The sequence below is a fragment of the Dryobates pubescens genome, chromosome 19 (genome assembly GCF_014839835.1).
Source record: "Dryobates pubescens isolate bDryPub1 chromosome 19, bDryPub1.pri, whole genome shotgun sequence".
Lineage (NCBI taxonomy): Eukaryota > Metazoa > Chordata > Aves > Piciformes > Picidae > Dryobates > Dryobates pubescens.
This window is the reverse complement of record NC_071630.1, coordinates 22,796,869-22,931,017: the sequence shown is the minus strand read 5'-3', so window position 1 is coordinate 22,931,017 and position 134,149 is coordinate 22,796,869. Positions and strand designations below refer to the sequence as shown.

Genomic DNA, 134,149 nt, shown 5'->3' with positions numbered 1-134,149 from the left:
ATATGTACTTGACATGCTGAAAACAAAAGAGCTGGTTTGTTCTGTTTCAGTTGTTTGCTGCCATGGCTGCTTGGCTGATTTCATTTCTCAGAAGCAGTGCCACAAAATCATTCTGGAGGAGGCTCTTTCTAGGAGTGAATTCTGCTTCAGTCACAAAGGTTTGGCAGAGTTCTTGGTACCAGAGAAAATGTCAGCAAAAACAATAGCTTTGCCTCTGTTCCCAATCCCCTCATTTCCTTACGTCTCAGAGGTTGTCTCTTGGAAGCCTCTGCTTGCTTAGAGAAGGAGAGGCTGCATGGCGTGGCACCTCGTGCTGCTGGGGCAGGAGAGGCTACATGGCATGGCACCTCGTGCTGCTGGGGCAGGAGAGGCTACATGGCATGGCACCTCGTGCTGCTGGGGCAGGAGAGGCTGCATGGCATGGCACCTCGTGCTGCTGGGGCAGGAGAGGCTTTGGCACCTCGTGCTGCTGGGGCAGGAGAGGCTGCATGGCATGGCACCTCGTGCTGCTGGGGCAGGAGAGGCTTTGGCACCTCGTGCTGCTGGGGCAGGAGAGGCTGCATGGCATGGCACCTCGTGCTGCTGGGGCAGGAGAGGCTTTGGCACCTCGTGCTGCTGGGGCAGGAGAGGCTGCATGGCATGGCACCTCGTGCTCCTGGGGCAGGAGAGGCTGCATGGCTTGGCACCTCGTGCTCCTGGGGCAGGAGAGGCTGCATAGCATGGCACCTCGTGCTCCAGGGGCAGGAGAGGCTGCATGGCATGGCACCTCGTGCTCCAGGGGCAGGAGAGGCTGCATGGCATGGCACCTCATGCTCCTGGGGCAGGAGAGGCTTTGGCACCTCGTGCTGCTGGGGCAGGAGAGGCTGCATGGCTTGGCACCCCGTGCTCCAGGGGCAGGAGAGGCTGCATGGCTTGGCACCTCGTGCTCCAGGGGCAGGAGAGGCTGCATGGCATGGCACCTCGTGCTGCTGGGGCAGGAGAGGCTGCATGGCATGGCACCTCGTGCTGCTGGGGCAGGAGAGGCTGCATGGCATGGCACCTCATGCTCCTGGGGCAGGAGAGGCTTTGGCACCTCGTGCTGCTGGGGCAGGAGAGGCTGCATGGCATGGCACCTCGTGCTCCTGGGGCAGGAGGGGCTGCATGGCATGGCACCTCGTGCTCCTGGGGCAGGAGAGGCTGCATGGCATGGCACCTCGTGCTCCTGGGGCAGGAGGGGCTGCATGGCATGGCACCTCGTGCTCCAGGGGCAGGAGAGGCTGCATGGCTTGGCACCTCGTGCTCCAGGGGCAGGAGAGGCTGCGTGGCATGGTGTCTCACCAAGACATTGCCCCCCTCAGCCAGAAGCCCTTGTGTTGTTCATTCCTCTGCAGTTTCTGATGTGTGGGTTTTCATTGATGCCAAAGGTTTAGCCAAAGACCTTCCTGCAGTGCCCCCATTTCTGCACCCAGATGCTCCCTGCACCCCTCACCCCCGCAGCAGGGGCAGGCTGCCTGCCAGGCGGGAGATGCTGCTCGCGAGGCGTTTATCCCCGGAGGATACTCCTAGGTTTCTAGTTCTCCTACTGGTCTAACTCGGGGGGGCCGTGGAGGTGGGCTGTCTTTGGGCTATTGAACCCTTTTTAAAGCAAACAAACAAAGGACAAGAGCAATGTACACTTTTCTCCCGTTTTTAACCTTTTGGTGTAGCAACTTGTGATACCTAGACGAGGATTTTGTGAGTTTTGCTATGTGTGTACAGATTTTGTAAATAGGACATTTTTGTAACTCTGACTCCCTGTACAGTGTAACCCTGGAGAGCTCAGCAGTGAGGGGGAGAGGGGGAAGGGGCTGGTGACTCCAGCTGTGGGTCCTGGGCCAGCAGCAGGGGTGCGTGCGTGCGTGCCTGAGGCGTTCTCTGCCCTTTAGTCTTCCTGTGTACTGTGATACTCTCAACTGTTTTGCTACCACAAACCAACAAAAGCCCCGTGGAGAATCTAATGGATAAGGAAAAACCCCTTCCCTTCATCCCTAGGTGTCACTCCTGTTGAACCCCTGTTCAATCTGTGCTGTCTCCTGTGAGCATTGCTTGCTAAGAAAATTCTGGGCCTCGACCTTCCTCTCTTGGGTTTTTTTCCCCCCTCCTTTGTTTGTTTCCTCTCTTAATTTGACTTGGATTTTACATAGCCCTTCTGTAAATTAAATGGAGTAATAATGAGCATGTACACTGAAAGAAAAATAAAATGAGACTCTCAGTTCCTGGGTTTGTGTTAAATGCAGTTGCTGGCTGGTTTTGTAATAAAATCCTGGATGGTCTGGGGGTTTCCTTACATTTTCCCCCTCCTTACCAACGAGTCCTTTTCATTTGACTGTGTTCCAGATGTTACATTTGCAATACCTGACTGATGTTCCTCTCTTTCAGCCACTAGAGTGTGTTCTCTGAAGGACCAGGATAAAAACTGACACAACTTGGCAGCCTAGTAGATGTATGAAAGCACAGGAAACTTTGCCCCAAAGAGGAGAAGGAAAGTCTTTAAAGTGTGGTAACTCACCAGTGGCTGCTCTCTTGTGCTACAAAATGTGATGGTTATGCTGCTGTCAGCCTCTGGGTGTCATTAGCATCAATCGTGCTTCAGAGAGGTTATTCACCCAGCAGGAAGGAAGAAAAGCCTGCAGTGAAAGAGCAGACTTCACGCTGCTTTCTGGTGCCCTGAGGATCTTCTGCAGAGGAGCTTTAGAAGCAGCTGAAAGGTGAATGCAGGACCGAAGGACCTCTCCCCACCTGCATTTCTTCTGTGGCTCTAATGCAGGGAGGAGCTCTCAGCTCTCCCTTCTCTACCAGCTCCAGTTTGGGAATGCAAAAGGACCTTGCCCTGTGCCCGGCTCGGTGTGCTCTTGGAGAACATTCTCACCTCTGAGAGGAGGTGATGCTTGTGCTTGTTGCTAAACAGTGATCCTGCTAATTCCAGTTCATTCTCATCTTTCATAATACAGGCTCCAGGGTAGCTGCAGGAGGAGATAAGTTCATGCCAGGATTATGTGAGTCATGGCTATGCAGATGCCACCACTACTCTGCTCTCAGGCGTGTTCAGTTGGAGTTCCTGGCAAGTGTGAGGTCAGGACTGCTGTGGTCAGACTTAGGACAGGATGCCAGCAGCTAACCACAGGTATTTGCCAACTGCAGTGACTCCCCTCCTCACTTGGAGTGCTCTGGTGAGTCAAGGGGACTAAAAAAGTGCAGGTGATGAAATGGGCAGCCCAGATACTTCTCCAGGTCAGTCCTGTCATCTTGAGAAGTTCCTCTGACAGAATCAAGGCAGCTTTGCGTCTTGGCTGCTGCTGCTGGGCTGAGTGCAAAGCCTTTGACTTTTGGGAGGCAGAGCTGAAGCAGGGTGTGAGGAGCTGGTATGGAGCAGCTCTTCTGGGGTTCCTCACCTGGCCTTTGACTGCAGCTGTTTCAAGCTTGCTTCTCTGAGATGGTTTGGCAGTCTTGAACCTCCACAATGGAGAGAGGAAAGAACAGGGAATAGAGGGGCTGTGGGGGAGAAGGTGAGGCTGGCAGTGTGGGAGGAGCAAGGCCGTTCAGCTGAACCACAAGTTGTACCTTGCAGAGGGGTGGTAGGGGTGCAGTGGTGTGCCAGCTTGAGCCCTGCCAGGCCAGCTGGGCAGGGCCCATCACCTTCCTCTCCCACAGGAAGGGGGAGACTGGGGCTGTGCCAGGTCAGCAGTTGGCCTTGGTAAGAGCTCTGTGTGGTCTGATGCAGAGCCTGCATGCTGGCAGCGTGGTGGCCCATCACTTTGGGTTCTGTGATAAGCCTCTTTGATGGCAGGTGAAGCACCTTTGCACTTTTAATAAGCACATTGTGCATGTGATCCCATTTTGATGTCTCCTTCCTTTGCAGAGAAACCCAGAGTGTGTGTCTGCTGTAGCTGCAGCTCAGTTCCTGAAGGAGACCTCCAGGAAGGCTGGGGAGGGCCTGTGGTGATAGGAGCAGGGGCAGTGGTTTGAAACTGGAGCAGGGCAGGTTTAGGTAGGACATCAGGAGGAAGTTCCTCACAATGAGGATAGTGAAATACTGGAACAGGTTGTACAGGGATGTGGTTGAGGCCCCATCCCTGGAGACATCAAAGATGAGACTTGATGTGGCCCTGGGCAGCCTGCTGTAGTTGAAGTCCCTGCTGGCTGCAGGGGGCTTGGACAGGATGAGCTGGGAGGATTTCTTCCAGCCCGGTGCATTCTGTAGCTCTGTCCTTACCTTGAATATTGCAGTGTGTTTCTGCAGGATTTCATTGGCCTGCTCCTAACCTGATTGCTTTGCCCTTTCTGAGGGGGAGCTGCTATTTCTTCTTGTGCTCTTCAGGCCTGCAAGCAGTCCCTGGGCTCCCGTGAGTGTTCCAGGCAGTGCTACGTCGACGAGCCTTGCTGTGTAATACTGGAACCCTCTCTTCCCCCAAATGCAGTTCCTGTCAAGAGAACTCCATTTGTTGCTGCCAGGAAGAGTTGTGCTTCTAATTCTACCCAGATGCTCTTTTCTCCCTTCTGCTGACAGAGTGATCAGGTGGTGTGTGAGCCCTGATTCATGCACTCATGATCATTCGCATTCCAGCGCTCTCATCAAACCTGTCTGAACCCAAAGTCTTTCCCACAGCTCAGCATTACAGCAGGATGGTGAATCATCCTTGGCAGGGGCTGGCTGGAGGTTTGGCTGCAGCTGGCATGGAAGCTGAGGGTGGTGGTGCCCACTGCATGTGGACTTTGTATTTGTTGTTAGAGCCTGGTGGCTGCTGAGCTTCTGTTGGGTGGTGTTTGATGGTTCCAAATGTGTATGAGAGTCAGCCTGCACGTGGGTCTTCCCTGAAAGCAATGTTGAGGCCAAGCTGTAGCTATTTCACAGGATGGCAGGGGTTGGAAGGGACTTCTGGAGGTCACCAAGTCCAACCCCCTGCCAGAGCAGCCACTTAGAGCAGGTTGCACAGGACAGTGTCGAGGTGGGCCTTAAATGACTCCACAGGTGGAGACTCTACCACCTCTCTGGTCAGCCTGCTCCAGGGCTGTGGCAGCCACAACGTAAAGTTCCTCCTCATGTTTAGATGGAGCTTCCTGTGTTACAGTTTGTGCCCATTACCTGTTGTCCTGTCACTAGGCACCACTTCAAAAGCCTGGCTCTGTCCTCCTGAGAGCCACCCTAGATCAGCACTGCTGTGATCCCCCCCTCAGTCTTCTCCAGGCTAAAAAGCTGCAAGTCCCTCAGCCTTTCTTCATGGGAGAAAGATTCTAGTCCCCTTTGCTTGCTTCAGTGTCCAGCCAAGGTGTCTCCTATGGCAAATTTCACAAGGGCAGGTTGTGTCTTGGAACCCTTTGAGTTCAGAATAACTCCTGGTGGTATGATGCAAGCCCAGTTTTTCAGTGCTAGCTCTGCAGATAACAACTGTCCCATGTCAACCTCTGGCCCACAAACACCTTTCTTTTATCTTGGTTACACCAAGCCCACTCTCTCCTCTCTGGCTGCCCCTGCCCCTGCATGTGTAGCCACTGCTTGTGCTTGGGGAGTCACAGCCATTGTGGCTGGCTCATTTCATGTAAGGTTGGCTCCAGCTCTTCCAGAGAGAAGCCACAGGAGGAGGAAATGAAAATGGAGCTTCTTGAAGAGCATTAAAGCAGGATCAGGACCTAAGGAAATCTGGGGCTTCGATCAGTGCCAGGCTGGAACGAGTTCAATGAGTGCAGATTCCACCTCCAAAGGGATTAGGGCTTGGCTGGCACCCAAAGATCATCTCTACCTGTGTGCATTTTAGCTGTAACCAGTCACTCTTCAGGTGGGTTCTTCTCTGCCAAACCCTTGGTTGGTTTGTGGGCTGGCTGTTTTTCCAGCAGGGAAAACCATTCCTTCTCACAGTCTGGGAATAACACTGTTTGGAACAGTGGGAGAGGCAGGCTGGACTTTGCAGAGTGGCTCACTCCTGGGCTGTAAGATAGCCTGGTAACTCTGAAGTGCTGGTCTGGACTGGGCTCTAATGATTTATCCAACCCTTTTTCTCTTCCATATCCCATTCTCCCCTTTTCCCCTCATGAAACTGGTCTCTTTGGAGCCCTGCAGATTGCACTTTGGGAAGCTGTCTGTAAGTGCTTGAATGTTTCACACCTCCACTGTGGTGCAGGAGTTGCACACCAGGATTAACATCCTTCAGAGAGACTTCTGTTTTGAATGCCAGTCACAGCCAACCCCCTGCAGGATTACACAACCTGCAGGCAAAGCAGCTTGGGAGCCACACCAGCCTGGTTCACTCTGCTCCCTTTCCATCTCTGCTTTCTCTTGGAAAACTGAACCTCTGAGATCCCAAAGTTGGCTGTTCCTCCCTGGAGACCTCCCCTGGAACAGGATGCCCTGAAGGCTGATGGAGGCCCCATTGCTGGAGACATTCAAGTTCAGGCTTGATGGGGCTCTGAGCAACCTGCTCTGGTTGGGGATGCCCCTGCTGACTGCAGGGGAGTTGGAGTAGGTGACCTTTAGGGGTCCCTTCCAAACCACTGCATTCTATGATCCTTTGAGTGCATCAACAAGTGTGGAGGCTGCAAACTGTTCCTCCCTTTTCTTGTGTGTCTGAGGGAACTGGGGGAGTTTAGTGCAGGCAAAAGGAGGCAGAGGGGAGACCTCATTGCTCTCTACAGCTCCCTGAAAGGAGGTTGCAGTGAGCTGGGGGTCAGTCTGTTCTCTCTTGTATCAGGTGATAAAATGAGAGGAAATGGCCTGAAATTGTGCTAGGGGAGGGTTAGGTTGGAGATGAGGACATGCATTCTATGCTGCCAGAGTGGTCAGGGATTGGCAGAGGCTGCCCAGGGAGGTGGTGGAGTGCCCATGCCTGGAGGGGTTCAAGGAACCTGTGGCCATGGCACCTGGGGCCATGGTTTGGTAGCCATGGTGGGGGTGGGTTGGTGCTTGGACTGGATGATCTCAGAGGGTTTTCCTAACTGAAACAATTCTAAGATGCTCTGATTTTTAGGGCTGCAGTGAGTGTCCCAATACCACACCTTTCTTCCCCACCCATGCTGGGGACAAGGCAGTCCCCGTGGATCCAGGTTGTGGATGGTGTTTTCCCCCTGGTTTTAGCAGTGGGCTTCTCATTGAGCAGGCTCAGAATGAGAGATCTGTGAGAATGGTTTGGATCAACTGGGCAGAGCATTGGGCTGCTCAGGAGTGGTGGGGGAGCTGTGGCCTCCTCTTGAGGGACTTGGATGCACTCATTCTCTGGGCTGGTTTCCTCCCTTTTCCCTCAGGGTGGTTTTTATACTGCCCAGAACATGGTTGGAAGCTGGGTTTAGTGTTTTGCTGGGTTTGATGAATGTCAGCAGAGTCTGTGGCATCAGCTGGGAAGTGTTGCTCAGTTGCTTCAGAGCCATCCTTAGCTTTCTCATTTATGGTGTCTAGGTGAGCAGGGGCCTGGCCAGACGATGGATCTGGGCATTTGCTACCAGCTGATGTGTTCAGAGACGGATTGGGAGGTGTTGAATGTGAGGTTCAAGCCAGCTCTGCTCTTTCTAGTGACCAAATCTGGCTACTTCAGTACAGCAGGGCCAAAATCTGACTGGGGGTTGGATCTCTGGGGTTCAATAAAACCTACTGCACTCTGCTAGCTTCAGCTGTTTATGTCTGTCTCCAGGAAGCCTGATTGCTTCCCTTGCTGCTGGTGGAATCCACTGAGGAAGGTTCTGTTTTCTTTCCTGATCATGGGTTTAGTCCTGGGGGTGTACCTGCTGAGCAAGGCTTGGTAGCAAGGCCTCAAGTGGTGCACTGGATCAGGCAGCTAATGAAAGCTGCTCAGAACATCAGTCAGAAATGGCTGGGTTGGCCTTTCTGAGATGGTTCAGAAAGGGCATTTCAGGGGTCCTTCTGCCAGCTCATACCCACCAAGGGGGTTTAAGGTCTTCTGCCAAGACCCCCCTTTAAGAAACCCACCTCTTGGTGAAACCAAAGACTTCTTGCTGCTTCAGCAGGCAGCAGAACTTAATGAACTGCAGGGCTGCAGCACTGCCCTCCAGCCTTTCCCTGTGAGGAGGTTGTGCTCCCCTGGGGGGTCTGTGAGATTCCAGCTGGGCTGCAGCTCCTGAAAGCATGCAGCAGAGGCTGGAGAACAAAGCCAAGAGCAGCAGTGTCTTGCACTAACAGGGAGCAGGTTTAGTATTCATTGAATCACAGAAATCTGACATTCCATAGATTAAGGCAACAAGGTGTAAACATTGCTCTCTGGTTCTGTTTCTGCCAGCAGTCTGGGTGTGTGCTGGCAAGGACACAGGACAGGGGGCACAGACTGGAGCCCAGAAGGTTCCATCTGAACACAAGGGAAAATGTCTTTGGTGTGAGGGTGCTGGAGGCCTGGAGCAGGCTGCCCAGAGGGGCTGTGGAGTCTCATTCTCTGGAGAGCTTCCAACCCCCGCTGGCCACTGTGCTCCTGGGCCAGCTGCTGTGGGTGCCCTGCTTCAGCAGGGGTTGGACTGGGTGATCCCCAGAGGCCCCTTCCAGTCCTTGCTCTGCTGAGGCTCTGTGAGAGGTGGCTGTTGAGCAGTGGCTCTGATCTTGGACAAAATGCACTTGTTAGTGCTGTTTTGTGGGTGGAACTGAAGGCATTCTAGAGGAATCAATCTGTATTTCCAAGCTTAAGGAGCAGATCTCAGCAAGGACTGTGCTGGACCTGAGTGGCTGCCTTGGGAGAAATCCTAAGGTAAGCCCAGGGTTTATTTTGCTGTCTTTACCATTAGTTCCAGTCCAGCTTAAGGGAAGATTTACCAAGTTGTCTAAAACAATGACCAATGTGTTTTTCTTCTTGCTGTGGTGTTAGGCTTAGTACTTGAGAGGCTCACTCTGACAGCTGGCAGCATGTCTTTTAATGCTGGCATAAATGCCTTCCCCAGGTGGGAAGCTGATCACAGGTGGTGTGTTTTGTACACACTGACAACCACAGAACCATCACAAGTGACAGCAGGCAGGGCTGTGCCTGGCTTTCTCCCACCAGCAAGGCTCTGGCAGAACCCTGCAGAGCTCACATGAGCCTCTGGATTTCAGGATTGTATCCTGAAGACCTTACCCAATGATGGAGTTGTTCAGGTTGGAGAAAGCTTTGAGGATCATGAAGGGCAACTGGTGATGGAGCAAGAAGGAATGGCCTGAAGTTGTGCCAGGGGAGGGTTAGGATGGAGATGAGGAAAAAATGTCTTTGCTGCAAGGGTGGTCAGAGATTGGCAGAGGCTGCCCAGGCAGGTGGTGGAGTCCCCATCCCTGCAGGTTTGAGAAACCTGTGGCCATGGCAGTTTGGTGCAGATGGGGTTAGGTTGATGGTTGGACCTGGTGATCTTGGAAGTCTTTTCCAACCAAAGCAAGTCTGTGATTGAGCCCAACACAAGCACTGGCTTAGGCCACAGTCAGTATCCAGCCCCTGAACAGCCCAGAGACTCATTCCAGTAAAGCAGGCAATCTGTGTGGAAGACTGTTGCTCTTGTGCAAGACATGGGAATTCTGCTTCAGTCAGGCAGGGCACAGAGCAGTTGCTGACAAAAATCAGACCCCAGTCTCCATCTGGGATCTGGGAACGTGCCTGTGGCTGCAGCAAACAGGCTGGGGATGCAGAGAAGCCCCAAACCCTCCTCTGGGCCCAAAGCTGTGGGAAAGCTCACTTCTGTGAGCACAATCCAAGCTAAAAATGGAGTGAGTGACCTCTGTTGGGCAAGTAGCATCAGATGGAATTTACTTCCTCTTTGAAATGAGGCTTCATGACAAATGTTAACGAAGGGGGAAGGTTTCCTCGGGGGATTGATTGTGATAGACATCACTTCTGGAGGCTAGGAGCAGTTCTGGGCAATGAAGGTCAACAAGGTGCTTTGATCTCTGTCTCGCTGACCTTTCCTTGGGTGTGCATTGCTGCAAGGCTTAAACTCTCACAATGAGGATGATGTTGGTACAGGCAGGTGCTGTCAGCTTGCCTCCACTCCTTATTGTGCTTGGTTAATGAGTAGTGAGCCTAGACTGCTGCTGGGTGGGGGGAAGGTTGTACCCAAACACAAAATGTAGCCAGGCTGCAGGCTCTGTCTCTAGTCCTGTGTCCAGTTCTGGGCCCCTCAATTTAAGGACATTGAGACATTTGAATGTGTCCAGAGAAGGGCAACAAAGCTGGGGAGGGGTCTGGAGCACAGCCCTGGGAGGAGAGGCTGAGGGAGCTTGGGTTGCTTAGCCTGCAGAAGAGGAGGCTCAGGGGAGACCTCCTTGCTCTCTCCAACTCCCTGAAGGGAGGTTGTAGCCAGCTGGGGGTTGGTCTCTTCTCCCAGGCAAGCAGCAGCAGAACAAGAGGACACAGTCTCAAGCTGTGCCAGGGGAGGTTCAGGCTGGAGGTGAGGAAGAAGTTCTTCCCAGCAAGAGAGATTGGCCCTTGGGATGTGCTGCCCAGGGAGGTGGTGGAGTCCCCATCCCTGGAGGTGTTCAGGAGGGGATTGGATGTGGCACTTGGAGCCATGGTTTAGTAGCCATGAGGTGTTGGGTGCCAGGTTGGACTTGCTGATCTCTGAGGTCTCTTCCAACCTTATTGATTCTATGATTCTCTGTTCAAGGGAAAGCAGCTTCCTGGACACTTACAGCTGATTTTAGTTTCCTTTGAAGCTCTGTGTGTGTGTGCCCTCCTGAAGAGGGATGGCATCAGGGGTTCTCTGATGGATAGGAGTTTTGTTGAGAGGGGAAACACTGTGAAAGAATTAACAGCCATGGCATCAGAGGTGAATCCAGGCTCCTTGCCCCATGGATTCCATAGCTTTTTAACCCTGATTTGCTTCCTTTCTGATGTCCAAGATGATGTTGTTCTGTTAAGGCAAGCTGTTGCTTCAAATCATTGGCTGTTCTTTGCAGAGCTCAGCAATCCAGCAGCCTTGTGCTTAAAATACTTCTGAAGCTGCAGGCTGACCACAACTTGGGGAGTCCAACAGAGAGATCGCTTTGTGGTTTTGCTTTCTTGCAATAGATTTAGAAGGGCTTTTATCTGAAGCATTTTTGTCTGAGGAATACTTTTTCCCTTCACATGTCACCCACAGCAATGTGAAGAGTCTTGGCTGCTCTTCACACTTTGCTCCATGCCAGGCAAGAGCACCGCAGGACTGCAGAAAGCTGCCCAGCCCGCGGACAAGTTTTCCCTCGGTTTGAAGCAGCTCCCAGATGTGATGCAAGCAGCAGCTCTCTGTGGTTTTACCCTCACAAGCAAAGGCCCAGAGGATTTCTCCAACCTTCTGAAGATCTGGATTAGATGGTAAGAGAGGTCAGATGCTGTTGGATGATATTGCTGACTGGCACTCAGTGCAGATTGACAGCGCTGAGGGTCTGAGCTCTGGGTGCAAGTGCCAAAGCCTGAGCGTGTCGGTGGAGCAGATGTTTGAACTGAGGTGTGGCTACACATCATGAAGCAGCCAGGCTCAGAGGCATCAACTCAAAGTTGTTCTTGTCCTTTCTTTAAAGGCCCTTTCTGCCTGCCCTTTGCTCAAGCAGCCATGCCAGCCTCAGCTTCTGCCTGGTTTTCTGGGTTTCCATCCTACCTTCAAGGTCTGGGGCCCCATGTCAACAGCTGTCAGTTGTTCTGTTCTCCTCTTGCGCAAGGCCTGCAGAAAGCCAACCAAGCAGTGGTGATCTGACTTGATTTCCTTTCCTCCAGCTTCTTTGCAGCTTGGTCATTGCTCAGTGAGTCCCAGTCAAGGTGACAGGTTGGCAACCATTCCTGTGCTCCTTGGTGTCATGGGAGTTGGGTGATGGTTGAACTTGATGATCCTAAAGGTCCTTCCAACCGCTGTGATTCTGTGCTCTCATTTCCCAGTGACGTGCTCTAGCTGATGTGGTGGTACTAGGTCGTAGGCTGGACTTGATGATCTCGGAGCTCAGTTCCAGCTTCAGTAATTCAGTGATCTTCTTTTATGCCTCTCAGTGCTTCGAGATCTCCAAGGCTTACCTTTTGCAGTGTCCTTTTGGGTTTTTACACGTTGGCCCACTCAGCACTGCTGCATTTCTAATAAATAAGAATAAGTTAAAGATACTCTTGAGGGTTATTTGGACTCCTCACTGGGGAAGGACCTCCGTGGCACCTGTGCAAGTGTGGGATTTGGGCAAGACCCTGCAACAGTTGGCCATCTTTTCCCAAGAATGTAAATGAGATGTGCTGAAGCACCTCTGAAGGGGGTTCCTCTCGGTTGCGGTGGCACCGGGCTCCCTTTCCCAGCTGGTTTCTGCTGCGGTCTGCCTGCGTTACCCAAGGGCGGGCGCCTGCGGCGTCTGAGCCTTCACCTTCCACTGGAAGGGTTTCCTCACTTGCTTCTTCTGAGTGCAGGAGAGCCGTGGGCTGTGGAGCAGGTTCCACATTAGCCAGATCTCGGCCACTTTCAGGCTGTGAACCACCATCAGGTCCTTGTAGAAGCAAGGGTCAAAGGTCTGGAGGTGCGGGGCGGCAGAAGGCTTCGCGATGCCGAAGGTCTTGAAGCCTTCGTGCGACACGGGCTGGAGGTTGAGCCTCTGCAGGCACATGCCCAGGAAGACGTCGTCGATGGGGAAGAGCTCCACCTCCGCGCAGGCCCCGGAGAGCTTCCCCAGCGTGTGGCCGGAGAGCAGAAAGCCTCCCCCTCCCGCGTAGGCGGGGTACACGCTGAGCCCGTACACGCTCTCGGGGATGTAGTACTTGCTGGCGCGCAGGCGGATGGGCCGGGCCCGGTGGATGATGTCCCCCACGAAGAGGTGCTGGGCGGGGTCCTGCCGCTGCAGGAAGGCGACGATGTTCTCCACGTTCACGAAGACGTCGGCGTCGCCCTTGAAGATGAACTTGGCGCTGCGGCAGAACTCGGCCGCCCAGCTGAGGAAGTGGATCTCCTTCAGGGTCAGGTTGAAGAAGGTGTCCGTGAAGTCCCAGAGTAAGATGTCCCTGTAGGCCTGGCTCTCCTGCTGCAGCAGGGCCTCCCAGGTTTCCAGCGCTGTCCTGTTCCTCGGCGTGCCCAGGAGGAACACCCGCTGGATCTGCTCCCCGTTCACCGGCCCCTCCCTGCCCCAGGTCTTCCGGACGATCTCGCGCCTGTCGAAGTCCTCGACTACCGACTTGATAGCGATGAGCAGGAAGGGACCTCCTGGGGTTCTCCTGCATTTCTTGGGCTGGTTAATGAGAAGATTGAAGTTCCTCTTGTCCTTGTTTAGGAGATAGAGCTTGAAGTTGAAGGCAGGATCGGTCGCTGGGGCTGGCGTTGCGGTTTGGACCCCATCGCTGGCCGCTTCCTTCCGTCTCACAGCGAGAGTTACTTGAGGTCTGGGCACCGCTGCCTGTGCTGGCGTTGGTCTCTGAGGCCCTCTGGGGTCAGAGACTACTTTTGGTGTTACTGAAGGCTGCTTCTGCGTCAGCTCCTTGTTTCCTGCTGGGACCAAATGTTCCAGCTGGGAGTAGAGTAAAGAGCAAAGTGCCACCGCCAGGAGGAGGGTACAGATCGCATCGCCTTTGAGACGAACTCTCATGGTCTCCACGGTGTTCCTGGACCTGTTAAGAGCTGTGTCTGATCTGCCCAGCACCAATGTCCATCTGTAAACAAACATACCCTGTCAGCAAGGAGAAGTTGGCAGCTTTGGTGAGGCATGCAAGCAAGGATGGCTGAAACACCATCGAGATAACCAGCAGAAGAGTTTGTGGGGCCCCTACAGGCACTGAGGCATGTTGAGGAACTCAACGTGCCCAGGGGCTGCTGATCCTGCTGCTGATCCTGCTGCTGATCCTGCTGCTCTGCCTGTGTGACTTGGACAGTCAAGCCAGCATCCCATCATCCTGAAGCACAAGGGGAAAGCAGCCCTTCCTCCCACATCCCTCTGTTCACCAGGTTTTATTCCTCATGGGTTGTGCTGCTTTGGCAAGGAAGGAGGTGGGAATGCTGACAGTGCCATCCCTCCATAAACCAGAGAATCCCAGAGTGGTTTGTGGTGGAAGGGACATCTGAAAACACCTCATCTAGTTACCTGTTCCAAGCCCCTGCCATGGGCAGGGACACCTCCCACCAGCCCAGCTTGCTCAAGGCCTCATCCAGCCTGGCCTTGAACACCTGCAGGGAGGGAGCAACCGCAGCCTCCCTGGGCAGCCTGGTCCAGTGTCTGCCCAGCCTCACTGTGAGGAATTACTCTCTAATCTCCAGTCTAAATCTCTTCAGCCTGTTTCTCCTCATCCTGTCACTACAAACCCTTAAAAATCATTAGATTATTTCCTTTTTTATTGTTTTCCCCTAGCTTGGCAACTGTTTCTTGCTGCTTTTACCCTTTCTGAGTCAAAGCAGGGAGGCAGGGAGCTGACTGCTGAAGGGCAGACTTCTCCCTGGGCACACCAAGAGCCAGCTCTTGCACACCAGCCGGGAGTGGTGCTTGAAGATGCACACATTAAGCACTCTCTCAGAGGCACTCAAGGCCTTTTTGCTGGCAGTGATCTTTTTGTAAAATACTAAACCATTCTAAATCACTTCCATTGCCAAGGTTAGCAGGGCCAGGGGTGTGTTGCCTCTGCCAGATCATGGAACTGTTGAGGTTGGAAGAGACCTTTGAGATCACTTCCAACCATTCACCTGCAGCTCGCAATCTCACCGCTGCTGCTAAGCCACCCCACTCAGCCACATCCCTCAGAACAGAATGGAATTAACCAGGTTGGAAAAGACCTCTGGGATCATCCAGTCCAACCTACCACCCAGCACCATCTGATCAACTCAACCATGGCACCAAGCACCCATCCAGGCTCTTCCTAAACACCTCCAGGGATGGGGACTCCACCACCTCCCTGGGCAGCACATCCCAAGGGCCAACAACTCTCTCTGGGAAGAACTTTCTCCTCACCTTCAGCCTAAACCTCCCCTGGCCCAGCTTGAGACTGTGTCCTCTTGTTCTGCTGCTGGCTGCCTGGGAGAAGAGACCAACCCCCAGCTGGCTACAGCCTCCCTGCAGGGAGTTGGAGAGAGCAAGAAGGTCTCCCCTGAGCCTCCTCTTCTGCAGGCTAAGCAACCCCAGCTCCCTCAGCCTCTCCTCCCAGGGCTGTGCTCCAGACCCCTCCCCAGCTTTGTTGCCCTTCTCTGGACCCCTTCCAGCAGCTCAACCTCTTTCCTATGCTGAGGGGCTCAGAACTGGACACAGGACTCCAGGTGTGGCCTCAGCAGTGCTGAGTACAGCACCCATCCATGTGTCTTTTAGGTACCTCCAGGGATGGTGACCACACCACTGCCCTGGGCAGCCTGTTTCAGGGCCTGAGAGCCCTTTCTGGGAAGCAGTTTTCCCTACTACTCAACCTGAGCTTCCCCTGGTGCAACCTGAGGCCATTTTCCTCTTCTCCTATCACTTCTCACGTGTGAGAAGAGACTAAAAGCATCTAGACTGGTAAGCAAGAGGTGGGCAAACAAATACCAGGAGGTAGAAGCAGGGTAGAGGCTGATGTTAGGAATGTTTTGGTCAAGTGTGAGAGGTGAAGCTGCCTTTGGAAATAGAGAGTTTGGGTTCTGGCTTACACTTTTCCTGGAGGTCTTCTGTGTCCTTCACCCAGTTCTTCAGCTGCAAACAAACAAACAAAGCCAGTCATGGAGGGGGAGTAAGAAGCAGGAAGCAGCTTGTAGCCATAGCTGAAGGAAGGCACTGGTCCAGCACCTGCAGCAAACATAGCTTCTGCCAGCACCACTGTCCCCACAGCAGCTCAATAGTCATAGGATCAATGAGGTTGGAAAAGACCTCAGAGATCATCAAGTCCAGCTCCCTGACAGGAGGCTGCTGTGAGGTGCAGGTACCCTTGTGCCAGGTAATGGGAGAGGAAATGAAATTGTGCCAGGGTTGGAGATCAGGAAAAATGTCTTTGCTGCAAGGGTGGTCAGGCACTGGAGCAGGCTGCCTAGGGGGGTGGTGGAGTCACCAGCCCTGGAGACTTTGGAGAAAGGTGTGGACATGGCACCTGGGGACAGGGTTTAGTGGCCATGGTGGTGTTGGGTTGATGGTTGCACTTCATCTATGGCTCTGTGCTCTTTAAGCTTCCTTTGACACTGTTGCACTGAATTAGCCAAGGTAATCTTCCCCATCTTGCTCTTCTGCTCATCATGAGCAGCAATTTTTGCTGGATGCTATTGAGGTACCAAAACACAGGGACCCTGTCTCAAAAAGCCCTTAACAACTGAAACTGAGGCATTTTTGCTCCTTGTCTTGTGATGGGATGGGCTTCCTATGGGGAGCTTTAGGCTGGCTGTTAGGAAGAAGCTCTTCATGAAAGGGAGATTGGCCCTTGGGATGTGCTGCCCAGAGAGGTGGTGGAGTCCCCATCCCTGGAGGTGTTTAGGAAGAGCCTGGATGGGTGCTTGGTGCCATGGTTGAGTTGATCAGATGGTGCTGGGTGAGAGGTTGGACTGGATGAGCTCAAAGGTCTCTTCCAACCTGGTCTGGTCTGGTCTATTCTATTCTATTCACTGAGGTGCTGCTTGGCTCTGTGCAGGCTCCAAAGTGAGTGGGAGATGTGGAGCCTGTGGGCTGGGTCCTGCCAGGGTTGGGCTGGTTTTGTGTCTCCAGCCAAGCCCTTCCCAGAGCCTTCTCTCTTTCCCCACTCTGACAGCAGATTTTTGGTTTCTTTTTCCCCCCATTTCCTCTGCCAAAGTTTGATCCTATTTCAGCTGCCAGGCTGCAGATGGTAATTAAGGAGCTGGATGGAAGTCTTGGCTCTTCCCTGTGTTTAATTTTATCAGTGAGGCTTTGGAATCCGCCGTGTGTGTGTCCCCAAACTCATCATTTCCATGACTTACAGATCTACCCTGCCAGCAGCTCAGGCTCTGGCGACAGGCACCCTTGAAAAAGCCAAGCCAAGCCCTGAGTTATTACAAGCCTGGGCTGATAGCCAGGATTTCCTTCTGTCTTGTCATTACTTGAAAGACAGGGACCTGAAATAGCCATTTTTATGCTGAAATCAGAGAGTTCAGTGCTGAATACAGACACCTGGCTTCCAAAGGAAGCTGCTGGTCCCCTCTGATCAAATTATTGGAGTCTGGGGTTTTTCAGTCTTTGCTGGAGATTTCCTTCTTCTGGAATTCCCTTCTCTTGGAGGGGACAGGAAGGCATTGTGCCCTGTGCTCAGCACTGCTCAGGCCACACCTGGAGTCCTGTGTCCAGTTCTGGGCTCCTCAGGGCAGGAAAGAGGTTGAGCTGCTGGAAGGTGTCCAGAGAAGGGCAACAAAGCTGGGGAGGGGTCTGGAGCACAGCCCTGGGAGGAGAGGCTGAGGGAGCTGGGGTTGCTTAGCCTGCAGAAGAGGAGGCTCAGGGGAGACCTTCTTGCTCTCTCCAACTCCCTGAAGGGAGGTTGGAGCCAGCTGGGGGTTGGTCTCTTCTCCCAGGCACCCAGCAGCAGAACAAGAGGACACAGTCTCAAGCTGTGCCAGGGGAGGTTTAGGCTGGAGGTGAGGAGAAAGTTCTTGCCAGCAAGAGAGACTGGCCCTTGGGATGTGCTGCCCAGGGAGGTGGTGGAGTCCCCATCCCTGGAGGTGTTCAGGGGGGGATTGGATGTGGCACTTGGAGCCATGGTTCAGCAGTCAGGAGGTGCTGGGTGCCAGGTTGGACTTGCTGATCCCTGAGGTCTCTTCCAACCTTGTTGATTCTATGAGTCTATGATATGCCCTCGACTGCTTTAGCAGGGGGACTGGACTTAGATGGTCTCCAGAGCTCCCTTCCAACCCCTACCAATCTATGCTTGTTATGCAGGAGTGAGGTCTGTCCCTGGATGTCAGTGTGGGCAAGGGTGCCTTGTTCCTGACTTCAGAGGGATTGGTGGTGCTGGCAGACACTGCAGCACGTCCTGCAGCCAGAACAGCTTATCCAACCCACCCCAGCACGAGGGGGAACTAACAATCACAGGGCTGCCAAAGTGAGCAGAGAACACTTGATGCCAAACAAAAGAGGGGTGAGCACAGCAGAGTGTTTCTCAGTGCAGGTTCTGCTGCATGTCAGTATCAGGGTGGCCATGCTGGGGCTTTGTACGCCGCTGAGGGGGATCTCCGTCCAACCTGTGACACCAGGCTGGGCTTACAGAGCTGCTGCCTCACTCAGTGCCTCAGGGACCCCAGCCTTGGCTGCCAGGGCTGCCTCCTGCATCCTCCAAGTGTGGAGAAACAGGAAGTTGTCCCTCTTGGGCTGTCTGAGGATGGCTGCAGGAGCATGGGATGGTGCAGTTTGCCCCAGGAGTGGGGTAAAGGAGGATTTGGGGAGGGCTGGGAGTGTGGTGTGCTGGGCTCCGAGCACCAGCAGTGTTAGAGGGTTGAGCTGGGCTGGAGCTGGCTAGGCTGGAGCTGTAGAAAGGGAACATGCTGGAAGGACCAAGGGGGGCAGAGCCTGCATGACCTGAGAAGCAAGAAGAGGCTGGAAGGAGTCGGAGCTGGGCACAGCACCCTGGTGAGCATCCAGGCAGGGAATCTGAGCGGCGCTGCTGCACGCTCGGGCAGAGGGCCCAGTCCTCAGCCTGCCTTTCACTGAGTCTGGAAGTGGATTCTGAAATGTGGCCAAGGAGAGCTGCAACTAGAGCAGCTAAATGGTGATTTCCATATTGCCATTCCTTTCTTCTCAGCTGGATGACTTGAAGCCTTGAGCTCATCCTGGAAGCTTCCTGCTTTTGCTGCAGCTGTCATGTTCTCCATGGCTTGTGCTCACATGGGCCCAGGTGGGGAAAAGGCTCTGGATCCTGTCCCTGAATTCAGTCAAGAAGCCTTGGAGGTTCTGGCCTGTTGCTTTGTGCCTTGAAGAGTGGTTATTCAACCCACCCAGCCTGAGGAAAAGCAGCTGCAGGAGCAAGGCAAGCTGGGAATGTGGAACTCTGAGCAAGCTGGTCCAAAACTCAGCCAGGAGCCCTGCTGCACACTCAGCCCAGCCTGGCTCACAGGAGCATCCCTCCCCACCAAGCATGGCAGGTCCACTTGCTGCCCCACTGCATGTGAAGCACTTCCAGCTCCCTCCCAGCTCTCCTCCTCGTTCCTGAAGCTGGAGCTGTCACTGGTAGGTTTGAGCTGGGTGATGGAGGGGCTGAGGTCATGCAATGTGTGGTGCTGTGGCTGCTGGTGGGGATGGTTTTAGCTGTTTCTCTGTGAAATGAGCTAAAGAAGGTGTTTGGGATCCAGCTCCAGTGGGCTCAATGAGTCAGTTTGGAATCCTCAGGGGAGCTTGGAAAGTTTTGGGTGGTGGGGATGCTTTGAGTCTTGGGTATTTGCTTTCCTTTCATGTTGATTGAACACATTCCATGAGAACAAAGTTGGGTTGTAACACCTGGTGCTGGAAACCAAGATCTAGACTCTGGCCCACAGAGTGCATGTGCTCCTCTTCCACCTCCTTTCCAGCACTTTTTCTACTCTGCTTCACTCCACAAGAGCAAACCAAGCTCCCAGGCCCTTCACCACCTGGTGCTGCTGTTCCTCTGCCTCCTTTTGCTGACACTGTTCAGGAACCAGCTGGCAGCAGGACCACCTCCCCCCGTGCCCACCCTGCAGCTGGGAGTGGAAGAACAGCCATGCACATAGGAGCTTTATCTCCCTTGGAGCAGGGTGCTGCCAGCAGGGAGCCTGCACTGCCTGGAGCTCTGCTGACTACATCTCTCAGCCAAGCATCCCTCAGTCAGGCCAGGAGAGTGTTTGACTTCTGTGTCCACAGCAGCTTAGCTTGAATGCATCGCTGAGCAGGCAGCCATCAGCAGCACTCTTTGTGTGGGGCTCACTTCTTTTGCTCTGCTCCTGTCCTTCTCCTACCCTTGTACAGGAGCCTGAAGTGCTAAAGCAAAGGTTCCAAACCCTCAGCTGAGTTTGAGCAGGTTTGGGAGTGTTTAAAGGGGGAAAAGCAGCTCTGTGTGTTGGGGCAGGGGAAGATGACTTCTCACTTCTGTTTGGGTGCCAGGTCTTGAGTTTTATTCCTGCATGGTTTCTTTTTTTTTTGGTGTTGGTTAGTCAGGTTTTGATTTATTGTTTGTTTTATTCCCAGGCAAAGTCAATAACCTCCTGGAAGCTGATGCTCCAGGTGGCTTTGGCATGAGATTTGACACATCTAAGTGCCAGGTGCTGCACACTGGCCACAGCAACCCCAGGCAGTGCTACAGGCTGGGCTCAGAGGGGCTGAGAGCAGCCAGGCAGAGAGGGACCTGGGGGTACTGGGTGACAGCAGCTGAACAGGAGCCAGCAGTGTGCCGGGGGGCATGAAGGCCAAGGGCATCCTGGCCTGCAGCAGGAAGAGTGTGGCCAGCAGGAGCAGGGAGCTCATTGTGCCCTGTGCTCAGCACTGCTCAGGCCACACCTGGAGTCCTGTGTCCAGGTCTGGGCTCCTCAGGTTAGGAAAGAGGTTGAGCTGCTGGAAGGTGTCCAGAGAAGGGCAACAAAGCTGGGGAGGGGTCTGGAGCACAGCCCTGGGAGGAGAGGCTGAGGGAGCTGGGGTTGCTTAGCCTGCAGAAGAGGAGGCTCAGGGGAGACCTCCTTGCTCTCTCCAACTCCCTGAAGGGAGGCTGTAGCCAGGTGGGGGTTGGTCTCTTCTCCCAGGCAGCCAGCAGCAGAACAAGAGGACACAGTCTCAAGCTGTGCCAGGGGAGGTTCAGGCTGGATGTTAGGAAGAAGTTCTTCCCAGCAAGAGAGATTGGCCCTGGGGATGTGCTGCCCAGGGAGGTGGTGGAGTCCCCATCCCTGGAGGTGTTTAGGAAGAGCCTGGATGGGTGCCTGGTGCCATGGTTGAGTTGATCAGATGGTGCTGGGGGAGAGGTTGGACTGGATGAGCTCAGAGGTCTCTTCCAACCTGGTTAATTCTCTTCTCTTCTCTCTGCATGGCAGGGTGTTGTTGAAGAGGTCTCTTGTGGAGCTGTGGGACTCCACAGCCATGCTGGATGACCTGATCTTGACTAGCAGCAGAGGGCTGGCTGGGATCCGAGCGCCACCCCTCGGCACGCTGCTCGGTGCACCGCTCTGGAAGCATGGAGCAGTCAAAGCAGTCTCTCAGCTGCCTTATCAGAAGAGCCCATCTCAGCCAGCCCCTTGGAACTCTCCACATCTGTAAACAAACTGGGAACAGGCTGGAGGATTGCATTAGCTCAATGTCCTGAGAGCTTTCCCAGCAGCTGGACGTGGGAGCCGGAGCCAGACACAGGCAGGGCAGAGGGACAGAGGCTCGGAGCTGGTGCTCAGCTGCACAGCGGTGCCTGGATGCTGCTGGATGCTGTCACTGTCACAGCAGCGCTCCAGCCCACGGTGTGGCATCCCCAGCACGGTGTCACTGCTGCCGTTGAGTTGCAGCTCCTGGAGGCAGAAGTGCTGGCTGGGACTGTGCAAACAGGTAGCAAACATGCAGGCCCTGCTCCAAGAACTGTTTCCAGCTTTCCTGTCCCAGCTGCCTCTCAGCCCAGTGCAAAGGCATGGATGAGATCCACACTGTCAGAGGACAAGAGGGCCTTGTTTTTCTCTCTGCTTGCCCCAGTCCTCAAATATGTGTGTTCCTGAGCTTCCCAGCTGGCCCTCTCTCATTGCAGTCTCCCCTGCTGGCAGTGCCAGCCCCGCTTTTGCCATGCCAGTCACGCATCGGCCGCTTGCAGACGGTGGCTGCAGTCGCCACAGCTGCTGAGGCTTTCGTGAGACAATGCAAACTGAGCCACAGAAGCTGCAGAGCTGCTGGCCAAAGGCTGGAGGTGGGTGCTCAGATGTCTGCTCTCATCTACAGGGGTCTCAAAGGAACTTGCACCATCCATAGAACCACAGAGCTGCTGAGCTTGGAAGAGACCTTTGAGATCATCTTCTCGAACCACCCACCCAGAGCTCAATCCCCCCACTGCTGAGCTGCTACCACAAACCACATCCCTCAGCACCACATCAGCCTTTTAAATACCTCCAAGGATGGTGGATGGTGTCTCCACCACCTCCCTTGATAACCCCTTCTGTGAAGAAATTTTTCCTACTGTCCAGCCTGAACCTCCCTTGCCACAACCTGAGGCCATTTCCTCTCATCCTGTCACTTGTTGCATGTGAGAAGAGACTGACCCCCACCTGGCTCCAGCCTCTCTTGAGGGAGTTACAGAGGACAATGAGCTCCCCCTCAAGGAGCCCCCCAGCACCATGGCAGAAGGCAAGTGGGAGCTGTGTGTGGGAGCCCTGATGACTCTCTGCAGCCCTGTCTGCCTGCATGACCATCTCCATGACCTCTGGGGAATGCTGGCTGCCTGCACTGCTCCTCCCATCACCCTGCTGCCTCGCTGGTAAGTCACTTGTGCAGATGTGGCAGGGTTTGGGGCCTGTAGTTCTGCTGCCTTTCAGCAGTGCAGGACACGTCCCTGGCCCCTGAGGGGCAAGATGTGCCATAGGGGCAGTGTCTGTGTGGCACTGTGCTGGTGCCAGGCATGCCATGGCAAGATCCAGACAACAGGGCCAGCTCCAGTTCCTTTCAAATGCAGCAGCAGCAGGTCTCTAATGAGAGCATTCAGCTGCCAGCAGGGTACCATGCAATTGCTGGCCCCAGGCTCTGCAGCCTCCAGAGGTACTTTCCTAAATCCAGGTGCAGTCTTGTGTGTAGGTGGGGTGATTTTTCAGACCTCTGGAGAGCTCAGCAGCTCAGCTCACACCCTGAGTACTTCAGGGAGGCAGGCCCCTCCTGGAGCAGCCAAGGAAGGGTGAGGAACCTGCCCCCCTCCCTCTCGCCAACCCACTTCCCCTGGCCCAGCAGGAGCACGAAGCTCTGCAGGCTCATGCCCCACCAATACACCACTCTGCTCTCCCAGCCCTCCCCAGCACTCCCTGCTGCTTCAGCTGCCAGACCCTTTGCTGATCTGATCAGTACTTCGGTGGTGTGCCCCACAGCCCAGGAGCTGCAGTGCGGGAGCAGGGATGTGCTGTTGCACGGCCGGGACTGGCCCCACGCCTGTCCAGGTGCCACCCCTTGCTCAAGGTCCCCAAAGCACGCTCAAAAGCTGCTACACAATGTGTCAGAAGCTGCCCATCTGGCTGGTTATTTGTTCCTTTCTCTCTCTGTGGCTCTGGGGAGCGTGAAAGTCCCCAGGCTTTGCTGCAAGCCTTCAGCAGTGTGACACGCAGCGGGAGATTCGTGTCCCGCTGCTGCCGAGGAATGGCTGGGAGCTGGAGCACGTTTGTGAAGGCAGGAAACCCTCCCTGTGGAGGCACAGGCTAAAGAAGCCCCAAAGGTTCTGCTGTAAAATCACCCTCCAACACCCCAGGGAAGTTCTCTGGGAAGTAAAGCATGAAGCAGACATAGCAGGGCTCTGTGTTCAGAGCCTGTAGCCAGCCCGGCTGCGCGTTAACCGTTGCAGCTCAGGGTGCTGCACCTAAGGGCGCTGCAAGAACGAGGCAGACAGAAAAGCTGCGGGCTGGAGGAGAAGGGAGGCGGCAGGGACAGCCTCCACTTCAGGCTTCCTGCTGCCTGAGCCTCCCCAGCCCACCCTGACCAAGCAGAACAGTTACTTACCTCCCGCTCGAGAGCGCCGGTCCCGCGCCGCCCCGCTTGTGTCTCGGCAGCGGGCTGCCAAGGAGGCACATCTGGATGTGGTTATGGACAGACATTCCTCAGCCCTGGAGTGAAACCAAGGAAAGCCTGGCTGAGCACAGCACCCCTGCGCTGCTGCCTCCCGGCGCCCCCCGCCCCGCGGGGCTGCCAGCGGGCTCCAGGCCGGGCGGCAGCGCCCTGCCCGCGCCCCCCGCTCCGGCCTGCCGCAAGCAGCCACGGCACCGAGGGAGGCAGCTGGGGCTGCTTCCAGGAGCCTGCCACGTGATCCAGCGTGGGGCTGGGGAGCACAGAGGGCCTCCAGCATCCCACGGCTCCTGGCTCGGGGAGCTCACAGCGGTAGGGGCTGGAAAGGGCCTCTGGAGGTCCAGTCCCATGCCCCTGCCAGAGCAGGATGCCCTAGGGCAGGTCACGGCATCCAGGGGGGCCTTGAAAGCCTGTAGAGAAGGAGAGGGGCTTGAATGCAGCTTGGAGAGGAGCTGAATGCAGGTTGGAAGTCCCCAGCTCCAAACAGCTCTGCTGTTTTACCAGCTAAACACAGCCACCACCCCAAATCACACCTGTGAGCCTCACTCACATGCTTAACTGAACTTCAGCATCCACTTTGTTCCCCTTTATTTTTGATACAGAGCATCCAGCTTTTTCCCTTTTAAAGAAAATAATCTCTTTGTGATTGCTCACTTCTGGAAAGGCTCAAAACTAGGCTGGGTTCAGCTCAGAAGGACAAAAACCACTCAGGAGCTGCTTGCTTTGTTGTTCTGGGGGCTCTTTTCTATCAGGGAAATGATGGGAGGAGGCAGGAGGTGAGCAGTGTTGGAGGCTGAAAAGAGAGGTGAGGGTCCCTCCCAAACCACTGAACAAAACCCACCAACCCACTCTTCCTCCTTCTCTGCTTCCCCCCTCCCTTTCTCTGTCTCTTTCTCTGCTTCCCCCCTCCCTTTCTCCTACTTCTTCTTTGGTGCCCCCCTTAATTTGAATCCCTTCAAACCAAGCCATCTCTCTTTGCAGCCATCTCTGCATTGCCATCACCAGCTGCCAGCAGCTGTGGCCTTTCCTATCTCTGTGGCTTTGTCTCTGCCACAAATAAGGAGGACTCTTTTTTCCTTCCATCAGAGGCCAGGGGTCTGGAGGGTGCCCAGAGCATGGCCCCTTTTATATGCCAAGTTCTTCCTTTACAGTGAACTGGCCATAAAGGCAGGGTTTGATCTGCTGCTGTTTGTTAGACATGAGGGCAAAGCTAAAAGGCCTTTTCCTGACAGCCTGTGGGGCTCTTGGTGTGGTTTTGCTTCCAGCTCCCACGTTTTGCTTTGTTGAACACCATGTCACCATGAAAAGCTGTCATATGGATGGGTTCCTGGCTGAGCAACCCTCAGGCCCTGTACTTGGCTGTTCCAGGCTGGGAAGGCCCTTTCCTGGTGATCTTCAGCTGTCTGAAACAGAAGTTCCTGGCTGAGTGGTGCAGCTGACTGGAAACCTTGTCTGGAGATGTGACTTCAGCTTCGTGCCTTCCCTGTGCCAGCCCAAGGTACTTGCACCTCCTGCTCTGCAGCAGCCTCCCCAGGTGGTGTTTTCCTCCTTGCTCCATAAGGAGGCAGATGATGGTCACAAAGGCAAAGAGCAGAGTGGGGTGTCCACCTTTGCTTCGAGGGGCTGGCTGTGGGATGAGGGGGACCACTCTCCAAAACCCACTGGGGACTCCCAGCAGGCCATGAGGTGCTGGGTGGCAGGTTGGACTTGATGATCCTCGAGGTCTTTTCCAACCTTGCTGATTCTGTGGTTCTATTTCCACCATGTGCCCCCAGCCAGGTTTTGGGGCCTACTGCCCCTTTTGCTACAGAGCCTACAGAGGCTTTGGTTGCTGTGGTGCCTCTGTTACTACCCTGCCTTGGAGAGTCATGTGGGGAGCTTGGGAGGTGCAGGAGCTTTCTCCACAGGTGCTTCTCCTTGGTGTTGGTGTCACCTGTACCAATGCACAGCTGACTCATGATTCTCACTGCCAGCAGAGCAGCCCTTGGTCTGTCCCATGGCATGCCCCTCTGTGTTGCAAGCTTGGCTCGGTGATTTCACTGACCTTCAGCAGCAGGTCAGCCCTGTTGAGCCTGGCTTGGTGTGTTGGCACATGGCTTTAAGTGAGCTGTGTGCCAGAAGTGCTTCTGCCTGCTGCAGAGCAGAGCCCTGCTCCCCATCCCTGCAGCCACCAAGCCATGTGTTGGGAGTACAGCTTTGTGGGAAGGAAGGAAGGGCTGATCCTGTGATATTTTCTTCCAAGCACAGAGATCTAAGTGTGACTCAGGGTGAAATACTGCTCTGCTTGAGCTTAGAAAGAGTTTACTCAGGTTGTCAGGGCAGCCAGTGGCTTCCTCTGCAAAGCCTCTGAAGATTCCATGTCTAAGCTCTTTGGCTCACCCCCTGTGGAGCAGGCAGCCTTGGGAGAAAGCTCACTAAGAGAGAGGCACTGCCCCATGGATGTGATCCAGGGCAGGTGGGATGAGGCTCTGAGCAAAGAGATCTGGTCCATGGGGGCATGGACTGCAGGGGGGGTTAGACTTAGATGATCTTTAAGGTCCTTTCTGACCCAAACCATTCTGTGATGACTCTGCTGTGACCTCAGAGAATTCCCATGTACAATGGGAAAGAAACTGGAGCAGCTCCACCAGGTGCCAGGTTCTGGACAAACCTCCCCTTAGCCCAGGTTAGGAAAGATGCTGAGCTGCTGGAAGGTGTCCAGAGAAGGGCAGCAAAGCTGGGGAGGGGTCTGGGGTTGGTCTCTTCTCCCAGGCACCCAGCAGCAGAACAAGAGGACACAGTCTCAAGCTGTGCCAGGGGAGGTTCAGGCTGGATGTCAGGAATAAGTCTCTTCCAACCTGGTTAATTCTATTCTATTAAGCATGTTTGCTCAAAAAGGCTTCTCAGAGCAGTAACTGGAACCCAGCAGATGTGGTGGCTGAGCTTGGTTTTGACTTAAACCATCAGAGCCCCTAACTTGCAGGTGGGGCAAGAAACTTGCCTTGGTGTTTGGAGGAATGTGTGACATTGGGCAGGACCCTGTTGTGCATCCAAACACCTAGCTGGAATAGAATAGAATTAACCAGGTTGGAAAAGACCTCAAAGATCATCCAGTCCAACCTGTCACCCAGCACCATCTGATCAACTCAACCATGGCACCAAGCACCCATCCAGGCTCTTCCTGAACACCTCCAGGGATGGGGACTCCACCACCTCCCTGGGCAGCACATCCCAATGGCCAACAACTCTCTCTGGGAAGAACTTCTTCCTCCCCTGGCACAGCTTGAGACTGTGTCCTCTTGTTCTGCTGCTGGCTGCCTGGGAGAAGAGACCAACCCCCAGCTGGCTCCAGCCTCCCTTCAGGGAGTTGGAGAGAGCAAGAAGGTCTCCCCTGAGCCTCCTCTTCTGCAGGCTAAGCAACCCCAGCTCCCTCAGCCTCTCCTCACAGGGCTGTGCTCCAGACCCCTCCCCAGCTTTGTTGCCCTTCTCTGGACCCCTTCCAGCAGCTCAACCTCTTTCCTGCCCTGAGGAGCCCAGAGCTGGACACAGGACTCCAGGTGTGGCCTGAGCAGTGCTGAGCACAGGGCACAATGAGCTCCCTGCTCCTGCTGGCCACACTCTTCCTGCTGCAGGCCAGGATGCCCTTGGCCTTCTTGGCCCCCTGGGCACACTGCTGGCTCCTGTTCAGCTGCTGTCAACCACTCCCCCCAGGTCCCTTTCTGCCTGGCCACTCGCTCCTGAGAGCTGGTGACAGCCAGAACCTCTGTGCCTCCCCTTCCTGCTCCTGCATGAGATGTTTAATGCAAGTCTCAGGCACTGCTCATCCAAAGTAGGTTTTTCTTTATTAAAAAGACTGGAGGAAAAAACTAGACCAAAGTGCTCTTTGTTGTGAAAGACAATGGCTTGGAGGGTGAATGTCCTAGACCTGAGTAGAGATGGCTTTGTAGTCCACAGCTGTAGATGGACAGTCCAGATCTGATGCTGAGTACCAAGGCCACTGGGCATTAGAAGGGATTTTTGTCAGGGATGATTTAGCCACACTTCTCCTGCAGGCTTCAGTGAGCTGGATGGCTAAATCCCTGCAGTGGCTTGACAAGTCATTGTGGAGAAGCAAAGGATGTCATGCCTCATGTCAAGCCTCAGCTTGCCTGGTAAGCCTCACCAATTTCATGCACACCACTCAGTGCAGGGCTTAGGCTGAAGAAACCCTCTTGGCTTCCACTTTGCTCTCTCCTTGGTTTCAGGTGCCCAGCACCAGAGGTTCACAACTGTGCCAGAACATTCAGTTAAACTAAATCAGCAGTTTCAGGGAGCTGGAGGCTCCTCACTGCTGTACATTCTCAATCCTGCTGTCAGCCTGTGGACAGCTGCAGGGATGTGACTCTGAGGTGCCTTTGGAAAGCACAGAGTAGGAGCAGTTGCCCTCAGTTCCAAGCCAGCACATTTTTCTGGCCTGATGTTTTCCATACCTTGACAGTGCTTTAAGCACAGCATGGTTTTGAAACAGTCCTGAGACTCCCCAGCTATGTAACTCCAGTTTGGCTTGGAGGCTCTCATGCTTTTCCATGCAGCTCCATAAACTGCAGTGCTGTGACATCAGCATCCTATTTTGCATGAAACAGAGCAGGGACCCTTCTCAAGAGTGGGGCTGGAGATGCAAATGGGAACCTGGGAAGTGCTGTTGTGGGCTGCCACCATTTGGCTTTTCATCTGACTTGTTATGGAAGTGGGGAAGAAAGCTTCAGGAGTCCTGCAAGGTCCAGCTCGTGGCTTGCAGGCACTTCTGATCAGTCCTGCTGAACCCCTGCCTTATTTGGGGGGTCAAATCCTGTTTGACCCACTGGAGGCAGCTGTGGCAGGTGAGAACTGAGGGTGCTGGAGGAAGGGACCTGCTCTGTCTGCTGTGACAGTGCATCATCATCTCCAGCAGGTGATTCCTGGATGGGGTATTGGTAATGGAGCATCTAAGAGGGCTGAGGTCAGCCCCTCACTGACTGCCCTCCAGAACAGTTTGATGGCTTCCTTTGTAACAGTTTTGTGTCAGTTTTGTGCCACTCTCCTCTTTGTTATCCCCTTGACTGCTGTAGCTCAGCTATGCCAGAACAAACAATGCCAATTCCCCTTTGGATGGGCTGTGTCGGTTTGCTTTGTTCCTTACTCCTCCTGGCAGACTGCAAGGAGCCTCCTTCAAATCTGGAATGTTGCTAAAGCTACAAAACCAATCTGCACCACCCAAACCCCAACAAAAGCCCTCTTGGATCCCTTCCTGTCAGCAGAGTTTGGCCTGGTTTCTGCTCTTTGCTTTGCATTTGGTCTGTTTCAGTTTTTACATGCACCTGCTGCATGTTTGACTCTGACACCCCCTTACCCCCTCCCATACATGTTTGGGGGGTTTCCAGCTGCATCCCAATAGAGAAGAGCTGTTAGAGGATAAGGCCAAACTCAGCAGTGGAACTGCCCATGGTTTATCTCACACACCAGACATGAGCTCATTGGTATGAAAAGCAGTAAGGAAGTGTCCCCTGCATGTCTGGCATCCCAAGGAGGTGCAGCATGTCTGCAACTAGCTTTGCACAGCCAGAGGAAGAAGCACAAGTGTGCCCTCTGTCCAGCAGAGGGACAGCCAGGAATCACCAGGGCTGCTTCTTATACCCCTTGGTCTGGCACTTAGCACCCCAACACCCAGCTCTGTCTGAGGTAAGCAACTCTGACTCCTTCAGCAAATCTCTGTGTTTCTTCTTCCTTCCCTGCAGGCTTTGATGATTCTGTGGTTTGAGTTCCTTTGCCTTTGCACACTGGGGTAAACCCTCTGCAAGATCTTGTGGGTAAATCAGAAGTAAATTCAGAGTGAAACCCCAGCCAAGTGCAAATGAATGCAAATGATGCCAACCATAGCATGGCCTGGGTTGGAAGGGACCTCCAAAAATCATCCAGTCCAACCCCCTCTGCAGTCAGCAGGGGCTTCAACTAGATCAGGCTGCCCAGAGCCCTTTTGAGCATCACACTGAGTATCCCCAGGGAAGGGGGGGCCCCAACCATCTCCCTGGGCAGCCCCTTCCAGTGCTCTACCACCCTCATGGTGCAGACCTTGTTCCTAACATCCAATCTAAATCTGCTCTTCTCTAATTTGAAGCCAGTGCCCCTGGTCCTATCACCACAAGCCTCTGTAAACTGGCTCTCAGGATCCAACTGCTCTACCTCACCCTAAGGTGTCTGGGAAAAATGTCTCTATGTTAGTGTCAGATCACACTAAAAGATCCTCCTCTTCCAGCAGGCAGGAGCCCACCTGAGGCCAGAATACAGTTTTCACTGCATCTGCTGCTGACCAGTTAGGACAATGAAGTATGAAACAGCCACTGCTGCAGTCCCATGCCGTGTGCTCAAGAGAATTCCACCATGGAATATCACTGGAAAGCTCTTTTGGGTCTCTGCAATGAAGCACCTGTGAATGCTCTCAAAGATGATGATATTCCAGAAAGGCTGCCAGGAGCTCCAGCACTTAATGGCCCTTCCAAGAGAGAGTCTGTGAGTAAGAGGAACCACCTATGCCAATTGCTGGCAGAGAACTAAAATGCACAAGGTTTGCATTAAGAGAAAAGAAAACAACCACCAACCATTCGGTCACAGCAGCAAAGGAGTCTTTGGGCACTTGAAGCAGATGCAGAACAAGAAACCTTTCTCCTTTTGAGCATCAACTGATGCTCTGGAAGCCAGCAGCTCTCACCACTGAGTGGCTGCCTTCTAAGTGCACACAAAGGCTGTGCAGATGAGCAGCCCCTCTGAGAGCTCAGAAATGCTCACTGCAAGGAGCCAGCAGGCTGTGCATGTGACTTGGCTTCCTGAGAAACCCAAACACCAGTCATTTTTGTGCAAAACCAAGAGCAAGCTGTCCTGCTGTTAAGGTAGTGCTCAAGTTTGATTACTGGGTTTTGCTTGGTTGGGGTTGCCAGCTGGGGGCTGGCAGGGAAGCTAAATGGTTTGAGGTATGGTTTCACAGCAGCCTAAACTAGTATCAGCATCACTGTGCTGGTCTCAAAGGCACAACTGTCAGGTCACTTGATTCCTTTTGGGAAGAGCACTGGTACCTCTCTAGAGGAGAGGAAAGGATGTGGAGCAGGGCTGGGCAAGATGAGACTGCCTGGCACTGCTGTGGAATGGCTTAATGAAATGCCACCAGGCCACAGTCTCTGTAGAGCTGCTGCCTGCAGGAAGCCCTGCTTCCTTTGGAGCATGACAGAAACATTCATGCCTGAGAGCATTCTCCCCATCTTTAACCCCCTCCATTTCCTTTCCCCTCTGTGTGCACAACTGTGGGGATTCAAACTCTGCAGGGAAAACAAGCCAGGCTCTCCAGGCTCACCCCGAGGCAGGTGATGCTCAGCTCACCTGAGGCAGCGTGTGGAGCTCTCCTGGCTCAAAACTGGCCATGGAGCTCCTGCCCAGCCAGGTCTTCAGTTAGCTGCTGCTCACAGCATGCAGCTGAGCAGAAACTGAGGGAGCAGCAGCAACCCCAGGAGCTCAGATCTGAGCTCACACTCGAATCCCACGTTGTGTTCCTCCTTACAACTTTGACACCAGGGCTTGCCTGTCTGAGAGCTGCTGCTGCCACGGCCAGCAGCCCAGTAGCTGTGTGCACACTCAGGTTTTGTGTGCTGGCAGAGCCACCACCTCCAACTGAAGCAATTCCCAAAGCCCACTAGCTATCCCCATGGATGGGAAGGTCAAAGAGGGACAGAATGGATGGAAAAGGAAAGCATTGGGAGTATGTCAGAGTCACCGAGTTGTGCTTCCTGTGCAAGACACTCCTTGCTCTGTGCTTTGTTCTGGGGTGAACTCTGCTCTGTGGCCACACCAGCAGACAGTACCCTTCTGAAAGCACAGCTCAGCCCTGGGGCTTGAGGCCTTTGTCTGGAAAGACCTTGAGGGCAGAGACATCCAGGCATGGCAGCTGATGGCCAGTTGTCACACGGTGGCAGCACCACCAGGGAGAGGCTCCATGCAGACCCCAACTCTTGTAGGACACAGTGGTGTGAGTGATCCTCTCCAGGGGAGCTCAGCAGGCCAAGAGCAGGCGGTGGAGATGTGAGTGGAGGCACTGGAGGCTAGCTGGCCAGAGGTGACTGCTCAGCCCTGTGGGCTGGGGTGAGGATGGGATCTGATGCTGCCACACACCTCAGAGCAGCAGCTCCAATCTGTGCTCCACAGCTGCCTTGCTGACTAGGAGACCTTTTCCTGCCAGCACTGTTGTTTCCCTGTTACAGATGAAGGCTTCTTCAGGCTGGTGGGTGATGTGGCCACTGCCTCACTGTCCACCACGATCCAGAAACAGTTGGGAATGGTCCTCTGAATTTGTATCTGTCTGTATTGCTTGTTCAGTGCCTGAAATGTGTTCCCCAGCAGCTATGCTGTGCCTTGTGGAAGATCAGGACTGTCCCAGGGAAAAGGGAAACCTTCAGGTGGTGAGAGGTGGGCAGGAGCTGTACTGGAGCAGGGCAGGACAGGTGCACTTGCCACAGATGTTCCTCACTTGGAGAAGAAAGAAAAAGAATCTAAAATTGACTTTGCCTGGATTTTCCTCCCTGGCATTGCATGGTGCCATGCCCCAGGGCATGAATGCCTTCAGTACAACAAATACATTGCAGTAGATGGCCCTGGGCCACAGCCTGAGCAAGAAAGGTTTTGTCTGCTTCTCAGACATCCTCTGAGATGCCATCTTTGCTCCTTCCCCTCCCCTCCCCTGGGGCTCTCCAATTGTCTGCTTGCTTCCCTCTGACATTTTAGTCCCACAGGAAGCCAGGCTGAAAGCCTCTCTCAAGAGGAGAAGGCAGACTCTGGAAACAGGATGAAATAAGGAATGTGGGAGGCCCATGCTGGCTTCTGTGAGCACAGAACCTCTGCCCTGGGCATTCCCACCTACATAGGAGCCTGTGGTGATTCCCAGGCCCTGGCAGCAGTCCCACACACAGCTAAAGCAAGGAAGCCCTTAGCAATGCCACTGCCCTCGGGGCTCTAGGAGCAGTCCTCATTGGAATGCAGGCCCAGGAGCTCCTCAGCCAAGCTGATGAGCCCGTTTTCTTCCAGGGCAGAGACCAGCCGTGCTATTGTGGCCCTCTTGCCCTCTGACTGGATAAACCTGAGGAGCATCTGGTAGGCCTGCTCGTAGAGTCCCTCTCGCTCGTACTCCAGGGCCAGGCTGTCGATGGCGGGGTCCCGCAGGGCCCGGCAGCCCCTCTGCAGAGAGCGGCCCACTTGCTTCCACTTCTTGGACACCAGCTTGGCAAACTTCTGGTGGTCATCTGGCAGGAGGGTTCTGTTGACTGAAAGGGAGAGAGGGCAGGTGAAACACAGAGCTTTCATCCCAGAACGTCAGGGGTTGGAAGGGACCTCCGAAGCTCAGCCAGTCCAACCCCCTGCCAGAGCAGGGGCGCCTAGAGCAGGGCACACAGCAACACATCCAGGCAGGTCTTGAGTATCTCCAGAGAGGGAGACCCCACAGCCCCCCTGGGCAGCCTGCTCCAGTGTTCTGTCACCCTCACAGTGGAAAAACGTTTCCTCATGTCTCCATGGCACTTCCCCCACTGCCCCTTGTGCTGTCATTGGGCATCCCCCAGCAGAGCCTGGCTCCAGCCTCTGGGCACTCACTGCTCACCTGTTTATAGACATGAATGAGGTCCTCAGGCTCCTCTGCTCCAAGCTGCAGAGCCCTCAGCTCCCTCAGGCTCTGCTCAGCAGGGAGATGTTCCACTCCCCTAACTGTTTCTGTGGCTCTGTGCTGGACTCTTTCAAGCAGTTCCCTGAGGTCCTTCCTGGCCTGAGGGGCCCAGAACTAAACACAACACTGCATGCCTGACTGCTGCAGCTTGGGCCAGACCAGCATTCTGTAGAGCAGGGAGCCTGTTCAGTCTCCACAGCAGGTCACTGCAGTGCTGTGAAGCTGCTCTGCTTGTCCTCTGGTGCTCTGACAGCAGGGCAGCCCTGTGGCTTTGGAGCAGACATGCAGAGCAGCAGGGCTAAAGGGCCTTGCTCCACCATGGGCCTGGGTCATGGACGCATCGCTGCGTGCCCCAACAGCTCCCCAGCACAGGCAAAGGGACAAGCCTCTGGAGTAAGCCTCATCCAAAGGATGTGGAGGGAGAGAAAACTGCTCTGTGTTCTTCCTTTCAGGCAGACCCCAGTACTTAGTTCAATTAAGCCACTCTTCTGGGACTGTGAGGGGAGGGAGAGCCAGGGCTCTCTCTTGGTCAGTTCTTAGCTACTCACCGAACTCTTGTCCCTGAAAGGTGAAGGTGACTTGTGGGGAAAGGGAGCTGCCTGGAGAAGGAGGAAGAGCTGTGGGGCTCAGAGGGATGCAGTCTTTCACAGCCACGTTGTTGTTGATGCTCTGGTGAACAGTCAGGCTCTTGAGGGACTCCTCCAGCTCGCTGATCTCCTCGTCCCGCAGGCGGTCAGGCTGCAAAGCACAGGGCGGCGGTGAGGCGTGCCAGGGGCGCCAGGGGGGCTGAAGAGGATGGGGTCAAGGGAGGAGCATTCAGGCAGCTACAGCAGGAGTTGTACACTGCCCAGATGAGGTGGTCTGATGGAGTTCTGGTTGTAAGTGTGTGAGCCATGTGGCATGAAACGGGCAGTCTCCCCTGCCTGGGTTTCTCCTGTGCAGCACTGAGTGCTTACAGGGTGCACAGAACTGGTCCATGGCTATCTTCAGCAGCCCTCTGCAAGGCTGTACCACAGTGTGGCTTCTCTGCCTTACCCTGCATGAGGGTCAGAGCCAGAGAATAGGATGACCTGATCAAACAGCTCCTGACCACCAAAGCAGGCAGCTGCTGCTCCCTCCTTCCTTGCCCTCTGCCCCTGCATTACTTCTGTCATTTCTGCATCCTCTCCAAGCCAGTGTCTCTCTAAGCAGGAGAAAGCTAGGCTGACCTCCAAAAAGCTGCTCATGAGAAAAGGAGTGAGGAGTGCAAAGGCCAGGGGCAGAGTCAAACCTGGCTAGTGCTCTCAGTGCAGTGTTTAGCTCACAGACAGCTGGCACCCAGCACTGCCCTCAGCCACTGATGGCTGTGCCTCGGGGTCATCTCTCTGACCGTTGCACCATTAGGCAGAGTCAGTTGTGGTGATGTGAGAATAAGCCAATCTCTCCTGTACTCTCAGCAAGCTCAGCAGAGGCAGGGAGCAGCAAGCAGAAGCTGACAGGGTGTGGAGGAGCACAGCTCTGGTCCAGGGCTGAAAGGTTTGCATTTCATTCCCTGGGCTTGAAGAAAAGCAACCTGGCAAAACATACTCTGGTGTGTGAACTTCTGTAGCAGGTGGTGACTGCCTGCTTCTCAGGACCATCTAGAGGGCACCAGAGCTACTAGGTATCCCTAATTCCAACTGGGGAACAAAAGAGGAGGAAGGCACCACGTTTAATCATGTCAAGTGCCTGGGATCTGTAGTGAGATGGCAAGATCTCACTGGCCAACAGGATCACAGAATGGTCTGGGTTGGAAGGGACCTCCAAAGGACATCCAGTCCAACCCCTTCTGCAGTCAGCAAGGACATCCTCAACTAGATCAGGCTGCCCAGAGCCCTGTTGAGCCTCACTTGGAGTATCTCCAGGGATGGGGCCTCAGCCACCTCCCTGGGCAGCCTGTGCCAGAGTTCCACCACCCTCAGAGTAAAGAATCTGTTCCTAACATCCAATCTCAATCTGCTCTTCTCCAGTTTGAGGCCATTGCCCCTGGTCCTGGCACTGCAGGCCTTTGCAAACTGTCTGTCTGCAGCCTTCTTGTAACCCCCTTCAGGTACTGGCAGGCTGCCATTAGGCCTCCCCAGAGCCTCCTCTTCTCCAGGCTGAACACCCCCAGCTCCCTCAGCCTGTCCTCACAGCAGAGCTGCTCCAGCCCCCTGAGGCCCTCCTCTGGACTTGCTCCATCAGGTCCATGTCCTTCCTATACTGAGGGCTCCAGCCCTGGCTGCAGTGCCCAGGTGAGGTCTCAGCAGAGTGCCAGTGCCAGAGTGTGCAATGAGCTTCCCAAGCCCTCTGCTACTGCCCCTCCCTGCTGCCCGGCCTCGCTCCCTCTCCGCTCACCTTCTCCCTGTGGATGCACTCCAGGCAGTGATCCTCATCCTTCAGCATGCTGTCAAGGTGCTCACTGCCAGCCTTCAGCTCTGTCTCCAGAGGCACTGTGCTCGTGGCCAGGGAGAGCTGGAGGTGGCTCTGGAGGGACTTCTGGAGGCTTCCTTCCCGGTAGCTCCGCAGGAAGCGGCGGCAGCTCTCCCGCTTGCAGAACTTGAGCTGCACTATCAGGTGGGGGTGGCTGCAGTGCACTTTGAGCATGTCCACACCACTCATGCTGCCTGTGGAGTCTGGCAGGGAGAAGTGAGCAGAGTCACTAGCCAGGCATGAGACAGACAACCCAGACCCACTCCCATTCACCAAGCCCATGAAGTGTGGTGTCCAACAGAAGCCAGGAGGCAACTATCCCAGCCCTCTTTCTTAGGGGAGGTCAGAAGGCTGAGCTTCCATTTCCTGGGCAGAAATGGTTTTGCTCAACTGGTGGCCCAGGGAAGTTTTACCATAGCTCAGCTCAGTGCTCAGTCAGACCTCTAGCCCTTGTGACTGCTGTCTCATGCAGTGATGAAGGTTCTGGCAAGAGGCTCAGTGTTGCCTCTTCACTTCGTACCTAAAGGCAACTTTTGGCTGGCTCTGAGCCTTCAGCTTATCTCATAAATGGCAAAGGACAGATCCAGCCACAGGAAGTTTAGGCTGCTTGAGACAGGGCCTTGGCTTGCTAAGGTCTTTTGCATGGATAATTCATTCACTGTAAAAATCTAAGCAAGGATAAGCCAGGGATGTACCTCCTGCACTGGTGTGGGAGGAGCATGAGTGGCATGAACAACCTCCTGGCCAAGCTGTCAGCCTTGGACAGCAGCACTTGGAGCCATGGTTTAGTAGCCATGAGGTGTTGGGTGCCAGGTTGGACTTGGTGATCTCTGAGGTCTTTTCCAGCCTTGTTGACTCTATGATTCTATTCTATGAACAACAAGGGTGGTCCAGGCCACCATTCTTCCCTCTCCCAGCAAAATGTGACTTTGCTTAGCTGTGTACATTGCTCTTGTTTTCCACAGGGATTTCAGGTGCTGATGTTGCCATTTCAAAGGCTGTTTCTCTCTCTTTTTTTTTGCAGCAGAGGCCTTGGCTGCACTGCTCCCAGCCCAGAACTGACCTCTTGGCTCCTGACTGCAGGAGGCTGCATACAGGTGCCAGCTCAGACTGGTACTACATCAGGTATTTCTAAACCATGGCTCATGGCATCACTTAGATGTGCCTGGAGGAGACTTCCAAGGCAAAGCAGGCTTGTGTGCTCCACATTAGAGTAGGAGAAGTGACCTGGCATGCAAAATCTAACAGTGGCTTGGTGGGGTTGCATTAGAAAATCTGCCTTGGACTAGATCTGGGACGTGAGGCTAGGCACCTTGGAGCTAATGTAGTCATGCCTGCTTGTATCAGACAAGAACTTGCACTGGTTATCCCTGACAATGAAGAGTGGCTTCTCAAAGCAGAAATCATGTTGCTGTGGTGCTCTGAAGACAGAAGTTACATCTTTGATGGCAGCTGCAATCTTTTCCCCTCTTACACAAGTGGGTTTAAACAAACATTCATAAAGTAGGATAACTCACAGGACAGCTGGAGTTGGATAGAAGCCCAGGAAGCCTTTAACCCAGCCTCCCATGCAAAGCATGGGTCACCTCTGAGGTCAGGCCATGTTGCTCAGGGTTTTATCCTGTCTGGTTTTGAAAGCCCCATCCCTGGAGGCTTCTAAGGCCAGGCTGGATGTGGCTGTGAGCAACCTGATCTAGTGTGAGGTGTCCCTGCCCTTGGCAGGGGGGTTGAAACTGGATGATCCTTGAGGTCCGTTCCAACCCTGACAAGTCTATGATTCTATGGAGAATAGAATAAGAATAGAATCAACCAGGTTGGAAAAGACCTTTGAGATCATCCAGTCCAACCTCTCCCCCAGCACCATCTGATCAACTCAACCATGGCACCAAGCACCCATCCAGGCTCTTCCTAAACACCTCCAGTGACTCCACCACCTCCCTGGGCAGCCCATTCCAGTGGGCACTCACTCACAGTTGCTCTGGGCAGCTGCTTGACTCTCCTGGTAGGGAAGATGTTTGTCCTTGCATCTGATGTCTGCCTCTCTTGTTTCAATTTGTGCCTGCTGCCTCTCGTTCCCCATGTGCCACTGTGAAGAGTGTGGCTCCAGCTCCACCTCCCTGTAGGCTGTTGGCAGTTCCCCTTCTCTTCTCCAGGCTGAACAGGTCCAGCCTCTCAGGCTCTCCTCACAGGACTTCAGCCCCCACCCAGCTTGGTGGAGCTTTGCCCAACTTACTTCACTTCATTGTCTTAAACAGAGCGAGCACCAGCTCTCCTTACCCCTGGAGTGTGAGATTAAAGAAGGGCAGGGTGCTGTGTGGACAGAGGAGGCAGTGTGCCAAGCTGCCAGAGAGGATGGGTACCTGCTAGTGCCAGCTTCAGGGCCTTGAAGATGCTGGGCCTCTTCTGGGAGCTTTCGTAGAGAGCCGGCAGAGCGACGCCGGTGCAGGTGGACTGGAGGAAGAGGTAAGCGCTGCCGATCCAGGAGGAGGAGCTGCCTGCCATCTTCAGCACCCTGCAGAACCACACAGGTGAGCTGTCTGATGCCAGCTGAGTGCTTACAGCTGCACTATGCCCGAGCATGGCAGGCCCTGGGGGATTTAGCCCTCTTTGCTAGGGGAGGTGGCGATGTCCTTGCAGCAAGCGTAACCCCCGGGCAGTCGAGAGCTCTGTGGAGCACGGCACAGAGGGACGTGGTGTCCCAAGGACTTGGCAGCTCACAGAGCTCTGCTTTCATTTGCCCTTGGAGTCTGTTCATTTCATAGTTCAAAGGGACACTGAAGCAGAGTTTCAGTCCTGTGTCTCTGCCCAGCCAAGCTGGCAAAGGCTAAAGACACACAGCTGGGGTTCTCCATGGAGCATCCCAGCAGTCCAGGTTCTGGCATGTTCATGTGGACTGAAGCCCAGCTATAGGCAGAGTTTTACCCTGAGTCCCCTGGTTGGCCTCACCAGAGGATATGCTACAGACCCCAGGGCTCACCACAGCAGGACACTGTGTTACCCCTCTGCTATAGCAGCTCATTTACTGCTCTTCCCCTGCCGTTCACCTCCCGCAGCAATGCACCTGGAAGGCAGCACATCCGTTCTCTCTTCTCACACCCACTGCTCACTGCCCAGCTACAGCAACACTTCCATCTACCACAGCTGCACCCAACTTGGATCCCAAGGCAATGACCAACCAGAACATCTTCCAGACCACAGGTACTCAGAATGGAAAAGCTCTGCTAGACTGGGCAATGCCAGACTGAGCTGTGACGGCTGGAGAGCGTGTATCTGGCAGCCCAGGAGACAGCCATGGCCACCTCTCCTTTCTGGTGCATACACAAACTGTCAGGGCATGTCTGTGGGCTGGACAGCACAAGCCTCTTGAAGCTGTTCCCACAGAGAGTGGTGCTTGGAGCCAGCCCTTCCATCACATCCTCCTCCTCATTTGTAATGTAGGGCTTTTGGCTCAGCCCCAGTATCAAGTCCTGCCCCCTCTCTAACTATTTGCTTGCTCCTCTCACACCATCAGCTGCCTCCCCACAGGCATCCTTTCCTTCCTGCTTTCTGCACTCTTGCTCAACCTCACCATCAATCCCACAGCTGCCAAGCACTGGCTTGACAGGATGAGTGCTGGCCACAACAGTGTCCTTCTCTTCAGATGTCCCTTATGTTGTGCATGTGAAGGTCTTCTGTCACCAGGGGCTGCCAGATCAAGAGTGATGACCTCCCCTTCACAGGCTGTCCTGCAGGTGGTAGCTGGGGCTGGGAACCATTTCCATCCCTTGCAGCACATCAAACAGGGGCACTGTATAACCTTGAACTGTGCCCAGCACAGAAGCCTTTCACTTGCTCAGAAATACAGGAAATCACCAGGAAATCATAAAATTGAGACTGAATTCAGAGTTCAAGGAGTGCCTGTGGGATGCAGGAGTGCTGCCAGTCCATGGGCTCCTGCATCACACAGGCCTCACAGACAAGCATCTCGGAAAGGAGAATGCATTGCTGCTGCAGTCTGAGCCTCCAAGCAGCAGGCAGTGTGGGAGCTGGGCACACATCTAGCATCTTGCAGGAGGAGAGTGATGGAATCTGAGTAACAGCTTGGGAAATGTCAGACACGAGTTAATTAAAAGATTTAACCCCTGGGACAATTTGTCTTTTGCAGAGCTGCCCACCAGCACAGAGGCACGTGAAGCACCAGAACCCTCTTTCACCTGCAGGGACCGTGCTGTGCCTGCACCCCTTCCCCACACAGGCCAGGCTCCTGCTCCTCACCACCTGCCTGCTTCCACTCAGCAGCGCTGGGGAAGCTGGAAACCACACCAGGCTTCCAGGTAAGGAGGAGCCCTTTGCTCTTGTGCCCCTCTGGTCTTACCCCAGCTTTCCAGCCCGAGCAGTGGGGACCAGCAGCTGTGGGTCTAGTTAGCAGCCCAGCCGTTGTGGGATGCTCTAGGAAACCAACCCCAGGCACTGTATAACCAGGGAATGAGTAAATAGAGTGTAACTGAGTGCGGGATGAGCCATCGCTGCCTTTCTCCCGACCTTTGGCACGGCTCGGGCTGCTCCTGATGCTCGGTTCCTGTAACCGAACTGGGGCAGGGCCGGGGGAAGGGGCTGCCTTTATTTCAGGGGAGAGGAGCTGGGAGGGAGATGGCTCCGGGCACCGCCGTGCCCGCCGCGGTGACAGCGCCCTTGACCCGCTGCCGGGATGCCCCTCCGGGCTGCGGCGCCGGGGGCTGCTGACCCGCCCCGTGAGCGCCCCGGCCCCGTCGTCCCGCCGGCGGGGCAGCACCCGGGGGCCGGCGGGGCAGCACCCGGGGGTCGGCGGGGCTCGCTGCCAGCCCTGCCCTGCCCGGCCCAGCCCCCGCGGGACGCGCCCGGCACGGCGCACGGCGCCCGCCGCCCCCAGCCCCACGTCCCCCCCCGACCCCCGCCGCCCCGTGCGCCAGCCCGCGGCTGCCTGAGCCCCGTCCGGCGGCTCCGGGCGGCTTTACCTCCTGCCGCCGCCGCCGCCCGGCCTCGCCGCCGCCGCTGCCACTTCCGCCTCTGCGCGGCAGCGCCAGCGGCTCCGCTCCGCGCCGCGGCAGGCGGGCCCCGGGGAGCCGCCGGGAGTGCCGGCCGAGGGGGCTGGACGGAACGGAACGCGCCCGGGGCGCCCTCGCCGCAGCACGGCTGGTGGCTCCGGCGGCAGCTGGGCCCCGCTCGTCCGCCTGGCCACTCGTGTCGGTGAGGGTGCGGGGGGTGCTGTGCCTTGAGATACGCGTGGTGAGGCTGTCCCGGGTGCCCCGGGCGGGGGGCTATGCAGGGTGCCCTGCTGGTGGTGGATAGGGGGTGCTGGTGGAGCCGAGTGTGTGTAGATACAGCGTGGTCAGCCCTGCCCCGTTCGGAGGGCTCAAGAGCTGCCGCTTGCTGGCACCAGCAGTACGTCCCTGGTCCTTCAGGGATGGAGGAGAGCAGGGTTGGTTCAACGCCCTGCGTGGCTTGTGGCTGGTAGCACCACAAGGCTGGTGCATCCCCGGGTGGCACTCATCAGCTTCCCCCCATGGCTCTGCTAATGAGAGTGAAGGAGGACTGGTTGGGTTAGTGATAGCTCAGCAGTAGAGGAGGCGAATTTCTTACCCCCTCCCTTCCCTGGAGCTCGTGGGAGAGGTGTCCCGCGGTGACTTGAGGCACACAGTAACTGTTGGCTTGTGCAAGCTCTCCAGGGAGGTGAACCTCGCAAACAGAAATGGGAACCATTGGGAAATGGTTTCTCAGCAGAACTGAAACAAGTCCCTGAAGGGGTGCATCCGAGCTGGCTCTCCTCTGTATCTGGTCTGCAGAGTGGGGTCCTGGCAGGCAGGCAGCACCCACAGTCCCCACCAGAGTCAGCAGGCCTGGTGGTGCCAGCACTTCTGCAAACTGGGTAGTGTGAACCCAGAGCCCCCAATCTTCCCTGCTCCCAGAGCCGGCTGGGAGCCCCAGGGGGAGTAGCTGGGAGCACCACCCTTCCATGGCCTCCAACCTTTCCTCCTTGAAGCTTATCTGTCAACTGTGTATTGAGAGGATAGAAAAGGGCAGCTGGGACCTGAGCTTCTCTTCCTCTAGGCCTTGCTGAGCGTGTGCTTTCAGGGAGCATCCCGTGGGGGGAAATCAGAGTGCTTGATAAGCACGTGGGGTTTCACCCTGGGGTTTCCTGCTTGGGAAGTCAAGCTGCCAGCGAGGGGAGGGGCTGCTGCCCACAGTTTGGGTGTCAGGATGCAATGGTGAGTCTGCTGGGATGGGACAGGCTGCCCTGAGCCTGGCAGCACGGCAGAGGCAGTGCAGGGAAGCAGGGTGCCAGTAACTGGGAGGATAAAGGGTGCTGGAGGAGGAGGAGGGCTGTCCATCTGTGTGCTCCCTAGCAGCATGGTGCAACATCTCACTCCCACCCTGTGGGCAGGGAGGGCCTCTCTCCCTGGCCTCTCTCCCTGGCCTCTCTCCCAGCTGTTGTTATTTTTGTCACCTCCTCCTCCTCTGCTCCTCCCTCCGGGGTGCTGGGGGCCACAGGCAGGCCCAGGGGAAGGCTCTGCTCCCAGAGGTAAGTGGAACTGGAGGGGGTGTTGTGGCAGGGGGCTTCCCCTGCTCCTCGGCTCGCAGGCCGTGCTGGGCATCTTGCCAAGCACAGCACAGTTCCTGTTTGGACTGGGGCTGCTCACTCTCAGCTACCTTCTGCCTGGCTTCCTTGGGGCCTGCCCTGCAGAGAGCTGAGGAGGCTGGGCACAGCCAGCAGTGCTTACGTGGTGACTGAAGTGCAGAGATCCTAGATGGCTCAGGAGGGCTGCTCCAAACCAGGCTGTCCTTGCCAGGGCAGGCAGGCAGGGTGGACCTGGGCCAGCTCCCAGCGTTCACAGAGCAGGAACTGTGCTCCTTCCTGACTCACAGCAGTGCTGTTACTTAAAGTAACAGTCAGAATGTTGCCTTTCTACACATTGTCCTGCTCTCAGGCCATGGTTTTCAGCTCTTCCTCAGCTGGAAGTGCCTTCTTTCTTTCTAAGAGAGTCAGATGGCCACAGGAAGCTGAGCACTGGAGGGTTCATAGAATCCTGGAATCACCTGGTTGGAAGAGATCATCAAGTCCAGCCGTGACCACTGTAACCAAGCCAAGTGCTGGGTCACAGCAACCCCATGCTCCAGGCTTGGGCCAAAATGGATGGAGAGCTGGCCAGCAGAAAAGGACCTTGGGGAGCTGGCTGACAGCTGGCTGAAGATGGACCAGCAGGGTGCCTAGGTGGCCCAGAAGGCCACCAGCATCCTGGCTTGGATCAGAAATAGTGTGGCCAGCAGAACCAGGGCAGGGATGTGCTCAGCACTGGCGAGGCTGCACCTCAAATACTGGGTTCAGTTTTGGGCCCTTCACTCCAAGAAGGACATTCAGGGGCTGGAGCATGTCCAGGGAGGGGCAATGAAGCTGGTGAAGGGTCTGGAGAGCAGGGCTTGGTGAGGAGCAGCTGAGGGAGCTGGAGGTGTTTAGTCTGGAGAAGAGGAGGCTGAGGGGAGACCTCCTTGCTCCCTACAACTCCCTTGAAAGAAGGCTGGAGCGAGGTGGGGGTTGGTCTCTTCTAGTGTCAGGTGACAGAATGAGAGGAAATAGCCTGAAATTGTGCTGGTTGGAGATGAGGAAAAACCTTTCCTGCAGGAGTGGTCAGTGAGTGGAGCAGGCTGCCCAGGGAGGTGGTGCAGTCACTGTCCTGGAGGTGTGCAGATGTGTGGACATGGTGCTTTGGGACGTGGTGTAGTGAACACGGTGGTGGTGGGTTGGTGGTTGGACAGCATGATCTCAGAGGGTTTTTCCCACCCAGGCAGTGCTGTGATTTCTCTGAACACAGCTGTTAGACCATGTCCCTGAGCTCCTCATCCAAACGTCTTTGAAACACCTCCAGAGGTGGTGAGTGCGCCACTTCCCTGGGCAGCCTGCTCATGCAGGGCAAAGAGCAGCTGGGCGTTCTGGCAGCGTGAGAAGTAGGTGAAAGCAGAAGAGCAAGGCTGGAGCTGTCAAGGTGATTGTCAGGAAACAGCAGCAGGCAGTGAGTTCCCAGGGAGGAAGCAGGACTGTATCACTTGGCTGCTGTGGCTGGGTGGAAGGGGGTTGCTGCCGATGCGATGGCAGATAAGATAGGACAGCCCTGTGCCGCTGCCACCTCGCCCTGAAAGCATCAGCCATGCTTCACAGCAGTGTCTTCTAGAAAGCTCTGCAGCTGCATTCCTGGCTGCATGCTGCTCTCTGCATCTCTGCTCCAGGCCTGCTTTGTGTTTCTCAACCCTTTCCCCGCTTCAGGGCTGTCTAGAAGCACAGGTTTGCACTGAGATGAAACCTGCAGTGCAGAGCTGGTGCTGTGATTCCAGGGTCTGGGGCTTCACAAGCAAGAGAATAGAATAGAATAGAATTAACCAGGTTGGAAAAGACCTTTCAGGTCATCAAGCCCAACCTCTCACCCAGCACCATCTGATCAACTGAACCATGGCACCAAGCACCCATCCAGGCTCTTCCTAAACACCTCCAGGGATGGGGACTCCACCACATCCCTGGGCAGCACATCCCCATGGCCAATCTCTCTTGCTGGGAAGAACTTCTTCCTAACATCCAGGCTGAACCTCCTGTTGGTTCCCATGAGAGGCTGAGCACATTGTGCTTCCCCATTTCAAAGTCAGACCTGTATACAAATGCTTCTGAGAGCTGGAGGCACAGGAATGCATCCATTTTCCCCTCACCTCATCACAGGCAAGGCCCACTGTCATTAAGCTAAAGGTTTCTACTGCAGGCTTTCTGTTCCTCTCTCAGTGAAAGGTGGGGCTGGGGGCTGTTCTCTGTGCAGAGCTGCTGCTTGCAGAGAGGCTTTTCCTCCCTCCAGGCTGAGAAATCTGGCTCAGCTCTTTGAACAGCAGTGCAGCAGGACTAGAAAACTCCCTTGGATTTCTATTACTCAGAGCAGGAAAACCTCACTGCAGGGGGGGAAAAATGCACTTTCCCCTCCCCCAAATCTGTGGTCTGTAAGTGTTGAAAAATTGGATACAAACTTGAGCATAAGAAGGTTTCACCTCAGCATGAGAAGAAACTTCTTTACAGTGAGGGAGCTGGAGCCCTGGAGCAGGCTGCCCAGGGGGGTTGTGGAGTCTCCTGCTCTGGACACATTCACAACCCTACCTGGATGCATTCCTGTGTGGACTGCCCTGGGTGACCCTGCTTTGGCAGGGGGTTGGACTGGATGATCTCTGGAGGTCCCTTCCAACCTCTAATGTACTGTGAAAAGTATCATCCCCTGGCACAGCTTGAGACTGTGTCCTCTTGTTCTGGTGCTGGGTGCCTGGGAGAAGAGACCAACCCCCAGCTGGCTGCAAGCTCCCTTCAGGGAGCTGTAGACTGCAAGAAGGTCTCCTTAGGACTGATGGAAAACACCAAACTGTGGCAAAGAGTTGGCCAACAGATTTTGCTCAGCTGTGTGTTGCAGTTGAAGATTTGGTGGTGTTTCAAGTCTGAAACATGGTTGAGCTCCTCTGAGTTGTTGCTGACCCCTGATGCGATTGTCTCTCTGTTCTGTGTGTGGGTGCTGTTCTGAACAGGCACCTCTGAGAATGAACAGCTGCTTTGGAAGCTTTTCCCCTTATTTCAACCTGATTGAATGGGCAAAATGCCTGCTCCAGAGCTGTGGAACTCCATCCCAGAAGAAATCCTCATCCAGATCTTCCACTACCTTCCTCTTCGAGACAGATACGCAGCCTTCTGTGTGTGCCGGCAGTGGGCTGCGGCCATCTCTTCCTGCGCCGTCTGGCGTTTCACAGAGGTCAGGTAAGAGGAGAGGCTTCTGATGTCTGAGCACCTCTGCAGGCATCATGAGAGCCTGGTCTGCAGCAGCTCTTAACACCTGAACACACCTCTGCAGAGGGACCTGGACAGGCTGGGCAGAAGGGCAGAGGCCAAGGGCAGGAGACTGAACACATCCAAGTGCCAGGGGCTGCACTTTGGCCACAGCAACCCCAGGCAGTGCTGCAGGCTGGGGGCAGAGTGGCTGAGAGCAGCCAGGCAGAGAGGGACCTGGGGGGACTGGGTGATAGCAGCTGAACAGGAGCCAGCAGTGTGCCCAGGGGGCCAAGAAGGCCAAGGGCATCCTGGCCTGCATCAGGAAGAGTGTGGCCAGCAGGAGCAGGGAGCTCATTGTGCCCTGTGCTCAGCACTGCTCAGGCCACACCTGGAGTCCTGTGTCCAGTTCTGGGCTCCTCAGGTCAGGAAAGAGGTTGAGCTGCTGGAAGGTGTCCAGAGAAGGGCAACAAAGCTGGGGAGGGGTCTGGAGCACAGCCCTGTGAGGAGAGGCTGTGCTTGAGGCCTCTCCCCAGCCTCATTGCCCTTCCCTGGACTCATTCAAGTATCTCAATGTCCTTCTTAAACTGAGGGGCCCAGAACTGGACACAGGACTCAAGCCTGAGGTGTCTCAGCCTTAGCCTGAGGTCTCTCAGCCCTCAGTGACTGGCCCTCCAGTGGCTCTGCAGGCACCAGGTGAGAGGAGGCAGCTGGGGAGGCTGTTGATGTTGGCAGGAGCACGAGGCATGGAGACTATCTGCTCTGTGCTCAGCGTTCACACTGCCTAGGAGTTTGTTTTCCCCTTGCAGCTGTGATTCAGAGGATGAGGAGGGCATGCTGCAGAGGCTCCCCCAGTTCCTCGGCCAAATCCGACACCTGAAGATTGCCTTTGACCAGTCCAAGGAGGTCAACCGGAGGGGCGTGGTGCGCCTCTTGGACGCCTTGGCCAAACAGAAGCACCAGCTGCAGGAGCTGTGCCTGGTGTGCCACGGGGAGAACCCCTACTTCTGCGCTGGCCAGGACATCCTGCAGGGCATAAGGGCTTTGTGTGCCGCTCGGAACCAGGGGGCCCTGCGGCACCTGGACTTCCGGAAGCTGCCCTTCACTCTGGACGGGCAGCTGGTGGAGCTGCTGGCTGCCGCCAACCCCCGGCTGCAGAGCTTCTTCATCAACAACCGCACCCTGGTGTGCAACGTGCCCCCAGACGCCGTCAGGAAGGTCCTGAGAGCCTGCCCCAGGCTCTCAGCCTTGGGGGTTTACTATGCCAGCTTGTCTGCTGCTGTGTTCCAGGAGCTGCTGGAGCCCAGCCGAGCAGCCTTCGCCCACCTGGACCTCTTCTGCGGGCGCCTGGACAAGTACGCCTCCGTCATCTCGGCGGAGCTCTGGGCTGCTGTGAGCCAAAGGCATCCTCAGCTCTGCGTGGACCTGGAGTTTGACCATACAGTCCCTGCCTGCAAGATCCCCCAGATCCTGAAGCCCACCATCCCTGTGAGCACGCTGCAGCTCAACACCCATAATTACATGGTAAGCCAGGTCAGCTTTGTCACCTGCAGCTACAGCAGCACGTTAAAGAAGCTGACTCTGCAAACCACCTCCTCGGAGAGCCTGAATTCTTCGCTGGTAGCTCTGGCCAAGCGGTGCAGGAATCTGCTGGAGATCCACTGCTACTGTGTGGTCAGCCAGGAGGTGGTGGAAGCCTTCCTCACACACTGCCCCAGGCTCAAGCAATACACTCTGAAGGTCACCAAGGAGCGGCACCCCTGGAAACCAGCAAGAGTTGTTCGGCGCCCAGCTCCTGCTGACCTCCTGAGGAAGCCGTTGGGCTCTGCCAGGTGAGAGTCAGGGCTGCCAGGAGGATGCTGCCAAAGGCCCTCTGCACTCCCTGCAAACTTGCTGTCCCACCAGCCCTGGCTCTTGTGATGCCCACCTGTTCTGCAGACCAAGCATTTACACTCCAGCATGAGAAAGGCTTCTGCAGAGGAGTGAATTGCTCTCTTTGGGGATTTTTTGCCCACTCCCTCCTCTGTAGGAGTGTGTGGGGCAGGCCTTTTTCCTTCTCTCTTGCTTTATCTAACAGTGACACTGAGTTTGCCCTTTGCAGGTTTTTACTGAGGGCCTCAGAGAACTTCAGTTGTGATTTTTACACTTAAAAGAAAGATCTCCAAGTCAAGCTCCCTGGGGCAGGTGCCCAGCAGCCCCTTAAACAGGCAGTGGCAGCTTCAGTGCAGCTGCTTTCTGCCCAGGGGGGTAGTGTGGCTGTGCAGATTCAGGGAGCTGCAGCCATCAGCTGTGGGAAATCCATCAGCTGGATCCATCCAGGGTTAGATCCATCCAAGGTTAGATCCATCTGACCTTGGTGGTTCCTCTCCTGGCATTGCAGTGATGGAGAGCTCAGCTGTTCCCCAGTTGTCAGGTAACTTACAGCTTGGATAGGAAAGGAGCTGTTAGAAAGGACAAGCAGGAGGAAGAGTCACACAGTAGCAATAAAAGGCCCCTGGCCTGCACACTGCCTTCTCCATCCTCTCTGTGCTTTGCTCAGGAAGGCAAATCCCCAGGTCCCAGTTGGAATCCCTTTAGCAAAGTCCTTTGCTTTTGTTACATTGTTAGGATGTCCTGGGAGAATGGAGAGTGTGGGCAGCCCGTGCAGCACAGGCAGGTCACCCTGCAGCTGAAGTAGGCTGTTGGTGTGGGGGCACCCAAGGGGTTTGGTGAGCATTGTTTGAAGAGCAGTTTCCAAGCTGAAATGAGCCTGGCATAAATCTGCACTGTGAGCACCTCTTCAGGGCCATCTGAAGCACTACTTGTAACAATAATAAAGCAGCTCGTGGTCTGGAGTCTGTGCAGCTGTTTTTGTCACCCTCTCCCCTCACTCAAGACCCAAATGGTTGCCCCTGACAAGTAACACCACAGATGTGGCAGGAATTGGCCAGCAGGAGCAGGGAGCTCATCCTGCCCTGTGCTCAGCACTGCTCAGGCCACACCTGGAGTTCTGTGTCCAGCTCTGGGCTCCTCAGGTCAGGAAAGAGGTTGAGCTGCTGGAAGGTGTCCAGAGAAGGGCAGCAAAGCTGGGGAGGGGTCTGGGGCACAGCCCTGTGAGGAGAGGCTGGGGGAGCTGGGGCTGGGCACGGCTGCCTGCGCTGCCCTCCCCGCGGGAGGTGTGCAGCACGTGTTGCCTTTGCATGACGCTGCGGGATTTATTCACAGCCCGGCGAGAGCGGCTGCAGTGCACTTTCATTCTGGGCATTGTTCTCTGGGGCTGGTGATGCCATCCCATTGTGCTGAGTTTTGAAGAGTGTGAGCAGCACTGCTGATGTGACTCCCTGGGAGCAGACTTGCCGCTGGCCCCGGGATAAAATTGGGCGGTTCGCTCCCCTCCGCAGGCCGGGCGGCGGGCACCAGAGGGCCATGGGGGTAGTGCAGCCGGGGCACTGACGAACCATGCAGGATTCCCCCAGCTCCCTGGTGATGGATGGATACTCCAGCAATGTGCCAGCCTTCCTGACCAAACTCTGGACACTGGTGGAAGATCCTGAGACGAACCATCTCATCTGCTGGAGCTCTGTAGGTACAGCGCTCGGCGGCTGGCACCGAGCGCCTGCCCCGGCAGGGAGGACCTGGGGGTGAGGCCAAGGAGTGCAGCCCACAGCAGCTGCCCTCTGCTTTGCAAGTGCTGGGCAGCTAACTGGGAGAGTGAGGGGACTCCAAAGAAGGGCCATGAGCATGAGCAGGGGGCTGGAGCTCCTCTCCTACAGAGACAGACTGAGAGTTGGGGCTGTTCAGTCTGGAGAGGAGAAGGCTCCCAGGAGACCTTTGTGGCCTTCCAGTGTCTGAAGGGGGCTCCAAGGAAGCTGGGGAGGGACTTTTGAGGGTGCTGGGTAGTGACAGAACTGGGGGGAATGGATCCAAGCTAGAGAAGGGGAGATTCAGATTGGATGTGAGGAAGAAGTTGTTCCCCATGAGGGTGGTGAGAGCCTGGTACAGGCTGCCCAGGGAGGTGGTGGAAGCCTCCTGCCTGGAGGTGTTTGCAGCCAGGCTGGAGGTGGCTGTGAGCAACCTGCTGTGGTGTGAGGTGTCCCTTCCCATGGCAGGGGGCTGGGGCTGGCTGAGCCTTGAGCTCCCTTCCAGCCCTGGGAGCTGGTTGGGGCCTTCTGGATAGGCTTGAGAGTATTTCTCTGCTCTTCAAAGGGACAGCTGCTTGGGAGTGCTTTGATGGCTGTTTGCACAATTCACTTGAGGCCTCTTAAAAGGTGTCTGACACAGAATCTTCTGAAGCTCCTTGCTCTTGAGGAGGGGCTGAGGGGTTCATCTTGCTTCAGACTTCGGTTCCCTGGCACCCTCAGTCACTCACAGCTTGGAAGAGCTTTACTCACTGAGTCCCTGTCTCACTGGGGGGGGTGATGGTGATGCTGGGGTGTGTGCTGTCTGTACAGCTTCACAGGGACAGATCTGTGCTTTGGCTTCTCATTTGTCACTGGGGAGCTGATAAGCTTAGGCTGAGAGAGATGGGGTGGTCCAGCCTGAAGAAAAGGCTGCAGGGAGGCCTTCTTGTGGTCTTTTGGTGCTTGCTTCTTCCCAGAGAGTTGTTGGCCATTGGGATGTGCTGCCCAGGGAGGTGGTGGAGTCCCCATCCCTGGAGGTGTTCAAGAGGGGATTGGATGTGGCACTTGGAGCCATGGTTTAGCAGCCATGGGGTGTTGGGTGACAGCTTGGGCTTGGTGATCTCTGAGGTCTTTCCCAACCTCATTGATTCTATGATTAATGGAGCCAATGAGAAAGCTGGGGACAGACTCTTTATCATAGCCTGTTGTGACAGGACAAGAGGTGGTGGTTTAAAAGGGAGAGATCAGACTGGAGAGAAGGAAGAAATGTTTGACAGTAAGGGTGGGGAGACCTGGCCCAGGCTGCCCAGAGGGGTGGTAGAGGCTCCATCCCTGGAACCATTCCAGGTCAGGTTGTTTGGGGCTCTCAGCAAGCTGCTCTAGTTGAAGATGGCCCTGCTGAGTGCAGGGGGTTTGGAGCTATGTGGCCTTTAAATGTCTCTTCCAACTCTGCTAAGTCCAGTCAGAGACAGAGCACTGTTTGTCCCCCTCACACAGCTCCCTGGGACCACACTGTGCTCTTGGCCGAGGCTTTGCTGCAGATGATGTGGTTTGTCTGTGGCAAAATCAAGAATCCAGATCAGAAACAGGTTTAGAGGGGAGAAGGAAAAGTCTAAAGCAGCCTTTCTGTCCTGTGGTTGTGTCCAGTGGAGTTCTCCTTGGAAACCTGAGAAGGGATTTGAGCTGTCCGAGGCAATGGATGCTTTCTGATGTCAGTCTCACGTGGCCCTACCTGAGGACCACCCAGGTTGTGTGTTCTGAACGAGGATTTCCGAACTAGGCAGGGTGTTGGAGGTGCATGGATGGTTCCCTCTCTCTCTTCCAACTGCCAGATTGTTGTGGTTTGACTGCCCCCCACGGCCACCACCGTGCTCTGCTTTCCTGCACCTCATGGAGGCTGCAGCCACACTCTTGGGAGGTTTGGGGAAGGCTTTTAGGTGTCTGAGTTTCCCATGTAGTGTGCTCTCGTGTTTCCCATGCCATGAGGCTGCCCTGTGAGCACAGCCCTGGGAGGAGAGGCTGAGGGAGCTGGGGTTGCTTAGCCTGCAGAAGAGGAGGCTCAGGGGAGGCCTTCTTGCTCTCTGCAACTCCCTGAAGGGAGGCTGTAGCCAGGTGGGGGTTGGTCTCTTCTCCCAGGCACCCAGCACCAGAACAAGAGGACACAGTCTCAAGCTGTGCCAGGGGAGGTTCAGGCTGGAGGTGAGGAGAAAGTTCTTCCCAGAGAGAGTTGTTGGCCCTTGGGATGTGCTGCCCAGGGAGGTGGTGGAGTCCCCACCCCTGGAGGTGTTCAGGAGGGGATTGGATGTGGCACTTGGTGCCATGGTTTAGTAGCCATGAGGTGCTGGGTGCCAGGTTGGACTTGCTGATCTCTGAGGTCTTTTCCAACCTCACTGATTCTATGTTTCCCATGTTCCTCCTTTGCTAGCCACCAGAGCTGCCCTGTCAGGACCTATGAAGTGTTTCTTAGCATGAGGGAGACGAGAGGGACAGGAAACCTGGCAGTGGTGTCTATGTACACCAAAGGCTGTTGTCAGGGGGAAAGGCCACATCTGCTGCCTGTGCCTGGGGCAGGCTGGAGTTCTGAAATGGAAGGTGCAGTCAGGAGGAACTCCTGGGAAATGGCTTGAGAAGCACACAGGGGGCCTGTGAAACACAGCTGAGAAGCATCTGCCAGGACTGACAAGCTGCAGAGTGACTTTGCTTTGGGCAGAGGAGTGCCTCCCAGCTTGTGCTCCCGTGAAGACAAGCAAGGCAGAGCTGCTGTGCAGGAGCAAGCTGGCACAGGCATGGCTCCCTGGTGTCAGGTCTGTGGGGATGATTTTAGCCTAAGGATTGTCAGTGGATCTCTTAAAGCAGCTCACCAGGCTCTGCTGCTGCTGCTTCATGGGGTAAAGAATGGGAGAAGGGACCTGGGGGTGGGCCAAGCCTTCAGCCTTTGCAGCAGGGAACAAGGAGCAAGTGGTGCAGCTGGCCCAGAGTCACCTGTCATGGGCATGCAGGTTTGACACTGGGAGGTGAGCCTGAAGGCTGGCAGGGGAGCCTGAGCCCAGAGGGAATGCCACGCTGGGAGCTGCCAGAGGGGAAGGCAGCAGGGCTTGCCAGCTGGCTGGTCTCAGGTGGCTATGGGCAGGCTACAGGCACACCCTGGCACCTCTTTAGTCACTGAACTCCCTGGTGGTCCCAGTTACACTCCCCGGTGGTCCCAGTTACACTCCCTGGTTTAGAAGCTTCCAGGCAGCCCTGTGAGCACCCAGGCAGCCCTGTGAGCACCCAGGCAGCTGCAGCCCCTGTGGTGGGACCCACACAGCACTGCTAGGCTCCTGCTGCACACAGAGCCTGCTTGGTCTTTCCCAGCCCTGCCCTCCTCTGACAGCTCAGCCCCCCCAGCTCTCACACCACTTGGCTGCCATAATAACGCTGGACACAGCGGGGGGGTCGCTGCCCTTGCTGCTCTCGGGCCCCTCCCTGCAACACCACGCAGCCTTTCTTGGAGGCCACTTCAGGCTCGGGAGCTTTGCAGCTCCTCCTCTGGCAGCAGAGCCAGCGTGAGCCCCTGGAGGGTCCCACTCCCTGCAGGCTTACAGACATCCCACGTGTGCCCCAAACTCCCTGCCTGAGGTGGTGGCTCTTCAGCCTGCCAAAGTCCCAGAGCAGAGGGGGGGTTCCAGGGGGCCACCCTGTCACTGTAGCCTGGGGACACTGATCTGCTGAGGTCAGAGATTTAGGAGACACTGGTGACAGCTGACGACGAACTGCTGCAGATTGCTGCTTGCAGAAACTCCCAAAGCAGCTGCAGTGCCTTGTGGCTCCCAAGCCCTGACCAGCTCAGCCACCAGCTGAAGGGCAAGCAGGGGGAGCCCACAGCCTGCAGTGTTTCTGTCTGCCAGGGATGCCCCAGGCAGCCTGCCTTAGAATGACAGAATGTTAGGGGTTGGAAGGGGCCTCTGGGGATCATAGAATCATAAATGTTTGGGTTAGAAGGAACCTCCAAAGCTCTAGTCCAACCTGGTTTGCAGCTGGCAGGGGCATCCTCCACTAGATCAGGTTGCCCAGAGCCTTGCCAAGCCTCACCTTGAGTATCTCCAGGGATGGGGCCTCAACCACCTCCCTGGGCAGCCTGTGCCAGCGTTCCATTGAGTGCATCCCCCTTGCCAAGCCAGGCTCAGCCAGGGCAGGTCCCCCAGAGGGTGCATCCAGGCAGGTCCTGAAGGGCTCCAGAGAAGGAGGCTGCACAGCCTCCCCGGGCTGGCTTTGCAGTCACAGGTCCTGGCAGCACACTGCTGCTCGCTGGGGCTCTGAAGCCTGACTGCTGAGGCTTTGCAGGTGCCCTGCTGGCTGTGCTCTTTCCCAGGCAGCCAAGGGAAGGTGTGGAGCTTGGGGCGGCCCCAGGGCCGAGTTGCATTCCTGCCTTGCTGTGTTTCTTGGGCTGTGTCCCTCCAGGACTGCTGAGCTCTGGAGCAGATGGGGCAGGGTCAGACTGACACAAGCACAGCAAGAGGTTGTGGCAGCACTTTCCAGGATCTCTTCCAGACACCAGAGTCTTTCTGTGAGGTCCACACCAGGGTGGACAATCATAAGCTACTGGCTGTTTGTGTGTAAGAGTCTGTAGCTGCTGTCTCACATCCAAGGCTCTGAAGCAAGCAGTGGCAAAGCTTAGAGCAGAGCAGCTGTCCTGGAGGGCTGACTGAGCAGAGCTGAAAGGAGCACAGCCCTCACTGCAGGTTCAGTGACAAGAGGGCACTGCCTTGCACCACCTCATGGGCCCTGCAGCCAAGGCTGCCTCCAACATTCACATCCCCAACCAGACCAGCAGCACACCACTGCTCCTAGGCTCCTCCACCACTGCTCCTAGGCTCCTCCACCACTGCTCCTAGGCTCCTCCACCACCTCCTAGGCTCCTCCACCACCAGTGGGTAACAGTCAGAGGGCCAGGCCAGACCATGGAGCTTTCTCTCGATGTCCCTAGCCCGTGGTGGTAGCAGACCCCTGTGGGATGGTTCTGGTTGGCAACCTGGGCCAATGGCAATCACCTTCCTTTGTTCCTTACTGGCAGCTGTCACAATGCATGAAGCTGAACGACTCACTCTAGGCAACCACCTTCTACATCCTCCTGTGCCTGGCCCTGAAGCTCCAGAGCCCCACATCTGTTGTGTGAGGGCAGCTGAGGTGGAGGCAGCTGGAAGGTGGTTCCTCTGCCACCCCGAGCCCGGACCTGTTTCCCTTCCTGCTTGTCTCTTAGGTCTCCTCCTACTGCCCAGTGGCAGGAGGGCAGAGGATCCTCTGCTGCTTGTAGAGCCTCTGTCTGCTGCCTTTGCCTCAGGAAGGGTCAGGTGTGGCTCCACCAGTCTCCCCCTCATGCTCCCTGGTACTCCTTAGCCTTCCCATCTCCTCTTTCAGCTCTGCTGCCCTCTGCTACTGGCGAGAGGGTCAGGCACTGCCTGCAGCAGGACAGCTGCACAGCTGTTTGCTTTCCTGGAGCTCCAGCTGGCCCCCACCTTCCTCCTGGCAATGTGCTCTCACCATGTGGAAACCACAGCCAGGTCCTCTTCTGGGAGGGTGATGACCACTGCCAGCCCTGCCTGTGCCAACTGCTGTGCCCTGCCCTGTCTGCCAAGCCTGTTGGCTGCACTCCTGGCTGCCCACTCTCCCTGAGGGGCTGCAAGAGAGGCTGTTGGCTGCCATCACCTTTGTCCTTGCCTGTGCAGGGTCAGAGCTGCCTCTTGCAGGAGCTCACACTTCACATCCCTGGAGGTGTTCAGGAAGAGCCTGGATGGGTGCTTGGTGCCATGGTTTGGTTGATCAGATGGTGCTGGGTGAGAGGTTGGGCTTGATGATCTCAAAGGTCTCTTCCAACCTGGTCTGGTCTGGTCTGGTCTATTCTATTCTACTCCCTGCTCTGAGTGGAACAGGAGACTCTCTCTCTGTGCTTTTGCCTTCGGCCTTCTTAGTATCATAGAATCAATAAGGTTGGAAGAGACCTTTGAGCTCATCCAGTCCAACCTCTCACCCAGCACCATCTGATCAACTCAACCATGGCACCAAGCACCCAACCAGGCTCTTCCTAAGCACCTCCAGGGATGGGGACTCCACCACCTCCCTGGGCAGCACATCCCCATGGCCAATCTCTCTTGCTGGCAAGAACTTCTTCCTAACAGCCAGCCTGAACCTCCCCTGGCACAGCTTGAGGCTGTGTCCTCTTGTTCTGGGTGCCTGGGAGAAGAGACCAACCCCCAGCTGGCTCCAACCTCCCTTCAGGGAGCTGGAGAGAGCAAGAAGGTCTCCCCTGAGCCTCCTCTTCTGCAGGCTAAGCAACCCCAGCTCCCTCAGCCTCTCCTCCCAGGGCTGTGCTCCAGACCCCTCCCCAGCTTTGTTGCCCTTCTCTGGACACCTTCCAGCAGCTCAACCTCTTTCCTGCCCTGAGGAGCCCAGAGCTGGACACAGGACTCCAGGTGTGGCCTGAGCAGTGCTGAGCACAGGGCAGGATGAGCTCCCTGCTGCTGCTGGCCACACTCTTCCTGCTGCAGGCCAGGATGCCCTTGGCCTTCTGCCATGGCTTTGCCCCTTCAGGGAGGTTTCTCTGCCCTGACTCCCCTCTGGAGCCCTTTGCTTTGGTGACTTGTAAATACAGCTTGCTTTCGCTGCCAGCTGAGCTGCTGCTCTGGCCAATGTGGCTGGGTTGGGGGGTGTGGGATTCCCCCCCACTGAGTGGCTCTGTCCTTGTCTCCCTGGCAGAATGGCACCAGCTTCCACGTGTTCGACCAGGGCCGCTTCGCCAAGGAGGTGCTGCCCAAGTACTTCAAGCACAACAACATGGCCAGCTTCGTCCGGCAGCTCAACATGTGTAAGCCCCCTCCCCACAGCCTGCCCTGCAGGGGCTGCAGGCCTGGGGGAGGGACAGCAGGAGACGTGGAAGGGAGCTGTGGGCAGAGCAGCTGAGCTCTCCTTGCTGTGGCACTGTCCCTTTTGCCCAACAGGACCTGCCTCTGAGATGCTCAGGGCAGCAGTTCCCTTGCTGTGGACCTGGGGGGGTTTGAGGCAAGCAGCACCAGAACAGGAGGACACAGCCTCAAGCTGTGCCAGGGGAGGTTCAGGCTGGATGTCAGGAAGAAGTTCTTCCCAGCAAGAGAGATTGGCCATGGGGATGTGCTGCCCAGGGAGGTGGTGGAGTCCCCATCCCTGGAGGTGTTTAGGAAAAGCCTGGATGGGTGCTTGGAGCCATGGTTTAGTTGATCAGATGGTGCTGGGTGAGAGGTTAGACTGGATGAGCTCAAAGGTCTCTTCCAACCTGGTTAATTCTATTCTATTCTATTCTGGATTGCTGATGAGGCTTTGGCAGCGTGGGCCAGTGGCAGAGGTGGCCAGTGGGATGCACAGGGCTCTCCCTTGTGCTGGATTTCTTGTAGATACAGCCCAAGAGCAGGCAGGGAGGGGACATGGCCATGCCTTGTGCACTGGAGCAGCTCTAAGAGCAGGGTGAGTGACCAGAGATGGAGGCAGGGAGGGGACATGACCATGCCTTGTGCACTGGAGCAGCTCTAAGAGCAGGGTGAGTGACCAGAGATGGAGGCAGGGAGGGGACATGGCCATGCCTTGTGCACTGGAGCAGCTCTAAGAGCAGGGTGAGTGACCAGAGATGGAGGCAGGGAGGGGTCATGGCCATGCCTCGTGCACTGGAGCAGCTCTAAGAGCAGGGTGAGTGACCAGAGATGGAGGCAGGGAGGGGTCATGGCCATGCCTCGTGCACTGGAGCAGCTCTAAGAGCAGGGTGAGTGACCAGAGATGGAGGCAGGGAGGGGTCATGGCCATGCCTCGTGCACTGGAGCAGCTCTAAGAGCAGGGTGAGTGACCAGAGATGGAGGCAGGGAGGGGACATGGCCATGCCTCGTGCACTGGAGCAGCTCTAAGAGCAGGGTGAGTGACCAGAGATGGAGGCAGGGAGGGGACATGGCCATGCCTCGTGCACTGGAGCAGCTCTAAGAGCAGGGTGAGTGACCAGAGATGGAGGCAGGGAGCAGAGCCTGGGTCTGTCAGCCCTTCAGCCACATCTTCTCCACACAGATGGGTTCAGGAAGGTGGTGAACATCGAGCAAGGGGGGCTGGTCAAGCCTGAGCGGGATGACACTGAGTTCCAGCACCTCTGCTTCCTGCAGGGCCACGAGCACCTCCTGGAGCACATCAAGAGGAAGGTGAGAGGGAGCTCTTTGCTCTGCTCTATCCCTTTGGCTCTCGCACTCACACCCCAAGGGTAGTGCTGAGCCTGGGGCACGTCTCTCTGTCCTGGCATTCCAGCACATCAGAGCCTGGCTGGTGGAAGTCCTGCAGCTGAGCCATGGCAATGACTGTTCAAGACCCTTCTTGCATTGGTAAAATCTGCTTCTGATTTTTCTTCCTCAGGTGTCAGTAGTGAAGAGTGAGGAGACCAAGATGCGCCAGGAGGACCTCAGCAGGCTGCTATATGAGGTCCAGATACTGAGAAGCCAACAGGAGAACATGGAGTGCCAAGTGCAGGACATGAAGCAGTGAGTTGAATCCTGTTTCTGCCTCTTACAAGCCTTTGCTTCTCCTGGGGAATGCTGGAAAGAAGGAGCCTTACACACCTCCCTCTCAGGGCTCTCTATCTACTGCCAAAATTTGTGACTGGCCTAAAATAGATCCCAACCCAAGAGCTGCTGTGCTGCTGGAGCCCAGGGCCACATCTCTCTGAGGACTCTGTCCTCTGACGTGGCCAAAACAGCTGCAGAAGAGCAAACCAGCAATTGTGATGCTCCCTGCATGTGGCTGCCTGACCAGCAGCTGAGGCTGGGATTTGCTGAGTCATGGTCACTAGGTAATCAGTGAAAGGCTACAGTTTGGCTAATCAGTGGAGAGGGAAAAGTGGAGAGGTTTGTATTTGCCTCCAGATTTTTAATCCTTGTAGAGAACTGTGTTTGGGAAGTACTTGAGTAACCACAAAGGCCCCAGAGCCTTCTGCCATAAGGAGAGCTGATATTCATGCATCACCAGATGAAGCTGGCATCAGCCTAGGCCTTGAGAGCACCATGTCCTGGGCAACTTCAGCCCAGCCCAGCCCCTCAGCTGCAATGGATGCACATTTGCATCCTACCTCCGTTTTTAATCACTCCCACACTTAGCACATGCATGAAGTCACACCATAAAATCCAGCTGCAGCCGCAGTGGCAGAGTTCCTGGGCTTGTATGCCATCTAATTTTGAAGGAGTGGAGTGGAATAGAATAGAACTAACCAGGTTGGAAGAGACCTTTGAGATCATCCAGTCCAACCTCTCCCCCAGCACCATCTGATCAACTCAACCATGGCACCCAGCACCCATCCAGGCTCTTCCTAAGCACCTCCAGGGATGTGAAGTGTGAGCTCCTGCAAGAGGCAGCTCTGACCCTGCACAGGCAGGGACAAAGGTGATGGCAGCCAACACCACCTCCCTGGGCAGCACATTCCAATGGCCAACCTCTCTTTCTGTGAAGAACTTCTTCCTAAACCTCCCCAGTCTGGAAGATTTGGCCTTGCTTTTAGGTTATTCTCCCTCTTGACTTGCTTGCTCCCTGCCTCCACCTGGCAAAAGGCAAAATGGCATTCCACTGATGAAAAGAACTCCATTCTTATAAGCTAAGACAGGCTGAAACCACCTTCAGAAGCTGGCTGGTGAAGAGCCATCAGGACACCTTCCCCTACACCAGGATGGAAGGCCCTTCACAAGGCTCTTCACAAGGCCAGGCTGGATGTGGCTCTGGACAACGTGGTCCAGTGGAAGGTGTCCCTGCCTGTGGCAGAGGGGTTGGAACTAGATGATCCTTGAGATCCCTTCCAACCCTGACAACTGATTCTGTGACATAGCTCCAGGACAAGCTGTCAGCCCAAGCTGCTTTGCTAAAGACCCTGTCAGTACCAGGACAGAAAGCTTACTGCAGAGATTCTTGCTGCACAGGCTGCTGTGCTAGGGCTGTGCTGTGTGCCCTTTCGAGCCCTGGAACCTATCTCCCCATCAATCCATGCCAGAAAGGCTACAAAGCCAAAGGCTTCACAGTCCTGTGTGACAGGTTCTGCTGGCCTGTCAGTTTTGGTAGCTCTCTAAACTCTTGAGCCACACTGACTGGCAAAACTCTTTGCAGCATGGACTTGGCTGGCCCCCAGCCTTGGAGGCAGCACAGTAAATACACTCCATCTCCACATCTCCCTTCCCGGGGCTGGCAGCTCAGAGAAGCCTCTGACCTCCCTCCTGTGCTGCCTTTGCAGGCAGACAATGCAGATGCTCTCTGCACCTGCAAGCTGGACATGGGTCTGTGCTGGATGAAGTCAGTGACTCTCACTGACAAAAAGCATTGCAGCCTTTCTGGTTCCAGGCTCTCAGGGGCAGCAGCCCTCCAGCCATGCCCAAACGTGCCTAGCACCACGTGTGTGAGGTTTCAGCAGGCAGGATCTGTGGCAGCTCTCTCCAGAGGATGGATCTCCTGCTCTGTGTGGGTGCTGGGGGACAGTGTGGAGAGGCTGGGCCTTCTTGGCTCCTGCAGGAGGAGCGGTCTTGGTGAGCCAAACCATCCCAAGTCACAAAGTGCTGGACTTCTGAGTTTGGCCCCAATGTTTCATGAAAAGCAAAACCTCATGTCCAGGGCAACCTGATCTGGAGGAAGGTGTCCCTGTCCATGGCAGGGGGGGTTGGGACTAGATGACCCTTGAGGTCCCTTCCAGCCCTGGCAATTCTGGGCTTCTTGCTACCCTCCCCTATAAATGCTGGCTTCTCACAACCTGTTTTTCCTCCATGCTTTGGTTTGCACTTGTCTGGGGGTCAAGGGAAAAAAGCCAAGGAAAACAACTGTGACCCCATTTGGGACACCTGAGAAGAGCCAAGCACTGCAAGAGCCCCAGGGTGGGAAAGACTTTGCCTGCTGTGCCTGTGGCAGCACCGTGGGCTGCTGGGGGCTCTCTGTGCTCATGGGATGTTTGCTTCCCTTGCAGGCAAAATGAAGTGCTCTGGAGGGAAGTTGTTTCCCTCCGGCAGAACCACTCACAGCAACAGAAAGTGATCAACAAGGTAGTGTGCTGATGCCAGCTCCAGACTCACCTGTGCTTCCTGCTGTGTGTCCTCCTCTGCCTGCTTTTCTTCTGCCAGAATCCTCTGCATGCTCTGTCACAGCGTACCAAGATCCCTCCCTCTCAAACTGTGATGCTCTTGCACGTCCCATGGAAAGTGGTTGGATGTTAGGAAAGTGTTGTCAAGCCCTGGAACAGGCTGCCCAGGGAAGTGGTAGAGCCACAATGCCTGGAGGGGTTTAAGAGCCTTGTAGATGTGTGGAGGGACATGGCTTAGTGGTCGGCTTGGCGGTGCAGAAGGGAATGTTCCTTTTCCTGCCAGTCCTTGCTGTGATGGCAGGAACCCTTTTTCTGTCCAAGTCCTGAGCAAGAGAGCAAGACTCTCCCCAGCTGCCCTGTGGTGGGTCCTGGTTGTACCAATGCCTTTGGGCTTCCCAAATCATTTCTCTTCCCTTGGTGTTGGAGAGGAGCCTCCTTCTCCTCCTGCCAGCACTGAAGCTGCAAGGCAGCAGAATTGGCTTAGCCATTGCCCCAGCTGGGACCTTCAGCAACTGTTACCTGATCTCCAGAGCTGCTGGAGAGTGTGGCTGAGGACTCCTAGATTGAAGCAGCACTGCAGAGCCATCCTCCTTACAATGCAGCGCAGCAGCACTAGGAAAAGCCTCTCCAGGGGTTCCCAGATGGTGCTGATGTGTCTGAGCACATCACACCTCCCAGCCCCGCTGAGGGCCACGCTCTGACCCTCACAGGGCGTCATGGAGTCACAGGACTGGCTAGAAGCACACAAGGCTGGCATACCTTCCTCCAGCCCTGGGGCTGCAGCAGCCACACTGCTCATTGTAGAGGCATCTCTGCAGCTCTGGTTTATGTTGAGCAATGAGACAGCTGTGACAGACAATAATAATAATGCTCTCTTTGTTTGGAGGTCAAAGCAGAGCATTAGGCTCAAGCTGACCTGGGAATATGTTGCTAAGTTATTCCTCTCCAAAGCCATTCTGCCTCCTCTTAGTGTCCTGTTACATCACCACTGAATTTCACAGGGCTGAAACACTCAACTGAAAGAGCTAAGACTCCCATCCAGTGGTGAGTCTCTTGCCTGTTTCACTTCCAAAGCCTTAGTCAGACTTCACAGAGCCTCTTCTGAAGGCCTCTGGAGAGTTTTACAGAGGCCCAGCCTAGCTGCAGTCCTAGGAGTGTTTGCATGTGACCTCCACAGGCAGGTTCCCAAGCCCAGTGGGGCTAGCTGGAGTTTGTCGTGCACAGGAGAGGAGAGAGACAGCGCTGGGCAGGTGCAGCTGGCAGCCTCCACACAAAGCAGGCACCTGGCTGTAGGTCATTTAAGCTCTTGGGAAGCTTAGTGCTGTTTCAGGCCCTGATGCCTCATGGAATTTGGCTCCCACCGTTCGTGGCTGCTCCCAGCTTTGGGGTGGTGTTGAGAGGGAGGACCGTGTGAGCCGAGGAGGGCTGGGAGAGCAGGGAGTGCTGAATCACCCTGCTGATGAGCACCGGATTTTGATCTCTCCTGACAGCTGATTCAGTTTCTGTTTGGCCAGCTCCAACCCGGCCCCAGCAGCGCTGGGATAAAGAGGAAGCTGTAAGTACCCTTGTGCGGTGTGCACACGCTGAGGGGCACACAATGCCACCCCCTCACCAAAAGCACAAGCTCAGCTCGCCTGGGCGGGCGGTCAGCGGACCAGGGCACCATGGGGATGGGCGATGAATGGGCTGAACTGCAGAGTCAGACCTGCTGACATGCCCCATTCACAGCTCTTTAGAGAAGCACCGTGTCAGCTCAGGACCTTTATTTGGGCAGCACACAGCCTGACGGGAGGTGGGAGGGATGACCAGGGAGAGGGTAAAGGGCAGGACCTGCTGCTGGTCTTGCAGGTTCCACTTTAGCCAGCTGTCATCAGTGGGAGCAGGGATGGACCCAGCCAGCCCACAGACACCTGTAGTTTGCTCCACCAGCCCCAAGTGGGGGGTGTATCTGGCACAGGTTTGGTGGCAGGTAACCTGCAGGCTCTCACAGAGAAGAAGGTGGAGAGAGATTTTAGCTAAGGGTTATCTTTAGAGTCATAAATCAGACCATCAAGGCAAGTGAAGAGACAAGCTTAGAGCCTTGTAGGAGAGTAGCTGTGCATCTCTTGCTCTCTGGTGCCTGTGAGCTAAAGAGGACAGAGGAGCTGGTAAGAGGAGTTTGCCTTTGTGGCTCAGGTGGAGGGCAGGGATCTGCCTCCAGGTCCTACCTTTGTAACCTTGTGGCCTTTAGCAACTCAGAAGCTTCTCCATGCTTCAGAGGAAGGAGCCAGCCTTCCTGAGAGAGACAGCTCAAGGGAGTTGGTTTTCTTTAAGCCAGCAGCCTTGCTCTTGGCTCCTCTTGTGAGGACTGTGAAGCAAACACAGGAGTGAATGAAGGAGCCACACTCTGTACAAGTGAGCTGGGTAGCCTTGCCTCTGCCCAGCCCCTCTGCTGAGCCTCTTGCAAGGGATGACCCTGCAAGGATAGTAGCAAAGAGGAGGGCTCAAGGGGAGCACTGCAGCTGCTCCAAGTCGCTGGTGTTCATGGGTGGGGAACTTCACACAGGATAAGGGATGATGGCTTTAAACTGAAAGAGGGCAGATTTAGGTTAGGTACTAGGAGGGAAGTTGTTGCTGTGGAGATGGCAAAGCACTGGAACAGGCTTCCCAGAGACTCTGCGGGGTCACGATGGTGACATGAAAGTGCCCTACAGCTAAGGGAAAGCAGAGTGCCCAGGGGAGCCTGAAAGACTGCTCCACTGTGAGCAAGCAGGAGCCAGCCAGTGACCCTGTTTCTCTTCACAGCCCTCTGATGCTTGACAGTGGGGTCTCAGCTCCACAAGTGTCCAAGTTCAGCCGGCATGTGCCTGCAGACCCCCTCCACGACCCCTACTTCATACAGTCGGTAGGTTGACAGCAGCCTCTGTCTCTCTGGGGTTCCTTTGGCCAGGGGGAAGAGGGACTGGAGCAGTGTTACAGCTTTCAGAGTCAGCAGCTTGGCAGTGAAGAAGAGGCAAGGTTTGCAAAGCTGAGTGGCATGCTTGCATGCAGTGGGAAGCAAAGGCAGATCCCTTGTGCCAAACTCTGTGGTGTGAGCCCAGCCTGGCTCACCTCAAGGCCAGAGAGGCAGAAGTATGTTCTAGGTGTGGGTGCTGTGATCTTTCTGACCAGAGCCAGATGTGTGCAGTCTCTGAGGGATGCCCACCACCCTAATCCACCAAAGCAGACACCAGGCATGTGTCATGCAGTTCAAATACTTGAGCTAGCATGAAAGAGCCTTTCTCCCAGGTTGGGGTGGGTTGGATCTTTCCCTCCAAAGGAATCTAAGCAGTCTAGGCCAAAATGTCAGCCATGGTAAGACTTCTCCATAGCTGATGCTTCACAGTGCTTATTTCACACCTTTGCCTCTGTGTGGTTGGAGGACAGACCAGAGGAAGTGAGAATGTTGCAGAGTAGGTAAAAGCTTTCCTGGTTTCCGTGCAAGGAGGACTCAAGGGCACAGTGAGCAAACCCTAATGTCTCAGACAGGGCCTTGGGCTTGTCCTGGGTCTTTAGAAGGATAAACCTATGTCACTTTTGCTTTCCTCTTAGCCATCAACAGAGCCTGCCTCTTGCTTAACCAGCCCTGCAGTTGCTGGAGGACCCATCATATCTGATGTTACTGAAGCATCCCCAGCCAGCCTCATAAATATGCAGCCCCCTCCTGAACATGACAGGTAAACATGGCTGATTAGAACCAGGGGGAGCTGGGTATGGACACACAGCACTTCAAGCTGTCCTGGCTGTAACTGGCAGTGGCACAGGTTGCCCAGGGAGGTGGTGGAAGCCTCATCCCTGGGGGTGTTTAAGGACAGACTGGATGTGGCTGTGAGCAACGTGCTGTGGTGTGAGGTGTCCCTGCCCATGGCAGGGGGTTGGAACTGGCTGAGCCTTGAGGTCCCTTCTAACCCTGGCAGTTGTATGGCAGTTCTAATTCTACCCAGGTTCCTGCCTGGTTCCCAGATCTCTGCAAAGGTGGTGGGCTGGAGTAGTTTCTGCCAGTTTGCAGCATGGGTCAGGGAGGAGTAACAGCAACAGAACCGGGAACTTCCTCTCTGCTCTGAGAAGCATTCCCTGTTCCTTTCTATTTTGTTCTCAAGGGCTGCCTCAGGCTTTGTCAAATGATGAGACACTAAGGGCTGTTGGGTTGCTTGAGAGAAAGGAAAGCCTCCTTTTGGCTTTGACAAAGAGGAAGCAGAATCAGAGCGTTCATCTTGCCGCTAACGAGAACAGAAAGGTTGCACCACGACAGCTTCCGACCCTGGACAGCTTTTCTCTGAAAAGCTCCCAGTAACTCAAGAACGGAATGCAGAGGCATTGGCATGCTTATCTCTTCCTGCCACAGACATGCAGTGCAGCTGGGGCTGGTAGCAAAAGAGCTGCACAGCTGTGTCAGTGGAAAGTGAGTAGACAGATGAATCACGGAAAGAGTTTCTCAGGCAAGGCAGTGAGACTCCAGAAGCTGTCTGTGGCTCTGCCTCATGCTTGAAACCAGAGCCAGGAAATTGGCTGGCAGCATGGAGAGAGCTCCAGACTAGCAAACAAACAAACAAGCAAGCAACACCCAAACAACAACAAAAACCCAAACAACAAACCCAACCCAACCAACCAAAAAAACCCCAAACCCAACAAACAAACCCCAGCCAACCAACCAACCAAAAAACCCCAACCCAACCAACCAAAAGACCCAACCAAAACCCAGCCAACCAACCCAAAGCCTGGAAGCCATTCCTAAAGCAGGGGGAAAATGAAGTCCTAGGATCTTCACGTTCAGTTGCTGATTCCTGGGGGCCATCTGATGGCCTCTGACCGATGCTGTGTCTGCATGATTGGAGGGAACTCCATGGGTACTTCCTAAATCAACAGGAGCTTGTGGTGGGAGTGTAGGACTCACAAGGTGAGAGGATCATCTGAAAGGACTGCTGAGGAAGGCTTTGTAACACTGGAGCGGGTTGCCCAGGGCAGATTTTGCAGGTCAAGCTTGGTGCAGCTCTGTCCAACCTGCTCTAGTTGGGGATGCTGCTGCTTACTGCAGCGAGGGGTGGGCTAGAGGACCTCTAGAGGTTCTTTCCAACCCAGTGCACTCTGTGATTCCACACATCTCCTGTGTGTCACACTCATGAGCTGTCTTGCAGCAAAGCCAGTCTGGAAGTGTTGGAGGAGGAGATCTTCTCAGCACAGCTTTCCATGCCCCGTGCCTGCTGCTCTCGGTGCCTTTGTCACTGGCTCCAGCTGTGTGTGTGTGTGTTCTCAGGGAGCTCTCAAACCTCCTGTAAGTGCCACAGGCATTTCTGCATACAGAACTTCAGTGTCCTCTGTCCATCTAGGAATAATGGGGAGGACCTCCCTCATTGCAGATCTCTGCTCCCAAACAAGTAAAGCACCTGCCTGGGACTGTGAGATCTTGACAGCTTCTGTTCCAAACCCTCACCTGCATCCCTGGGATCTCTCCAGAGCTTGCTAGTCCAAGCCTGTCCCCTGCATGGGAAGCTCTTACTGATCCCATTTCTACCTCCACAGTGAGATTTTTCTTTCAGGGGAACCCCTGCAGCTTAGTGAACCTTCAGTGTGCCTCAGGCTTAACCCTCACCCCAGCAATGAGCCACGTGTGGAAGAGTATTTTCCACGTTTATGAAACAATCCAGTGTGGCAAATGAATTCCAGCTGTGGCTGACAGGGTGAGTGAAGGCATTCCAGCTGAGCTTGCTTCTCCATGAAGAGAAAGCAAAGTTGCTGGGTAGGGCAATGGGAAGACCCTGTGGTCACTTTGAGGGGAAGCTGTTTTGCTGCCTTTGGTTGTCTGTTCTCATTCAGTATTGAGAGGTACTTTTGTCACCTTCAGATGCTTTTTATTTCACCTGGCTTTAGAGAGCTGTAAGACAGTCCTCTAGCCAAAGGCAGGCAACTAGGCTCCCTCTCACTGCAGCTGGCAGAGAAAGTAAAGCACCTGCAAAAGGCAAGGTATGGCCCTTTTTCTTTAGGTGATGGTTTAGGGGAGTTAAGTGTCTGTCCATCACAAAGATAGGGCCTGATTAGGGGAGGCTGGGTCCTTAACTTTGGGGAATTAGTGAGAAGAACAACTAAAGGCAACCAGAAGGAGTGAATGTATCTGTCCTGGCACTGTCTAGTTGATGTTCTTAAAGCTGAAATGTGATTGCCCTTCCCAGGAGCACAAGGCCTTTGTGGCGCAGATGTGTGTGTGGAGCTAAGTCTTGCCTCTGACACAGGGAGAAGTGCCTCATGCTGATCAAGGAGGAGCCAGTCAGCCCTGGACTGAAAGCCAGCTCTGAGCCGGATGTGCCCCTGCCGGGCTGCCGGGCTTGCCCCGAGCCCCCGGTGCTCCCTGTCGCCATGGTTCAGTCTGTTCTGGAAGGCAAAGGGAGCTGTGGAGCAGCCCCAGCAGGGACATCACAACCACCTGAGAGAAGAAGTAGAAGGGCACTGCTGGACAGGTGAGGCAGAGCTGTGGCTCTGTATTTAATGTCTCTCTTCTCCATCAGCTGAGGGGCAAGGCGGGCTGGCTTTAAGTCACCTGAAGCAGCTTGGTGAGCTCTGTCTTGCACATGTGGCACCTGCTTAGGCTTCTGTTGGAAGGTGTCCCTGCCCAGGACAGGAGGGCTGGAGCTGGGTGATGTTTAACTAGCCTATTCTGTTCTGTTCCAACCCAAACCATTGATGATTCTGTTTTCCTTTGTGTCTCCTCCTGATCACAATGACTACCTAAAAACACCTGATTAGAAGAAAACTAGTTTGGTGGGGGGGCTTGCTTTGTTTGTTTGTTTGGGGTTTAGTAAGTCTGTGGATTTAAAGAGACATTTTGGTAGCTTTAGGGGGAGATCAAACCCAGCAGGTGCTCACAGTTGCTCCTCTAGCTGAATGCCTTGGTGAAAGCAGCCTGCAGCTAGAAGTCACTCCTTCGTAAAGCACAGGTTAATGGCAGCCCGGCCACCCTGGGCCCAGAAGGATGAGGGTGCAGCCTGTCCTGCACCCTAAGTGCCTCCCTGGAAGGAAAGCTTTATTCTTCCCAGTCCTGAGGAGCTGTGTAGAGACTTTCCATCCCCAAACCACGTGTCACCCAGGAGAGGAGGAGCCTCTCTTGTCGTACCATCAGTCCAGTCCCCTACATGCCCTGATGGCCTTTACTTCTGGAATTAAACTAAGTTATGTGGCCCCAAGCCAGGCTGGCCATGGATTCCTGTTGTTCAGACTGAGCTTTAACACAGACCTCACGCTGGGAGGCTGCTTGGTCCTGCTTTCCCTGTGTGTCTATGCAACCCTCACTGAGGACACTCTTTCCCCTTGTCTTTTCTCAGAACAGATATTCCAGACCCATTGGAAGGCATGGACTGGAGCCTGGAAGGGCTGCAGCTGCTGCTGAGGAGCCAGCAGTACAGCCTGGAGCCCAGCAGCCTCTTGGATGTGAGTGTTGGGCCCTGTGGTAGGGTGGCTGTGAGCTTCACTGTGGTGTCCTCTGGCTGTCAGTGAGGCAGACCACGCTGTGTGTTCTTCTGTGGCCCTTTATCTGTCACATGCTACTGGTAGAACCATGCCTGTGTTTTCATCTGCTCAGAGAAACTGGTTGGATCTTAGGCTTTGAATGATGCTTTTCTACAGTTCTTCTGAAAATAGCTTTATTTGAACTTCCAGGAGTACAAACCAGTGCCTTTGTTGGAGACCTTGTCATTAACAGTGGTCTCAACGACCTTAAAGGCTCTTTCCAACCTGAATCAGAGAGTAACAGAAAGCATCAGGTTGGAAGGGACCCTCAAAGGTCATCTTGTCCGACCTCCCTGCAGTCAGCAAGGGACATTTCCAGCTGGATCAGGTTGCTCAAGACCCCATCACATCTGACCTTGAATGTCTCCAGGGATGTGGCCTCCACCTGTTCCAGTATCTCATTATAAAGAACTTCCTCCTGACATCTAACCTAAATCTGCCCTGCTCCAGCTTCAAATCATTGCCCCTCACCCTATTGCTGCAAGGCCTTCTAAACAGTCTGTAGGTCCCCTTCAGATATTGAAATGCAGCTCTAAGGTCTCCCTGGAGCCTTCTCTGATCCAGGCTGAACAGCCCCAATTCTTTCAGCCTGTCTTCACAGGAGAGGTGCTCCAGCCCTCTGATCATCTTCATGGCTCTCCTCTAGGTTCACTCCAGCAGGTCCTTGTCCTTCTTGTACTGGGGGCCCCAGAACGAACACAGCACTGCAGGTGAGGTCTCCCCAGAGCAGAGCAGAAGGGCAGAATCACCTCTCTTGACCTGCTGGGCACCTGTTTCTGATCTAGCTCAGGATGCCATTAGCTTTCTGGGCTGCAAGTGCCCATTGCTGGCTATGTCCAGCTTCTCATCCACCAGTACCCCCAGGTCCTATTTTTGCACAGCTGCTCTCACTCTCATCGTGCTCCAGCCTGGACTGATACCTGGATTGCCCCAGCTCACGAGCAGGATCTTGCCCTTCACCTTATTGAGCCCCATGAGACTCTAGAACCTCTCCATGATACTATGAGACCTAATACAGTCACATGAAATAGGTTTCATACCCCTCTCTAGCTAGTTTGGTGATTGGCTTGGGTTAATGTATTTGCTACATATTCTACATCTCTGATACTCCTGGCCTGTGTTTAGCTCTACTACCTTTCCCTTTTCCTCACATTCTGGGAGGTGTGGCTGCTGAGATATTAATCTGTCTGCAGGTCTCAGGTCACTCTAAGACACATGCAGAAATATGGAGGTTTGCTTGGTTCTCCTTTTCATTCTCTCTCTCTCTCCTTGTACACAGGGTTACTATACAAAAGGGGTTTGTCACTCATCATCTATGCCTCAACCAATTCAAGTACCATGGTCTTGTTTCCACAAGAAGGTAGTACTTGGGTTGGTTGAGGTATAGAGAGTTCCATGGAAACTGGAGGAAGAATTATTTCACTGTGAGGTTGACAGAGCCCTGGAGCAGGCTGCCCAGGGGGGCTGTGGAGTCTCCCTCTCTGGAGATATTCAAGACCTGCCTGGATGTGTTCCTGTGTGAGCTGGTATAGGTGATCCTGCTTTGGCAGGGGGGGCTGAACTAGATGATGTCTCAAGGTCCCTTCCAGCCCCTGATATTCTGTGATTCTGCATGATCAAGTATCAGTCATCATCTTTCCATGAGGAAAGAATATATATGTCAAAGATATGCCCCCTTCAGGAGGTGTTTCAGGCACGGGGGGAGCTTGCCTGGAGGAACAGGAACAAACCAATCAGTTGACACATCAATCTTTTGCTCTTCAAGTCGGTTCCCCACTGCCTGTGATGGATTCTGACTTCACAGAGAGCTGTCCTAAGGCCCAGCTTGTCACTGTCTCCATTGGTTTCTGCTGCTTATTTCTCACTAGGAGGTGTTTTTCCTGCTACTGAGATACTTTTCTCTCTCTGTGCCACTGAACGTCAGAGGAGTGAGAATGAGTCATAAAACTGTCCCCTAGCTCTGCAGCTCCTTTCCCCAGCCTGCTCAGGCTTCTCAGGAAGTTGCCACCAAGGCACTGACTCAGCAGTTACCTGCCCTTTGCTACTGCTTTGTGATGCTCTTGAAAACCCAAATGAAGCTGGAAGCATCCTAGGACCCAAGAGCAGCAAAAGAGGGCTTTGACTTGCCCGGGAAGCGTCCCATGGTTTATACCACGACTGCGGCAGGCAGCAAGGCCCCTGGGTCAGCCCCAGTGCCCACTTCTCAGCCCTTGCTGTTCTGGTTGTGCTACAAGTCAACACAGGAGCCTTTGCCTTCAGTTCCCATGGCAGAGATTCAGCTCTCATGGTAGAGCTTCAGTTCCCATGGCAGAGCAGCTGGAGCTCAGGCAGAAGTTGCTCCTGGGCGTCTCTGCCAGCAGCCAGCCCAAGCAGGCAGCTGAGGGTATGAGCACCTCAAACCACTGCACCCTTCAGAGCCCTAACTGTGCTTTCCTTCCAACAGGTCTTTAATCCAAATTTATCTTTGAGTGAGTGGAACTTGACTGAAATGGAAGCCAGCCTGTCCCCGGTAAGGGTTGTGTGTTTCTGAGGCATGATGATGATGTAATTGTGCAGCAGAGTTTGTGCAGAACTGAAGGCTCCTTAGTTACTTTCTAGCCAGAGAGGAGATTGCAGTAAAGCACAGCAAGTACCTCTCTCCTGAGGGGGGGCTGAGAGAAGGGCTGGGGCTGCTGGTTGATGAAAATCTCAGCGTGAGCTGGCAATGGCCACCGGCAGCCCAGAAGCCACCCGCGCCTGGGCTGCGTGCAAAGCAGTGTGACCGGCAGGACGGGGAGGGGATTCTGCTCCTCTGCCCTGCTGAGAACCCCACCTGGAGCACTGCATCCCACAACTCTTTCCAAACACACCCAAACAGCAGCCCCCCCCGAGCAGCAGAGCCACCTGCAATGAGAGCAGAGGTTCATGCATGCCCATGCAGAAGAAAGAGAAACTGTTTGGCAGTGTTGGTTTGGAGACCTTCTGGCTCTCCACAGCTGCCTGCGAGGAAGTTGGAGCCAGGTGGGGGTTGGTCTCTTCTCCCAAGTAACAAGTGAGCTGATGAGAGGAAATGGCCTCAGGTTGCATCAGGGGAGGTTTAGGTTTCTTCCCCAAAAGGGCTGCCAAGCCCTGGCCCAGGCTGCCCAGGGCAGTGGTGGAGTCCCCATCCCTGGAGGGATTGAAAAGCCATGGAGATGTGGCACTGAGGGGCATGGTTTAGTGGTGACCTGGCAGTGCAGAGTTAATGGCTGGACTCAATCTTACAGGCTTCTCCCAACCAAAACAATTCTGATTCCATGGTGCAGCCTACCCTTAGGCTTACTTGTCCTGCAGGAAGTCCTGAGCATAGAGAAGCCTGGAAGTGCCTACCTGCAGCAGCTCTATGCCCTTAATCCTTGCCTTCAGGCACCAGTGGAAGATTAGGCTGGATATTAGGAGAGGCATCTTCACTGAAAGGATTATCAAACACTGGAACAGGCTCCCCAGGGAGGTGGTTGAGTCCTCATCCCTGGAGGTGTTTAAAAGACACAGAGATGTGGTGCTGAGGGACTTGGAGTTAGAGAAGGGTTGGACTCGATGACCTTAAGGGTATGTTTTCCCCCCAGACACCAGCTGTGTGACTCTGCCCTGGAGCACACTCTTTTGGCTGGTTCGACCCAATGCAGGCAGGGCAGGGAGGAGGGGCAGGGCAGGGCGGAGCTGCTGCCTTGCCGGTGGCTGTTTGGCAGCGTGGATGAGGCAGTGGTTGTCAGAATCGGCCTAGTTCTAACGAGCTCCCCTGTCTTTGTACAATTGTACATCGTAGTTTGTGTTTTTGCACCAAGATGCAGCGCCTCACAGCGGACCTGGAGAAGACTGCAGCTGAGCTGCCCCCCAAAGCCTTCAACACACCCTTCGGCGGCGCCTGCCCAGGTAGGAGCACCAGCAGCTCTTGCAGCCTCGCCGGGGGGGAGCTCAGTAAGGTGTCAAAGGCATCAGGAGCTGGATGCAGCCTCCAGCACTGCCCATTTGCCACTTGGAGGGAACAAACCATGGGTTTTGTTTTGCTTGCATGGTTGTCAGTCAGCAGTGTTTCCACAGCCAGATGGCACTGAGCACGGGGACGAGCGTGGAATGAAGTTTGGAATGGGATCCAACTGCCTTGTTTCTGCTTGGGTCTGCATCACAGAATCATAGCCTGGTCTGGGTTGGAAGGGACCTCCAAAGCTCATCCAGGCCAACCCCCTCTGCTGTCAGCAGGGACATCCTCAAACCAGATCAGGTTGCTCAGAGCCCTGTCCAGTTTCACCTTGAATATCTCTGGGGATGGGGCCACAAATACCTCCCTGGGCAACCTGTGCCAGTGCTCCAACTACCCTCATGGGAACTTGTTCCTAACATCCAATCTACTCTTCTCTAGTTTGAAGCCATTGCCCTTTGCTCTATCAGAGCCTCCACTGTTTTCTCTGCGTGTTCATCACCACCTAAGAGCAATGTGGTGATCTAGGAGTGTAAGGGTGGTAGGAGAAATGCAGGTCCTGTGTTTGCTCTGGCTTCTGCTGCAGAGGAGGTGACCTGGTAGCAGCTAGCTACTCTTGGTGCCATGGTTTAGTAGTCAGGAGGTGTTGGGTGCCAGGTTGGACTTGAGGATCTCTGAGGTCTTTTCCAACCCTATTGGTTCTGTGATTCCATGACTCTATGAAATGTCCAGCTGATCTCCCACCCAGTGGCTCTGATAAAGCATGCCATTGACCCTAGATGTGAATCTAGAAGTCTTCTCCTGGTCTTGGAACAGTGGTATGATTTTCACGTGTATTCAGCTGGGACAGAGCTGGAAGGGAAGCTTTTGTGAGCCTTAGTTTGGCACTGCAGCCACCGGGCCCCAGCTGATGTGCTGTGGGCTGCATGGGCATCAGAGGCGCTGAAAGCTCAGCCGCGCTGGAGGGAGCGCTCCGGCAGGCTGGGGCTGAGCAGCACACGAGGAGCGCCCTCTGCTGGTGTGGCTTGGATTTGCACCCCGACAAGGTGGAAATTCCCCCCCGCCCCGGGACAATTTTACCGCAAAACCTCCCAGTTTGGGGAGCAAAACGAAATGATATTTACAAAAATGGACTAAATATCAGACTATAAAAAGCAATAAACAAATACAAGGTAGAGTTACATGTGTTTTTACACTTCAACGACCACAGAATCCCCCCTCCCTTGTACAGACTCTCCCCTCCCTGGGCAGCCCAGAGGGTTGCATTAAGAGCCAGGCCACCGGCTCTCCCTCTCCCACCTCCCCCCGTACCTCACACAGTCAAAACAGAAGACAGCTCAGCCTGCATGCAAGGTCAGAGATAAGGCAGCCAGCAGCAAAAGCAGAAGAGGCAGCCCGGACAGGAGAAGAAAAAGAGAAACAACAGGTTTCTGCTATAAGATATTCAGCAGGCCAAGGGACTTAGATAATCTTATGTTGCATTGTTCTGTGTCCAGTCCCTAACACTGTTTAACCCTAAGCTTCAAAATCAGGCATAGCCTTTAAACTGTTGACATCTGCTAAGCAAGGCTTTGTGATGCTGCAAGAAGAGGGCAGCTGACAGGTGTGATCACAGCCAGCCCAGGCAGTGCTGCAGGCTGGGGGCAGAGTGGCTGAGAGCAGCCAGGCAGAAAGGGACCTGGGGAGACTGGGTGACAGCAGCTGAACAGGAGCCAGCAGTGTGCCCAGCTGGCCAAGAAGGCCAAGGGCATCCTGGCCTGCATCAGGAACAGTGTGGCCAGCAGGAGCAGGGAGCTCATTGTGCCCTGTGCTCAGCACTGCTGAGGCCACACCTGGAGTCCTGTGTCCAGTTCTGGGCTCCTCAGGTCAGGAAAGAGGTTGAGCTGCTGGAAGGTGTCCAGAGAAGGACAACAAAGCTGGGGAGGGGTCTGGAGCACAGCCCTGGGAGGAGAGGCTGAGGGAGCTGGGGTTGCTTAGCCTGGAGAAGAGGAGGCTCAGGGGAGACCTTCTTGCTCTCTGCAACTGCCTGCAGGGAGGTTGTAGCCAGGTGGGGGTTGGTCTCTTCTCCCAGGCACTTATTACCAGAACAAGAGGACACAGTCTCAAGCTGTGCCAGGGGAGGTTTAGGTTGGAGGTGAGGAGAAAGTTCTTCCCAGAGAGAGTTGTTGGCCCTTGGGATGTGCTGCCCAGGGAGGTGGTGGAGTCCCCATCCCTTGAGGTGTTCAAGAGGGGACTGGATGTGGCACTTGGAGCCATGAGTAGTCATGGGCTGCTGGGTGACAGGTTGGACTTGATGATCTCTGAGGTCTTTCCCAACCTCATTGATTCTCTGATTCTGTGTCTCTCTCCTTCTGCAAAGATGGAGAAAACCAGACAGCTCTTGAGTGTAGGAGATGAGAAATTGCTCTCCCCTGCTTCTCCATCCCTCTTTCCCTTCTTATGAGGCATCTCAGCATTCAGGCAGAACCCAGCTTGACAACCTGCAGAGCTTGCCATTGCCCCTCAGGTGCTGCCAAGCATTTCTGCTGCCCAGCATGAGGCCTGTCACCTGCTGCAGTGAGGCTGCGCCACCTTTGCAGTTCTGCGCCCACGAAGCTGCTAAGCTACCTTCCAGAAGCTGAGTTTTCTGTTGTCTGCTTGCATTCCCAGGGAAGGATGTCATTCTGGAAAGCACCCAGCAGCTCCTCCTTGACCGCCAGGCAGTGTTTGGAAACGACCTCATCAGCTTGCCTGAAGCTTCCTCGCTTTATGTTCCCCCTGACAATGTGGCTTCTTATCTGTCCTCTGCGGGTGGCCAGGGGGACGTCCCACTGAACCTGAGCTCTTCCCCTGACACCAACCAGTGACTCAGCTCCCAGGAAACACCATCTCCCTCCCACCCATCCAAGCATCCACAGGTTTGAATGTAAAGAAACACAAGTGACTCAGAAACCCACAGGGCAGCTGCTTCTCATGCCCTTTCTTTTGGAGCCGATGGAAATGGTCAGTAGCTGCTGCTTGGTGTTGCTTTGTGCCCCATCCCTGAAATCATTTGAGGTCAGGCTGGATCGGGCTCTGAGCAGCCTGATGCAGTTGAAAATGTCCCTGGTGCAAAGGGGGTTGGACTAGCTGGCCTTTAAAGGCCCCTTCCAACCCAAAGCATTCTGTCATTCTTTACCATCTCCAGACCTGGAAGTTTAAAACCAGAACACTGCACCTGGTGCTTACTCCTTTGGGGAGTGAGAACTTGGCAGCATCTTTTTTTCCCTTTATTCCTTGAAAATGCTTTGAGAAGTTTCTCATCTTACAAAATGTAAATGAGGAGCAGCTTGGAAGCACACCAGGGACTTCCCAAAGCCCTGACTGGTGTCTGCAAGAGCTAACTGTTAGGTTTTATTGGGGCAGCACAGGTGAGCTGAAGTGCCTGACCCTTCTGGATGCCAGAAATAGTTTTATGTGCCAGTCCAATGCTCTCAGAAGACTCTTTATTCACTTTGTGGTTCTGAGGGATGTTCTTGCACCTCTCCCCTAGCCTCCTAGGAGGAAACCTGAGAGCTTTTTGGGTGTGCAGGAGGTGATTTCTGAGCAACCATTCTAAGGATTGGCCTCTGGCTCTTAGGGAATCCATCACAAAGTCATAAACATCCCAGGCAGAGTTGAGGGGGTTTGTTGTTTGGGGTTTTGCCCCAGTTCTGTTTTCTCTACCATGAAGGCAGGGAAGCCCACACCTTAAGAAAGGGACAGGCTCTTCTGCACAAGCGATTCTCCACTGCCCAGAGGGCTGCGGGAGCTCACTCTGGTGCTGCATGAGTATTCCACGTCCAGTTCGATGACTTTTGTTGCCTTGGCCCCGACCTGCTCTCTCTCCCTTGAAGCTGTGCTGTGAGTTTATTGATGTACAGCTTCTGACAAAGCAGCTCAAGTGGTTGGATCCCCTTTGTGGGACTCTCAGCTGCTCGGGGTAGGGGAGAGGCAGAAGGGTTAGTCCACCAGGTCCCGCTGCTTTTCTTCTGTCCTTCGTGCATCTGAGAGCAGCCTCCAAAGGTGGAATTGATCTTCCTCTTCTGTGTGGTTTCTGACAGCTGAGTTTCTCAACAAAGCAGAGCTTTGTTTTTTATGCTGTAGTTCCAATGGGAAGGTGTCATTCACCTCGGTAGCCTCGGAGCGAGTTGCTTTGCCTTAGGGAAGCGACCCAAATGCAGTCCGACAGGCCCAGGACATTCAGCTAACTCAGGCCTCCTAAGGGCTTGGGCAGGGAGGTATAAGCAGTGCCAATACCCTCTGGAGAATGCTCTGCCCACTTTCATTGCCATGATGGTTCTCTTTCTGAGCACCTTGAATGGTCAAGCGGCATCCACCCCAAAATGTAGTCAATCAGCTGAATGCAGGCTCAGATTCTCCCTAAGATGGTGAGCATGCTTTAGATGGACCCTCCTGTCACAGCCCTTCCTCCATCCATTTATGTGGTAGTTCAGAGAGGTTCACTCCTGAGCCCATCTCCTCCAGCTCACTGCTGTTTGCTGGGAGCTCTGGCACCACCTTGGTGGTGCAGCCTTTGCAGGACGGAGAGCGTGAGAGCTTCTGAATGAATTCCAGTCACTGTTTTTGTCTTCAGGACTAAGGGAAACTTCTGGCAGCCCCCACTGGCCTGGTATTTAGATGATGTGCTTGAGTGTGTCATGGACAAGGCTTTCCTTCTGGGTGGGTTTGTGCCTAGGAAGTTCACCTGGGGCAGCACTTCTGCCAACGTATTTTGTCACTTCCAGCCTCAAGTTGCCCTCTGTTTGCTGCTTTTCTTTTTCCAGAGGAAATGGGAAGCTGTCTGGTGTCTCACATGGCCTGGCAGTGTCTGTTATCCCTGCTCAAGGCTTCCATCCTTCTCTGAACCTTCACATGCTAGATTGCCTTCTTGTTAACACCAAATGTCTTGACCCAATAAGGTACAGAAGCAAGTGCTTGACTTCGAGCTCCTGAGTAGCTTCCCTGCACCTTCGTGGAGCCTCTTGCATGCTTGAGGTCAGACACTGGCCTCAGTGTCCAGCTGGGGTTGAGAAATGAACCATCTTGAGAGAGCTACTTGCAAGTAGACAAAGGTGCAACTCACCCAGCAAGGGTGCCTGGTACCACCTGAGGTGGCAGACTGTGCTCACTGCCAGCAGCCCCTCGGGGTGGTCCTTGGATTTTTCTTTAGGCTTTTTTGCTCTGCTATGAACAGGAGATTGGAGCTTGGTGGTGAGAGAGGAGCCTCTGTTGGAGAGCCACTCCTGTGAAGAAGCAAGCTTGTACTCCTTGGCTCTCTCCATTGTGAATTCTCCTTGCAGGTGATGTGCTGAGGCTGTTTTTGCACTATGCTGTACATTTGTAAAGTTTTACAGAGCACACTAATTAAACACGTTTCCTTTTTCTCATGTAGTCCTGCTCTGCTGTTTTTGCCTACCTCTCACACCTTTCCTCCTTCCCAAGTCCTCACCACTAAGTGAAAGCAGCTTCCCAGGAGTTCAGGAGAGTCACCTGTGAGATGATGTAGGGCCTGCTGATGGGCTGTGATCACCTCTGTGAAAACAGCCAAAGCCTACAGCAGCTGGAGGGATCTGGAATGTAAAATGTGGCAAAGCACACACAGCTCAGAGCTGCTGCATTCTTCACACTGAAATGCTGGTCAGATCAGTATGGCTCTGGTGAAACCTCACCTGGAGTACTGGGTCCAGGTCTGGAGCCCTCAATATAGGAAGGACATGGAGCTGATGGAGAGGGTCCAGAGGAGGCCCATGGAAATGCTCAGGGGGTTGGAGCAGCTCTGCTGCAAGGACAGGCTGAGGGAGCTGGGGGTGTTCAGCCTGGAGAAGAGGAGGCTCTGGGGAGGCCTAATAGCAGCTTCCAGTACCTAAAGTGGGCTACAAGAGGGATGGAGAGAGATTGTTCCCAAAGGTCTGTAGTGACAGGAGGAGGGCCAATGGCTTCAAACTAGAGGAGATTTAAAGTGGATGTCAGCAACAAGTTCTTTACCATGAGGGTGGTGGAACACTGGCACAGGTTGCCCAGGGAGGTAGTTGAGACACCATCCCTGGAGATACTCAAGGGGAGGCTGGACAGGACTCTGGGCAGCCTGATCTGGTTGAAGATTCCTCTGCTGACTGCAGAGGGAATTGGACTGGATGACCTTTGGAGGTCCCTTCCAGCCCAGACCATTCTGTGATGGGTATAGCAGGTAAAATCAGCACCAGAGGATCTCTGCTGCTGGAAATCACTTGCAAATTTGCATCCTTTTTCTCAAACTTCCCTCTTGGAATTACTTTCTAAAGATCTTTTGTTAATATATGTTCTTTCCTTTTGAAGTGTGATGTGGTAAGATGGTCTCTCCTCTCATTTCCCTTGCTGTGCTTGAGGGATAATGGGACAGGCACTAAAACTCAGCATGAAAAATGCACACCTCAGAGTATCCTAGAATCATGGAACTGTCGGGGTTAGAAGGGGCCTGGAGGATGATCTGTTTCCAAGCCCCTGCCAGGGGCAGGGACCTCTCACCCTAGATCAATAGTCCCTCTCCAGCTTTCCATCAGAAAAGGGAAGTGAGGACCAAGCTCACAAATATTGCTGGCAGCATTTGCAGCTTTCTCAAGAAGGTTCCTACGAAGCTGCTTTCAGACAAAGCCCATCCTCCACAGCCCCTTCCTCATCCTCCTGCCCTGTCCTGGAGGCCAAGGATTTCACAGCATGCTTTTCCTGATGGAAGCTGTGCCAGGGGAGGTTCAGGCTGGATGTTAGGAAGAAGTTCTTCCCAGCAAGAGAGATTGGCCCTTGGGATGCGCTGCCCAGGGAGGTGGTGGAGTCCCCATCCCTGGAGGTGTTCAAGAGGGGATTGGATGTGGCACTTGGAGCCATGGTTTAGCAGCCATGAGGTGTTGGGTGACAGGTTGGACTTGATTCCTGATGTCTTTTCCAACCTTATTGATTCTATGATTCCACCCACTCTCACTGTGCTCATCATCCTGTGCTGTGTGAGGACATCCTTCACCCACAGCCAGGCACTGTGCTTCTCCATCACTTCTTCATGCCCTGCTCAAAGCATGAAGTAAACCTCACTGATGGACTTCAATATGGGGACAAGAAACAGAGAGCCCCATTTTTAAACTGTTTCAATGAAAGTCAGTAAGAAAGCAATGGGTCAATTCCTCATTTATTAGGGTTTGCACACCAACAAAAGGAGAGGGTGCTCCTTAGCTAACAGTGGATTGAAAATTCATTCAACAGGAGATGAAAAAACTCCTTACTCCTGGGGTGTAAGTGCCACCCACCTTCCTTCTCTGTGCTTAATTACATCACTGCAATCTTCCCCTTCTCTTCCCATGGGCTTGTGTCATCTGGCTCATTGCAGACTGGTGCCAAGAGCAGATGATCCTCAGGCTCAGTGATAACCTCTTGTACCAAAGGCTGTTTATCTTTGGTTTCCTCCAGGTATCTTTCTTTAGCAGCAGGCTCTGTAAGCAAGCTTTCAACGAGAGATCTTAAGTGCTCCTTGTCCTGCTCCTTGTGCATCTTCCACACACTTGAGAAAATTGCTGTTGGAGCTGCTGCTTCTGAGCTCTCACACAGGCTTCTATTGTTGTCCCCCAACACAGAATGGCTGTCATTGGTCAGTTCAGAAATGATTTCAATCTTTGGGTGATGTTCCTGCTGCAAAGGTAGAAAATGGAATTGAAGATGGATTACTCTAGCTGTAAAACCTGTCAGATGAGCAAATATCTCTTGGATCCACACAAGAGTTGTCAGCTTTGTGCTGTTCTCCACAAACCCATGGAAGATGTGCTTCACCCCTAGCTCTGCTGCTCTGTGGATGGATCTTGGCTTAACTACTTCTGGGGCATAAGTGATGGACTGGCCGTAAGTGATTCATAGTTAGCAAAAAGAAGAGCTGCTGCAGCAGTTGTGCTCTCTCCAAACAGGACCTGACTAACTTCAGCTGACTTTAGGGAAGAACCTCTTTTGGAGCATCACAGCTGCCAACACAGCACTCCTTTGTTCTCTTGTCTTCTCTTAATTGTAGGCTTTGTTGGCCCAGGCCTTTTGCAACAGTAATCAGCCTGTGACCAAAAGAACAAATCAGTTCCATGCCTGAAACTGACTGGAGAAGTTTGCTTTGTCTTAGAGGGACTTGCATAAACTTCATTGCATAAACTTCCTTGGCAAGCCAGGGATGAGTCAGCATCAGCATGAGAACCAGAGCTGAGGGCTTTATCTTAGTTGCTTGCTCTCTTCCTTTTCTTTCTCTAGGTTTTTGCCTAGCAGATCAGTTTGAGCACAGCTCTAATGTGAGCCTGGACTGCCTTGCATCTGACCAGCCCACAGCAGAGCAAGGGGTTTTCAACCTCTCTGTGTGCAAAGGTCTGATTTCCTTCTGCACCAAGTGATTTGTTCTATCTGTGCAGTCCTCTGCAGCGTGGGGAAGTGTATTTTAAGAGTAATCTTAAATGCAGCTGAGGAATTAATCTTATTTGACTGCTGCACTGCTTGGTCTCAGGTTTTCATTCTCCTGGTTTTGCAGCACGATGTTGTAAATCTTTTTGTTAGTCAGGTTTGCTATGAGTGGTAAGAGAAGATCTGCTGGAACATCTATTCTAGTTTATAAATGCCTAAGTAGCATCTCACACCTCAGATTAGCCTCCCCCTTGTTGCCAAACATCTCTCAATGTGTCTAGGGAAGGTTCCTCAGTGGAAGGAGCAAGAATCTTACCTCTTGAACAAAGATGATTTCTTCTGGGGGAAATTCATCTTCATCTATATCTTCCAAATCAGGCAGTTGCTGAAGAGAATCACAAGATCATTAGTCAGTGGGAAAAGCTCGTTGGGAATCTTCTGCAAAGCAATGTTTTTCAGGGTCAGAGGCCACAGCCAGCAATATTATGCTGCCATCCTTCCCAAGGTGACAGTCTACTCTCTTAGGCACATGTGGGAAAAGAAGAACTCCTCTCTTTCCAGCAATAGCAGCTGGGAAGGCAAAAAACTGGGGTGCATGAAGAAAAGTGTGTCCAGCAGGTCCCAGGAGGTTCTCCCCTCCTCCCTACTCTGCTCTGGTGAGACCACACCTGGAATACTCTGCCAAATTTTGGGCTCTCCAGTTGAAGAGAGACAGGGAACTGCTGGAGTCCAATGGAGAGCTATGAGATGATCTGTGGGCTTGAACACCTCTCCTATGAAGAAAGACTGAGAGAAGTGTGGCTGTTGAGCCTGGAGAAGAGAAGGCTGAGAGAGGATCTTATTAATGTCTATAAATATCTGACAGGTAAGTGTCAAGATGAAGGTACCAGGATCTTTTGGGTGGTGCCCAGTGATAGGACAAGGAACAACAGGTATAAGCTGGAACACAGGGAGTTTCACCTCAGCATTCTTTACTGTGAGGGTGCTGGAGCCCTGGCCCAGGCTGCCCAGAGAGGCTGTGGAGTCTCCTTCTCTGGAGACTCTCAAACCCCATCTGGATGCATTCCTGTGTGACCTGCCCTAGGTGACCCTGCTTTAGCAGGAGGGTTTGATTCAATGATCCCTAAAGGTCCCTTCCAACCCCCACCATTCCATGATTATTGTCTGCTGTGCTTAATTTCGACTGTAGGTACACAGAATGATGTTCAGTCACCACCACAGCATGTGCAGCAACACAAACTTGTTCCTGCTTGACAGAGGGATGTCATAACCACCACATTACAAATCCTCCTCTGCTCCTTTCCCCTCCCTTGTATCACTGCACAGGCCATCTACTGACTCCAGGACATCAACAGGTACTGGTGCTGCTCCAGAGCTCCTCACCACTGGCATCTTCATTCCCCACCATGCCAGCACTGAGCCTCCTGGGGAAAGCTGCAGTAACGTAAGTACCAGAGGCTGTTGGGAGAACCTCTTTCCATTACCAAATGTCAGCTGGAGAATGAAGTAGCATAGACCACTGAGATGTGTATTTGTGTGTGACTTGGGCTTGCTTTTCCTGTAGCAGAATTGGCATAGGCAGTTTGCTGTGAGTCAGAAGAAACCCTCTGCAGGTATGCTGAAGAGCTCCTTTTATACTCTGTGATTTTGTGCAAAGGAGCTTGCCCTGGTGCCACAGAACACCAAGCAAGGCAAGCACTGGATCCCTGAGATCCTCACACTGTGGCTACCTCAGGTATTGCTAGTATTTATTTAAAGCTTTTCTTTCAGCCCCTACAAGACCTGCCCTTTCCCCTTCCCCATGTACTATAATTCACCCAAATTTACAAGAATTAATTTGGGAGCAGACAATGCCCAAAGATGAAGTTCTCAAACCCTGAATCCAATACATACATCAAGATAAAGTTTCCCTGGTGTCTCTGGCTGGATCTGTTCAGAGTCAGCATATTCCTGCAGCTCAGGAAGCCTGGCCTCTGCAGTAGCTGCCTTCTCTCTTGGGAGATCTGGGGAATAAACCATAGTCAGTAGCAGAGAACTAACTGAACACAAAACTTTGTGTATTGCAATGCAAGCACTGCAAGAGCAGCTTGATGGGGACCTGGCAATCACTGCAGAACTCATAGCTGAATCCAGCACTGTGGCTCTCCATCATATTCTTGGTCTCCCTTACACTGGATAAATTGATGTTTGCATGCTGCAAGAAGGTCTTCCACTAACCTACAAGAGCCTTCTCCCATGAGAGAGGCACATGGGCAGCTCTGGAGTGATGTCCAGTTGCTGTGGGCACACACAGCACACAGGTCACATGGGAGGTCCCCCTCCACGAGGAGGGGAATTCCACCTTTATGTGGCAGAAGCTGCAGGTTGAGCCCTCAGAATTTTTGTTGGTTTAAAGAATATTTATATCCAATATTACTTGATTTTCAGCTAGCCACTGTGGGAATGCAATGTTCTTATCTGTGAATCAGCTGCTCTGGAGCCCAGCAGAGGTGGTGCTACTCTGGGACAGTTAGTTTCATCCCCTCTGCTCCCTCAGTTTGGTTGGGTTCTCCACTGTGTATGTTACCATCTGTGAGCATGTTGCAGCTTGAGCATTTGTATGAGTTTGATTCTTGTGCATCCTCTTGAATTCCAGTAGGAATATTTCCAGATGGGAAGTCTATGTTGTCTCCCTGATTTGACAGAGGTGTTACCACTTCATCAAGAGCATCAGAACTTTCATTTCTGAGTGTCTCAGCCTTCTCTTCAGTTTCTTTCTCTTCTGATACATTCAAAGTCTCTGAATTTGCAGGTGCTCCTACAGCAGAAACAAGTTCATTTAAACTGCTGAGTCAACCTAGTATTATTCATACTAAATATTCAAACTTTCCTACATGCTCTTAAGAGCTTGGCCTAAAGTATACATCCAAAGCTCCAACTTTGAGCAGCAAATACAGTTCCCTAGCAAAAAACTCCTCTAGAGAAGATACTCTAGGAAACAATGGTCTGGTATCCATGGCTAACTTTGAGAAGGCTCACAAGTGACTATACATTACCCTATACCTACCTGCAGGACAAGTTTCACTTGACAGTCAGCTGTGTTTGGTTTCAGAGCCTGCAAAGCACCAGATGTGCTCTTTACTGGATCAGAGATTGCATGATGGCCAGGCCCAAAGAGTTGTGGTAAATGGAGTTAAATGCAGTCACAGGCATTGGCCCCCAGGGCTGGGTGCTGGGGCCAGTTCTGCTTAATATCTTTATCAATGCAGATGACACTAAGCTGAGCAGGAGTGTTGATCTGCTTGGTTAAGTCCATTGGTTTAATGAGACCAAGAGCTGGCTCTTGCATTTTGGTCACAACACCACCTAGCAACATGACAGGCTTGGGGCAGAATGGCTGGAAAGCAGCAGAATGGCTGGCAAAGGATCAGGGAGTGCTGACAGCCAGCTGAACATGAGCCAGCAGTGTGCTCATGCAGCCATGAAGGCCAACCACATCCTGACCTGTATCAAAAACATGAGCCCAGCAGTAGGGAAGTGATTGTGCCCCTGCACTCAGCCCTGCTGAGGCCACAGTTTGACTACTGGGCTCAGTTCTGGATGCCACAGCATAGGACAGACATTGAGGCCCTGGGACTGTGTCCAGAGAAGAGCAGTGAGGCTGGTGAGGGGTTTGGAGGGTGTCATACAACGAGCAGCTGAGGGAGCTGGGGTTGTTCAGTCTGGAAAAAGGAGGCTAAGGTAAGATCTAATTGCTCTCTACAAGTCCCTGAAAGGAGGCTGGAGTGACACCAGTGCTGGTCTCTTCTTCCTAGTAGCAGGTGGAAGGAAATGGAGAGGAAATGGGAGGAAATGGCCTGAAATTGTGCCAGGGGAGGTTTAGGTTGGGTCTCAGGAAAAAAATTCTTTCCTAAAGAATGGTGAGGCATTGGAACAGGCTGCCCAGGGAGGTGATGGAGTCGCCATCCCTGGAGGTGGTCAAGAGGCAAGTGGCTGTGATGCTTCAGGATATAGTTTAGTGGTCATGGTAGCTGGGCCACAGTTGGACTCAAAGATCTTAAAGGTCTTTTCCAACCTTAATGATTCTATGATTCTTTGGCAGTTGAAGTCTCTTCTGTGCTGCAGCACTGCCTTCTTGATTGGCTTCAGTCCTGTTTATGCTGAGACATGCACACTTCTCCAGAAAGGTCAGGTGTGGACCTGCTGCTGCTTGTAAACACCTGCCTCCCTGAACAGTGCAACAGGAGAACTTGTGGCACAGAAAGGGCAGTAAGTGAGGCAAATTATTCAAGACCTTCCTTTTACTGACTCTATTACCAGTCTTGTAGGCTCTAGGCTGAAGCTCTTACTGCCAGTGAATGCAGCAGGGGAGAGGTGCCTGGATGTGGACTGGTGAGGCCTGCTTAAAACCATTGTGGTTAATCTAAGGTGAAGGAAATATTTAGTATGGGAAAGAAAAATTCACAAATCTGTCCCAAACATTGCATCACTCTGCTTCTGAACCACTGAGGAACCATGCACCTGTTTTGACCATTCAACTGCAAGCAGACACAAACACTTCCACAACAGTATCCACAAACCTTCCAGGCTGTCTGTTGCAGCTCCATTTCCACCTTTTGTGCTTGCATCTCTTTCTTCCATATACTTTTGGTTTTTCTTTTCCTTTGCTTTCTGCCTGATGGCTTCTAAAGCCCTGAAGCTGTCTTGGATTTTTTTTCTGTCTCTGGTTTCCCATTTTTCCCTTTCTGCTTTCTCAGCTTCAAGCCCTCCAACAGCCCAGGCTTCTGCACAGGCTCTGTGAAAACACACAACCTCAGTGTAACACAGCCAGAAAAGCCCAGCTTTGTAATGAGAGAGAACTTGAAACAGTTTGCAAGGGTAGCAGTGGCAATCCTTTATGCAACAGGGATGCATGTGTATCTCATCTTCTATGTGGAACTGCAACAGAAGAAACAGGTATCTCAAAAGCTGGGGATGACACCACCAGAGACCTGAACCTAGATGTGTTAGCTATAAAAGTCCATGGCTCTTGTGCTCAAAGCCAGCCATCCTCAGTAGTGATACTAGTCCATCCTTTCCTTCCATGACCATAGTGACAAAATATGGATGAGTGGTCATTAGCATTTGAGCTTCCTGGCTCTGTTTCTTACCTGTCCTTTGGGAAAACTGGTCTGTCATCCAGAAATGTTAGCTGCTTCAGCCTGACAGTAAGGGTTTTCCTGTAATTAGCAATTTTCTTTATCACTTGGTTTCCCATTAAATGCAGCACATGCTAAAGAAACAAAGGGGGGAAATTGTGCAGTTGAGAATAGAATAGAACAGAATTAACCAGCTTGGAAAAGACCTTTGAGATCATCCAGTCCAACCTATCACCCAACACTATCTAACTGGGCTGTGCTCCAGACCCCTCCCCAGCTTTGTTGCCCTTTCTGGACACCTTCCAGCATCTCAATGTCCTTCTTAAACTGAGGGGCCCAGAACTGGACACAGGACCTCAGGTGTGGCCTCAGCAGTGCTGAGCACAGGGCACAATGAGCTCCCTGCTCCTGCTGGCCACACTCTTCCTGATGCAGGCCAGGATGCCCTTGGCCTTCTTGGCCACCTGGGCACACTGCTGGCTCACCCAGTACCCCCAGCTTCCTTTCTGCCTGGCTGCTCTCCAGCCACTCTGACCCCAGCCCGTAGCACTGCCTGGGGCTGTTGTGGCCAATGTGTAGAACCTGGCATTTTAAATCTCATGCCCTTGGACTGTGCCCATCTGCCCAGCCTGGCAAGGTCCCTCTGCAAAGGGAAGAGAAGCAGGAAAAGATCTAAAAAGATCCCTATCTGGATATGCACCTTCTCTAACATTCCTACTCCAAGGAATGAACAAAACATCTTAGGTGTTACAGGTAATCTCCAAACCCCAAAGAATGGTTTCTTTGAAACCAGGACTGGATTGACAAAAGCATCTCATGGGATTCACCCATGCAGGTGATACAAACCCTCAGCTACACCCAGCTCACCAAATTAGGCATGGTCTCCAGGATGGTTATGATGCTGGGATCACTGAGATGGTTGTGGGACAGATCAAGAACAGAAATGCTTGGGCATTCCTGCAAGTGCTGGATGTCTTCCACCCTCTGCAATCTGTTGTGAGCGATCTGCAGAGTCTCCAGGGCCTTCAGACAAGCTGTTGGACAGGAGAAGCTCAATGAAAGGAGAGGTTCAGAGTCACTGCTTCACCAAGGCTGTTCTATCAAACCTTTGCTGTCAAAATAATTGTTTATATCGAATCAGGAGGCTAGGCTAAGTTTGTTGTCCTGCTATGTGCACTTCTTGGTTTGGCCTCCAAAGCTGCTTTCTTCACTCAAGTTAAAAACAGCTGTCTGGTTCTAGGACAGGGGTGGTTTTTAACTAGGCAGTCACCCAAAAGCAAGAGCCTGTGCTTCATGTTACTTCCCCTGATGACAATGTAGAGGAATTGGTTTGTTATTTTCTGCTGGAACAAATCCTTTCACAGTCATGAAGGATTTGGTAATCATGCCTGCAACTGCCAAAGCACATTTTAACTGTAAAGCAAATGGTGAAAACTGGATTGTCAGCCTGTCTGCAACACAGCTAAGTACTGAGATGGTATTAAGAAGTGAAGAAAATCACTTCATTGTGCTAGCTACTCACATGACAGTAATTGCTGTGTCCTTTCTGTTTTCCCATCTATTTAAATTGCAAAACACACAGGCTTTGCTCTTCAACAGAAGCCCTGTGGACTTTGTTGTTAAAACTTGGTATGATGTCCTGTAGCAATAAACCCCCTTGAAACCAGGGCCACTAATAATAGCTTAGCTTAGTCATAGCTTGGGAATATGGGCTCATTGTAGGTTTAAACACATTGCACCAGCAGGTCAGTGTCACAGTACATTAGAGGTAGGAAGGGACCTCCAGAGATCAGTGGGTACAACCCCTCTGCCAGGGCAGGATCACCCAGGGTAGTCTGCATAGGAACGCATCCAGCTGGGTTTTGAATGTGCCCACAGAAGGAGAGTCCAGAACCTCTTTGGGCAGCCTGCTCCAGGGCTCTGTCACCCCCACTCATGTTGAGGTGAAATCTTCTATGCTCAAGCTTGTACCCATTGTTCCTTGTCTTATTATTGCACACCACCAGAAAGAGCTTGGCCTCCTCCCCTTGACACCCACCCCTCAGATGTTTATAGACATTGATCAGATCCCCTCTCAGCCTTCCCAGGCTAAACAGCCCCAGGTCTCTCAGTCTCTCTTCATAGGGAAGTTGCTCAAGTCCCCTAAGCATCCTCATGGCTCTCCATTGGACTCTGCAGCAGGTCCCTGTCTCTCTTGAACTGGGGAGCCCAAACCTGGGCACAGTATGCTAGGTGTGGCCTCTCCAGGGCAGAGCAGGGGAGGGAGAAGAACCTCCCTAGACCTGCTGGACACGCTTTTCTTGACGCACCCCAGGATACCATTGGCTCTCTTGGCCACAACTTACAGAGGTTCTCAATGGTCTCAATGCAGTTGTTGCTGATGTTGAGGGCAACCAGTTTCTGTAAGGGCTCCAGGTTTTCAATCTTGGTAATTAAATTGAGTTGCAAGTAGAGGCAACGCAGCTCTGTCAGCGCCTCCAAGTTCTCGATTCTGGTTAGGCCGTTGCACTGGAGCCACAAACACTTCAAGCCAGTGTACTCCTCGAGGTTCTCCAGGCGGCCAAAGCCTGCAGGGAAAGGTGTCCCAAGAGGAAATTGCATTGCCTGGGGAAAAACCCAGCTCTTTGGAAGAGTGAAGGTCATTACACCAGCACCGCCAAAACAGTTGGTGAGAACAGCGGTCTGTACTTCATGCAGCCCTTTAGGTTCTCAAGTGAAAACAGCAAAACCAAGGCCACGAGTGGAGTGGAGTGGAGTGGAGTGGAGTGGAGTGGAGTGGAGTGGAGTGGAATGGACCAAGTTGGAAGAGACCTTTGAGATCATTGAGTCCAACCTATCACCCAGCACCATCTGATCAACTAAACCATGGCAGCAAGCACCCCCTCCAGTCTCTTCCTAAACACCTCCAGTGCAAACTTGAACCAGTTAACTGCATCACACACAGAGATCACAACAGGATAATCCACATTCTTTCTAGCAGTTTCTTTTCCATTCAGTAGTATTTGAGAGAACATGCAGCAAGTGTTTGCTGTTCATTTTCCTCCTGACCATTTTGATTTGGCAGTAAGAGTCCCCAGGGTGGAAAACAGATTCTTTATGCAAGCACACATAAGAAGCACCACAACTCTTTTCCTCTGAGCACAACCCAGACCACTATTTTAAGACATTTCTCAGAGGGTACTCTTTGGGGAGAGGGGAAACCAAAAAAGTGTCCTTTGATTCCTGTTAATACTTTGAATGACTTCACAGAGGGAGTTAGGTCCCTAATCAGTTCACTCTCTTACCTTCACACTGACTCATTTTGTTTCACAGTTTCATTATTGTATAACACTAAATGATGTTTCTGAGCTAATAAAGTATCTAATTCTTGTAAATTAGCTATTGGATACTCCAGGGAGCCACAAGCCAGATGCTGTGAAATGCTGCTCAGAATGGTCAATCTGAAAGAGTCATGCCCACATCTTACCTTTATAATGCAAGTAAAGTGTGTCATTTAACTGTGGGGTCCAGTATAAATTCTGCTGCTTACAGATGTCTCGCAGAACCCTTTTAGTCATTCTGAAACAGTAACATAGAAAAGAAGAAGAGGGGGAAAAAAAAAATCTTTCAGTGCATGTATTTCACAGAAAACATCCTGTTGCAAGAGACCTCAAAGGTCATAGAATCATAGAATCAATGAGGTTGGAAGGGACCTCAGAGATCATCAAGTCCAATCTGTCACCCAACATGTCATGGCTACTAAACCATAGCACCAAGTGCCACATCCAATCCCCACCTTGAACACCTCCAGGGATGGGGACTCCACCACCTCCCTGGGCAGCACATCCCAAGGGCCAGTCTCTCTTTTTATGAAGAACTCCTTCCTAACATTCATCCTAAACCTCCCCTGGCACAGCTTGAGACTGTGTCCTCTTAAAAAGCACTCATTATTTAGAGTGGCTTTCCATGTCTATCTGTTTGAAGACTTTCAAGTCCATCTTCAAACTTGTTCTCCTGAATTAAGGTTAACATGTAGGACAGCAAAACTCCAATGACTTCAGTGATGCCAAGATAAAAACCCACCACAAACAAATATGTTACCTTACACCACTCCTCTTTTCCTCTGTCCTTTGGCTGAGGGAGCTAGTTACTGATTTGTCATCACCATCTGATTTTTGTTCACTCTGTTGCTCTGCTCTGGACATGCAGCTGGTAGTTTTCTCTTGAGTTTTAACATCTTAAGAAAACAAGTTGCAGTTTAACAGCTTGGGTGGGGAAAGAGTATCCTACTGCTAATTACCTCAGAGAAATACTGAAGAGCACTTGAATATGAATTTCAAGAACTATTCTAACCAAGATTTTTGCTGACTTTTTTAATGATGGGAAACTTTGGGGTTTTTTTTCTTGGAAGGCAGAGCAGTAAAATAAATAGCAGCAAAACAAAATTGAGATTTGCATATTTATTTTTTAGAATTCAAAGAGTACCTTCTAAAGATTATTGTACTGTGCAGAATAGAATAGAATTAGCCAGGTTGGAAAAGACCTTTGAGATCATTGAGTCCAACCTATCACCCAGCACCATCTGATCAACTCAACCATGGCACCAAGCACCCCATCCAGGCTCTTCCTAAACACCACCTCCCTGGGCAGCACATCCCAATGGCCAACAACTCTCTCTGGGAAGAACTTTCTCCTCACCTCCAGCCTAAATCTCCCCTGGCACAGCTTGAGACTGTGAAAATAAAGTACTGGCACCAACATTCTTATGGTCTTAGACATCCACTATATAATATATTTAATTAACACTAATTTGAGTTTAACAAGACTGATAATTTTCCATGTAAAGAGCTGGTGGATCTGAGTCATCTCAAGCACTGTTTGTTAGCCTAGCTCTTCTACAAATATACCCTTTTGATCTCTTTGGAAGGTGGTGCTGTACTCATCCACGTTGTCTTTAGACTGCCTTTGAGTAACAGCAGTTTCGATGCTCTTCTCTTCAGATTCTTGCTCTTCGTCTTGTCGTTGGCATGCTTAAAAAGAGACAGTGCAAAGAAGTTGATCAGACCTTATACAGCTGCAATCAAAACATTTAGAGGTCTGGGTAGCTGTAGGATTGCAAAACAGGAAAAGGTAGCCCTCCAGGAAGGAGGATCACAAAGAAACAGCAAGAATGATAAAGAAAAGGCACAGCTGAGTAAGCTTCAACCATGGTTAAGAATTTCAGTGACTTTGCTGGGAGAAAGAATGAATTCATACTGCATCCAGATAAGGAATGACAGGCTTGATGTCTAGGCTTTGTGTTCACTAAAGGTCTCCTAATGAGTCCTAGCTGAAAGAGCTCACCTGTGCTGCCAGAACTGCCTTCACTTTCTGTTGGGGCAGCTTCGATTCTGGTGCCATCCAGAGAGCCACCCGACACCTCTTGCACAGTAACCTCCTCTCTAAGGCCTTTGTTAAAGTCTTCAATTTGTGACTGCATTTTGAGGTGTGACTCAGATAAACATCAGTCAGGTCAGTACTTGATTTACAATCCAGCTTCCCCAGACAACACGTCCAGAGGCTTTAGTAGGACAACCTGTTACAAACAAGAAGACTGCAAGTGAATTCTGAAGCCTGCACGGAACTGTCAGCTTGGGGCTAGTCACTGGGAAGATACCAAAAGGCTGGGAGAGTTTATCTTAAATCCTGACCCATCGTGGATCTCACGCAGAGCAGTGAGGACCAGGGCAAAGAAGCCTCCAGTCCTAGAGCTCACTGCTACGTCTCCCGTTAAACCTTCAGCTTCCTTTACCCTTCCCAACGGCCGGGCTGGACCCGCCGTTCGGACCCGGGCCCCAGCCCACCGCCGTACCTGCCAGGCAGCAGGAACCGAGAATCGCGATGGACGGGAGGGAGAGAAACGGCCCCGGAGCCGGGACCCGGGACGCGGGAGCCGGGACGCGGGACCCGGCCCAACCGGCCCAACCGCCGCCGCCGTCGCCATGGTAACAGCGCGCGCAGCCCCACAAGGCCCTGCGGCCGCTCCCGGCGGCCCCGCGCAGGACGCCGCGGGTGCGTGCGGGAAGCGCGGCGGCGGCGCAGGGCACGGCACGGCCCCGGGCACGGCCCCGGGCAAGGCCCTGCCGCCGTGGGCACGGCAGTGCGGGCGGTAACGGGCCCCGAGGCGGCGGGTGAGCAGCGGCCGGCAGGTAACGACCCTTCGGGGCGGCTCCCCGCGCTGTCTTCCCCGCGGGCTAGCAGCTGCGGGGATGGTTTTCCTCCGTGAGGGCCTGGCCGGGTCCGGGGAGGGCCTGGCTGGGGCCAGCAGGGCCGGGCCTGGGTGAGCTGGCGAGCCGGGCCTGGTGGTCGTTTTGGCCGGTCGGCGAAGGCGAACCCTCCCCGGAGGGATGAGGCCTACGGCCGCGACTGCGTCTGGCCTCGGTGGGCGAGGGGCAAGGAGCTGCCAGTGCCGGCGGCAGGGCCCTGCTTGCGTCTTGTGCTCGTTTGAAGGAAATATTCGCTAGTGAAAACCATGTGAGGCACAGCGCGGTTTGTGCCGGGCCGGCGTGCGGTGCGATGTTCATGTGCGGCGCTGCCCCGTGCTTGGGGGAGCTCTAGACCGTAAGGACACGGTAGGCGAGGTGCATTTGCTGGGAAGGGGCTTTGTGGTGGTGCTAGGGACTCAAGTTGTGCTCAGGCATTGGGATGGGTTGTCTTCTGAGGCGGTGGAATCACCGTCGCTGGAGGCATTCAAGAGACGTGCGGACACAGCACTTTCAGGACGTGGTTTAATGGGCACGGTGGTGCTGGGCTGACGGCTGGGCTCGATGATCTTGGAGAGCTTTTTCCAATCATGGCAATTCTGTCATTTGCCAGGCCACAGCACATCGTGCTGCTCACGGCCCTGTCCCAGGCTCCTCATCTTTCTGCACGGAAGCTGTGGGACATGGTGAAGGGAAGGGGGTAGAAAGTCTAGGCTGGGGCATACATGCTGGTGGTCAGTCTCAATGATCTCAGAGGTCTTTTCCACCTGAAACAATTCTGTGATTCCATGAGTCTGCCTCTGGGCTGGCACTGTCTCTCATGTAGCTTTCAGTGCTTAGAACAGTGTGGTGTTTCTTGCGTGCTTTGGGCTTTCTTATTAGCTTTCACCTGTTAAGAATCTTTGACTCTTTTGTAGGTGAATCCTTGTCTTCAAAAATTAGTTTTTATATGTTGGGCTTCCCTTGGCTGCTTGTGCTTGAGTTGGCTTATTTTTATTTATTGGGGGTTTTTTGTTTGGTTGGTTGAGTTCTGGGCCCCTCCGTTTAAGAAGGACTTTGAGACACTTGAATGGCAGAGGTGAGAGGCCTCGAGCACACGCTCTACGAGGAGAGGCTGAGGGAGCTGGGGTTGCTTAGCCTGCAGAAGAGGAGGCTCAGGGGAGACCTTCTTGCTCTCTCCAACTCCCTGAAGGGAGTTTGGAGCCAGCTGGGGGTTGGTCTCTTCTCCCAGGCACCCAGCACCAGAACAAGAGGACACAGTCTCAAGCTGTGCCGGGGAAGCTTAGGCTGGAGGGGAGGAGAAAGTTCTTCCCAGAGAGAGTTGTTAGCCATTGGGATGTGCTGCCCAGGGAGGTGGTGGAGTCCCCATCCCTGGAGGTGTTCAAGAGGGGATTGGATGTGGCACTTGGTGCCATGGTTCAGTTGATCAGATGGTGTTGGGTGACAGGTTGGACTTGATCCTTGAGGTCTCTTCCAACCTTGTTGATTCTATCCTATGATTTGTAGTATCATCAGTTAGAGTCATTGCAGGCTCACTGATTAGTAGCTCAAGCCTTCAACAAGGGCTATAGAGTAGCTGAACTAGTGAGGTTGATGGTAGGTGATACCCAGACTTCAGCTGGCTGACTTGTGGACCTTCTCGTTCGCATGGTGCTCCGACTGTAACGTGCTGGGTGCCCGTGTCTCTTTTTCTTGCAGGCTTGCGATCACCATGGCTGCGGTGGATCGCTTCCACCTCTTGTACAAAGAGATCAGTCGCTCCTGCAACTTCTACATCGAGGCCCTGGCCATAGTTGGAGCTTGGTACACGGTCAGAAAGTGTGTGTCCCTTGCCTTCAACACCTACGGCGTGCTCAGGCTGCACGTCATTCCCAGGCTGGGCGGTGAGATCGATCTTGTCAAGCGCTATGGGAAATGGGCTGTGGTCACTGGTAAGAGACTGAAGGGGTAGATCTGTTTGTGTTTGTGCAACCTGCTGTGCCAGTGCCATCAAACTTGCTAGCTCCTGTCTCTGGGTCAGCTTTCTGTCCCAAGCCAGGGCCCACGTCATCTCAGCTTGCAAGTTAATCTGCCTCAGCCAAAGGGCTAATGGTATCCTGCAGCAAGAAGAGCGTGGCAAGCAGGTCAAGTGAGGTTCTTCTCCACCTTTACTCTGCCCTCATGAGGCCTTTAGAATACTGAGTCCACTTCTGGGCTCCCCATTTCAAGAAGGATGGGGAACTGCTGGACCTGGAGGTGTTGGTCAGTAGCTGGCTGAACATGAGCCAGTGTGTGCCCAGGTGGTCAAAAAGGCCAACAGCATCCTGGTCTGGATGAGCAATAGTGTGGCCAGCAGGACTAGGGCAGGGATCATCCCTCTGTACCTGGCATGGGTGAGGCCACACCTGAAGTACTGGGTTCAGTTTTGGACCCCTCACTCCAAGAAGGATCTTGGAGTGTGTCCAGAGAAGGGCCACAAAGCTGGTGGAGGGTCTGCAGAACAGGTCTGGTCAGGAGCAGCTGAGGGAACTGGGGTGGTGTGGCCTGGAGAAAAGGAGGCTGAGGGGAGTCCTGCCCCTCTACAACTCCCTTAAAGGAGGTTGGAGCAAGGCAGAGTTTGGTCTCTTCTCCCAGGAAACAAGCAACAGGACAATGGGTAGTGGCCTGTAATTGTGCCAGGGGAGGTTTAGGTTGAGCATTAGGAACAATTTTTCCCTTGAAAGGGTTGCCAAGTGCTGGAACAGGCTGCCCAAGGCAGTGGTGGAGTCCCCATCACTGGAGGGATTGAAGAGCTGTGTAGATGTGGTGCTGAAGGACCTGGTTTAGTGGTGACCTGGCAGTGCTGGGTTTAATGGTTGGACTCAGTGATCTTAAAGGTCTCTTCCTCAGTGGTTCTACGATTCTATGGCAATGTTGTCTTTATTGTTGTGGTTTTTAGTCTCTTCAGAGAAGAGACTAAAGCTACAGTGAAAAGAACTGGCCAAGGAGGAGGCTGGGGCTGCCCTGATGTTCATGTTTACTTCTGTTGCAGGTAGCACAGATGGCATCGGGAAGGCGTACGCTGAGGAACTGGCGAAGCGTGGGGTCAACATCATCCTAATCAGCCGAAACAAAGAGAAGCTGGAGGCTGTCTCCAGAAGCATATCTGAAACCTACAAAGTGGAAACAGATATCATAGTAGTTGACTTCAGCAAGGGGAGTGAGCCTTACTCAGCCATTAAGGAGGCACTGAAAGGCAGAGAAATTGGCATTTTGGTGAACAATGTGGGAATTGCTTATCCCTACCCGGACTATTTTACCAACCTGTCTGAGGATATCCTGTGGGACATGATCAATGTAAATATTGTTTCTGCTAACATGATGACCCATATTGTGCTGCCAGGCATGGTTGAGAAGAAGAGAGGGGCAATTGTGAATGTTTCTTCTGCATCCTGTTGTCAGCCGACACCAATGCTGACCATCTACGGAGCCTCTAAAGTAAGTCAGAGTGTAAGGTGCAATGGCATGCACAGAAAAGCAGGTGCAGTAAAGGCTGGTGGTTTGCAAACATGTTCAGCAAGGATAACAAAACGTGCTTGAAAGTTTTCTAGGGATTGGCTCAAGTATCAGAGGTGAGTGTCACATGTAATGTACCGTAGACTCTTGATCCTGGGCTTGGAACCACAGTCAGTGCTATTTGGATTGTGATGTGGCAGTTCTGTGACCCATTGAAGGGGGTCAAGAATTTCATCTCTTCCTCAGCTGAGCTCCTCTCACACTCGTATTTGGTGGCAGGATGGCTCAAGCCACTGCTGTGACAAGGGCTGGCACCAAATCAAGCCCCTGCCTCACCTAACACCAAGGGGGCAGATGGCTTCTTTACACTATCATCTGTGCAGTATTTGGGGAGAAGTTGGAACTTCCCCCCCATAATTATTTTTCATGAGGAGATCCAGTCAATGATGCATAGGATGGGGCAGCTGGGTGATGGTGAGGGTATGAGTACATGTGGGGATGTGGATTTATGTGGGATGTCTTGCTGCTGAATCCACAAAAGCAGCTGAGACTGCAGAAGGATGTCACCGAGATCCAGTGCCTGAACAGCTGTGGTTAGTTTTTCTCAGCTGTCAGTGGCTGCCCTCTGCTGCAGCCTAACTCCTGCACAACTTTGCTCCTGGCATAGCTCTTGCAAGTACTTCTGCTGCCTGGAGCAAAACCACCTCTTATTATCCCAGGGTGTAAAACTCCATGTAGATTTCCTTTAGTGAAGAAACTGGCTTAAGGTTCCTGTTGCAGACTCTCCCACCTTGGTTACGCTAAATGTGTGTAGACCTGCATTTGGAACTCGATTAAAAGGCCTGAATGAAAAAGAGAAAAGCCAAACCGAGTGTACCAGAGCTTCTTCCTTTAGCTGCCATCAGTGATCCAAATCCTCCATCAGCAATTGAGTTCCATCAGCAACTGAGTTCAGAGCCTGGCCTCTGTGCAGTTACACTGGCACAGAATTGGGAGCTCGCTGCTGTGGCATCCCAAGCCTCGTTGTGCATTAACGGTACTCAAAGTGGTTGGTTGGTTGGTTTGTCTTCCTAAGGCAGGTGGAAGAGCATTTGTAGAAGATGCTTTACCAACAGTCTGCAGGGAATGGAGCTTCTGTGAGGCCATTTGGGAACAGAAACTTGTTCACTCACAAGCTGAGTCTAATATGCTCTTTTTCAGGGGCAACTGGCTGTGTGGCACCACAGTTGCCTCGGCATGGCACCAGTGTGGGTGCCTCACTAAGACTGAGCCTGGCTCATTTTCCTACCTGTTAAATTCCAGAAATCCCAGTTACCAGATTTGTGCTTTTTTTTATGTTGTTACATAAAATTAAGGTTAATTGAAGGAGGTAATACAAATACACCTAAACAGAGGCATGTTTAATTCTGCACAAGGGAGTTGCAGGAAGCAATTAAGGACAGTTGAGTACAAAGTTCACCTGTAAATGTAGGGACTTCCTTTGTCCTTTTGACAGCAGTAAGCATAGTTAGCTTGGACTGTCCCCTGCAGTGCTCCTGAACTAAGCACAGTGTTTGTTTCAGATGAAAGAAATATTTCTGTATAGTTTTTCAGCAGAAGTGGGGAGATTGTTAGATCCACATCAGAGGGTCAAGCAGTCCCTTCATCCTGTAAGTCACAGGTCTTTAGCACAGAAATAACAACTAGAAGTGTTTGTAATGCTTTAGAAGTGTGACATTTTTATGCTATTTATTCGAAGTGTTGGGGTGCTTTTCAAGGTGCTGTGTAAAACATGCTACCACTTTTCTGTAACTTTAATAAGAGTCTGCCATAAAACTCCTTTTATTTAAAAAAAATGAAGAAAAATGTCTCTTTCTGCTCTTGTCTTTCTAGACCTACCTGGACTATTTCAGTAGAGCACTGCATTATGAGTATGCCTCCAAAGGAATTTTTGTCCAGAGCTTAACCCCTTTTTTCATTGCTACAAAAATGGTAGCATGCAGCAGCTTTGCATCAGAGAGCTCTTTCTTAATTCCTTCTGCTGAAGAATATGCAAGTCATGCAGTTTCTACTCTTGGTTTATCCATCAGGACTACTGGGTACTGGAAGCATGCAATAAAGGTAGTAGGATTCATTAAACTCTTTCATGTTTGTCAGTAGAAGTAAATAAGCTGTTTGCTGTCTTAAGAGTTAGAATGAAAACTATGCTTCTAAACTGCCCTGTATCTATCATTATAGGCCTTAAAGGCATTGAGCTGTATGTCCTCATTAATTCTGTGTTAGATAATTATCATAGAATCAGTAAGGTTGGAAAAGACCTCAAAGATCATCAAGTCCAACCTGTCAGCCAAGACATTATGCTTGGGTCTCTCTGTTTGTAGAATGAGAGGGAAACCAACACTCACTTAAAATGTGCCTAGGCTATTGCTGACTGGGTGAGCATTTCACTGCCTGCTGTGAGCAGAAGTAGCTATTTCAGTCTTGGGAGAGAATGGACAGGGAGGTTGGAATAAGAGCAGAGCAAAGTGCCTATTTTTATTCCAAAATGTGTGGAAGCAGGTCCTTTGTATGTTAGTTTTTGTTTTCATGGGCAGACTGTGAGCTCCAAAGTAATTCTATGAATGCTGGCCACATCTCATGTGTCCTCCCTAGTGGCTTTCTATAGCATTAGGTTTAATAGAAGGAATTGAAGGACTTGGGAGTTGATCCAAAAGGAATAAGGGGTAGGAAGGATTCAGGATGTGTCAATTAAAGGAAGTGGGCAGCACTGCTGTTGTGAACTTGGACCAACCACTCCAGGATTTGCTTGCAGAACTTAACCGTTCAGCTGTGGGCACTACTTCCAAACCGGGTAAATCTATTTCCTTCCAGGGGGTTGAATGAAAGGTTTAGTTGCTTATGCTCAAGAAGGTTTTGGCTTGCTTTAGTGATAATTTGAGAAACTTTATTTACTTAAATGGAACATGTCTTAACCTGTCCCTTTTACTTTTGTTTCCTTGTGCCTCTCCACAGTTCACGCTGGCTGAGTGCATACCTGAACGGATCTGGGCATGGTTTACAATGTGGTTTTGGAGATACCTATTCAAGGAAGCTTAAACATGTGAGGAGAAACAGGAGTATCCAGATGTCCTGTGTATTCAGTACTATATTCAGACCAGAGTGCTGCAAAAATGTCTAGTGGACCTTGGTGGACTTACCCATACCTCACTAAACAAGCCATGTGCAACCTAGACATCAGAAGTCTGCATCCTCTCTGTCTTTGTGTTAAATAAATAGTTCCTCCTCTGCTTTCCTCCACAACAAAGACTTGATTATGTGGAGTTTAATCTCTGTTCACATTCTTTTCATGGTAATTGAGCAGAGATCCAGTTCTGACAGTATCTTGGCCGGTGCAGTGTGGTGTCAACCTGCAAAGCTGGCCGAGTTGGAGAACGCTCCAGATCTGTCAGAAATGGGTCCCCCAGGAGTCATGCTGTTCAAAAAGACAATCCCAGTCAACTGTATTAAGTTTCTTGAATGTATTTTTTTGCATAACTTTTCTGTGTCCAAAGGGTAGCTGTTTGTACCTTAAGTGTAAATGTCATTACTCTTGAATTATGTTATTTAAGGAGCTTCTCAGCTTTAAGGTACAGGGCAAGGTACTTGGGAGTCATTTAAATGACTGAAATTGTGTTACAGAGCTGTAAAGGAACTTGGAGATCAGCTTGTATGCTTACTCCCAAGTGTGACTGATCTTGATAATACTTAAGTACTGCTTCAGCAATCTGAAATGTGGCTGGAGAATTGATTAAAGCATGCAAAAACACTAGCCAAAGAAAAATAATGTAAAAAAAGAACAATGAAGAGATGTCTTGATATAAAAATGGTGATAATAAAACCCCCAACTCACTGAAGTTTTGTTGCTCTCTGGTTTTGATAGTTTTTTCAATATAAATAAATGTCTATTCATGTACTTGTAGAAGTCACCTGCTATCATACACTGCTCCCCTGTGTTGCAGGCTCTGTCTCGGGGTCAGGAAGGCTCTCTTTCTGTGAAAGCACAGCTGCTTCCTGAAAGAGGGACTGAGGAAGGAGCTTCTCTGTACTTTTGTGTGTTATTTATTTTCAGGAAACTGGCCCCAGCCTTCATGACTAAATGCTCTGTTGTCTACCAAGGAACTACTGGGGAGAATTCAGTAGAGGTGATGAAGATGCTAAGGTGAGCATCTCTGGTGAGGAAAGGCTGACAGCCCTGGGGCTGTTTAGCCTACAGAAGAGAAGCCTGAGAAGGGATCTCAGTACAGGACAATTTCTGAAGGATGAGGGGCAAGAGGAGGGGGCCAGACTCTTTTCAGTGGCAAGGGGCACAAACTGGAACTTGGGAGGTTCCATCTGAAGATGAGGAGAAACTTCTTTGCTGTGAGGGTGCTGAAGCCCTGGAACAGGCTGCCCAGAGAGGTTGTGGACTCTCCTTCTCTGGAGAGATTTCATATCTCTGGACATTGTGGTCCTGGGTGACCCTGCTTTAGAAGGGGGTTGGACTGGATGATTTCCACTGATCCCTTCCAGCTCCTACCATGCTGGGATTCTGTGGTATTTACTGGGCCATGCAGGAAGGTACTGATGCTTGGCTTTATGGCCAGAAGGAAATTCAGGCCAGGACTTTCACAACAGGAGCTCCCTCCCTTGGCATTTGTTTCCTGTTGCTGTAGCCCTACACTGTCAGGTGCTGAGACCCATCAAGTGGTTTCGTCTGCTGCTGCCCTCCCGCTCACTGGCGCCACCTTCGGCTGGCCCTGGAAGCTGTTTGCTTCAGTTGTGCCGTACTAAAGCACGTAGTAGGTGCCGATAATGATTTCTGTTTGTTCGCAAACGGGATTAAAACAATGCATTCACTTTCAGCAACGGCTCAAGTGAAGCTTGAAGGCCGTGCAACTGCGGAGCAGCTGGGAGCCCATCAGGCGCTGCCCGCCGGTCACCTCCGCATCGCAGGTTTTCCTTGCAGGAGCTAGACTCCATTTAAGACTATTTGAATAACCATCTTCTCGAGATAACCTTCTTCAGGCGGCAGCAGCTCTCCGCACCCAACCTAGCGGCTGCACCACCCACAGCTGGCACAGCACCCCGGCCCCCAAGGGGGCTCCCGTCGCCCCCCATCCGCCCTGTGCGCATGCGCCTACCGCCTTCCCCCCCCCCCCCCCCTTCCCCCCCGCCGCCCGCCATGGGGCTCTCGCGAGAGCGCGGCGGTAAACACCGCACAAAATGGCGGCGGCAGGCCCGGCGGCGGCGCGGTGAGCTCGGCGGGTGCGGGAGCCAGGGAGGAGAGCTGGGTGGGCGCCGGTGACGCGGGTTCTGCCTCCGCCGAGCCGCTGCTGTCAGCGGGCCGGGGTCGGCGCTGTGCTGTCAAACCCTGGGGGGAGCGCGGAGCGGGGTGGGCAGTACCCAGGCCTGCAGCACCGGGTCGCCGTTCCCGGTGTTCGCTCTGCAGCGGGCGGCTGCTGCGCGCAGCTCTTGCTGCTCCCTGGCTGTCTGTCTCTCTCTTTCACTCTCTGCCGGCGGTGGGACGCTAACGGCCTGCGGCAGTGGGCACAGCATGGATGAGTTTACCCGAGTTCTCCCTTCCTTGGCATAGGCAGAGCTGTCTGAGCGGGGTGGCTCCGCGGCTGCCCGGTGCCCGCTGAGCCTCTGTCAGCCGGAGGTCTCTGCGGAGCTCCCACCGCTCGGTCTGGGGTATCCTCCCTTCAGAAAAAACAGCGGGTAGCTCTAGGTGTCGATGGTCTAGAGGGTGGACAAACTGGCAAGTTTGGGTGCTTCACACTCTGGGAATTGGAACAAAGTCGTGAGGCTGCAGTTCCTTTGCTTTTAGTTTCTGTCATGTTGCACCGTCGTGCTTGCATACAATCTGTTATCAGGCGCAGGAATGTTTGTTTTACTCATTCGTGTAGTTGGTTTTTTAGTTTATTACTCTAGGGGTTATGAGCTCTCAAAGTGATAGGCAGGGCTCGGCAGTCCAGGTGCAGGAGCTGCGTCTGCTTTATGGACGAAGAGGAAACTAATCACAAGCAGTTGACAGTCCGCTGTGGTGATGTCAGTCAACTGCAAATAGAGGGGAATGCAGTCCCTGGTACAAAGAAGTACCTGAGAATGTTAAAAAAAGCTAAATAAAAACGAAGTAAGAGCTGTCCCATGCAGAGTCAGTTTGTTCTGTTGCTGTGCTGTGAGCCCACCCCATCCTTCTCCTAAACGATGTGAATCTCCTCACAAAGCTGCTGCATGTCAGCTCTGCTCACTTGCATGCAGCACTGTGTAGCTCTGTTCTGCTTCTCCACCTGGTCTGGTGGACTAGCTAATGTTTTTCTTCCCTTCACTCATCTCTTAATGACCCTTTATCTAGCAATTGCTGGTTAATTAGTGTTTGGAACTCAAAATTGCAGTTTCTCTCCAGTGCTTCTTGTACCTTGGCATTTAAAGGGAACAAGTTTCACCTCTGCATGAAAAACACTTTCAACACTTTAATTTCATGTTACTGCCTCTGTAATCCTAGCCCTCGTTTTCTCAGCTGCCCATGTTGTAGTAACTCACATTCCAGCTCAATAAATTTTAAAAGACACAGTTGGGGTTTTTTTTTAAAACCCTCATTTTCCCTTTCAAGCACAGGAAATGCAAGTTCAGATCCTGCACCTGTGCTCAGCACTGCTCAGGCCACACCTGGAGTCCTGTGTCCAGTTCTGGGCTCCTCAGGGCAGGAAAGAGGTTGAGCTGCTGGAAGGTGTCCAGAGAAGGGCAACAAAGCTGGGGAGGGGTCTGGAGCACAGCCCTGGGAGGAGAGGCTGAGGGAGCTGGGGTTGCTTAGCCTGGAGAAGAGGAGGCTCAGGGGAGACCTTCTTGCTCTCTCCAACTCCCTGAAGGGAGGCTGGAGCCAGGAGGGGGTTGGTCTCTTCTCCCAGGCAAGCAGCAGCAGAACAAGAGGACACAGTCTCAAGCTGTGCCAGGGGAGGTTCAGGCTGGAGGTTAGGAAGAAGTTCTTCCCAGCAAGAGAGATTGGCCCTTGGGATGTGCTGCTCAGGGAGGTGGTGGAGTCCCCACCCCTGGAGGTGTTTAGGAAGGGTCTGGATGGGTGCTTGGTGCCATGCTTTAGTTGATCAGATGGTGCTGGGTGAGAGGTTGGGCTTGACGATCTCGAAGGTCTTTTCCAGCCTGGTTAATTCTGTTCTGTTATCCTTATGAACCCTTAGAATAGAGTTTGGCCTTGATTCTCTTTGTGTGCAGTGATGTGCCATAGTAGAAGTTGTTTACATTTCTGACTGGGAGCAAAAGCCACTAGGCTTTTGTTCAAGTGTCTGGGAACACTTTCTGTCATATTAATATTTGGCAGTCTGCTTTTTTCTTCCCAGGGCACTTGCACGTTGTGTTGTTCTCTTCAGCCTCCTTGTGCAAAGGGTTATAGAGTTTGGTTGCTGTTGTTGCCTGTTCTGAGGTTCATGCCTGGGTGTTTCAAGTCTGCTTTGGCTAAGCAAGAGAGAGCCTTGAGCCTTCATGAGATGTCACTAAATGAAATACAGGAACAACTTCTTCCCTGTGATTTCAGGGGTGTCTAGTTCTTATGTTTTTCAGGCTCTACAGTTGCACAAAATGCAGTAATTATTTTCTCTTTTGCCCTGGCTTACAGGTTGGCTTGCAGTCAGCTTTGTTAATTCTTGTGGGGAGTTAACTTTGCCATCAGAAATGGAGTACAGGACTCAGCTCCCACATCCTGAGTGACCGAATCCTTTAGCACAAAATGGAGAAGAAGCGCAGAAAGAAATGAGCCTGCTCGTAAGGCTTTCCCTCCAAAGACCATGAAATCTCCACTTGTGTGGGGCACAGCTTTAACAATACCCAGTTGATCAGCACAGTGAAAGCAACATTTACTGAAAGAGAAATGAACTAGTCTATGAAGAAGAGAATTGTGATTTGAATATATGGAATTGCTGGAATGAAACCATTTTCTTCTATGACCATGAAGTTTGCAAACATCTGGCTTGTTCTGGTTGTTATCTTACTCTGTGGCAAAAAACACTTCGGTACCAGACTAGGGAACTCCTCTCAGGAGGCTCACCTGTGTCCTGGATGTTCTCACCTTACTTTGAGAGTGGAATTCACTTCGACGGTCGTGGAGCATGGTAATAAAGAGTTAAGCAGTAGCAAACCCCTGTCCCTGTGAAGTTCAGCTCTGTGTTACTGACTGCTGGTGTTTGTGCCATTCAGAGAGCTCCTCTGTAGAGAGATCTGCTGAACTCTCTACATTCCACAAGAGAAACAGATTATTTCAAAGGTTCTGGGTTTACCTGGAGACAAGATTCAAAGATCAGGAGAAGGAAGAGAGAGGCAAATAAAGAGGGTGTTAGAAGTGGGTATGGAATGTGAAGGCTCAGCTCTGGTCACTGTGGTGTGTTTAGTAGCTGTTTTGACCCCGACAGTGATGTGGTTGAGGGGCTTTTCTGAAATGTAACCACAAGTGTGAAGAGAAGAAATGTCTGTGGGTTTGTCAAGAAAAAGTGTGGAAGTACTAATACATGCATGGAAAAATGGCCAAGATGTGAAGGAAGCAGGTGAAGGGCAGAGTGAGGCAGATACCACTGGAGGGATGGCAAAGGACAGCAGTGGGACACCACAGCTTGCATCCACTTACTGCCTTGGGTACCTGCCTGTAATATACCCAGAGTGAAGCTGTGTGTGTGCCTGGGTGCTACCAGGCAGGATGCCTGAAGTGACATTTCTGTCTCATGGTTAGCTGGAGACTTACTGTGGTGAACATGGTGCTGTGTGCTGGGGCTGAGGTCCATTCACAAATCACTAATCCCAGGCAGGAACTGGACTAGTTGGCCCAGCTTCCTTCTCTTTGCATGTCATAACTGGTGCTAGTAATTTGCACTAAAGTTCGACATGCATAGCCTAGATGCCTTTAAATCACACATGTCAAGAAGCATATCCAGTTGGCATATCAAGCCCTTGTTTGTACTGCTGGATGCAGCCTTAAGTCTGTTTCATCTCCCTTGCCCCCCCTCATCTTTTCACCTCTCCGTGGTATTTACAGTTCTCCTTCTCTTCAGGGTTTCTTGCCATCTTAAAACACTGCAGCCTCAAATTGTGATGGTTTGTTCTGGTTAAAGGCAAAAGGAAAGAAATACTTGGAGCCTTGTGGTGTGTTTGAGTAAGCTGCTTAAACATCACTTCTGATGGGTTGTGCTGCTCTTCTTCCAGAGTATATCGTGGCTTTTAATGGCTACTTCACCGCTAAAGCTAGAAGTAAATTTATTTCAAGTGCCCTAAAAAGTAGTGATATTGAGAACTGGAGGATTGTACCTCGTAACAACCCAGCCAGTGACTACCCCAGTGATTTTGAAGTCATTCAGATCGATGAGAAGCAGAGGGCCGGAGTTCTGAGGCTGGAAGATCATCCCAGCATCAAGCGTGTGACGCCGCAGCGGAAGGTCTTCCGATCGCTCAAGTATTCCGAGTGTAAGTCATTCCCTGGGTGCTTGCCTGAGAACTCCTTCGAAAGGCCTCCTCAGTCTCATTTCAGACCATCAGCTTAGCGCTGCAGAAGTGAGGAGTGCCCTGCAGTCTTTATTTAATCTCTCCTTTTGACTAGTAAAATAATCAGGGGCTTGCCATCTCTTTGCTGGAGCGTGGCAGCACTTCCATCTCCACTTGCAGCAGTCACTGACCTGAGGCTATGGACTGCTGTGTCCCTAGGAGATGAAAGCTTTTCCTGATTCTGCTGGCAGAAGATGGGTGCTCATTTAAAGCATTTGTTTCACCAATGTGATGTGTATATTTACATAAACCACTCATCCTTTGTGCTTTTCCTTATGCTCTTTTTCCCCCCTTCATCCTCTTTCTGTGCAGCTGATCCCATGGTGCAGTGCAATGAAACCAGGTGGACTCAGAAGTGGCAGTCATCTCGTCCCTTGAGAAGAGCAAGTCTCTCTTTAGGTTCTGGCTTCTGGCACGCCACAGGCAGACACTCGAGCAGGCGTTTGCTGAGGGCCATCCCACGCCAAGTCGCTCAGACCCTGCAGGCAGATGTCCTCTGGCAGATGGGCTACACAGGTCTGCTTTTGTCTCTTGGCTTCTAGAACAGCTACCTTCTTCTGACAAACAAGTGAATTGTAAGGAGAGGCTCATTTACCTCTGTGTGCTCATCTCTGGTTGGCTGCCAGGTCTGGAATGATGGAGAAGTGCTTTGGTTTGTGATGCATTGTATGTTTATGGAGTGCTCTTCTGTCTGTGTGTTGTCTGAGGAGAAATTCGACATGTTGATGATCTGTGGCTGAGTTTTGGAATTGCAGTATGTTTTCTGTAAGATCTGTAACTTGCTGGGCTTGCAAATTGCATGCCACATTAAGCACAGAAGCCTTCTTGGACTTGGTAGACTGGGTTGGCTCTGAAGCTGAGTCAGAAAAGGTGATAAAGCTTCTCTTTTGTAGGTGCTGGTGTAAGAGTAGCAGTGTTTGACACTGGTCTGAGTGAGAAACACCCACACTTCAAAAATGTGAAGGAGAGAACAAACTGGACTAATGAGAGAACTTTGGATGATGGTGAGTTACTGTGTACAGTTGTCCAGCCATTCCTGACACTGGTGTGTTTTCATTGTAAGCCTGCCTCTGCTCTGTAGTACTGATACCTGTTGAAATTGTAGGTCTTGAGCTTAATTTTGCAGTGTCACAAGCCCTTTGTACTCTGTGTACAGAGTGTTGGGGTTCCAGGAGGGTGTTGCACAAGTCTCCTTTGAATCATAGGTGTCATTTCACCATAGTGTTTGAAGAGAAGAAGGCATCAGGCAGGCATAATACATTATCTGAGTAGGAGTGGGGGAGAGCAAACCCCACAAAGATCTTTCTATCCTGTTCCTGTATTCTGCTCCTTCACATCACAGATGTATTTTCCCACTCACAGGGGAGACCATTTCCCTTTTACACTGTGCAGTCCTAAGCCAGTCAGAGTTTTGGAACCTTCCTGTAAAGTGGTTTGGTGTATTAGGGGCCCCTCACTATGAGAAGGACAGGGAGGTGCTGAAGCAAGGCCAGATAAGGGCAGTGAAGCTGGTGAAGGGTGAGGGGACTGGGGTTGTTTAGCCTGGAGAAAAGGAGACTGAGGGGAGACCTTGCCCTCCACAGCACCCTGAGAGTGGAGCGAGGTGGGGACTGGCCTCTTCTCCCAAGTAACAAACAACAGGGTGAGAGGAATTTGCCTTAAGTTGTGCTGTGGGAGATTTAGATTGGATGTTAGGAGAAACTTCTTCACTGAAAGCAGTGATTAAGCTCTGGAGCAGGCTGCCCAGGGAATGGTTGAATTACCATCCCAGGAGATACTCAAGATGAGGCTTGACAAGGGTCTGGGCAACCTGATCTAGATGAGGATGCTAACTGCAGAGGGGGTTGGACTAGGTGATCTTTGGAGGTCCCTTCCAACCCAGACCACTCTGTGATTCATGGGCATTCCTGAGTGTTCAAGACCCCTGTGGATGCAGTGCTTAGAGACAAGGTTCAGTGGTGGAGTTGGCGTCGTTGACTTAGTGGTTGGACCCAATGATCTTGGCAGTCTTTTCCAACCCTTATGGTCCTGTGATTCTAATCTGTGTAGTTTTCATCAACAAGCTGTGTGCTGGCCCATGGCCACCAACATTCCAGTGACCTTTTTGTGGCCTGCAGTATGTTTGTGGTGTTTTCCATATGTCGACTGCCCCTTGCCCTGGCCGTATGCTTCCACAGACTAGTAACTTCATACACCCTTGGTCAAGGAGTCAGTGGGAGCCCCTTGGTGTTCAAGGTCTGTGCATATCTCCTTCAGTCTTGTGTGCACCTCTGTAGTTTTAGCACCTGCAGTACTACTTTGCCTTGCAGCACCTGCTTTTGGTAGCACTTTGTATTGGTTCTGTGCCCAGAGGCTTACTGGATGGGGAGTACAGAAATACAATGCAAGCAGTTCAGAAGAACTGAGGAGAGGCAAGAAATGGGTTTCCTTGTTTCATTTGTCATCTCTTCACAAAATGCAGAGATAATTCAGAGTCAGGAGAAAGGTCTCTTAAAAGGTTTGCTTTAAAGTACCTTGGCCTTGCAGCTTGCATTTTCCAGAGCAACCTTTTTCTCTCAGGATTGCTTTATGTGGTTCTTGATTTCATTAGTAGTGGTCTGGGCTGGATAGACTGGAGAATTCTATCACCCAGAGTTTCATCAGCTTGTTGTCTGGCTGCACAGTGCTGGAAATGTTGTCCCCACTGAAACCAGTAGCAAACCATGATTCAAGACTCGAGCTGCACCTGGTGTTTGGGGTAAAGTCTGTTGGATTGATGTGATTTTTTGCTCTTGGTGGTGCTTAACAGCAGAGATCCTTGACAATGAAATGATTTGTCTTCAAGCATTTGATTTCCTTCTCCCTGTGACAGGTTTAGGCCATGGGACTTTTGTAGCAGGTGTAATTGCCAGCATGAGAGAATGCCAGGGATTTGCTCCAAATGCAGAACTGCACATTTTTAGAGTGTTCACCAATAACCAGGTAGCTGTTTTATTTGTTTTTCAAATTCTGCCTTGCCAGATTAATGCTCCATTAATCCTTACCTCTGAGAATGTTGCAAATGCTTGTAAAGGTTGACATTACTTCCCTTGATAAGTGAGAAGGATGCAGCTTTCTGTTTATTAGATGTCTTACAGTTACAGGAGTAAGTCTGCTCTGTGTATAATTGGAGCAGTCACTCAAATACACTGGGCACTAGAAATACCACATTGCCACTTTTGTGCCTTGTTTTGGTGGTGTTTCTCCTCCCTGAAGTCTGCAGTGTCACAGAATCACTGAATTTCCAATGATGGCTTTTCCTCCCCCCTCTCTTTCCTAAAAGGTCTCATACACATCTTGGTTTCTGGATGCCTTTAATTATGCCATTCTAAAGAAGATAGATGTCTTGAATCTAAGTATTGGTGGGCCAGACTTCATGGATCATCCATTTGTTGACAAGGTGAGGAGGAGGAAATGACAGTGGTCACAGTGCTTATATGCCTCCCACAAGTGCTGGGCTTGCAGAGCTGCTTGTTTGCCACAGTTGCTGTCAGGCTTTGGTGCCACTGGCAGTTTGTGGAGATGCATTTGCATCAGAGAAATTTGGTACAGGGGAAAGTCTTTCAGCAAGGAAAGGATTTTAAAAGATCAAATGCAACCCAAATACCCACAGAGCTGTTGGGAAAAGGCTCTTTTCCAGAATGCTCTATTTACTGCTAGGAAGTGGGGTCTTAAGAGAAGCAGCTTAACTGGAGTTTACCCTTGTTTCTCTTTATATCTCTACATGCTTAGTGGTAAAAAGATGTGCACCATGAATTCAGCAGCAAATTGTTTAAGAACAACCAGTTTAAAAGTACAGGATTGACTTGGCTGTGGTAAGAGACTTGTGTCAGGATGACCAGGAGCCAGCAATGTGCCCTTGTGGTCAAGGAGGCCACAAGGAGTGCATCAAGAAGAGTGTGGCAAGCAGGTTGAGTGAGGTGTTCCATTTCCTGTATTTTGCCTTGGTGAGGCCACATCTGGAGTGCTGGCTCTAGTTTTGGGCACCCTGGTTCAAGGAGGACAGGGGCTTGTCGGAGAGGCTACAGCAAAGGGCTGCAAAGATGATTAGGGGACTGGAGTGTCTGTCATATGAAGAAAGGCTAAGAGAATTTGGGCTGTTTAGTCTGGCAGAGAGAAGACTGAGGGAATCTCATCAATGCTTGTAAATACTTGGGGGGTCAGTGTCAGGAGGGTGGGGCCAGGCTTCTTTTCAGTGGTGCCAAGTGGCAGGCCAAGGGATAATGGGCACAAACTTGAACAGAGTTCCAGCTAAACATGAGGAGGAACTCCTTTAAGGGTGACAGAGCCCTGAAACAGGCTGCCTAGAAATGTGGTGGAGTCTCCATCTCTGGAGATGTCCTCAACCCACCTAGCCCTGTTCCTGTGTGAGCTTTAGGTGAGCCTGCCTTGGCAGGGGTGGTGGACTGGGTGGTCTCCAGAGGCCCCTTCCAGCCCCTCCCATTCTGTGACACTGCAATGAGACAGAATTAGGCCTTTGTCTTTGTAAATGTCACAGTTCCTGAATTGCTGACCTGTCCTTCAAAAGCACTAAGTGAATTAATTTGGTTTATGAAAGGATAAAGCTTTTCTTTCTAAAGGGTAATTAAGGGGTTTGAGGCATAGAATTGCCAGGGGGGGGGTTAATGATAACTTGCATTGAAATGTAGTTTGGCAGCAGTTTCACTGCTCTCCCCAGAGTGTTAGTGGAGGGAATTCAGTCCAGTTTGACTTTGGCCCCTGGAGTACCTGGTTGTGGACAGGTGTTTTTCCTTGGGTGTAACCTAAACACATACTGTCAGCAATGATACTGTTGAGGATAGCTTACTGGTCACCTACTCTTAAGCAAAGCTTGGAGCTTAGTATTGACTATACCAGTGAGCTGTAATTTATATGTTTAGACTACTTGGTTAATTAGCTGAGACCCCTTGGGATGTGTGTACATCTGCTGGAAAAGTCTCTTTTGGTGGCAGAGCCTTACTGTAAATGTTATTTTTGGTAGGTATGGGAACTGACAGCCAACAATGTCATCATGGTCTCTGCCATTGGCAATGATGGCCCTTTGTATGGGTAAGTTTCAATGACCACTTCAAAGAAAAGCAAATACGTTGCTATTATGTGTTTCTGGAAGTAGTCCTGCTTGGTCAGGGAGGTTTTCCCTCCTCCTCCTTTCTGCTTTAATCTGTTTATAGAAAGTGACTCTGAAGTTAAACTCCCTCTTCCCACTGCCTTCATCACTTGCTGTGCTAGTGCAGCAGTTTGGGAAACACTTGGTTAAATACTTTCCACTGAACCAGTGGAAAGTCAGTGAAAGGGCAGTAATTCCAGCTGACATAGAATCAATAAGGTTGGAAAAGACCTCAGAGATCACCAAGTCCAACCTGTCACCCAGCACCTCATGGCTACTAAACCATGGCACCAAGTGCCACAGCCAGTCCCCTCTTGAACACCTCCAGGGATGGGGACTCCACCACCTCCCTGGGCAGCACATCCCAATGGCCAATCTCTTCTATGAAGAACTTCTTCCTAACATCCAGCCTGAATCTCCTCTGGCACAGCTTGAGTCTGTGTCCTCTAGTTCTGGTGCTGGGTGCCTGGGAGAAGAGACCAACCCCCTCCTGGCTACAACCTCCCTTCAGGGAGTTGGAGAGAGCAAGAAGGTCTCCCCTGAGCCTCCTCTTCTCCAGGCTAAGCAGCCCCAGCTCCCTCAGCCTCCCCTTAGTGTAAGCAGACTTCTGTGGGCCCTGATCTTGGCCTGAAGGGGTATAAAAGGGATCAAACTAAAATGATTTTTGTTCCTGTCCATGGCAGGGGGTTTGAAACTAGATTGTTAGGGTCCCTCTGTACTCCAGCCATTGTGTGGCTCATTCTGGGACTCTGAAGAATTGCTCTCACTGCTGAGCAGAGCTGTCTCTCTGGAGATTGAAAAGAATGTCTGCCAGAATGTGATGGCAGCATGTCCATTATCAAGATAAACTTAACACTGTGTCTTGGTTGGTTGGTTGTTTATTGGTGGTTTTTTTGTCCTCCCAATTTGTTGTAGGACTCTGAATAACCCTGCTGACCAGATGGATGTGATCGGAGTAGGTGGCATTGACTTTGAAGATAACATAGCTCGCTTTTCATCTAGGGGAATGACCACTTGGGTAAGATACTTCTGACTAAGGCCAGCCACAGCAAAGGTTGTCTGCAGCCAAAATAAGGGCCTTGGAAAGGTAGCCTGCTTTGGAGGGGTAATACCCTGCAGATGTTATGTGTGGAGTAACCAGTGATAAAACAATTCATCCAAGATCAAGATAATTAGAGATTGTAAGACTTCACTTCGGGTTTCTTGTCATCAATCTTGACCACTGCTGACATTCTTGATGCATTTGTAAGATGCCCAGTATCTTTTGATTGATGGTGAGGACTTGCCTATGTGGTTAAATCTGCCAAAGGGAAGACCTGCTCTTGCTCCTCCTTTAGCTCAAAACTCTGAGCATTTCCAGATGCTGCAGGTGACGCTGTGCTTACCTGCCCGTTGAGCTGAGGTGGTAGTACTGCACACATGATTTCAGATGAGATTACATTGTGGTCTTGCTTCAGGGCACTGTCTCTGGGCTGTCTCTCATTCATCAGCCAAGTAGCAGTGTGGTTGTATTTTGTTAGAGCTGTCATGCTTAGCGTAGGTACTAGAGGCAGCAGCAGTAATACTGACCTTGAAACACTGAGAACAGGCTCAGAACGTTTGGGTTGTTCAGCCTGGAGAAGAGGCTCCAGGAAGACCTTAGAGCAGCCTTCCAGCATTTGAAGGGGGCCTACAGGAGAGCTGGAGAGGACTTTTTACAAAGATATGGAATAATAGGATGAGGAATACTGGCTTCAAACTGGAAGGAGTTGGATTTAGATCAGACTTTAGGAAGAAATTCTTCCCCATGAGGGTGTTAAGGCACTGGAACAGGTTGCCCAGAGAAGTTGTGGAGGCTCCAGACCTGGAAGTGTTCAAAGCCAGGTTCAATGGGCTCTTGAGCAGCCTGTTCTAGTAGCTGCTGGTCTAGGTCACCATTTCCTGCCCATGACAGGAGGATTGAAACTAAATGGTCCTTATGGTTCCTTCTAACCCAAACCTTTCTGTTATTCTATGAACTTGCCACAAACAGCTTGAGTCTTCCTGTAGGTGTTAGGTACTGTCCTGTGGTGCTCAACCTCAGCTAATTGAGTTGGTAATCAGAATACTGAATGACCTGCAGCTAGTTTAAATGCTCAGATGAAGCAACCAGTGCTCATTATGTATTAGGGCCATAATCCCTCTGTTTTCTTTTGCAGGAGCTGCCTGGAGGTTATGGTAGAGTGAAGCCTGATATCGTTACTTACGGCTCTGGAGTGAGAGGTTCTGGTATGAAAGGTGGATGCCGCTCACTCTCTGGGACAAGCGTGGCATCTCCTGTGGTGGCAGGTGCTGTTACTCTGCTAGTGAGGTAGGTCTGAAATATGAACCTCTAAAATGATACTCATGCAGCAGGGTCATGGAAGGCTTTTAAAGGAACCCACCCAATAAAATACAATTGTGTTGAGGTGCAGGCAAACAAACTCCAAGGAGAAAATCAGAGTTGCTGCCTGAGTAAACAGGAATTCTTCTGTCTTCATAGCTCTGAGATTCCTGGGAAAAACCTGGGAACTGCTGAGGGAGCTGGGTCTCTTTACTTTGGAGAGGAGGAGACTGAGAGGTGACCTCATTAATGTGAAGGGGAGTGTCAGGAGGACAGAGCCTGGCTCTGCTCAGTGGTGTCCAATGATAGGACAAGGGGCAGTGAGTGCTCCTTGGCACATGCAGCACAGAAAGTTCCACATGAACATAAGGAAAAACTTTGCCTGTGAGGGTGACAAAACACTGGAATGAGCTGCCCAGAGAGGCTGTGGAGTCTCCTTCTTTGGAAACACTCAAAACCTGCCTGGACATGTTCCTGCCCTAGGTGATCCTGCTCTGGCAGGGTCATTGGACTGGATGATCCTTCAAGGTCCCTTCCAACCCCTAACATTCTGTGATTCTGTAACTACAAAGACTACAAAGTCATTTTGTCCCATTTATTGAAACCATCCTGGACTGCTGAGCTTCTGTCAGCTGTGCTGTAGGAGAGCAGCTGTTCAAGCAGGGACCTGTAACAGATAAGTATCTAAGTGCTTGTACATTTTACAGGCTTTGGGGGCTTATGGCTCTCAGCTGGTTGTGGAAGTCATCTGTTGCACACCAGAGAAGCTGAAAGGAAAGTGGGAGTCGCAAGTCTGTACTTTGTGTTTGCCTTTGCTACTGTGTAAGGAGGAGGTGAACCTTTGTTTCAGAAACACACCAATAATTGAAAGACACAGCTGTATTTCCTCCATGGAATAGAATAGAATAGAATTAACCAGGTTGGAAGAGACCTTTGAGGTCATCCAGTCCAACCTCTCACCCAGCACCATCTGATCAACCAAACCATGGCACCAAGCACCCCAGCCAGGCTCTTCCTAGACACCTCCAGGGATGGGGACTCCACCACCTCCCTGGGCAGCACATCCCAAGGGCCAATCTCTCTTTCTGTGAAGAACTTCTTCCTAACCTCCAGCCTGAACCAGCCTAAAACATTTTAGAATGTTTTTATGTAGCATCTAAAGACACTGCCCTGATGGAAGTGGCTGCTTGTCATGGAGCACACTGTAAGGAGAAACAACTGAGTCATTCTAGTTTTCAAGAGCAATCTGTTAGAAACTGAGCACTTGGCTTCAGCTGCTCCAGAGAGAAATCAAGTAGTGGCAGACCAATCTGAACAGAGGATGTTACTGACAGGAAACTGATTTTTTTGGGGGTTGCCTTTTCTTTAAGTCCAGCAAGTGTTAAGGTAGAATAATAAACAGAACTGGATCCAGGGCACCTGATGTGATCTGTTGTTTCCTATCTCAGCACAGTTCAGAAGCGTGAGATGGTGAATCCAGCGAGCATGAAGCAGGCACTCATTGCCTCAGCACGGAGGCTCCCTGGAGTCAACATGTTTGAACAAGGGCATGGCAAGCTGGATCTTCTGAGAGCTTATCAGATCCTCAACAGCTATAAACCACAGGCCAGGTTAATTGTAATCCTTACTTAATCAATGCTCTAAGCTAGTCTGCTCTAGTTCTTTTAAGAGAGCAGGTGTTGTGTGTGTAAGTCAGTTGAGTAATTTGTGCTTGGGCAACAGAGAGCTTACAAAGATGGTAAGGAAGCCTTGAAGCATGAATTCTGAGAAGAGAGTGGATGAAGAACCAAAAATGTTTGCTGCCTTAGTCATAGCAGTTCAGGGGATGAACTGTCTGTAAAAGCTCAATTTCCTTTCTCTTCTAGCCCCAGCTGTTATTCATAATGCAATCAAGAATAGAATGGAAAAGCACTTGAATTTTGACTTTAAAGAAGGAGAATATTTTCACTGTGCTGAAAGGTTTCTTCTTGTGTGTGTGTGTAAAAATACTTTCACAAAACTTGAAATAAATTAGGAGGGAGAAGATTTTGGGGCATATTTGGGGAGTGAGGTGAGAGCTTGATGGAGTGACTGATTGACATGTTTCATCTGTAGTATTTTCATAGTTGCATTTAGTGTCATGTTCTTCAGTTTATTGATGTGTTGTTTAATTTTCCCTCCTCCATCCTGCTGTAGTTTGAGTCCAAGCTATATTGACTTGACAGAATGTCCCTACATGTGGCCCTATTGCTCTCAGCCCATCTATTATGGAGGGATGCCAACCATTGTTAATGTCACCATCCTGAATGGTATGGGAGTCACTGGCAGAATTGTAGACAAGGTAAGACTTAAGCATTGTTCCAAGTCCTGACTATTAATGTTGCTGCAGGCTTCCCAGGAAAGGCTGGTTTAGCTTTGGGTTTTATGGCACAAATCAGGTCTTTGGCTGCTGAGAGCAGGAGATGCAGAATGTTTGGTTTCAAAGGACACAGCCAGGTTAGTGAGACTTGTCCAGGTGACTTGTCCACAACTTTTCAAGCAACACACATTCTGGGGGCATGTTGTGTTTTGTCTTTAGAAAACCAGTTTGCTTAAGAGACTTCTTTGTATGCTCTGACAGCACTTGACATCTTCTGGATAGACTTTCCTCATCTCTTGGGGTTTTGGGGTTTGTTTTGGGGTTTCTTTTTGTTGATCTGAAGCAAATGAGCAAACTCAGCAAAGAATCCTGACATTATGAATCATGCCTCTTTTGGGGGTCAGGATGGCCTCACTGTATTGACCTGCCAAGGTGTGTTGCACACCTGGTTCTTGCACACAAGTGATGTTGAAGGATGTTGGTTGAGCAGGGAGAGTTTCATTGGTTGGTGGTTTCTTGGCTGGTTTTTTTATTAAGTTTTAAGTAAGTTTAAGTGAAGAGATTGGGAATTGGTGCAAGTTAAGTAAGGCATCTCTCTGAAAACTCTAGCCAAGGTAAATGGGCTTAATCTCAGCATTTTATGGTGAATCCTCAGGCCTGCTTTGGATTTAAGCCTACTTGAAAAGGCTTTCAGGCTCTTATCCACTTTGGTCACAGCAACCCCAGGCAGTGCTACAGGCTGGGGGCAGAGTGGCTGAGAGTAGCCAGGCAGAGAGGGACCTGGGGGTAGTGGTTGATAGTAGGCTGAACATGGGCCAGCAGTGTGCCCAGGGGGCCAAGAAGGCCAAGGGCATCCTGGCCTGTAGCAGGAAGAGTGTGGCCAGCAGGAGCAGGGAGCTCATTGTGCCCTGTGCTCAGCACTGCTCAGGCCACACCTTGAGTGCTGTGTCCTGCTCTGGGCTCCTCAAGTTAAGGAGGACATTGAGACTCTTGAAGGTGTCCAGAGAAGGGCAACAAAGCTGGGGAGGGGTCTGGAGCACAGCCCTGGGAGGAGAGGCTGAGGGAGCTGGGGTTGCTTAGCCTGCAGAAGAGGAGGCTCAGGGGAGACCTTCTTGCTCTCTCCAACTCCCTGAAGGGAGGTTGGAGCCAGGTGCTTGCTCCCAGGCAAGCAGCAGCAGAACAAGAGGACACAGTCTCAAGCTGTGCCAGGGGAGGTTTAGGCTGGAGGTGAGGAGAAAGTTCTTCCCAGAGAGAGTTGTTGGCCCTTGGGATGTGCTGCCCAGGGAGGTGGTAGAGTCCCCATCCCTGGAGGTGTTCAAGAGGGGATTGGATGTGGCTCTTTGAGCCATGGTTTAGCAGCCATGAGGTGCTGGGTGAGAGGTTGGACTTGACGATCCCTGAGGTCTCTTCCAACCTTATTGATTCTATGATTCTATGATTCTCCAACATCATTAGCTTATGGTAAGATGCAGCTGATGCAAGTTGCCTGTTACATTGTTAGCTGTCTTTTACCAAAAGGAGGTTTTGTGGGTTTACCAATAGAGTTTTGCAGAGGACCCCAAACTGTTAAGAGAGATGCACTTGGGCAGCATGCTGTTCAGATAGCTCCTTGGAGAATGCTGCCTCTGAAAAGCCTGTAGTCATGATTAGGTTGTTTGACTGGCACAACACCACCCTTTGGGGCTTTGTGGGCACTTCCAGATGTGACACAATCTTCAGAAAAGTTAGAATGTGGTGTTTCTTTGTGCAGAGGGAGAAGGCTGTGTGTGCAAAAATTAGTGACTGCAAGTTTGATGTTATCAATCTTCTGTGTGCTTTGTTTCACAGCCAGACTGGCAACCCTATCTCCCCCAGAATGGGGACAACATTGAAGTGGCTTTCTCCTATTCTCCTGTGTTGTGGCCTTGGTCTGGATACTTGGCAATTTCCATCTCTGTAGCCAAGAAAGCAGCATCTTGGGAAGGCATTGCTCAAGGTCATGTTATGATCACAGTGTCATCCCCTGCAGAAAATGAAGTAAGTTCTGTGCATTTTGGTTTAAATTTGTTAAGAAGTATTAAAACCTCTTCCAGATATACAAATGCCTTTGTTTAAGGGGGTGTTCTGGTCCTGTCCTTTGAAGCCTAAGTTAGCTGGGAGTTACAGGATCTCAGGATCTTAGGGGCTGGAAGGGACCTCTGGAGATCCTCGAGTCCAGCCCCCCTGCCAGAGCAGGACCATAGAATCCAGCACAGGAACACATGCAGACAGGGCTGGAAGGTCTCCAGAGAAGGAAACTCCACAACCTCTCTGGGCAGCCTGCTCCAGGGCTCTGTGACCCTTACAGTAAAGAAGTTCTTCCTCATGTTGAGGTGGAACTTCTGTGCTGCAGATTACATCCATTGCCCCTTGTCCTATCACAGGGCAGAAGTGAGCAGAGGCTTTCCCCTCCTTGACTCTCAGCCCTCAGATATTTATATACATTTATTAGATCCCCTCTCAGTCTTCTCTCCAGACTAAAGAGCCCCAGGGCTCTCAGCCTTTCCTCAGAAGGCACATGCTTCAGTCCCCTAATCATCCTTGTAACCCTCCATTGGACTCTTTCAAGTAGATCCCTCTCCCTCTTGAACCGGGGAGCCCAAACTGAGTGCAGTATTCCAGCTGGGGCCTCACTAGGGCAGGAGAGAGTACAGGTAATGATCTTTACAGCTGAGAGCAGAATTCACCTGCCAGTTGGATATGCTTCAGAATCAGCAAACTTCTTTTTGAGACCAACTTGATAATGTCATTTGGTTGTGAATTCTCAGGTGGCTTGAAAATGAGATTACTTAACTGCATTTCTTCTGGAACCATCCCCCTAATTGTTCCTGAGAAGTGTTGAAGATTTTGAGCTATTGAAGCAAATTGTAGCATTCTTTAAAGCGTTTTTACATGCTGAGCATGCACTGTTGAGTGGAGGAACAAATGCTGTGGGGATTTGAGGCATTATTCATCTCTCTTTGTCTTCAGAGCTGGTACTGGTGACTTAAAAGTAGATCTGATAGCTCCATTTCTTTTTTTGGGGGGGTGGGTGGTCTATTTACAAGCCACAGTTAGCTGGGGAAAAAGGATTTCACTGTAATTTGTTCTTTTCTTCAGTCTAAGAGTGGTGCAGAGCAGATTTCAACAGTGAAGCTTCCAATAAAAGTGAAGATTATTCCCACTCCACCTCGCAGTAAACGAGTCCTCTGGGATCAATACCACAACCTCCGCTACCCACCGGGATACTTCCCCAGAGACAACTTGAGGATGAAGAATGATCCATTAGATTGGTATTTCTCTCAGCTTCTATTAAATCAGTATTTCTTGATGATGTGTTAATCACATGAGGTAGCTTGGTGGACCCCAGGGAGCTCTGACCTTTTTCATTGTGGCATGGCATTAGCCTTTCTAAGCAATCCACGAAGAGCACTTGGACTCTGCCTGCTTCCACTGCAGGGTTGTTACTCTGTTGTGCTCTGTGGTTTTATTTGCATGAAAGGAAAAGATTGAAAGTGCACATTTAAGACACTGGGATTTTTGTTTGGCTTGCAAAGTGCAGCATTTTTCTTTGCTGCCCTAACTTCTCCCAGGAAAGGGGTCTGTGTCACCTGGTTAGCTGCTTTATCGTTTCCTTATCAAAACAGGAGAAATGTGAATGAATTGTAAAGGAAAGGAAAGGAAAGGATAGGATAGGATAGGATAGGATAGGATAGGATAGGATAGGATAGGATAGGATAGAATAGAATAGGATAGAATAGGATAGAATAGAATAGAATAGAATAGAATAGAATAGAATAGAATAGAATAGAATAGAATAGAATAGAATAGAATAGAATAGAATTAACCAGGTTGGAAGAGACCTTTGAGATCACCAAGTCCAACCTCTCACCCAACACCATCTGGTCAACTAAACCATGGCACCAAGCACCCATCCAGGCTCTTCCTAAGCACCTCCAGGGATGGGGACTCCACCACTTCCCTGGGCAGCACATTCCAAGGGCCAATCTCTCTTGCTGGGAAGAACTTCTTCCTAACATCCAGCCTGAACCTCCCCTGGCACAGCTTGAGACTGTGTCCTCTTGTTCTGGTGCTGCTTGCCTGGGAGAAGAGACCAACCCCCACTTGGCTACAACCTCCCTTCAGGGAGTTAGAGCAAGAAGGTCTCCCCTGAGCCTCCTCTTCTGCAGGCTAAGCAACCCCAGCTCCCTCAGCCTCTCCTCCCAGGGCTGTGCTCCAGACCCCTCCCCAGCTTTGTTGCCCTTCTCTGGACACCTTCCAGCAACTTAACCTTTTTCCTTAACTGAGGAGCCCAGAACTGGACAGAGGACTCCAGGTGTGGCCTAAGCAGTGCTGAGTACAGGGCACAATGAGCTCCCTGCTCCTGCTGGCCACACTGTCCCTGATACAGGCCAGGATGCCCTTGTCTGTGGAGGGAAGCTCTTTGATGCAGGGCAAGGATCTCTTGTCTTTGATAGAAGAGGAGGAAGGGTGGGTTGAAATTTTCACCCCCCCAACATTAAATTTGCCAGAGCAGCACAGTTGGAAAGCACCTCTAGAGAGAACTGTGCAACCATGTGAGGATTACTTGGGTCAGTGGCCAGGACACAGTTTGGAAGGCTGCTTGGAATGTGCAGATGTACCAAATGGAGTGGAACTCTCTGCTGAATTTCAGCAGTCATTTACAGGTGGTCCTGACTTTTTGTGAGGAGGGATTTTTAATGCAGCAGTGTTTCTCTGGTGGGGATGCAAATGTAGAATTGGGCTTTGTGAGTGCTCAGTCTCCAGCTTGTGTAACTAACTCTTCTCTGTAGCACTCAGATTTGGCTAGGGGAAAGTTGGACAGAGAGGAGAAGGTGCTTGGAAAACAAAAAGAAACACACCTTCTAGAAAGGCAGCCAAGGAGGATTTCTGTGTAGCAGATGTACATGTCTTCAACACTTCTCTCTTTTGCTAAGGAATGGTGACCATATCCACACCAACTTCAGGGACATGTACCAGCACCTGAGGAGCATGGGCTACTTCGTGGAGGTTCTTGGCTCCCCGTTCACCTGTTTCGATGCAAGTCAGTATGGTAAGCACGAGCTAGTGCCTGTCTGCTTCATCATGCTGGCTTCTTCCTAAAGTGGCCTGGGTGTTGGAAGGTTAAAAATGTTGGAGGGGCACTAAGAAAAATTCTCATGGTAGTAGAAAAAACTTGACAGCAGTGGGTGGATTTGTTCTGTATGTGTTGATGTTTAATTGAGGAAGTGTCTAGAAGCTTGCTAGCAGTAGTCTGGTAGAATTAGTGCAGTTTTCTGTCCTTAGGAGAAAATGAGAGGGAAAGTTTGCCTCTGAGTTAAAATCCACAGAGAGAGCTGTATTTGGCAGGAGATGTTGGCACAGTCAGAATGAAGCATGGCATGAATTGAAGACCAAAGTCAAAAGGCTTCATTCTGGTTTTATTTCTTTCTCAGGAGTGGAACTTTAAAATGTTGCTCTTTGTGAATATGTGAGGGAGTGGGGAAAGTGTTCCATCCAGCCATGTGGTAGCAAAGCAGTATGGGATGTCTTTCTTCTGTGTTCATCAGGAAGGTTTGGCAGATTTGCCAGGCAGGGGACAACCCAAGCAGTCCCCTGCCACTCTATTGAACCACAGCACGCTCCAGCAAGTCCCTCTTCTCTTTTGGGTTGTGGTGTTCTTCAGTGGGCTGTAAAGCAAGGCTGCTTTCTCCTGACAGTTTTGTAGTTGTGGAAGTGTTGTCAGTAGAAATACCTCACTATTGCTGTTTGAGTTCAGTGGGTGTGCAACTGGATGCAGAAATTGTAGCCCTTAAAAATCTAACAAAAGAATTTCCCTTCTGAGACCTCTGGTTCGATAGCTGATAGAGGCTTCTCTGTCCTCTGACTCACCATTACATTGGACCTCATTTGGTCAGTAGTTTGTTGGGCTCCTAGAATTTCCTCAGTGGAAGGAAGTGGGGGGCTAAGAGTTCAGTCCTTTGTGGTCCATCTACCACTTCTCCCTGGCTACCACCTCCCTCCCTCCCATCAGATCCCTGCAAAGTTGCTAGGGCTGCACTGTCTCTATCATCCATGTCATAAACATGCCTTCTACAGGCCCTTCATCAGAAGGCTTTCAGACACAGACTGCCTGGCTTGTGGAATCAGCCTGGTGGCAAGGGGCCAGCATCAGTGCTGCCAGACTGGTTTTTGGATCCATTTCTAAATGCAGCTGTCTTAAATTTCCCACCCCTGAATGAGCTGAGCTGCCAGAGCAGGGCACACGGGCCCGACACTGTACAGGAGGTACAGGGGTTGGGTTTTGTACAGGTTGAGTGAATAGTGACAACATCATAGCCAGCAGCCTGGTGAGCTCTTGGATTTGCATTTACACACAGGGACTTTACTGATGGTGGACAGTGAGGAGGAGTATTTCCCTGAAGAGATCACCAAGCTGAGGAGGGATGTCGATAACGGCCTCTCGCTGGTAGTGTTCAGTGACTGGTACAACACATCTGTGATGAGGAAGGTCAAGTTCTATGATGAAAACACAAGGTACTGTTTTGTGTCACTGTGCTGGGGAATCAAATGCAATGGCATGGGTATTTTGTGCACATATTACCCTTAAACCCCCAAATGTGATACGCTGTATTGCAGCTACTTGTAAGAAGCAGGACCCAGGGAAGTGATTGTTCTCCTGTACTCAACACTGGTGAGGCCACACCTCAAATACTGGGTACAGTTTTGGGACCCTCAAGAAGGACATTGAGGTGCTGGAATGTGTCCACAGAAGGGCAGCAAAGCTGGTGAAGGGTCTGGAGAACAGGACTGGTGAGGAGCAGCTGAGGGAACTGGGGTTGCTTATTCTAGAGAAGAGGAGGCTGAGGGGAGACCTCAGTATTCAAAGTGTGTTCTCACCAGTGCCCACTACAGGGGCATGATCACTTCACTACTCCTGGCCACTCTATTGCTGATGCAGGCCAGGATGCTGTTGGCCTTCTTGGCCAGTGAGCACACTGCTGGATCATGTTCAGATGGCTGTCAGCCAGCACCCTCAGGTCTTTTTTTTTGTTGCTGGGTAACTCTCCAGCTGTTCTGCCCCAAGCCCTGGAACATTGCATGGGGTTATTGTGACCCAAGTGCAGGACCCAGACCTTGCTTTTGTTAAACCTTATGTAATTGACCTCACTCCATCAATCCAGCCTGGCTGGGTCCCTCTGGAGAGCCTTCCTACCCTGAGGCAGATCAAGACTTCCACCCAGTTTAGTGTCATCTGCAAACAAAGCAAAAGGAAAAATCCACTGAGAACTTTCTATTAGTATGACTTGACTCCAAAGCATTGGTGTCAGAGAGCTGCTCACATGGCCCTGCAGCTCAATAAGGTTTTGAGAGGTAGTTCCATTATTTAACTGACTGAAAATGTCTCTGCATGTAGGAATAGACTTGATTTGTCACTGTCCAATCTGGAGTCTGCTCTGTGTGCTAATCACCTATGTTACACTGTCATTTTTACAGGCAGTGGTGGATGCCTGACACTGGAGGTGCCAACATACCAGCTCTCAATGACCTGCTTTCTGTCTGGAACATGGCTTTCAGTGATGGGCTGTATGAAGGTGACTTCACCATGGCCAGTCATGAAAGTGAGTACTGGAGCCCATTGCCTATGCAGGCTAGAGTGTGCTCTTTGGAACAGAGTCTTGTGTGAGAGTGGGGCTGAGCAGGAGTTGAGGGAGCCACTCAGATTCAGTGAGAAGGATCTCACAAGCATGCTGAAATGGTTAATTCCTTCCTAGGCTGTGTGAAAAATGCTCAGAGAAGGTAATGAATGCTGTCAGGTGAGACTTGTGTTGCAGGTGCTGATGCTCCAAAGAGTGTTGTTGGGGTCTGTACTTGTCTGGACTTAGTTGCTCAAATGGAGCCTTAGGGTTTCATTTTGCAATTATCATAGAATAATGGAAAAGACCTCAGAGATCACCAAGTCCAACCTCTCACCCAACACTTCATGGCTACTAAACCATGGCACCAAGTGCCACATCCAATCCCCTCTTGAACACCTCCAGGGATGGGGACTCCACCACCTCCCTGGGCAGCACATCCCAAGGGCCAATCTCTCTTCCTGGGAAGAACTTCTTCCTCATATCTCCTCCAAAGGTCCACTGGCACAGCTTGAGACTGTGTCCTCTTGTTATGCTGCTGCTTGCCTGGGAGAAGAGACCAACCCCCACCTGGCTCCAACCTCCCTTCAGGGAGTTGCAGAGAGCAAGAAGGTCTCCCCTGAGCCTCCTCTTCTGCAGGCTAAGCAACCCCAGCTCCCTCAGCCTCTCCTCCCAGGGCTGTGCTCCAGACCCCTCCCCAGCTTTGTTGCCCTTCTCTGGATACCTTCAAGGGTCTCAATGTCCTTCTGAAACCGAGGGGCCCAGAACTGGACAGAGGACTCCAGGTGTGGCCTCAGCAGTGCTGAGCACAGGGCACAATGAAATTTGGAATTTTGGAGGAAGATCTGAGGGGTGCCCTCATGGAGGGCAAGTGCCAGGAGGCCAGAGCCAGGCTCTGCTCAGTGGTGTCCAATGATAGGACAAGGGGCTATGGGTTCAGGGAGGTTCCCCATGAACATAATGAAAACTTCTTTGTTGTGAGGGTGACAAAACACTGGAAGAGGCTGCCCAGGGAGGTTGTGGAATCTCCTCCTCTGGAGACATTCAAAGCCTGTGTGGACATGTTCCTGTGTGACCTACCCTGGGTGGTCCTGCTAGGGCAGAGGAGTTGGACTGTGGCTGATCTTTCGAGAGGCCTTCCAGCCCCTGCTGTTGTGTGAGGCAGTGACTTGCAAAAGCCATGCTTGGGAATGCCTCATCCCTGGGTACACGTTGGCCAAAAGAGGCAAACTGAGGGCAGTGTTCTTGCAAGTGTTTCCTCCTTCAGCAGAGGGAGAGTGAGTGCCGTTTGTAAGTCTGAAGTGCAGCTCTGTGCTCTTGCAGTGAATTATGCCTCGGGCTGCAGCATCGCGAAGTTCCCAGAAGATGGCATCGTCATCGCACAGACCTTCAAGGATCAAGGTGGGTAGGCCGCCTGCTCCTGGCCTGAGTAGGACTCTGGGGGCGGTGCACAGCCAAAGTTACCAAGTCTAAAGCTGTGGAAACAATAAGTTTAAAAGCACGTTGTCAAGGTAGGTATTCTTCTGGTTTGCCTAGAACTCTTTAAGGTCCCTAGAGTCTTTAAGGTGCCTTCCAACCCAAACCATTCTGTGATGGCAGCTGCAGTACCACTCTGTATGCAGGTCTGAAGCAGTGCAGCAATAGCCAGGTGTATGCATGCAGCCTTTGGTTGTGTGTGCTGTATGTGAGCACACCTGCATGGGTATCTTTGCACAGATGTGTCATAAATGCATTACTTGTTCATCCCTCTCACACCTCTGCTGCTGGAGGTGTTCAAGGCCAGGTTGGATGGAGCCTAGAGCAGGCTGGTCTAGCAAGAGGTGTTCCTGCCCATGGCAGTGGGGTTGGAATTAGATGATCTTTTATGATCCCTTCCAACCCAAGCCAGTCTCTGATTCTAAGGATTCTGTGGCATTTCAAGTGTTACTGATCACAGTACCCTAAAGCCAGCTAATCTCCACTTTGGTTTAGTTCCTTCATGAGCTGGGCTGTTTCCCTCCTGCTATTCATTACAGCTTTCAGTTCACAGGAGATAAAGTGATTGGATGGATTTGTGAGATAGGAAGGGCAGGTTTATAGCCAAATGTGCCCTGGGCTTTGCTGCATGTCCCCATTCTGGGAAGGTTCCAGTCCTTTTTTTCATCTTCTGTGTTCATTGCCTGCCTCAGTTACAGATGTAAATACCTCACAAACCTGACTTTGAGGTTGTCTGAAAGCAATCTGTGAGCGATGGCAGGTCTGAGTGTACTGAGAACTGACTCTTGCTGCCAGTTCAAAGAGCAGCTGGGATGAGGAGGCAATAAACCTTGTCAAAGGTTGAAGTTAGGGTGTGTATGTGGGGAAAACTCAGCTGGGGATTGTGGGGTTTTGCTTAAGTATGCTTCCTGAAAATACTTTGTACCTGAACTGAAAGCTGAACAAAGTACAAGGGAAGCAGTAGCTGTGAAGCTGCAGAGAGATGCAAGCACAGCAGTATTTAAAGTGGGCTTCCTCTCAACAGCTGCTTGAAATGAGTTAAATCCAAGCTTTTCATAGAATCATGGAATCAATAAGGTTGGAGAAGACCTCAGAGATCATCAAGTCCAACCTGTCACCCAACACCTCATGGCTACTAAACCATGGCTCCAAGTGCCACATCCAGTCCCCTCTTGAACACCTCCAGGGATGGGGACTCCACCACCTCCCTGGGCAGCACATTCCAATGGCTAACAACTCTTCCTGGGAAGGACTTTCTCCTCACCTCCAGCCTAAGCTTCCCCTGGCACAGCTTGAGACTGTGGCCTCTTGTTCTGGTGCTGCTTGCCTGGGAGAAGAGACCAACCCCCACCTGGCTCCAACCTCCCTTCAGGGAGTTGCAGAGAGCAAGAAGGTCTCCCCTGAGCCTCCTCTTCTGCAGGCTAAGCAACCCCAGCTCCCTCAGCCTCTCCTCCCAGGGCTGTGCTCCAGACCCCTCCCCAGCTTTGTTGCCCTTCTCTGGACACCTTGCAGCAGCTCAACCTCTTTCCTAACCTGAGGAGCCCAGAACTGGACACAGGACTCCAGGTGTGGCCTGAGCAGTGCTGAGCACAGGGCACAATGAGCTCCCTGCTCCTGCTGGCCACACTCTTCCTGATGCAGGCCAGGATGCCCTTGGCCTTCATGGCTCATGTTTGGCTGCTGTCAACCAGCACCCCCAGGTCCCTTTTTGCCTGGCTGCTCTCAGCCCCTCTGACCCCAGCCTGCAGCACTGCCTGGGGTTGGTGTGGCCAGAGTGCAGCACCCAGCACTTGGACTTGTTGAATGCCATCCTGTTGGACTCTTTTCCTCATAGCTGTTGCTGTCTATTCTCTCTCTTGTTATTGCCATCGTCAGTTCCCTTGTAGGAGTAGGCAGGCACGGCACAAATCAGCTGGGGAAGAGCAGCATGCATTGTCACTGCTGGTTGGTTTTTAAGTTACTGGGTCCTGCAGAATTCTGCAGCACTGAAGCAAGGGTTTGTTGTGATAGGATGAGAAGGAAATGGCTTTAAACTCGAGAAGGGGAGATTTGGACTGGAGGTTAGGAAGAAAGTCTTTACAGTGAAGGTTGTGAGACGCTGGAACAGATTGCCCAGGGAGGTTGTGGATGTCCCCTCCCTGGAGGTGTTCAAGGCCAGTTTGGATGGGGCCTTGATGGGCTGGTGGAAGGTGTCCCTGGCAATGGCAGTGGGGCTGGAGCTGGGTGATCTTTAAGGACCCTTCCAGCCCAACCCATTCCATGATACAATATCCTAAAGCTATTTGTGAGGCAAAACATTTTGGTTTCAAACTCCTCACTCAAAACAGGAGGATTTTTCATGGGGGAAGATTGTGAGGGCCCTTTCTGCTTCTCCCACTGAAGAAAGAAAAACACTGGTGTCAGCAGGAAATGGCACAGTCAGGGGCTGGCAGCAGTGCCATTTCTATCATAACCTCCCGGGGCATTGTGCAGAGGTGTGTGACGCGGGCAGCGTCACGGCCGCCGGCGGCAGTTCCCAGCCTGGGCTGCCTGGGCTCACAGCTAAATGGATGCTTTGCGAGCTGTGACGTGGTGTTTGTGTTTGTGGTTTGCTTTAGGTCTTGAAGTTTTGAAGCAGGAGACTGCTGTGATTGAGAATGTCCCTATTTTGGGGCTTTACCAAGTCCCTTCCGAGGGCGGCGGCAGGATTGTCTTGTACGGCGACTCCAACTGCCTGGATGACAGCCATCGACAGAAAGGTGTGGAAGCTTTGGCCTGCAGCAGCAGCCACTGCCTGAAGCTGGCAGCTGTCCTGAGAGGTTCTCACTGCTCCCATCAGAAGGAGCTCTTCTCTAGGGACCCTTAAACACTCCTAACTGGGAGTTAATCTCAATTCCACAGAGCTCCACTGCAACTGCTGTAAGGTGCAGCTCAGCAGAAGAGTGCCCTGCGCTCAGCAGTCCTTTGGCAGATGAGAGCCTTTCTCTTCCCACAGGCCCTTTGCCTGCTTTTCTGCTCCATGAGCTTCAGGGACTGGCTTGGGGTGGGATTTTTGTGGGAGGGGTCTGGTTGGTAGGGTGGTGGATTTTTGGTCTTGCTTCTTTGGGGTGTTTTTGTTTCCAGCAAGCACTACTAGTTAGGCAGGCTGGATCAGAAGTTGTGGAGAAGCCACTGGTGCTTCCCTTTGCTTTTCCTCAGCTGCATCTTCAGAGTGTTGATCTAGGTGCAGTGGCTTTTGTCTTCGGAGCGTTCTCAGCAGTGTGCCTTGCTCCCTTGGCAATGTTTGCCACGCTCCCTGTGAGGGTTTACAGTAACAATCAACATTGTTGTGCTTTGCTACTCTCCGGTTGCTCTGTGTGGACACAAAGCAGCTGCTGTAAATGCAGCAGGGAGCAGGACCTTCTCTTTGGGGTTCCAGTGCGTTTGTGTTCGACCCCGAGTGCAGAGCTGTGCGAGTTGATGTGCGGGGGGTTTCTGTGACTCCTGCAAAGCCTTTCCCCTGCCTGCACGCTGTGGTTGGTCCTCAGAAAACTTTTGCTAGCCCTTTGATCTGACTTTTAAAATCCATGAAGAGATGGATTTGGTTTCTCAGGACTTGGAAAGCACAAGCTGGCAGAGCTGCGGCTCGAGAAGCTGAAGATAATCCAATAGGCAAGGTCTTTTCTTCCTGCCTTTCCAGTGAGTGTGGTGTTCAGCCTTCAATGTTCCTTTTGTAAGGAGAAGTCCATTTATAATTTTTTACACTTTGCTCATTGACATTTTAAAATGTTGAGCCAAGTAATCCATCCCATGCCTAATTTCTTTAAAGGAATTGCCTGCCTTTAGGGAGCTTTCCATCTGCAGCTCACTTCTTCCTTTCCCAGCCTTTTTCTTCTTCTTTGAAAGTTCCCCACTTTCTCCTTATCAGTCTTTGGGTGGCTCCCAGTGGGGTGCTGTAAACCCAGCACATCCTTGTCTTACCTGCTTGCTTTAGGCTACTGGAAGCACATAAGATGTGTAGCTTTAAAGTTAGTGCTAGAAAATGACACTTTGTGACCACCCTAATGCTGTTAAATTCAGTGTGACCTGGGAAGCAAGAGAAAGTGGGAGGCTCCAAAGAAAATCCTTTGAAACTAGCTTTTAAGTTGTGAACCAAGGGCTGTGTCTCTTGCAGAGACATTGGTGGCTTTAACTGAAGTAAATTCCTAACATTTGTGAATACAAATCCTTAAAATCTGATTGACCTCTTTAAAAATCAAAGGTAAGGGTTTAAGGGACACCAGGATTATGAAGATTAATTCCCATTCCCAGCCAACTGTTCCTGGGGGGAGAGGTTCTGAGAAAAACAGTGTTCTGTGGGGTGGAAAGAGCTGATGAGGCAGTGTCCTGCTCCTGCAGATGGATGTTTGAGGAAAGGGGGAGGTTCACTAGCTAGACTGCTCTTTAGTTAGGGGCAGCTCTGGTAGTAGTAGCTTAGGAGAGAAGCAAAGCAAAGGTTCCTGTGGTGTTAAGTACAAAGGAAGACCACAATCAAGTGTGTCGTGGCATTGATTCCCGGCCTGGTCTGCACCAGAGCTGCTGTGGGTTCTGCTTGTGCTTTAGCTGAGATGCAGCCAAAACCTCTCTTCTCTAATTGATTGGTTTGGATTTTGTGCTTGGGAAAGCAAATGAATCACAAATTCCCACTGGGAACACTACCTTGCTCGTTCTTTTCTTTGTAAGGTGTTTATTTTGTCCTTTACAAACCACCTAGCTGGTTCTCCATTTGCTTCTGCAAAAGAATCCCAGAGGCAGCTCTGAGCTTTTCCTCTGTTTCCTCACAATTGTTTGCAGAGGCTTTGAACAACCTGGAATTCCCATGTTTGAAACCTGTTACTTTATGTCCTGCTCCCACAAAAGCCTGAGCAGATCTGTTAAGACTGAACAGATGCTTTTTGTTTGTGTATCGTGTTTGGTCCTGGAACTTCAGCAGGAGGGAAAACAGAGCCAGAAAGCCTGAGTTGCTTGAAAATGTCTTTGCAGCCTTCTTAGCAGAAAGATAAGTCTGTTTATGTGGGGCATAATGCATGTCTTGTTTTGGGGCCTGGGGCTGTGAAATCCACAGATTGCTTTTGGCTGCTGGACTCCCTCCTTCAGTACACTTCCTACGGGGTGACACCACCAAGCCTCAGCCATTCTGAGAGCAGGCAGCGACCGCCGTCGGGAGCAGGCTCCTCTCTGCCCGAGCGGATGGAAGGTGAGAGCCTGAGCTGCCAAGCAGAGCCTGCAGCTGGGGGTGGGCAGGATGGAATTCGGGAAGACTCAGCAGACTCCTTACATTAAATGCCAGTAAAGTTACTCTGGGGGGAGTCCTCAGTGCTCTCTTTTACTAGAAGAGAGCACTTACTGTAGGGATTTGTCTTGATGTGATTGAAGAAAAGATTCTGTTTGTAGAGTAGGACTTCAGCTGCCCAGTTCTGCTTGGGAGAATTCTAGCTAGGGTGTGTATAAAGCCTTGAGCCTTGTTCCATGTGCTGCCATCAAAACTGGGGTTACCTCCTGCTGAGGTGCACAGCCTTACTGTGTTGTAAGGTACCCTTTGGTTAATTCCAGCTGAGACCTAGCTACAGGTCATCACTACTGTGAAGAGCTCCTGGGTTTACAGGAGCTCTGTTCAGCCAGATTTGAATGTTGGTGACTCTACCCTGCCAGTCTTGGTGACCCAGTCTGTCCCTGCTTGAATTGCAGGTAACCATTTGCATCGATACTCAAAGGTGCTCGAGGCTCACTTGGGAGACCCTAAACCGCGGTCCCTTCCTGCTTGTCCTCACCTGTCCTGGGCCAAACCACAGCCTTTGAATGAAACTGCCCCCAGGTTAGTGTACACACCAAGCCTTGCTTTTGAGTTCAACTGAAAAATGATGTGTTCCATCTGCTTTTGAAAGGGACAGCTGGAATGCTAGAGAAACAGCAGATTGCAAAGAGGAAATACTGATGAATGCCTCTTCAGTGAGTAATTCTGACTCACCTTGGAGCTGCACTGTGAAACTGGGGGGCTGTAAAAATAGCTTCACAAGCCAGTTGACTGTTCTGATTGAAAGATCCAGCACAGAGTGAACAGTCTTGCTTCAATCCACCAGCACTACATGCCTTTGGAATAGTGTTCTGAAGCAGCTCCTTGGACAGCTCACCTCACACTCTGCCTTCTGTCCTATCCTTATTCAGTCACTTGAAGGAAAATGTGTCAGCCTGTAGCCCACAATTGTCTGCTGGGATATCATCTGTCTGGTGGTGGCTTTTGGTAGTCTGTCTGCTAGGAAGAGAGCTGTTAGTAAATAGCTGCCAATCTCTGCGTGTCTCTGATGTCTGAATGTAACTTTAGAGGCCTGCAGAACCCAAAGAAGGCATCAAACTCTCTTTTGGGTCCAGACTAGTGTGTTATTAGCAGGCTCCAGCAGTCACTTTTCTCTGTGTTTCTACAAAATTCCTTCTGTTACTGAGGTGAGCAGCCAGCTCTGCCTTTGTGTTCCTTCTAGCAACCTTTGGAAACATCAGAAGTTGCTGTCAATTGACCTTGACAAAGTGGCTCTGCCCAGCTTTCGACAGAACCGACCCCAAGTGAGACCCTTGTCCCCTGGAGAAAGCGGAGCGTGGGACATTCCTGGAGGTAAAGACTGAGAAGTTTGACAGCTGCTGTTTAGCTTTGAAAACACACACACTCCCACACCCCCACACCCCACTACTGGAAGAGAGGCCCCGTGTTCATGTCCAGCTGTGAAAAGCATGCCAGTAGTAGTAAGGCTCTTCTGTAAAGGGTGGGCTGAGGAAGCCCAAGGAAGGCACTTTTTGCACCTCAGTAGTTCCTTCAGAAGAAAGCATGTGGGACATACTAGGAGGAGGATTGTGCTGGGGGCTTTTTGCATAGGTGAGGTTTGTTTTGGTGCTGTTCAGACCGAGGGGTGTCAGCAGCAGGCCCTGTCCTTGGCCCTGTGGCTGGATACCTCCTGCTAATTAAAATTCCTTGCTTGAGTGCACAAAAGCTGAAGGGTTTGTGTGAGCAGTGCCTTAGGCAGGGTGCTAACACCAACCAATGGTGCAGAACGCTGTGAACAGCTTTCAGTCTCATGGTGAGCTGTTCTCTTCTACAAGCTTGGCACTGCTTGCCCAGGGGAAGCAATTTGTGAGCCTCATGCTTGCACTTTTCCCAGCCTGAGCTGCTAGACCACAAGATGTCTGTAAAAACAGAGTCTGGTTCTCTGTCTCCTCCTCACCCTGCGCCTGCAGTCTCTGGAGCAAGCACAAAGTCACTTCCCTGCTGGCATCAGGATTTGGTGTGTAGAACTTAGTGATAAATTATGACTGAGTGTTTCATCTTTGCTCTGGTTGTCATTGCAGGGAGAATCACAGAATGGCTTGAGTTGAAAGGGACCTTAAACATCAGCTAGTTGCAACCCCCCTGCTATGGGCAGGGATACCTCCTACTAGACCAGGCTGATCTAGGCCTCATCTTGCCTGATCTTAAACACTTCCAGGGATGAGGCATCCACAACTTCTCTGGGCAACCATTCCAGAGTCTCACCAGCCTCATAGTAAACAGCCTCTTCCTAATGCCTAATCTAAATCTACCCTGCTCTTGTGTAAAGCCATTGTCCCTCATCATATCACTACAAGCCCTTGTAAAAAGTCCCTCCCCAGCTCTCCTGTAGCCTCCTTCAGGTACTGGAAGGGATCTATAAGGTCTCCCTGGAACCTTCTGTTCTCCAGGCTAAACAGCTCCAACTCCTTCAGCCTGTCCTCACAGAAGTGCTGCAGCCCCCTGATCATCTTTGTGGCCTCCTCTGGACCCTCTCCAACAGGTCCATGAAATGTGGCTTCTGCTTTCATGTACCCAAATGGGACAAGGAGGGAATGTTGGTGCTGTTGTGTGACATGGGCAGCCTGTTTTATTTTTGCTAACCAGTTTGCAGTGGGTAATCTTCCTGTCTGAAATGTAAGCTGTTTGGTCTGTGGAGAAGAGCTGGCTCATTCTGTGCCCAGCTGGCCAAGAAGGCCAAGGGCATCCTGGCCTGTATCAGGGACACTGTGGCCAGCAGGAGCAGGGAGGTTATTCTGCCTCTGTACTCAGCACTGCTTAGGCCACACCTTGAGTCCTGTGTCCAGTTCTGGGCTCCTCAGGGCAGGAAAGAGGTTGAGCTGCTGGGAGGTGTCCAGAGAAGGGCAACAAAGCTGGGGAGGGGTCTGGAGCACAGCCCTGGGAGGAGAGGCTGAGGGAGCTGGGGTTGCTTAGCCTGCAGAAGACGAGGCTCAGGGGAGACCTTCTTGCTCTCTCCAACTCCCTGAAGGGAGGTTGGAGCCAGGTGGGGGTTGGTCTCTTCTCCCAGGCACCCAGCAGCAGAACAAGAGGACACAGTCTCAAGCTGTGCCAGGGGAGGTTCAGGCTGGATGTTAGGAAGAAGTTCTTCCCAGCAAGAGAGATTGGCCCTTGGGATGTGCTGCCCAGGGAGGTGGTGGAGTCCCCATCCCTGGAGGTGTTTAGGAAGAGCCTGGATGAGGCACTTGGAGCCATGGTTGAGTTGATCAGATGGTGTTGGGTGACAGCTTGGACTTGGTGATCTGAAAGGTCTTTTCCAACCTGGTTAATTCTGTTCTACTTTACATGGGTCAAGGTGGGAATGTTGGTGCTTTTGTGTGACATTGGCATCCTGTTCTACTTCTGCTAACCAGTTTGCAGTTGGTGCTGTTCCTGTCTGAAATGTAAGCTGTTTGGTCTGTACAAGCTGTACAAATACACAGTGTTCCACAGGCGTGTACAGGCAGCAAACAGCACAGAAACCCCCCTGAACCACCTGGGACCCCAAAAGGAGCGGGGGTAACTGCTCTGCTTCCCCCCCAGTCTCCCCCCCTTTGGTCTAATTAGAAGAAGAGAGAAAAAGATGTTAGAGAGTTGTGTTAGCCCAAAAAGCATGGTTAGTGCTCTTGTCTCAGGGTTAGGCTGCTAAGGTCCTTCTGCAGCGAAGCAGAGCGGAAAGCAGCCAGCGAGAGAAGGGAATGAATGAGAAAGAGTGTGAGACTGTTAGAATGCATCCCACACCTCTGGCCAGTGAAATCCCTTTAGAGCAATCTCTTGTTTTCCTTTCTGCACCCAGCTGTGGATTTGTTTATATTTCTCCACTCTTCTGCTGGGAAACCTGCAGCTCACTTCTAAAGGGCACGGGCTGACGCTGCCACGCAGAGGCTCCTGTGCTCGCCGGTCACTCCCAACCCCCTTTGCCTTTCCAGGGATAATGCCCGGCCGGTACAACCAGGACGTGGGACAGACCATTCCTGTCTTTGCTTTCCTCGGTGCCATGGTGGTTCTGGCCTTCTTCGTGGTGCAGATCAACAAAGCCAAGAGCAGGCCCAAGAGGCGGAAGCCCCGGGTGAAGCGGCCGCAGCTGATGCAGCAGGCTCACCCGCCAAAGACGCCTTCCGTCTGACCGCGCGCTCGCCAAAGATGCCCTCCTGCTGCTTGCCTCCCCGGGTGACCCACCGCTCCCGGTGAGGGTGGGAGTAGTTCACACCTGACATCATCTCATAGTCCTTAGTTTCTGGAGAGGAAAAAGCAAGGACCTCAGCTGATGGTCTGTGTGTAAAACCGCAGCTTCAAGCAGCTGGAGCCACCAAAGACCTGAATCCCGTTCCAGTGGCTGCTTCAGTCACTGCGCATCCCGAGAGCGGGGAACGGACCTGTTCAGGGTTTGGTTTGTTGGTTTGTTCTGTTTTTAAGCTGACCAAACTAAAATCTATTTGTTTAGAGGCTATTTTCTATATTTATTGTTGGGGAGGGCGGGGGGAAAGTCACTTTAAGGACCTGTGCTGAGGCACCACGGGTGCGTTTCTTTGGACGGGATGCGATTGTCCAGAGCCGGGGTTACGCCGGCGGGCGTCACGCGCCCTGGAAGGAGGGAGGGGGTGAGAGGCACCAGCACCAGTGGGTGAGACATACTCCTGCAGTTTATTTTTATAAAGCCAACTACCATGAGGGTTTTGTAAGTTTTTGGTCATGATTTCACCGTTGTTGGTGAAGCAGATTTTCAATAAATACGTTATCTCTGTGAAGCTGAGACGAGCTGCTGGCAGCTGGCTGTGCTCTCCCAGCTGCTGGCCACCGGCGGCGAGCTGCTGAGGAAGTGTCCCTGCCTTCCCTCTTCCCTTCATGGCTCTGTTCTTCAGAGGTGTATCTCACAGGGAAGGCTTTCTCTGGAGAGCACCGATGAGGCGATCCTGCAAGTGCTTGCCTGAGTGAGTAGAGAGTTCTGAACACCTTGAGCAGCTAACAGCCATGGTGAGCTGTGTGAGAAGCTCTGGGGGTGGGCTGGTGTCGTGTGTCAGTGTCCCGGGTGGAGGCAGATCCTCCCCTGCCTCCCACCAGGGCAGAAAATAAAATGAGACTCAGAGAAATGGATGGCAGAAGTGGTGGAAAGTTTAAGTGGAAAAGCAGTGAGTGTTCAGAGAGCTACAAGCACAGTGACAAAAGAAACCCAAAGCATACCCAGAAAGCCTCCCAAGATTTCCTTTCTTCCTACCTGAGGGTACACCCAAAACCCCCAGGGTTCTTTCTTCCCCCCCTCCACTGTTAGGCTAATCTCAGCTGGCCAGATCTGAGATTGCCCTCCCCCCTTCTCCTCCTGGCATTAGGCCTAGCCAGGCCTAAGAGGCCTTGAGGCAGCTCCCCTTCCATTACCAGCCAGGGAGCATCTCCCATGGGAGCAGCAAGGGAAGAAAGAGGAAGTGTGAGACCTTGCTGATAGATTTATAGGGAGCAGGACATGATGGGAATGAAATGTGCAGCTTCCTGTGCCCACCCACTGGGCTGCACACCTGGGCACCAGAGGTGCACCCTGTGTGGCAGCAGCTGGAGGCACCCAGCCCAAACTGCCACAGTCACAAAGTCAAAAGTCCTGTCTCCTTTGGTTTCTCCTGCTAGAAAGCCCATGGCTTATTATGAGCTTGGATGAGGACAGGCGTAAG

The 134,149-nt window shown here is 52.2% G+C and overlaps 7 protein-coding genes across 8 annotated transcripts; 4 read left to right on the top strand and 3 right to left on the bottom strand.

Moving 5' to 3' along the window:
* Positions 1-12,238: 12,238 nt before the first annotated feature.
* B3GNT9 (UDP-GlcNAc:betaGal beta-1,3-N-acetylglucosaminyltransferase 9) lies at positions 12,239-23,548 on the bottom strand. The gene is made up of 2 exons (XM_054169986.1): positions 23,435-23,548; positions 12,239-13,547 (listed from the first exon to the last, which is right to left on the bottom strand). Exons 1-2 carry the CDS (start codon positions 23,527-23,529, stop codon positions 12,239-12,241), a joined length of 1,404 nt encoding a protein of 467 aa, XP_054025961.1. The 5' UTR covers positions 23,530-23,548.
* Positions 23,549-32,341: 8,793 nt separating this feature from the next.
* On the bottom strand, positions 32,342-40,688 carry TRADD (TNFRSF1A associated via death domain). The gene is made up of 5 exons (XM_054170096.1): positions 40,592-40,688; positions 37,979-38,130; positions 35,544-35,821; positions 33,737-33,926; positions 32,342-32,793 (listed from the first exon to the last, which is right to left on the bottom strand). The coding sequence occupies exons 2-5, from the start codon at positions 38,118-38,120 to the stop codon at positions 32,486-32,488; spliced, it is 918 nt and encodes a 305-aa protein (XP_054026071.1). The 5' UTR covers positions 38,121-38,130; positions 40,592-40,688; the 3' UTR covers positions 32,342-32,485.
* Positions 40,689-45,188: 4,500 nt separating this feature from the next.
* Positions 45,189-47,386, top strand: FBXL8 (F-box and leucine rich repeat protein 8). The gene is made up of 2 exons (XM_009899169.2): positions 45,189-45,402; positions 46,221-47,386. The coding sequence occupies exons 1-2, from the start codon at positions 45,236-45,238 to the stop codon at positions 47,245-47,247; spliced, it is 1,194 nt and encodes a 397-aa protein (XP_009897471.2). The 5' UTR covers positions 45,189-45,235; the 3' UTR covers positions 47,248-47,386.
* Positions 47,387-48,849: 1,463 nt separating this feature from the next.
* HSF4 (heat shock transcription factor 4) lies at positions 48,850-74,391 on the top strand. The gene is made up of 13 exons (XM_054170224.1): positions 48,850-48,972; positions 55,743-55,851; positions 57,069-57,196; positions 57,405-57,529; positions 59,980-60,055; positions 61,584-61,648; positions 62,878-62,977; positions 63,664-63,788; positions 66,339-66,563; positions 67,425-67,530; positions 70,052-70,117; positions 71,412-71,499; positions 74,195-74,391. The coding sequence occupies exons 1-13, from the start codon at positions 48,850-48,852 to the stop codon at positions 74,389-74,391; spliced, it is 1,533 nt and encodes a 510-aa protein (XP_054026199.1).
* A 4,441-nt stretch (positions 74,392-78,832) lies between these two features.
* Positions 78,833-90,553, bottom strand: DNAAF1 (dynein axonemal assembly factor 1). Its single transcript, XM_054170117.1, has 12 exons — positions 90,379-90,553; positions 89,943-90,065; positions 89,137-89,272; positions 88,523-88,614; positions 87,402-87,623; positions 85,924-86,090; positions 85,069-85,190; positions 84,499-84,713; positions 82,506-82,736; positions 81,833-81,942; positions 80,256-80,324; positions 78,833-79,198 (listed from the first exon to the last, which is right to left on the bottom strand). The coding sequence occupies exons 1-12, from the start codon at positions 90,512-90,514 to the stop codon at positions 78,839-78,841; spliced, it is 1,983 nt and encodes a 660-aa protein (XP_054026092.1). The 5' UTR covers positions 90,515-90,553; the 3' UTR covers positions 78,833-78,838.
* Positions 90,554-92,977: 2,424 nt separating this feature from the next.
* HSDL1 (hydroxysteroid dehydrogenase like 1) lies at positions 92,978-102,470 on the top strand. 2 transcript variants are annotated; one of them, XM_054169915.1, is made up of 5 exons: positions 92,978-93,208; positions 94,288-94,733; positions 96,624-96,851; positions 101,856-101,865; positions 102,379-102,470. In XM_054169915.1, the coding sequence occupies exons 1-5, from the start codon at positions 92,989-92,991 to the stop codon at positions 102,468-102,470; spliced, it is 996 nt and encodes a 331-aa protein (XP_054025890.1). In that variant the 5' UTR covers positions 92,978-92,988. The 2 variants fall into 2 exon arrangements, with proteins under 2 accessions (XP_054025890.1, XP_009897446.1); XM_009899144.2 differs by lacking the exons at positions 101,856-101,865; positions 102,379-102,470 and adding an exon at positions 97,743-97,990.
* Positions 102,471-102,681: 211 nt separating this feature from the next.
* MBTPS1 (membrane bound transcription factor peptidase, site 1) lies at positions 102,682-132,864 on the top strand. The gene is made up of 22 exons (XM_009899143.2): positions 102,682-102,871; positions 103,953-104,210; positions 104,601-104,804; positions 105,182-105,292; positions 107,140-107,249; positions 107,590-107,706; positions 109,288-109,355; positions 110,329-110,431; positions 111,591-111,742; positions 113,203-113,364; positions 113,930-114,074; positions 115,920-116,108; positions 117,210-117,382; positions 119,048-119,163; positions 120,470-120,626; positions 121,587-121,711; positions 123,050-123,127; positions 125,800-125,940; positions 128,265-128,396; positions 128,888-129,014; positions 129,676-129,806; positions 132,419-132,864. The coding sequence occupies exons 1-22, from the start codon at positions 102,685-102,687 to the stop codon at positions 132,613-132,615; spliced, it is 3,183 nt and encodes a 1,060-aa protein (XP_009897445.2). The 5' UTR covers positions 102,682-102,684; the 3' UTR covers positions 132,616-132,864.
* The last annotated feature ends 1,285 nt before the right edge of the window (positions 132,865-134,149 follow it).

Bases quoted from the DNA above. Each gene is read 5' to 3' on its own strand.
- B3GNT9 (XM_054169986.1), bottom strand. From the start codon at position 23,529: ATGTCTGTCCATAACCACATCCAGATGTGCCTCCTTGGCAGCCCGCTG. The intron at 13,548-23,434 runs GTAAGTAACTGT...GTTTGTTTACAG, and splicing joins CCGGCGCTCTCGAGCGGGAG to ATGGACATTGGTGCTGGGCA.
- TRADD (XM_054170096.1), bottom strand. From the start codon at position 38,120: ATGGCAGGCAGCTCCTCCTCCTGGATCGGCAGCGCTTACCTCTTCCTC. The intron at 35,822-37,978 runs GTACCCATCCTC...TCTCCCTGCCAG, and splicing joins CCTGAAGCTGGCACTAGCAG to ACTCCACAGGCAGCATGAGT. The intron at 33,927-35,543 runs GTGAGCGGAGAG...TGTGCTTTGCAG, and splicing joins AGTGCATCCACAGGGAGAAG to CCTGACCGCCTGCGGGACGA.
- FBXL8 (XM_009899169.2), top strand. From the start codon at position 45,236: ATGGGCAAAATGCCTGCTCCAGAGCTGTGGAACTCCATCCCAGAAGAA. The intron at 45,403-46,220 runs GTAAGAGGAGAG...TTCCCCTTGCAG, and splicing joins TGGCGTTTCACAGAGGTCAG to CTGTGATTCAGAGGATGAGG.
- HSF4 (XM_054170224.1), top strand. From the start codon at position 48,850: ATGCAGGATTCCCCCAGCTCCCTGGTGATGGATGGATACTCCAGCAAT. The intron at 62,978-63,663 runs GTAGGTTGACAG...CTTTCCTCTTAG, and splicing joins ACCCCTACTTCATACAGTCG to CCATCAACAGAGCCTGCCTC. The intron at 71,500-74,194 runs GTAGGAGCACCA...TTGCATTCCCAG, and splicing joins CTTCGGCGGCGCCTGCCCAG to GGAAGGATGTCATTCTGGAA.
- DNAAF1 (XM_054170117.1), bottom strand. From the start codon at position 90,514: ATGCAGTCACAAATTGAAGACTTTAACAAAGGCCTTAGAGAGGAGGTT. The intron at 90,066-90,378 runs GTGAGCTCTTTC...TCTCTTTTTAAG, and splicing joins AGGCAGTTCTGGCAGCACAG to CATGCCAACGACAAGACGAA. The intron at 81,943-82,505 runs GTAACATACACA...TTTATTCCCCAG, and splicing joins CTGCAACATGCTCACAGATG to ATCTCCCAAGAGAGAAGGCA.
- HSDL1 (XM_054169915.1), top strand. From the start codon at position 92,989: ATGGCTGCGGTGGATCGCTTCCACCTCTTGTACAAAGAGATCAGTCGC. The intron at 93,209-94,287 runs GTAAGAGACTGA...CTTCTGTTGCAG, and splicing joins GAAATGGGCTGTGGTCACTG to GTAGCACAGATGGCATCGGG. The intron at 94,734-96,623 runs GTAAGTCAGAGT...TTGTCTTTCTAG, and splicing joins CCATCTACGGAGCCTCTAAA to ACCTACCTGGACTATTTCAG.
- MBTPS1 (XM_009899143.2), top strand. From the start codon at position 102,685: ATGAAACCATTTTCTTCTATGACCATGAAGTTTGCAAACATCTGGCTT. The intron at 120,627-121,586 runs GTACTGTTTTGT...TCATTTTTACAG, and splicing joins TTCTATGATGAAAACACAAG to GCAGTGGTGGATGCCTGACA. The intron at 123,128-125,799 runs GTGGGTAGGCCG...GGTTTGCTTTAG, and splicing joins ACAGACCTTCAAGGATCAAG to GTCTTGAAGTTTTGAAGCAG.